The 121,896-nt window shown below is 37.9% G+C and overlaps 3 protein-coding genes across 3 annotated transcripts; all 3 read left to right on the forward strand.

Annotated features, from left to right (window-relative positions):
* Positions 1–7,323: 7,323 nt before the first annotated feature.
* On the forward strand, positions 7,324–42,988 carry klhl14 (kelch-like family member 14). Its single transcript, XM_041247688.1, has 9 exons — positions 7,324–7,923; positions 8,910–9,807; positions 18,196–18,317; positions 26,458–26,547; positions 27,929–28,007; positions 28,422–28,612; positions 34,909–35,067; positions 39,723–39,880; positions 41,316–42,988. The coding sequence occupies exons 2-9, from the start codon at positions 8,933–8,935 to the stop codon at positions 41,454–41,456; spliced, it is 1,815 nt and encodes a 604-aa protein (XP_041103622.1). The 5' UTR covers positions 7,324–7,923; positions 8,910–8,932; the 3' UTR covers positions 41,457–42,988.
* A 1,129-nt stretch (positions 42,989–44,117) lies between these two features.
* On the forward strand, positions 44,118–56,162 carry LOC121314423 (ras-related protein Rab-10-like). Its single transcript, XM_041247689.1, has 6 exons — positions 44,118–44,720; positions 45,642–45,702; positions 50,692–50,830; positions 51,180–51,269; positions 53,210–53,311; positions 53,532–56,162. Exons 1-6 carry the CDS (start codon positions 44,594–44,596, stop codon positions 53,604–53,606), a joined length of 594 nt encoding a protein of 197 aa, XP_041103623.1. The 5' UTR covers positions 44,118–44,593; the 3' UTR covers positions 53,607–56,162.
* A 1,448-nt stretch (positions 56,163–57,610) lies between these two features.
* Positions 57,611–119,948, forward strand: LOC121314424 (GRB2-associated and regulator of MAPK protein 1-like). The gene is made up of 6 exons (XM_041247691.1): positions 57,611–58,130; positions 61,403–61,543; positions 98,569–98,699; positions 107,729–108,913; positions 118,204–118,370; positions 118,634–119,948. The coding sequence occupies exons 1-6, from the start codon at positions 58,010–58,012 to the stop codon at positions 119,538–119,540; spliced, it is 2,652 nt and encodes an 883-aa protein (XP_041103625.1). The 5' UTR covers positions 57,611–58,009; the 3' UTR covers positions 119,541–119,948.
* Positions 119,949–121,896: the final 1,948 nt, after the last annotated feature.

A 121,896-nucleotide genomic window follows, 5' to 3' on the forward strand; every position in this document is an offset into this window, starting at 1 on the left:
TAGCCTGTTAATCCAAGAAACAAGAAAGAGTTCCATTCCCTTTGTATTAAAAAAAAAAAAAAAAAAAAAACCTCAAGTGAGATATGCGACTGGCAATAATTAGGCCCAACTCTTCATTTCATCATGTAGTACATTAATTTTGTAATGCAGAATTGAAATGGACTTCCATCTAATGCTTTTATTAAAACAAACAAACAAAAAAAAATGTGGGGCAAATTATAAAAAAAAAAAATTGCACAAGTATATTCATATTCTTGGACTGGACAAACAAAACTAAAAAGACATGTGATATGTAGCACACACTTTTGTTTAATTGAGTTGTCCCACATGTGACATTTATCTTTGTCTGAATAAAGAGATACATGCTTTTACCATCTACAGCAGCATTTGCGAAACCACAAGTGCAGTTCTGTTATCTCAGCATGGGGCAAGGTTTCAAATTTTGATGTGTAATGTCCCATTTACTACGCATGAATTCACTTCTGTGTATAAGGGTTACCAGGAACAGGAAAAAGAAGGAAATCTCAACTTACCTGAAGAAGTCTATTTCCGTACTGATGTTAGTTTTAAGATGCATCAAATGTAAGTAATTTGCTGCATAAACAGAAACCACTAGAACCTCATGCCAACATAAATAATGATGTGGCCGTAAGTCGTGTTTAGCAGAGGTAAAGTGTGATTTTAGTGGCTGCTAAAAATGCCACCTATGTAAAGAATAGTGTTCACCTGGCATTCTGCACCTGCTATCAAATTTGCAATTTGCCATCATTAATCCATTAAAATTATATTGAAATGGAATTGGGCAGGATCTAGACACTAAGCAGGTGCAAACATTATAATGTGATGTAAGGATTTTTCCTTGCACTTAGGCAATGGCTGACCCTCCAAAAACTTTACACCTCTTCTTATGAGGTGGAAACCATTGTAGAAGCGAGTAATTAAGATCAGTATAAAAGCACACACCTGCAGAGATCTGTCATTGGCTTCAGGGTGGCTGCTGTGGTTCACTTCCTGATGAGGCGACACTTGGCTCTTGTTGAGGAGAGGCAGGAACACATTCAAAAGACAAGACAAATAAAACCTTGCATATTCATCCCAGGGTCACTTTGTTTGATGCTGGAGGATGTGGTGCTAAAGCATCATCAATCAATCAATCAATCAGTCTTTTTTTTTATATAGCGCCTTTCATAGTGGACCACCATCACAAAGCGCTTTACAAGATGCAGTAACAAGAAGAAAATCCGTAATACTTAAAATACAGAGAAATGCATAATACATTTGTGACAGGACCGACATGTGGTGACGTCAGGCCAGAAGCAGGAAGAACAGAAAGGCAGTATAATGCAGGGCAAAGGTGTGTGGTGCGCCGTTTATTTAAACAACAATAAAATAAAAGGTTTAACCAAAAAAACACTCTCTGCTCATAGACCAAAAATAATCACAAACACACAAAAAAACTACACACCCAGGTCAGGCTGGGCAGATCGCTTTCACTGATCCTGTATATATTTTAGTTTCGCTTTCCAACTGCTCTCCAACTACTTTCATCTCTCGCTCTCATTCACTACTCCGAACACCCACGCTGAGTGCAAAGAGCTGCAGGCTTTTATTTACTATGGCCGAGAGGTGTACTATCAATGATCTCATTACCCCTCGGCCACAGTCTGCATGAGCTTTAAAATTAGCCACTGGCAGAGGACGGGCTGCTAATCTCGCCTCTGCCAGAACACATCTAAATAAAAACAAAACCAACGCATGGCTATGCCGTCATGTAATACGATAAATCATAATAGACAAATACAAAATAACACAGGGGCAGAGGGGCAGACCCTGTTCTAAAATAAACAAATACAAAATAAAAACAAAAGAATAACATGGCAGACGGCAACAAAAGAATAACATGCAGACGGCACCTCGCTTGTCCTCCACATACAAAAACAAACATTTTATGGCAGGGCTTTGCCCAGGCCCCTTTTCATGCACAGGGCTCCTGGCCCTGTTACAACATGATATACAGTATTTAAAAAAAAAAAGAAAAATTAAATAACAGTACATTACAAGCAGAGGAAAGCGCATAATACATGAAATAGTACATTTAATATAGTGGAACGTGCATAATACATGGTAATAACATAATACATTAATTACATTAATTAATATTAGTTATCATCTCACTCCGCAGGTCATCCTAGACCTAATAGCTGAATTGAGGAATGAGCTAGACCCCATCAAGCATCATCTTGAAGGATCCCAAGGTGTCAGCTTCAACAACATTACTGGGGAGTTGGTTCCAGACCCAATTCTCTGTAAAAAAAAGTGCCTCCTATTTTCTGTTCTGAATGCCCCTTTGTCTAATCTCCATTTGAGAACCCTGGTCCTTGTTTCTTTTCTCAGGAAACAGTCCCTTGGGTCGACATTGTCAATACCTTTTAGAATTTTGAACGCTTGAATCATGTCATTGCGTAGTCTTCTTTGTTCAATACTGAATAGATTCAATTATTTTAGCCTGTCTGCATATGACATGCCTTTTAAATCAGGAATAATTCTGGTCGCTCTTCTTTGTACTCTTTCTAGAGCAGCAATATCCTTTTTGTAGCATAGTGACCAGAACTGAACACAGTGTTTAAGATGAGGTCTTACTAATGCATTGTACAGTTTTAGCATTATTTCCCTTGAGTTAAATTCAGCACTTTTCACAATATATCCGAGCATCTTGTTGGCCTTTTTTTATAGCTTCCCCACATTGTCTAGATGAAGACATTTCTGAGTCAACAAAAACTCCTAGGTCTTTTTTCATAGATTCCTTCTTCAATTTCAGTATCTCCCATATGATATTTATAATGCACTTTTTTTTTTGCGTGCGTCCAGTACCTTACACTTTTCTCTATTAAATGTCATTTGCCACGTGTCTGCCCAGTTCTGAATCTTGTCTAGATCCCTTTGAATGACCTTTGCTGCTACAGCAGTGTTTGCCACTCCTCCTATTTTTGTGTTGTCTGCAAATTTAACAGGTTTGCTTACCATCCCAGAATCTAAATCATTATTGTAGATTAGGAATAGCACTCCACTGGTTACCACACTCCATTCTGAGATTTCTCCTCTAATCAATACTTTTTGTTTTCTACATGTTAACCACTCTCTAATCCATGTACATGCATTTCCTTGAATCCCTACTGTGTTCAGTTTGAGAATTAATCTTTTATGCAGGACTTTGTCAAAAGCTTTCTGGAAAGCTAAATAAACTAAGTCAAATGCTTTGCAATTATCCATTATCGATGTTGCATCCTCAAAAAAATCAATCAAATTGTTTGTATTTTTGTGCTCCACAAATGTCACACAGCGCCTACTCTCTGTACTCCTAACTCCATCACCCCTGGGCTGCAAGTGCAGCCGTTAAATAGACAGATGCACTCATTGAGACATTTATTATCGTAATTGTGGATGTTGAGTAATTTGCATTGCTCTTAAGCTTACATAGGGTGCAGTGCAAAATAATTGCCTGGCTGCAATGCACTGCGCCTATACTTACATCTACCCCATAATATCTTCTTGACTAACAGACACAAGACATTTTAACATTTGCAGTACAGCACATACACGCTGTATGTTCCAGTGAAGTAACCCTGTTTTATTATACACCCAGAAACTACTGCAACAAAGGGCAAAGCAGTCAATTTCATAGTGAGAGGGATTTTAATGTATGTTTTATTTTTATTTTTTTCTGCAACCAGCATAATCAATTCTTGAACCAGCATTAGAATCTCTAGAATTTCTTGCTTGGATAAATAACAGGGTGACTCCTACACTGCCATGACATCATAAATACAATCTATTTGGCAAACTTAATGTACTCTGTCCTATCTTCAGATCTGCCTTTCCACACATTTAGTAATCCTACAGTGATTCACAGGGTAGTAAACATGTCAAACATTATTTTCTTTTGTGTGTGCGACAGAAATGACAAACACACACAGACACGCACACATTGGGTCAGCAATATTTTATGGCTTCCAGGTACATCATGATTTATTCAGGAAGAGTTTTATAGTTAGTATGTAGGAAGAGTGAGTGTATGACCAAGGCCAGTAAATTGATTTCAACCCTTTAATATTTGAAAAGTACGGTAAATTGAGCAGGATACATGCCTAAGTTTTTAGGTTGTGTTTGAAGACCTGCAAGTACAGCTCATGTTATTTGGCCACTAAAAAAGTCATAGCATTTCATAAATACAATAAATTCATAAATACAAAATACCAACGTTCCATAAGAAAGCACTGTGCAATCCATGCATTATTTGCTAAACATTTCTTATTGTATATCTATAGGAAAGCACATACACACACATTATATATATCAGTAAAGCATCCCAGCCAAGGCTGGTTTATGCCCTTTAAAAAATTAACTCAGACACAAGAACTTCAGTTTTTCTGTCACTTATTCACAAACACAAATAAACAAAACACAGCAACAAAACTAAACAAAAACCTAACTCCTCCTTTGCTGTGCTAACTAAACTTTTCAGGAGTCCTAGCTAAGAATCCTGGATGGCTAAGCCATTTACAGGTTACCAAAACACTTGTTTCTAAAGTAAGTTACACACAGTACACAATATCCACAGTACCTTTCTTCAAGTCTCTTCACAGACTTAGGCCTTCACACAGACTTTGACCTTTTTATACACCTGGCTGCCTAACTATAGGCAGGTGTCCCTCATTCTATTAGACCCAGGTGTTTCCCATACTGGCTCTAATTACAAACCCGATGCATTCTGGGGGATGTAGTCCTCTATCACACTCCATGACTACATTTTCCCTCGCCCCCTACTCTGCCACATATCTTCCCCCTTGTGCAGCACACAAGGCCATTCCAAGGAGACCTCCTCCACCAGGTCCATTATTGTCCACTTTTACACTTCTGTCCACTTCTCTGTAGTCGGTGGCTCCTTTTTTCCAGGTTCTGGTGGCAGCAACTCAGGCTCTTGCGGTGGCAACTCTGGTTCTGGTGCAGGCAACTCTGGTCCCAGGGCAGGCAACTCTGGTCCCAGGGCAGGCAACTTTGGTTCCAACAACAGCAATTCTTGTTTCGGCAGCCGCCACACTGTGGTTGTTCAGCAGTAGCAATGCTCTTAGCATTTTTTTTTTTTAAAACTTCGGAGCTGGGTCAGTAGGTGGCGCTATCACACTCTAACACCATTGCACCATAATCTATATATATATAGATATATATATATATATATATATAGTATATAATATATATATAATCTATGATATATATTGTAGATATATTTTTAGAACAGCTCTGTGCATTGTGGATTTGAAAGCATAATTTTTTTTTTTTTTTTTTTATTAAATACCTTACCCTTGCACCAATAAAGTAGTCCCATTTACAACTTTGAACTACACATTAAGTTAAGCTGGGTAAATTAATGTAATTGACACATGCAAAAGTAAGTACTGTACATCTTTATTTTTGATATGTGTTGAATTGTACATTGCCATTGAAAAGATCCACCAGGAGGTGGAGTTGAGATGACATTGAATTCATTTTTTTCAAGTCGGGGTGAGTCTTCCTCACAATTCTTCTATTCGTTCTCGGTGAAAGAACCTTCTTTCTTCCAGACTGAGGGAGCGTTGTGACGGTACCACAAGTCTTGTACTTCTTGATAATAGAAACAGTAGTTGAAATTGGAGACACAAATGCTTAGAAGTATTCTTGTATCATTCTCCAGCTTTATGACAATAAATAATGTTTGCTTAAGGTCTTCAGACAGCACTTTACTTTTCCCCATATTGACTTATTGGTAATGACAGCAATCATTCTATGCCTAACCCTATTTTACTCTAAGAATGTTCACCTACAATTTCTATACTTTTCTAGAATTATGTTCTGCATTATCATATTGAAATAAATTTCTAGCACCTTGTAGACAATAGCATCGAAAGGTAAGAATACTTTTTACTGAGCATTCAGGGAGTTTTGCAAAAAAAAAAAAAAAAAAACAGCTGAAATAATTAATTGTAGACATCTATTTCTTGTAACTTTTTTCATCATCCACAAAAGCAAAACTGTTGCTACAAAAGAGTTTTTCTAAAATGTTTGTTTTCGAGAAATTTCTAGAAATTATAAATTTCCACTGGGGTATGTAAAGTTTTGACTACAACTGTATATATGTTTGGTGGTGATTAAATAAAAAATACACAATCTAAATTATGTTAATATAGTTTCGTTTTTACTTTTATTATGTATCAATCCTACATTTTTAGGTGATGCAAAACTTTAGCTGTACATATATTTTAATGATGTAATGATGTAGACGTCTTTTAAAAATTCTGGGAAAACGAAATGGTATATAATAAAATAAACATAAAGGTTTATAGAAATTTAGTACAGACAAATATATATATATTAATATATATATAGACTTATATATGATATATACTATATATTATATCTAATATATATATATAGTACATAAGTACATAATCATATTCATAGTATAAGTACACTCACTGGGGTGTGCATTTATTATCTAAGAGAGGGAGGAGGTGTAGATGCAATATGTAAAAAATATGTGCCTAAAAACCAAATCGTTATCATGTTATCTCAATATACTGTTAATATAATAAACAAATTGATGGCCATATCAAAACTACTTTAAGATTTTTGAAACAGAAAATCTATTGTAGTTTTTTTTTTTTTTTTTTTTTTTTTTTTTTTTTACATAGTGATTGGTTGACATTAGTTTCCGTGGTATAGCATATCCTCAAACACCTTTCCATTCAAGGATGACAGCTAAATGTGGTAATTGTAAAAACGCCCCTGGTTGATCAGTTTCAGCTGGAGATGTATTTGCACCGGCATAGGTAAGCAAACTACTGTAGAAAGGTAAGGCTGCGTGATACCAGTAACTGATTCTGTTGCATCATTATGTTGTAGGTACAGACTTTATATACAATTTAATAATGGTGCTCATGCACTTAAAAGTGCTATACAAGTTGCAGAATGGTGTTGAAGTACACTGAAGAAGTTTTATTTCAGATTTATTTTGTATCGCCATTCTTCTGTGTCTTGTATAACAACGGACGCAGGTGCGCCACGAAAGTTAGCAGATTGCACAAAGCAGCTCCATTCATAGGGCATCGGCAGCAGCAAGAGATGAAGGGTAATATTTTGCGATGCAAATTAAATCAGTTTTTTTTTTTTGTCATCTGTGCGAGAAAAGCTATTCATCCATCCAGATCACAGCCAAAAAAAAAAAAAAAAAAGGCTGGTCCCAGAAATTAGCAGTTTCAGCTCAGCAGCAAAGTCGTCAGGCTGTGAAGGCAGAGAGAAATTGACTAATTAGCAATGCGCACTAAAACTTGACGGTTCCCTCCATAAGAGCGAGGGAGACTCGCTTTTTTTCCTCTCTCTCTCCTTTCTTTCTTCCAGAGATGTTTGAAATCGCATTCATTTACGCTCGACAGTTTTTACAATAGCCTTGAGCCATAATTTTGTGAGTCTCTCCAGCATCCATCCCCCTGCATGGTTTCTCTCCACTGGCCATGCACGACCGTTTCTCTCCCCAACCGTGGATTTCCTATTACTCTCGTTACGACTCACTGAGCCCCAGGCCCAAGGATAATGATGTGTTGTTTCTTGGTAGCATAATTTGTCACACGTAGATTTTTTTTCTTCTTCTCTTGCAGAAAGCTCTGCTCTCTCACACACTCACACGCTTCTTGCTAATTCAGGAGAGCAAATGATCAACGACAAAAATACAATGTAAAGAGTGGCTGCAGGAGTTGGATTCTAAAATAATTTGGGAGAATCGATCAGTCCAAAGAGCAAAGGATTCATTCTTTAAAATAAACAGAAGAAAAGAAAGAAAAGTGAGAATCTTGAGGACGTGAAGCTTACTTTTTTTGCCAAGCTGGTGTTCAGGTAAGTTTTGGCCTGTGTTTCTTTACTCGCATTGTTCAGCTGTGGCAAGCGCCTTCTTTAGAAAATAAACCAGATGGCACCCGACTGTCAGATTTAAATTAAAAAGACAGTCTCGTCGTATACTTGGATCAATGCTTAGGCTAAGCGTGCCGATCTGAAAGCGCTCCCTTTACGTCTGCGAAGTTAATTTTGAATGAATAGTGTATTTTAAAATGTAAGTGTCTGCTTACAATTGATCTCAACTAGTCTCTAGCAGACTAGGGTAACCCTAACTTGTATTGCTTGCATTTAAAGCAAGTCATCAGTAACAGATATTAAGCGTTATGCCTTATAATACGCCGGGCAAGTGTATAGCATTTTTGTGTGAGCTGTTTGTGCTTTGTGTTTATGATCAGAGTGCAGTAAGGTTAGTTTACATGGAAAAGCCTACCTGAATATCAAACAGCACTATGCATTTTACGGATTTTTTTTATTTTTAGCATTAACTTCAGTTACGTTGCTAAGGAAGGGGCTGCAGTATCCCTTGTCAGTTTTTGCAAGAGGTGGCCAAGGTTTTATATTCAACCGGTTTTAAAATAAAATGTTGTCATCTTGAATGGAAAACTATCTTGATATACATTTATAAAAACTACCTGTTCTTATTTTCTTTTACTAGATCATTAAAACAAAAAAAAACAAACAAAAACAAACAAAAAAAAAAATCCGTATTGATGAATGCATATTCTGCTGGCGAGGTTAGATTACTTGAAGCTTATTGCTGTTATTAAAAACGTTAATTAGAACATCACTGCTTCTCATTTTAAACTAGTTTATAGTGTAACTAAATTGATTTTGAGAAGAACAAAAATGCATATTACAAAACTTTACTAGATATCAATATTTTGAATTGCTTATATTGTGCAGTGATTGTTTTTGGTGTAGTAGTTGTGTAGTTTTTTTACAGGGGTGAATAAAATCAATGTGCTGTGTATTATCTTGTTTGTTAGGTAGAGTTTACTGCCAGGTAGCCATGTCCAGATCTGGTGATAGAACATCCACCTTTGACCCGACTCACAGTGACACCCTGCTGCATGGTCTCAATCTGCTCTGGAGGAAACAGCTTTTCTGTGACGTGACTCTCACTGCCCAAGGACAGCAATTCCACTGCCACAAAGCAGCACTGGCATCCTGCTCTCAGTACTTCAGGTCTCTCTTCTCCAGTCACCCCATCAGCAAAGAGGGCAATGCCAATAAAGACCAGGGGAGTGGTGAGACCCCATCATCCTCCCCAGATGAGAAGCTCATAGCCAGCCCCAGATCCATCAACAACCTGGTGCTACAGGGCTGCTCTTCCATTGGTCTCCGGCTGGTCTTGGAGTACCTGTACACTGCCAACGTGACTCTGTCCCTGGACACTGTGGAGGAGGTCCTGTCTGTCAGCAAGATCCTTAATATCCCCCAGATTACCAAGCTCTCTGTGCAGTTCCTCAACGACCAGATCTCTGTGCAGAACTACAAGCAGATCTGCAAGATAGCCGCACTCCACGGGCTGGAGGAGACCAAAAAACTTGCCAACAAGTACCTGGTGGAGGACGTTCTTCTGCTTAACTTCGCGGAGATGTGCTCCATGCTGGACACCCTGCCTCCCCCAGTGGAGTCCGAGCTAGCCCTCTTCCAGATGTCTGTCCTCTGGCTGGAACATGACCGGGAGACCCGCATGCAGTACGCCCCCGACCTGATGAAGAGACTCCGCTTCGCCCTGATCCCGGCTCCAGAGCTCGTGGAAAGGGTGCAGTCGGTGGACTTCATGAGATCAGACCCGGTCTGCCAGAAGCTGCTCATGGATGCAATGAACTACCACTTGATGCCTTTCAGGCAGCATTGCAGACAGAGCATGGCCAGCAGGTATGACACTCTGATTGATTGTTTTTTACTGGCAAACCCATACTCAAGTGTAATATTTGCATTTTAGGCTTTACGCTAAGACAGAACCAAAGTGGTTAAATAGGGAATGCAGGCTATCTATGACTGGCTATTTTGGACTTAAATAGTAAACAAATTGGACAGTCACTAAGTCTACATGCTGATGAGTTCACAGGAAGCTAAACTAAAGGAAATAAATAGAAAGAAAACTCCAAGGAATTTTTTTTTTTTTAATTAAAAACATAACATGCTTATAGAATACGGCAGGTTTGAAATGTGTAGGTATAATCTGTAAGCTTAAAGGATTGAAATATTGATGGAAAACTTCTTTATAGTGAGCCTGCATCCAGTGAAACAATATTGGTGATGAATTGCTAAGTCGTATTTTCAATTTTTATTACGAGCAAGATGTCTTTTGCTTAAGGAAGGGTCTCCCCAAATAATATTACAGTATACATTGTACAATATTTCAGACCAGGCAAACAATAGACTATTAAACCAAATGGAAAAGTGGAAGAAGATCCAGCCATACAGTTGGTTAGAGGAAAAAGTGTTCAGAAAGTTGATACCATTAAATGGAAATGCATTTGGCTGAATATCCTTGTATTTGTTAATGTTTTGAAGGTTATACATGTGAATACAAAAAAACCCACCAAGTTAAAACAGTATTTTTTTTTTCTTAATAGTGCAGCATTAGATATTTAATGAAATGAATTAATAATGTTAAATAGCATGGGTTAAATTGTAACCTAACTTTTTTGAATGTTTAACAATTAGATCTTTAACTGATACACTTTTGAACCAATCCAATACACTATGTTGAAAATATCCCATTTATTTATTTTCCAAGCAAAACGAGAGGAAGGGCTTAGCGAGGCAAAAGGAATTGGAATTACTCTGCAGCTGTGCACTGTTGTAAAGAAGCATCGAAACATTACAACAGTGTGAGAAGCAACAGTTAAATGTGCTGAATAAAATTATGTTTGGAAGGTACTGTAGATAATAAGTGCTGGTTTACAGTGTCAGATAAACAAGGGCCTATCAAAGCTTTTCCCACCGTCGCGGAAGAATTTTGTGGTGGCGTTTGAACTTTCCTACAGTTTTTTGTGTTCCGAGCAAAAAAAAAAAAAGGCCAGGAAGGATGAGAACAGTTGCAAAACCCCAATTCCGACAGTATGATTTAATGTTATGCAAATTAAGTAGGTACCAAATTAACATACTCTCCATGCAAAAATCAAAAGGGTTGATGTGGTTTGATTGAGTATTTTCCGTGTAAAAATGGTTCCCTCTGTTTCAAAGAGGCCTAATGGAGGTGGGAACCTATTTCAGGTAGGCTCCATGCTGATTGGCTGCAGTGACTCTGACTACAATGGTGATGCCCAATGTGCTGCTAGGGATTGCTGCTGTTTTAGAGGATGAAAGGGATAATGTAGCTGCCCCCCCCCCCCCCCCCCCCCCCAGTAAGAAATCACTGAAAGTGTACCCCACGGGTGTGTAGTCAAAAAGGGCCACCTCCTGTTTGGACCTTACAGAAGAGCAAGCGCTACAAAGATATCGAATGGATAAATCTACGATATTGTATTTATGTGATGAACTTAAAATGGATTTAGGCCATGCATTATCATAACACTCGCAGCTTTGCCATTCTTTGTCATTGGTTTTTTATATGATATCCTATTATACACTCAAGTGTTATTCATTTTCATAAAGTGCAACTGGGTTCATGAAACTATAATTTAATAAATACAGAACATACATTTATAAAATGGCATTAAAATGAGCTCTCTGATTTAACTTTTTATTTTTTTTACATTGATCCTGATGTAATTGTTTTATTATTATGTTCTATTAAATGTATCTTCTCTTCTTTTTCCATATCTCTTGAAACACACGCCTGTTTTGTTTATCTCTGCGTTCACTACCTTTCAGTCCCACCTGTCCATTGATTGAAATCCATTTGTGTCATTAACATATAGGTTTCTCTTTTAAATACTGAATAAGTTATTCCACCACCTTTTATGTAAATTCTACTGTCGGAAAACATCAGAAAAATGTTTCATTTTATGATGGAAACAACATTCATGATAAGAGTTGGGTTAAAACAGTGAGTTTCAGACTGCCCGAAAGACACTTTTGATATTCAGGGCCAAGGTGTCTTAAGTAGAAACTGCAGTAGAACAAGGAAGGGTTTCTTGTTCAGTTTTTAAACACAGTGAATAGTCAGCCTCTGTAGAAATAATCCACTCCACTCACATGTGTTATTAAAGTGAACAAAAACATGGTCCACAGGTGAACCACATGCATTGGAGCTGATGTGGTTTAGATGTTATTTATAGTTATTAGTATTGTGAACTGTACATATATAGTTCCGGGTTACACTGGTTTCTGGCTTGTTACTAATACATTATACATTGTGACTAGAAATGGTTTGAAGAAATGACCATAGAAAGGGAGATCACAGCTTATGTGTTAGACTGCATTTTTTATTTAATTCTAAAATGCAAGAGGCACTGTTTCCCATATCGAGTAGGCAGTCTGAAATTCTGCTCCAAAGACTAGGAGAAGCAAAAAAGGATGACTAAAAACTGAAAAAAATGTGACATTGATGACAACTCTTGGAGATGTGTGCTGTGAGGAGATGTCTATTGTGGCAGAATGCCTAAAGGAAGGAATGTATTACGGTTACATGCAGCACCAAGGACACCTATGGAAACAACCGCTCTTTCTCAAAAATGGGCAACATCAAAAAACACCCAAGAAAGGAGCAGTGCCATCAGATGACGTATAAGGATATTAAACGTAAAGGTCAATTCTGAGATAATGGAGCTGGATAATGGGTTCTTATGTACTGTAGTAGTGGTCTGTTTCCCTTTTCAACCTAAACACACTAAGTTCCATACTTATTATATGCACAGGTTTTGGACCATCTGAGTTTGGATAGGTTCCTTTGCATATGTTCAATCCTTTGTCTATTGAAGCCTTTTATTGTTTGCAGTTGGGAAATGGTTTCCCAGTAATTAGCAGTGACTGCTTTCATGAAAAGGATGAGCATGGCGGTGACAATAAAATGTGTTGCAGTTGCCACTGCTAATCAACATAATGCCTTCCCCGAGGTCTGTTATTTAATATGCAGTATTGCTTGTGTAATACCATTAGCTGGTGGGGGGACGACACCACTTAGTTACGTCAGTATTTAATGAATGCACCAGCTTCTCAACCCAGCCAAGCCATGTAGAATTACCTTATTTAATCACTAAAATAAACTAGGTGTTTTATTTGCATGTATTTTTATTTATTTTTACAATTTTCAAGATTTTTGTAGATGTACAAAATCTCTGTTTATCTGCATTTTTTTTATTTTATTTTTTTTATTATATGGTCCTCAAATTGAATCGACTCATTCTTTCTGGTTTTGCCTAAAAGAACTTTCTGCAGTTCTGATATGTTGCGGCAACCAGAGAGTTTTCATTTTAGCAGTTGTCATACTGTGCTTATAAAATACATACTGTATTTTTTTTTTCAATATATCACAGGCTGAAATACAGTGACATTTTCAGGAAATAAGTTGAGCTGCAAACACTTGCTACTGTTTAAAATAAGCTGTACATGTTTATAGTTTCAAAGTAACACAATCCATGGATAAGTGAACAGCAGATTGTCCAATGAGACGGCTGTGTGGTATACTGCTGTTCCAATTTATGCAGTATTTGCATCATTTGTAAATTAGATTAACCTTCAAAAAAGAATATGTACTGTTCATTACCCCCTTTTCTTTAATCAAGCTTGTTGTTTTGTAAAGTTTGAAAGTCAGCTGCAGATGAATGATAGATTATTTCTTTCTATACCGAGCATTAAAAGAAACTTCTCACTATTATAAGACATTTATTTTCTGAAAAAAATAAGGTACATAAATGATGGACATTGACGAAATGTTTTTGCTTTCATTTTGATCAGTCGATCATTCATCCTTGACCATGACACTCTTGAGTGACTATGACTGAAGCATATGCACTTAATCACCTAATTAGTGAGACAGTTGATTGGACACTGGATATGGAGTAATTTCAGCTGTTTGCAAGCTTGAATAAAAGCAGTAAGAAAATCGCATAAAAAAAAAACAATATGCCATGTCCATCAAGAGAGCAGTGCCTTCGTGCAATTGGCATGTTGGAGGCCAGACTAGGGCAGCGTACTGTGGCTCGCTGTCTTGGGTGCCCACAGCCAGCAGTTTCAAGCCTGGCGAGATGGTATAACCAGACACACTTTGTCAATGACAGGCCACGAACTGGGAGACCAAGAGTCACAACACCTGTCCAAGATCAACAGATCATTTTGCAGCATCTTCATGATGTCAGTTGTTAATCAGCACAATACAAAGTCACTGCACCTGCTCTAAAACATTTTTCAATCACATCTAGTGAATTTTATGGAAATTTCTTTTGATGCTCAAATATAATTGATACGTTTCTTTTGATGCTCAGTATATTAACATGTTAAGCATCACACATGGTTTTCAAAAACAAACTAACATGCAGTTGTAAAAACATTTCTTGGTAGGATAATTGATTTAATTTACCTTCAAACTGACTGATAAAAAAAATGAAAAACAGTAAATATAAGCACTAGTGGAATCATGTTGCAGCGCAGTGGATTTATCCAGTATAAATACTATGTATTTTCACATTTTGTTTTATTTTTTGATGATTTTAAAAATCTCCATCAATGTCAAAATGATTAAAGATGTGTCAACAGCATCACTATATGAATCCATCATTTCAATTCAAAGTAGCTTTATGAGGAAGTTCTATTGTAGGATCTTGGCAAAGTCCTTGGAATCTTTTTTATGATTGTGCCTTCAGCCACTTTCAAGAGGAGTGCACAACATACTATATTATAGCACTTGCCTCTTTTAGTAACACATTTATTTGTATAATTAAAACCTGTTAATTGTGAGGCTTAGCTAACAAATGCTATCACATTCAATTGAGTCTTACTTTCTGAACAGCTTAAACACTGGCTACACAAACACACACACACACACCCCTAAAAAGCTGATGTTTCATGATATTTCAATGAAGAACCTCCCCAAAAGATATGGTAGTCTTTCCTCAAAAATAAACACAAGAAACAAAGAACCCTAGGTATTCACAATTAAAGAAAGACATTCTAAATCACTTCTATCAACAGAGATGAAATATTGTGATATTAAACGTATGGTGCTGTGTTTTTGAAAACAAGAAGCAAACGAAAACTACAAAAATGGCGTCAGAGCTTATCTAATAGGTGTGCAGGACGTTTTTGGACTGTGCTACATTGTGTTCCTGGAACCACATTGCTCAGATTCGTTCAGGGTCATTAGTGATGCCATGCATATTAATGGATGTGCAGTGGAGCAGAGTTGCAGCCTGTATGCACAGTGGGGTACTGAAGTTGGCTGCAGGGGTATTTTGAAAAATTGCTCACCTCTACAGCTTTTTAGTGAATCAGGTCCAATGTCATTGCTTTGATAGCAGGACCATGGCATATTGGTGAGTCATCTGCCTGCTAGAAAGCAGCTCCGCTTGGATCATTTAACTTGCCTGATATGCTGCATTCATGGGCACAAAATATTGTTATACTTACTAATAACTACACTGTATTTGCGTGTGGGTGAATGTGTCAATCAGTGTTTGTAAAACAAATTTACAGAAAAAAAACTACAGATGTTAAGTTAAATGATTAAAACTGTGCATTCAAAATATTGACCTTTTATGGTTTTTGGCTAAAATCATGTTATATTGTTTTTCCTGGTGACACCCAAAGGCTAAGCGGTGTCAAATCAGTTTCTGTGAATGAGATTTTTCATGGTACACACTGCCACTTAGTGGCCACATGCCAAAGTTATATAAAATGTCCTTAGTTTCACCTCTCCCAGTAATAGATTATTTTAGGTGTTTTAAGAAGAATTTTCTTGATGTGTTTGGTGTATTCTAGTGATAGTGAAATAGACACTATCTTCAGATCAGTACCCTGTCTTCTAAAAATAAATTGATAGTGGTTTAACCTATTAAGAAGTTGAGCACAGACCTTTGGAGGATTGCAGTATGTTTAGTTTGTAAGAATTAAAAAGTACCTGAGACCAGTCCCATTATTTATTCTACTTTTAATCAGCACCAAGAAGAACTCCCACTAGGCATACTGACCTGAGGGCATTCACTGCAATAAAAAAAAAAAGTAATCCAGAAAAATCTAACACTGAAAAATGCCTCCCTTGCCTCCTCGTTTCTGCCACATGGTCCCAGCTGTTAACTTTTCCAGTTTTCAAAGTTTTTCATACACCCAATGATATAGTTTTATATCTGTTAGTCAAATGAAACTGAACAAAGCATCATTTGGGAAAAGATATTAAAGATTATTTGGTATGTATACTGGAAGAGTATTTCAATATGAAAATACAGGGATTCAACAGAGGATATACAACACCTTGATATTACCGCATGTTTTTGTAAATAAGCCTACAGGAAGTGTTCATTAGATACTCAGCTGGCGTCCCATCACTGATGTTTCACACGTAACAGTCTCAGAAGTGATGTCTCTGTGGGTCATTGTGGATACTTTGCTGTAAGTTCTCACCTCTCACCTCCCTAAGAGATGGTAATAATTCAGCGATGGCCATGCCCAGAACAACAGAAACACCTTGAAGACTTGTCACATTGAATACTGACTGTGCTGGGGACCCCCATGCCCTATTGACACTTGTGTTGTTCCATTAGATATTTTACTGTAAGTTTAAATCAAACATTCTTCTTTAAGTATGAAACATATATGTCACACATTGTGTGCTGATCTGCTGTGTGTTAAGCACTAAGGCCTGTGTAACAGCGAGTCACATACAGCATGACATTATTTCAATAGTGTAAAATATATATTAGTTGTTAGTGTAATGAATCCCAAAGGAATGAGCTGAAACAAGGCTTTATTTTCCTTAGATCTGAAAATTATATAAAACTATTTGTAAACTGCAAAAAACAAACAAAAAAACATAAAAAATGTACATATAAATTTAACTGTAAATATTTGTTAGGAAATTTAAAACAAGCAAAAAAAAAAAAAAAAACTCACTTGTGAAGTAAATTAATGCTGACATTTTGGTTTTGCATCGGTATTTCCCATCTGGTATTTATGATGATGCAGCAGTTTGTAAAGGGCTTGCATGCCTTTTTGAGTTAAGGGTTTTTTAAGAGCAAAAGAAAATTGTCAGCAACTGGACACTTGGTCACCTGGGGGACTGGAATCAGTATTTTCTGTGTATTTGTATACAAAAAATATTGCCTACAGATGTGCTTGGCTTGAGTAGAGATCAGTGTATTGGATATTGATGCACAAGAGCATGCATCTAGAATTTATGGCGGTGGGGAATATGTTGCCGACATTGAATAGATCATAATTTCCAGTTCCACAAACATATTCAACTCTGTTCCCCTATTATGTCCTACCCAGTCGTTCTGCAGTGGAAGTAAATTAATAATATTTGAGGTACCACTACACCGCTTGGACAGATTTCTCATTAAAATCTTTAGCATACAGTGCAGTACAGCGAATGAAGATGGAACAATTATTTATTCTGCGATGTTAAGCGAGCAAGGGGTCTGAGTTGGGTCAAACAGACAATGGTTGAGAGGAAAACAAAAGTACAATATTGTTACTTTGGACCGTGGGAATCTATGCAGTGGGTGCATGCTCAGAGATACCTGGGTTAAACAGACAAATGTATTGGCAGTTTACCAAACGACTATTGAATGCATTTTGAATTGTAGTGCAAAAGACCATTGTTCCATCAGCTTCTCGTGAACTCAAGATAGTTGATAGTGAAAACGGAAATCAATGCTGTATTTTGAAGTCCTTTCCTTATGAAATATAGAGATATCAGTCTCTATTCAATTGCTCTAAACAGCAACTACATACGGCCATAATATAAATCCTAACTATAGGGCCCTTCCAGGTGTTTTATAGACTCACATGTAGTGAGTATGATTTTCATAACCTTGGCCAACAAAGGGTCCTATATCTATTATTTAAACATTTATGCATTTAGATCCCCTTAGGTTATTCGAACAGATCTCACAGTGTTTTTAAATTATGTTTTGAAATTTCTTTAGATCCGATGATGCATTTATTTAGCGCTTTTCTTATGAGGATGCATAAATGAGCATTCATGGTAATGGCATCATATTTTATTTTAATAAAATAAAACATATATTTGGATGGTAGTTAATAGGGGGTATTGTATGAGAGATTAATATCAGGACACAAACTTTGGAATGATAGTTTCATGGGGTTTTCCTTCCAATTTTTTCAACTTTCACCTCTCATTTCTTTGTGTGGGTCTAGAATCCGCTCCAATAAGAGGATGTTGTTGCTGGTTGGTGGACTGCCTCCTGGACCAGACAGGCTTCCGAGCAATTTAGTCCAGTATTATGACGATGAAAAGAAGACATGGAAGATACTTACAAGTAAGTACACTGCTTTAAACACACCTCAGTATATTTCATGTTTGATTACAACCTTTTGAGAAATTTAATCTGACTGCGTGGAAAAAACAATAACCTTTTAAACTGTGCTAGTTTCTTAGATGCAATCTGAAAAAAAAGTTCCCTAAATTTTTAAGGCAATGATATATTACCATCACTTTTAATATAGGTTTTTAATCAGAGCATGACTTCACACTGTTGTGAAGCTTTATGCATGGCCTCACTTGTTTTTGCTGAAATCGCTTGACAAGATTAATTTTAGTTTAATGCTTTAGCGTAGATGTAACATGGAAGCCTGAGATGTGTATTCCATCTGATAAACACTTAAAGGCAAACCTTTGAAAGCACTGTGCAATAGCCATGATTGTATAGTTCACTTAACATGCAGAGGCTGGTTTTATGACATGTTACAGACCTGTACAAGGACACCATGTAAAAAGTATTCTTGCTCCTGCAAAGGACACATTGCTGATAATTTAATCTACCTGCAAAAAAAATATCTCTCACCACATTTTGCGCTGTACACGGCACAGACGGCATACTAGAGAAACCCCTGCTTTGTTTTCGTTATATTAATATTGGGCCATCACTGGTAATGTCAGGCTGTCTGAAAAGTCAAATGATGTCTGATTCACATCCATTCTTTCCTGTTACCAAGATATGGAGGTTCTTTCAAGGGCTGGGTTGGCCTGTAATAGCGCAACATGCAAATATATGTTATAACCCTTCATCTTACTCTGGGATACCTTTAATCTGTGCATTATCAGCATTTCTCTTCATTTTCCTTATTGAGTTTGTGTCTTTATCACTTTCACTACCACAGGCCTTAGAACACTGCTGATGTGTGGAGTGCAGATACAGGGTCATAAGGTTCACCTCTGTTTTATAACGCAAATTCGTACAGGTGCCCTAATTTTTTTCAGTTAGATTTTAAATATTCAATAGAATAATTTGTTCTCATGACTTATTTAAGCAATTCATTTTCATAGTATTTTATGAATAAATTGCTGAAACTGTTTAGTGAACAAAAACTCATAAAGCTTCGTGAGTAGGGTCCGATCCATGTCCTGTTTTTAATTAACAGACACATTTTTATACAACAAGAATGGAAAGATCTACACTTTTTTTCATTTTCACCACTACAACATGAATACTATAACTTGAATCCTCTAATAGTGGTCTATAATGAGGCATGCATTTATGCTATAACCCTTCTTATACTGGGAGACCTTTTATCTGAGCATTATCAGCATTTCTCTTTATCTTCCTGTCTTTATTTATCTCCTCTACCACAGGTATTAGAAACCTGCTGATGTGTTCTAGTTGGAATACAGGGTCATAAGGTTCACCTGCATAGTAATGTCACATGCATAGTAAGACTTAAATGCTTTTAATGTTCCGATAAATAAATATGTTTTTTTTTACTGTACATAGAAAATGTACGCTGGGAAAGTTCAAATATAGACAGATATGTAACCCTTGCTGTTTTATTTTTTAGGGTTAAACCTAGTTCTCATTGTAGTTGTGCTTTTCTGAGACACGCTTTACCATCCAGAATTGGTACAGTACCTTAAGTACCTTAAATCTAGCATAATTTAAAGACATATTTTTGTGTCAGTGGGCCCTATTCACAAATCTTTAACGTGTGACTTGTTTTGTTTGTTATGTACAGTATATCTATAAATCTAACTGAATATTTGCACAGGAGTTTTGCACATGTCGGAAGGTTTGATTGAATAGAGGCATAGCAATAACATGGGTCATAAAACAATTCACTGTTCTTCTTATCTTCTTATTAACCCCCCCCCCCCCCATAGTAATCATTAATAATAAAAAGAGCAGCTTCTAAATCTGTGACCCAAAAGTATTGAAAAATCAGTAATCGCTTTTGTTACATTAGAAAGTTTTATATGATTCGGCACGGTTGGTAACAGGCAGTTGGCTATTTTAGCTAAACTGAAAATACCAGCCACCTTTGAGACATTAGAGCTAGCATTATTGTTAGTAGTGCTTCATGTCTGAATATTCTTTCATTAGCCATGAAAAAATGTATGACTGGTACCATGAACACATTAAATAAACCTGTCAAATAACAGATAGATTTATTTTATCTTTCTAAACAATGATTTATAAATTGTTATAGCAATGAATACAAACATGGTCATTTTTGCCTCTGAAAACATTTTAAGCAGTGTTGTTTCAATGTATGTCCCAGCAGATAAAAAAAAAGTAATAGTAAGAGATTGTTTTGAATAACAAGAATGAACAGAAAACAGATAAGAAAGATTATAATGTTTAATATAAAAGCTTATATAGTGAAGTAAAGCAACATTTTAATAATTACAAAACCGACAAACTTTGAGGTAAAGAATGACTGCTGTTGATTAGGATGTTTAATTCAGCAAGGAACAGTGAGAAATGTTATTGGAGTCAGGTTATTTTCTGTGGAAACAATTAAGTATGGAAATAAATGTGGTAACATATTTCCTAAAGTGGTGTTTTTCAGCTTTGTCTATTCAGGATATAATTAATTGGGTATCACATTGGCAGCAGTCCAGTAGTTTTTTTTTATGCTGGCGTATACACAGATGGCCTTGCGAGCTACAACCTTGTTAAAAAATAAAACTAATGTTGTTTACTCACAAAGGTTCTAGAAGAAAGCCATCAAAAGGGAATTACTGCTGCTTTCACATAAACGCATCTATCTAGTCTATATCTAGAGGTGAAGAACATAACATGCAATATAGACCTTTTCAGCTTCCGCCATCTTCAGGTAGCAAATATGGAATAAAACATTTTTGCAATCTGATATCAGTTCAATATCTTCTTAACTAGAGGCCAGAGTGGCTAAACACAGGCGGCTTTTTCGTGACCTTAAGTGAGTGAAAATCAGTTTCTGTCTAACACAACACCCTACCCTATGGTTTTAAGAGATATAGTTAAGTTACAATAATCCAACTGTATGGCTGTATGTCGTTTTTCATATTCCAGCTCACTACTTCTAAAACAACTGGTACTTTTTTACAGTATCGCTAAAGTTTAGGTACAAGTCATGTCTCTCCAGTATAGCTTTCAAGAAGTGTTCAAAGTGCCCAAAGGCCCTACAGGCTTCTTAAACTTTGGTGCTGATCTGATAGTGATAGGTTTCCAACAACAAAAGATGTTTTCTTTAATTCTATTAATTTGTTCAAAACAGATGCAGGTATTCCTAAAGACCCAACGTAAAAGGTAATGTTTTGTGATGCGCTGCCATTATGGATTGTGTCCTGCCGGTGAGATGAGATGAGGTTAAAAGCTCTTAACACCCCAAATGCAGATGAGTGCGGTTCTTTTGCATTGCGGTAAAGACGGTGCACAGGGTTGTTGGTTCGTGCCCCCAGCCTCTGCCCTGTTATACCAACATCAAATTAAAAGTGCATGTTCAAACTTAAAATGCTTTAGAATAAATTCAATTAAATTAATAAGTATGAGGTGTACGCATTATGCAAAAATATATTTTTTCAGCGCACTAAATGAATGAAGGCATGTTCCATATCACAGTTCACATAAATTATTTATTGTTTATTTTTTAAATGTATATATGTATATGCAACATGTAAATGAGGCCACACCCATAGAGGTGTGCCGACTGCTGACAGTTGTCTCGTTCTTGCTCAGTATTTTCACTAAAATCGAGAGAAAACATACTTTGATCTTGTGTTAGAGGCCCAATATCTGATAAGAAGACATCTCAGGTGGCTGTATCACATTAATATCAGGGTCTGCTGCTCAATTGTGTAGTACTGAATTTAGCTTGTCTACAGCTATCTGACAGTTGAATAACATATTATTAAAATGTACTCTTGTAAAGTGCAGCTTTTTGAGTACACTGTTTATCAACATGTTCTAGAACTCCTTCTCTTACAGTGTTACCACTGATGTTAGTTTTTCTTGGAAGTAGTTATTAGTGCCACCAAGTGGTTATAGTGTATTGTCACTAAGCAGAGAGAACAGAACACAGTCAAACAATTGGGACATGAATCCACACCCAACACAAGGAAATGCATTTCTGATGTATCCTAATATATACTTCATTTAACAACCTTTGGGAGAGTAACTATTGGTATAGTCACATATTTGACCAGGATTTTACCTGGTGAAAATTTTGCTTTACCATGCATTGTTATCCTTTTCGTTTTATCAATTTTACCAATAGGAACAATTTCACACTGGTAAATACATTGCAAGACCTGTTCCATATAAGTACCAGTGTGCAACATTTTTGGGACTGTGGAATATTTGTTTATCTCGATATTTAAACTCATGGTGTTAAAGTTCCAGTTCAAATCTCATTGATATCGACAGAAAGAAACAGTATCTATTTCAAATTGCTTTCAACTCAATGGCAGACAGATTAGCAAGGTATTGATTGGAGTTGTTTCCTGCAGATTTAATGCAAGTTTAAATTGTTGTCTGAAACAAATGAACAGAGACAAACATTGAAACAAAACAGGGCCCTGTTTATTTTATATTACAATAAAGGGCATACCCTATAGAAGAGAAGGTAATGTGGATGAGGATAATTTGTATAAAAATAGACAATTGTGAACAAACTAAATTAATGGCCATTCATACAGCAGGTAGTGGGGATTATATGGGGGGACTTCTAAACATGTGTTAGTGTTTGAGTGTGCTATGAAGGGCTGCTCCTCTATTTTATCCCTCTGAAATGACCCTGTTTAAATGGAGAGAAGTGGTTTTAGATGACACTGATGATGAACGCGGTCGTGTTCACTCAATAAAATAAGGTCCAGTGCTTTTGCGGATAAATCAGTGAAATGCACAACCCCACCTGTCTTGTCTCTATCATTCATTTCCACTGTCACTTTCACAGTAGCTGATGGATCACAGTTGCTGAAGAATGAGACAGTCTTTAATCTCATTTCTTTCTGATTAGCCTCTACCTACCCTTTTCCTCTAACTCACTGACTGACTTGCTCAAGACTCTCGTTATGGATTGTCTCAGTAAGGGATAATACCTCTGTACTCTTAAATAACTAAAGGAGATGATTGCTTGAGTAGTGCACCACAGCACAGCAGAAATACTGAAATGGGACTGACTGAGTGACGTTATTAAAAATTATTCAGATAGCCAATTTGAACAGACGAGAGGCCAGTGGTGGGCTGTTTTGTATTATACCTTATTTTAAATTGTTATTTAAGTGTTATATAGTTATTACATTGTTTTATAGTTGTTATTGTGGGGGGTGGGTGGCGAGATAAAGCTAATCTGTTCTACACTAGGTTTTGGCATTAATCAAATGGAAGAAGGACTACGTTTTGTAAGCTAGCATCCACAGTATTTATTAGAACTGGGTTAGATAGGATTGCATATTAATTAGTAAGGTACCTTTTAGATTTTTCTTTTTTTTTAATGTTTCGGCTCTTTTCAGTTAGAAGACGATGCATTCGTGAAATTCTACGCATACGTTTTTTGTTGTTTTTGGTTTTCTGCAGTAAATCAAACATACAATAATTTCAGATCCATACATTTTATTTCTGTATTTTCATTGTAACACTGCAAGTATTGCGGTCAAATTTTACTTCAATTAATAGAAATGGCAATATACAGCTATCCACTGATGATAGACTATTATGTTGAATATCATTACTTGAATTCAAATGCTGTATATGTACTAAATGAATTATATTTAGTCTAGTATATCCATCCCACGAAAGGTTAGAGAGGCTGCCCATGATCTTGGAAGTGAACAGTATCTTACAGCAGCCTGTAAGATAGAATAATTAAACTGTATAGCCACAGGTTCATGTTAACTTCTGTGTGTCCCATGTTCTGGAAAAATCTGGCCCATTTCCATGGAAAATGCAAGACTTGTATTTATTCCTCACACAACCTTTCTAGGGATACACTGTATAAAATTGGCCTGCATTGGGATAGTTAGGTATTGTTTAATTATTTGAATGTCTGATTTGTGGTGTTGAGTTTGTCTCTGTCCTCAGTTGACTGTGGTATTAATCTTTAATGTTATTTTTACTTTCCAGTCATTTTGTTTGCCGTTTATTTAGGTTTTTGAACGGTTTGTGTTAGAGGCTTCCTTGCTCTAATGTTGTAATATCACTTCCATCTGATACAAACTATCTGAAACAAGCTAAATGAAAACTGTTGTCTAAAATATTACTTGCATCCTTGTGTATTTATTTATACAGTGTAATTCTTTTAATTACCCTGCAACAGTTCTGAGCCTTAAACCCTTTAGACAACAGCATTGTCACTGAGAATGAGTGTGAGAAAAATAGTATTTTTGATGTTTTGTTTGTCAGGTACATGTTGTTTTTGAAGTAAGGGACAGGCAGTTTCTGATCCAAAAGTAACCTTTATTTTGTAAACATCACCATACATCATTACAAAACAACTTTGTGTTTAGAAAGGAATTTTGCATTAAACTGTCTTCACTCCCATTTGCTTAACTCATTATAGATTTTTTAAATTTTTTTTTTAAATGGCCAAAACGCATCTATGAAGCCATTAGATCATGGCTGACTTGTACCTGGTTTGTATCTGTAGAAAACATCCCGGAAAGCAGGAAACATACGGAGAGGGTGTATTTCTTTGCTCTAATGCTTCAAGCAGAGGTCTGGAGGCTTGCATTAATGTATTCTTTAAATAAAAGCATTTTAATTGTAAATATATTAATTTTAATTTATTTATTAATTATATAAGTTGAGCACCTCTCTCTTCTGCTCCTCCAAGTTAAAACCCAGTAGAGCAGAAAAGAGAGGTTGAGGTTGAGGATGCAGATCACTCTTCCACGTGCGAGAAAGGAACCCTGAATTCCCAGAAATCAAGAAATATTATTTCAGGTCCCTCTTTTCTTCTGTTGAAGATATTTTAGTTCTTTACTTGTACTTTCTATTTTAATTTATACTTTTCAGAGAAAGGCTATCGAAGCAAATGTTGCTGCTACTTCCTGGTATGATATAAGTTCGGTTTTGTAGCTCAGTCTCGCTCCACTACACTAGGAAAGCATTGACTTCACTTCTCTCTTTACATACCAATTGCCAAAGGTAACTTTTTCTTTGTGGCACCCTTTCTAAATGGGCCACTTTTTCTTGTCTCTTCTTCTGTTGTAAATCTAAAATGAGGACAAGATTCAAGCAGGTTATTGTGATTCCTGTCTAGAGTGTTCTATATCTTTTGTGGTGCAATTTTTGAATATGTTTTATGAAAATCAACCTTGGAAACCAACCTGTCAAAAATCATGTTGAAAGTCAATGGCATATGACAGCTGCTAACAAGTGTGTAGAACCTTCACCGTGGAGATGACGCTGTGGTGATGTAATACTAGCGCGTAGTCTTTCAATCAGGTCATGTGCTGTACTGCATAGTAAATGATTAGTTGCCAGGAAGAAACAGCACATTGTAAAAAAACAAATCTGTATTTACCAAATTAGTGTAAATAGCAAGAAACAAAAGATCTTCAACACCAGTGAAAGGGAAACCAGTAGCAATGCTAAAAAGAGGCGTGGCTAAGCCTGTGCTTGCAGTCCTTTCTGTCCATGGAAGTGTAGGTAGTGAAGGCCTGGGGACAGCTGAATATATGATGAGAAGTTTTTATTAATGTATTCATGTGCTGCTGCCTTTCATACAAAAAACTTCTTGTCAAAACATTGATCTACTCCCTTACATTTTAGTACTAAAGTTAAGGATAACGCCCAAAGGCAAGCACAGATCGAATGTGCTAAATGTACTCAACCTGCAACATGTTCTCAAGCATTGATATGAACGGACCAATATCTAACAATACAAACATGGTTGGGTTCACTTCAAGTATTCCTTGCGTTGAATAGACTAGTGTTCGTTTCTCTTATGGGGTCTTTCCTAAACCTTACATATCCAGTCTATCTAATCTATACCCAATAGCTTGTTTAGATTGACATACTGTCTTGGATTTATGCAATTCGTATATATAATATATGGAACCTCCAAGTTAAAGTATGTGAGATAATGCTTAATGTGTAGGTTATTTATCAGAGATGTCGCATCATTTAACTTTGGGGAAGAGATTTCTTTTACATGATTTATAACATGTTTAATAACTTCAGCCTTTTACCTTTTTTGCAGTTATGCCTTATAACAGTGCTCACCACTGCATTGTTGATGTGGATAACTTTTTATTCTTGCTGGGAGGAGAAGATCAGTGGAACCCCAATGGTAATGAACCTTTTCAGAGTAAACCAATTAAAAATAATTGCATCACGTTATGTTTTAACCAGTTTTGTTTTTGGATAACCTGAATTTTAGGGGTGTGACAATACTCTTTTTATCCAAGTAATTTCCTTTACTAAGTTGTTATTGACAGGTATTAAATGAAACCAAACAGGCCTATTATTTTATGTGCTAATTTCACAATAAGAAAATTTTCCTTTCCCTCACCTTCACAATTTTATACATATCAGTGACAATTAACTTCTGCATTGAGTGATTTAAAAGCCGCATGGAAGCAAATTTTCCTTTTGCCTGGGGCCCTGACTTTTTTACAACTGCCATAAAGTGGTAATGAAAATAGTTCATCCATAACTATTTAACACTTAATAGTGCTGGATTATGAAATACTACAAGAAACTCAATGATTAATGTTTTTATTCAAAGTCTCATACACAAGACCATTCCTTAGACATAACTCATACCTGCCAACAGTCTCTAAATGGTCGGGACAGTCCAGATTTCCTAGCAAATGTCCCGCGTCCCGATGCATAGGAGGAAAGTCCCGATATTTACTCATAGAAAAAAAATTCATTTATTCTGCATAGTAGAGTTAGTGAAAACCACACACTGTGCTCTTTGTGCGGCTGACACATTAACTTATACAAAGGTAATAATGCTTCATTATGTCTATTGTTACTGCCATGATGGTCGTGTTGCGTTGGGGGGGGTATGTCTATTATATGATGATGAGTGTTTTTTGCGTTTGACCCCTCCCATATGTATGGTGCGTATAACAATCCCCCCGGACTGAACATTTACCAAATGTTGGCAAGTATGATAACTTAGGAGCTTCCACTGTGCAAACCTGGATATTTATTATTTCGTTCAGTTTAATTAGAGATTGTGTCTTGCCCAGGGCTCAGAATTCAGTGCAGAGATAATGCATTTCTAAGAAATAAGGAAATTGAAATCAAAACGATTTAATATCAACATGATAAAAGAAAGGTAAGGCAAATAATTGCGTACAAATATGAGGGGTTTTAGTTAATTTGATCACAGCAGGTTCTATAGTAAATCACAGTGTGAGATTGTTATTGATTGGTACTCAGTAACTGTAAACAAGGGAAACCGAGAAACGCTTTGTTTTGTGTTGAGTAATTAACATCTGTATTCCTTTTAAAACTTCTTAAAGGAAATGACTGAAAATAGCCATATAATAGCTAGTTTTATCTGTAATGCAACTCAGTTCATAGTTCCGATCTGTAGTTTTTTTACTCAACTGATGATTCTCTTTTATTTCTGGTAAAACAGAGTAGTATTTTAGACACATCACCAACTAAACATAATTGTAGATACAAAAACATAATTGTAACCTCTTTCTCGCCAGGTAAACACAGCACCAACTTCAACAGCCGCTATGATCCGAGGTTTAATAGTTGGATACAACTCCCACCCATGCAAGAAAGGTAACAGTGTGTTTTGATGATTATTTGATGACAGAACAATTGTTACTACCGCCAATTTGTTAAACTAAATTAATTTTCATTTCAAAGCAGACATTTCTGTCAGCATTGCTCCAAAAACATGCAACAGGGACTCTTTGTGGATGCAAAAAGAACTAAACAGCAACGTTAGAGACATGGATCAGATATGATTTTTATTTGAATCCATTATAGGAATTAGTGGTTACAAAAAACAAGATACAGATCCATAGAAAGAATTTAGGAAACAGTTCCTAAAGAAAGAAAAGCACAAGGGAATAAAACAAGTACTTGTCGCAAAACCTGACAAGAAGGAAAAACAAAAAACAAAAAAAAAACAGTGCCTTTATTAATTCCAAAGTAGACTTATTTTGAATTGTAACCCTGTGTTTTCTTTAGGAGAGCCAGCTTCTATGCATGTCGACTGGATAAACACCTCTATGTGATCGGTGGGAGAAATGAAAGCGGGTACCTCTCCAGTGTTGAGTGCTATAACTTGGAAACCAATGAGTGGCACTATGTGTCTTCTCTACCCCAGCCTCTGGCAGCTCATGCAGGGGCTGTACATAATGGAAAAATATACATCTCAGGTGAGTGGCATCAGCACCGCAAATATAAAGCGGTACACAAGTCTACAACCTTACTGATGATGCACAGTGAAACTTCTCACGTATTAATTGAATTGTGCAGATAACCAAATTATTACTGTAGAAATTGTTTATAAGACATTCTCAGTCCAGAAAGCTGCAATGCAACTGATGATGGAAACCAGTGGCTGCAGAGAATTGTGAAACCTGAAAGTTAACGTACAATAGTTAAAAAGTTAGCATTTCTTAATAACCCTTGTAAATAGCGTTGATATTTTATTATTTTTGAATTAGGATAGTGTTTACACATACTGAACATTTGCATTCATGTATTGCTCTGACTAGTTGGCTAGTAGTACCTTGTTTGTGCATGTTTTTTTTTAAATATATTTTACTTTAACAAGCTCCATAAGTTGGTTTCTGACACCTAAGATGTAGCTTTATGTATCTGTGTTCAACCAAAGTTTGGGAATATTACATTAAGACTATTTAAAAAAATATTGTGCTGCCTGAAAACAGCATTTATCAGTATATGGTTAAAATATGTCTGTGTTAAACGCAGTACTATGTGTATGTTCTCTGTATTAGTCACCTGTTGGTGGCAGTATTGTAACAAACTTTCATTAAAGGAAACAAAATGTTCTTCTAAACAAAATAACACATTTCACATGACTTGTTTGTCTTAAAAACAAGTAATTACCGATTATATGGTGGATAAAGTAACAGTGAACGGAAGATGAAATGTGGGAATAGAAATTAATGTTCTCTATGTGGCGCTGGGACTAGCTGAATGAGTCTGAACAGTCATACAGTACACTCCTGACGATGCAGGACTGCTCAGGAGCAAAGGAGCTCACTCTGGTCTCTGTGACAATTTCTTTTTAACCCGCCAGGCCTCTATATACTCAAAAGTATTAAAGGAGCAAACCTTAACTATGGCAAAAATCTATGAACATTCAGTCAAAAAAGTTATTAAGGCATTAACCAGGTAGACCTTTTATGTGTTCTTCAATTAATTATGACAGCTATTAAGATGCATTTTGCACTGGCTGCCCCCCTAAAAGCAGGTAATCCCTATTTAGACTTCAGATTTGATTAGCCAATAGTTAAGTGACTGCTAAGGTGATAACATTATTTGTTGTTGCTGGTTTGGGAGTCATGCTTCTAATGATGCCAGGTGGTGGCTGAAGAAGGGTTTTGACTGAAATCCAGACTACCAGAGCTTTCCAGGTGCTGGAACCTGGGGATAAATAAACACGTGTATCTGGTCAATTTGGTGTGACCCCTTCTGTTGTTTGCACATTGTGTCCACTTTATTAAACCGCATGCTTGTACAGATGTCCTGGACAAGGTAGTGGAAAATGGCTGGGAAACTGCCAATATCTGCACAATATGGCACTTGGGAACTGCCAGTCCAGTGCACATGGGCTCAATACCTACTTCAGGGCAGAAACTGGAGTCATCGTAAACTACCAAACTGTGAGGAACATTGAGTGAGATTGCTTGTCTGGTTTGAGTTCAAGAAGACCAGCTAGAACACCTCAATTGACCCCACAACATAAAAGAGACCCCTGATTACTGTCTTGATCACCAGCATTGGACCTGCTAGGATGTTGTGTTCATTAGCATTGTAACCCTCAAGTGACATCAAAGAGCTTGGTGTTGACTTGACTGAAGAATGGGATTCCCCAAAATGTCATCTGCTGCCTGTTTGAACATAAGAACATAAGAAAGTTTACAAACGAGAGGAGGCCATTCGGCCCATCTTGCTTGTTTGGTTGTTAGTAGCTTATTGATCCCAAAATCTCATCAAGCAGCTTCTTGAAGGATCCCAGGGTGTCAGCTTCAACAACATTACTGGGGAGTTGATTCCAGACCCTCACAATTCTCTGTGTAAAAAAGTGTCTCCTATTTTCTGTTCTGAATGCCCCTTTTTCTAAACTCCATTTGTGACCCCTGGTCCTTGTTTCTTTTTTCAAGCTGAAAAAGTCCCTTGGGTCGACACTGTCAATACCTTTTAGAATTTTGAATGCCTGAATTAGGTCGCCACGTAGTCTTCTTTGTTCAAGACTGAACAGATTCAATTCTTTTAGACTGTCTGCATATGACATGCCTTTTAAGCCCGGAATAATTCTGGTCGCTCTTCTTTGCACTCTTTCTAGAGCAGCAATATCTTTTTTATAGCGAGGTGACCAGAACTGAACACAATATTCAAGATGAGGTCTTACTAGTGCATTGTACAATTTTAACATTACTTCCCTTGATTTAAATTCAACACTTTTCACAATGTATCCGAGCATCTTGTTAGCCTTTTTTATAGCTTCCCCACATTGTCTAGATGAAGACATTTCTGAGTCAACAAAAACTCCTAGGTCTTTTTCATAGATTCCTTCTCCAATTTCAATATCTCCCATATGATATTTATAATGTACATTTTTATTTCCTGCATGCAGTACCTTACACTTTTCTCTATTAAATGTCATTTGCCATGTGTCTGCCCAGTTCTGAATCTTGTCTAGATCATTTTGAATGACCTTTGCTGCTGCAACAGTGTTTGCCACTCCTCCTACTTTTGTGTCGTCTGCAAATTTAACAAGTTTGCTTACTATACCAGAATCTAAATCATTAATGTAGATTAGGAATAGCAGAGGACCTAATACTGATCCCTGTGGTACACCGCTGGTTACCACACTCCATTCTGAGGTTTTTCCTCTAATCAGTACTTTCTGTTTTCTACATGTTAACCACTCCCTAATCCATGTACATGTGTTTCCTTGAATCCCAACTGCGTTCAGTTTGAGAATGAATCTTTTGTGCGGGACTTTGTCAAAAGCTTTCTGGAAATCTAAATAAACCATGTCATATGCTTTGCAATTATCCATTATCGATGTTGCATCCTCAAAAAAATCAAGCAAGTTAGTTAGGCACGATCTCCCTTTCCTAAAACCATGTTGACTGTCTCCCAGTACCCTGTTACCATATAGGTAATTTTCCATTTTGGATCTTATTATAGTTTCCATAAGTTTGCATATAATAGAAGTCAGGCTTACTGGTCTGTAGTTACCTGGTTCAGTTTTGTTTCCCTTTTTGTGGATCGGTATTACGTTTGCAATTTTCCAGTCTGTCGGTACCACCCCTGTGTCAAGAGACTGCTGCATGATCTTGGTTAGCGGTTTGTAAATTACTTCTTTCATTTCTTTGAGTACTACTGGGAGGATCTCATCCGGCCCAGGGGATTTGTTTATTTTAAGAGCTCCTAGTCCCTTTAACACTTCTGCCTCAGTTATGCTAAAGTTATTTAAAACTGGATAGGAACTGGATGACATGTGGGGCATGTTGTCAGTATCTTCCTTTGTAAAAACTTGTGAAAAGTAATCATTTAATATATTTGCTATTTTTTTTTTCTTCATCTACGATTTTGCCATTTGTATCTCTTAAACATTTAACCTCCTCTTTGAATGTTCTCTTGCTGTTGTAATATTGGAAAAACATTTTGGAATTGGTTTTAGCTCCCTTAGCAATGTTCATTTCTATTTCTCTCTTGGCCTTTCTAACTTCCTTTTTGACTTGCGTTTGCAGTTCTGTGTACTCTTTCTGCGTACTTTCTTTTTGGTCCTTTTTTAATGCTCTGTAAAGTGCCTTTTTTCGCTGAATATTTTTTTTAATTGATCTATTAAACCATTTTGGCAATTTAGTTTTACATTTAGATTTGTCTACTTTAGGGATGTAATTGTTTTGCGCCTCTAGTACTACATTTTTGAAGAACAACCATCCTTCTTCTGTGGGTGTTTTCTCTATTTTACTCCAATCTACTTCTGTTAGTCTCTGTTTCATACCTTCATAGTTTGCTTTTCTAAAATTGTAAACCTTAGCTTTAGTCTTTACTTTTGGGGATTTAAAAAACACTTCAAATGAGACCATGTTGTGGTCTGAGTTTGCCAGTGGTTCTCTGACCTCTGTTTTAGTTATTCTATCTTCGTTATTTGAAAAGACTAAATCAAGGCATGCCTCCCCTCTAGTGGGTGCCTTCACAAATTGTGTTAGGAAGCAGTCATTTGTCATTTCCACCATTTCTATTTCATCCTTCGCGCTACCCACCGGGTTTTCCCATTTTATTTGGGGGAAGTTGAAATCCCCCATTAGTATGGCTTCTCCTTTGCTACACGCATTTCTAATGTCATTGTATAACAGATTATTGTGCTCACCGTCTGAATCTGGCGGTCTATAGCATGCTCCTATTATTATGCCTTTTGAATTTTTGTCTGTTATTCTGACCCATATTGATTCGGTTTTATTTTCTTTGTCCAGGTTTAACACCTGGGCTTCAAGACTGTTTCTTATGTATAGCGCTACCCCTCCTCCTCTTCTGTCCTGCCTGTCTTTCCTATACAGTGTATACCCACAAATATTATATTCGTCCCCATCACTCTCAGATAACCACGTTTCTGTAACACCTATCACATCATAGTTACCTGTTAGTGCAGTAGCTTCAAGTTCTAGAATTTTGTTTCTGATACTTCTAGCATTTAGATAAATACATTTAATGGTTGTCTTACCTGAGTTGTTGTTCTTGTTTTGATGCGGTCTCCCTTCTGTTTTTTTGTTGATTTCTCCCCCCTTCCTTTCTAGTTTAAATGCTTCTGAACCTGCTCGAGGATCTTTTCTCCGAGTAGACTAGTTCCCTTGTTATTTAAATGCAGTCCATCCCGTCTATACAGATAGTCCTCGTTGTAGAATGTGGTCCAATGATCAAGATAGGTGAAGCCTTCCCGTGTGCACCACGTCTTCAGCCATGCGTTTTGATTAATTATTTCCAGCTGTCCATATGGTCCTTTGCAAGGTGCGGGTAGTATACCAGAAAATACCACAGTTTTGGTTTTCTCTTTTAATTTCCTTCCTAGCTCTCTGAATTTGTTTTGCAGGGATTTTGGTCTGTCTCTTCCAATGTTGTTTGTACCGATGTGGACGACTACTACCGGGTCGTCTCCTGTTCGTTCTAGGAGCCTGTCCACGTTTTCAGTGATGTGCTTGACCGAGGCTCCCGGAAGGCAGCACACTGTTGTAGTAAGGGGGTCCAAACTGCGAATTGAACTTGCTGTGTTTCTCAATATGGAGTCCCCAACAATCATGACCTCCCTTCTTTTTGCTGTCTGGTCACCACTGTCAATAGGGTCCTGGATGTTGTTCCTTTCATTCTCTTGTTGTTGGTTCTGCTCATCAAAATTCTGAAGTGACTCAAATCTGTTGGTTGTTTTGATTTCTGGTGGTTGTGTTTGACGAAGTTTCTTTTTTTCCCTGCTTCTGCCTACCTGAACCCAGCTGTTCTGACCTTCTATCTCCCTGGTGGCTTTCAGTCTGTTAGGGGTGATGCAGACTTCCATGAATTGTGGGTGTGCCAGTTCCTCAAGATCCTGTTGCTGTCTCACTTCTTCCAGCTCCATTTCTAGCATACTTACTAGTTTATGCAAATCCTGGATCGCGCGGCACTTTATGCACATTTGGTTTAGCTCCGCTGGGTTTTCTCGGATTTCCCACATCAAGCAGGTGTCACAGATTACTGGCTTGAAGACCATGTTGAGGTTTTTTCTTTTCTGAAGTTTAGTTTCTTCTGCAGCCGTCAGCCTGCTTTCAAACTGCTTCGAAACTGCTCTGTACTTTTCCACGCCTGTACTTCTCCCACTCGCTGTCGCTGGGAAGACTGCCTCGTTTAACTGCGTTGTTCTGCTGTGCTGTTGGCTCCTCCCCTCGCCCGTGTCTCAAAACGGCGCTGAATTTGAATCAGCTGCTCCGAGTTTCAGCTTGTTTGTTATCAGAAAAACACACGCGGCTGTTTGACTTTGAGCTGCTGCTGTGTTTCCCCAATGTCCTCTGTTTTCTGATTAAAGCAATTCAAGATGCAATTTCTCCTTTCTGCTTCGAAACTGCTCTGTACTTTTCCACGCCTGTACTTCTCCCACTCGCTGTTGCTTCCACTCGCGATGTTTGGAAGCATGCCCCGTCTGTGTAGAGATAGCGTCAATGCCAGGTGAGCCCATGCAGGATAAATGGACTGTTTTCAAAATATATAAAAAATGTATCTCCAGAGACCAAGCCTATAGGCATTTTGTTAATTTCAGTGTGTAGAGTGCTCCCTTGACATACTGAAATTTGATTATTGTTGTTAGTTTTGAATTGGGAAATTTCCAGTTTGAAATGCTGCTCCTTTAATTTTTTGAGTAGTGTTCTTGGATATGGAGCATGTCGTGAATCAGTCGGCACCATTCCTGACTCTGTTTCATATTCATATGTGTCATTTCCAGGCGGTGTCCACAATGGTGAATATGTGTCCTGCCTCTACTGCTATGACCCAGTGATGGACGTGTGGGCTAGGAAACAAGACATGAACACAAAGCGAGCCATTCATGCTTTAGCTGGAATGAATGATCGTCTGTATGCTATCGGCGGGAACCACTTGAAAGGTGAGTTTGTGCTAGAACTAGTGGGAAGAGTTCCCGTTTTTCATGTAATCTCTAATGAATTATCCCCATCAAACACACATCTTGCTATGGTTTGTTTGGATGGTGATCTCTTATATGACTGGAAGTTTGATTGAGTATCCTGTCCTAAAACAGGTAAAATAATGCAGAGCATTAAAATAATATCTGATTCATATTGACACCCAAACACCTCTGTACATGGATAGAAAACCTGCTGCAAAGGCTTTTTGAGTCTTTTGAAAATAAATTATTTCTAATATCCATGTCCTGGCATACCCAAGCTGCATCTGCAGAAGGTCGCCCACCTAATGATGATTGAACAGATTGCCTCGACCGTTTTGCTTGCTGCACGTTTCACCTGAACACAGCTTTGCCTGATGAAGCATGTGCAGGCAAAATGCTGTGCAGCGGATGCTCTATCAAGTGGATCTGCACATTTCGTTTTGCAGTGTATTGTGTATGCTCGGACCAAAAAAAATGACGGGGAATTGTATAGGTAAACTGAATTAAAAAAAAAAAAAAAAAAAAAAAAAAAAAGTTCAGGGGCTGGGCAGAAAAGATTGAAACACAATTTTTTGGTAACTTGCTGTCCCCATGTAAATGGCTTCAACGATGTAAATAAAATCTGCCGACCCCTGTTGCATTTTCAGTCTGTATTGTAGTATTTAAATATACACACAAATTGTACAAATGTAGCCTAAATAACGCTACAGGCCTCTGATATGTTGAGGTTTTCAGCACTGTCCTGGTAATAATGAGTAAAAACATCAGGGACAAAACGGGGATACTTTAATTTGCCACCCAGCTTAGGCAAAGTGCCACTTTACAGTTGTAATGTGCCCCCATAAGCCATAATGCAAGGGTTATGTGAGCTGGGGCCATCTGCCCTTTACAGCCTGCTCTCTGGCTGTTTGTTTCCTTTAATTGTGTGCTGCATTTCATTTTCAAATCAAAAGCATGGTTGAGAGGAAGACCATAAACTGTGGCCTTTACGGTTTACAATGCTGTATGAGTCACCCTGTTAATGATGCATGCATCAAACCTAATTTTATCACATGAAAGGCCCGACCTTGTTATTTTTCAATAGAAGCTGTCCTTTCCGAGAGTTACTGTTCAGCTGACACTCGTTGACGTAGATTTTTTTATATGCTCTTGTTATTCATAGTCATAATTACATGGTTTAATAGCTTGATCAAAAGCCAGTGTTACCTTGTCGGGTATAGGGAAAGGTTTGCCTCAGAATACAAAAGCTAATTGAAACAATTGGCAGTTAAAGTTTAACAGAAAACCTCATTAGCAGTCTGGAGAAACCAGTGTAAATAATTGTTAACATTCCATCTGGAGAAACGGCACTAATAACATCACACACTTTCAATATGCAGACATTAAGTGCTGCCAGGTGCTAAACTATTGGACAGGAGGTCAAGGGAAAGGCTGTCTAGCAAATATCTTGTATTTTACAATGTGCAATACAACATCTATGTTAGTAAAATGTAATGAAAATAACTTGCTGTACACCTACTCCTTTTCATTGTAGGTATTGGTATCCCAAACACATTTTCTCATCTCAAGGTTTAGACCAGGGGTACTTGATAGGCAGAGTGCCTTGAAAATATATTTGCCCCCTATTGGATTTTCTGCATTTTTGCACATTTTTCACATTGAATTTGGTCAGATCTTTGTGTGAGTTGTAGTAGTATATAGAGGGAGTCTGAGAGAAAAAATGACAGCAAACTTTGGTGCTTCTTTCATTTGCTTGGTGTGCAAGGTAATCAAACATGTAATCTTCAGGTGTGAAAACATTATTGCCCCCCCTAGTTAACTCAACCCAATTAAACGGATAATTAGGGTCAGCTGTCTGAATACTTTGGTTAACAATCAGGCCTGATTTGGGCCAGCCCTGCCCAATATAAATCTGACTAACTTTGGCCCTTACCATCAGAACGAAGTTGCCAGCACACAGGTTGTTGATCCCTATCAATCTGGAAAGGGTTTCAAAGTCAATTCTAAGACTCTGGGGCTCCAAGAAATATTGTCCAAATGGAGAAAGTTTGGGACAGTAGTGAATCTCCCCAGGAATGGCTGTCCGGCCAAAATCTCTCCAAGTAAAGGGGTGTAAAATTGTCCAGGAAGTCACAAAGAACCCTTGAACAACATCCAGGGATCTGCAGACCTCTCTTGCCTCAGCTAAGGTCAGTGTTCATGATTCCGTCATCAGAAAGACACTGGGCAAAAATGAGATTCATGGCAGAGTGACAAGACGGAAACCACTGCTCACTAAGAAGAACATGAATGCTCGTCTCAAGTTTGCCAAAAAGCACCTGGATGGTCCTCAAGAGTTCTAGAACAATGTTCTGTTGACAGATGAGTCAAAAGTGGAACTTTTTGGCAAACATGGACCCTGTTATGTCTGGCGAAAACCAAACACTGGATTCCACAGTAAGAACCTCATACCAACAGTCAAGCATGGTGGTGGTAGTGTCATGATTTGGGGATGCTTTGCTGCATCAGGACCTGGATGACTTGCCATCATTGAAGGAACCATGAATTCTGCTCTGTATCAAAGAATTCTACAAGAGAATGTCAGGCCGTCCGCCTGTGAGCTGAAGCTGAAGCGCAGCTGGGTCATGCAGCAAGACAATGATCCAGAACACAAGCAAGTCTACATCAGAATGGTTGAAGAACAAGAAATTTAAAGTTTTGGAATAGCCTAGTCAAAATCCAGACCTAAACCCCATTGAGATGTTGTGACAAACGAGCAGTTTATGCTTGAAAACCCACAAATGGCACTGAGTTGAAGCAGTTCTGCCTGAAGGAGTGGGCCAAAATTCCTCCACGGTGCTGTAAGAGGCTGATCAATAACTACAGGAAGCGTTTGTTGCAGTTACTGCTGCTAAAGGTGGTGTAACCAGTTATTGAGTCTAAGGGGGCGATTTACTTTTTCACACGGGGGCATTGGTGTTGCATAACTTTTTTTAATAAATAAATGAAATAAGTGTCAAAAATGTGTGTTATTTGTTCACTCAGGGTCCCTTTTATCTAATATTAGATTTTGGTTGAAGATCTGATAACATTCAGTGTCAAAAATATGCAAAAATTCATAAAATCAGGCAGGGGCAAATACTTTTTCACAGTACTGTATATGCCAGTCTATGTTTTACTTGCATTCACATTGGAAATGCTGTAATTTTTTCCTACAACACAGTTCATATGAGAGTTTGGTATGCAAGGGAACAGTAGGTGTAGCTGTGTTAGTAGGTAGCAGATACTTGGTGCGAGCTATTAATAAAACTAAAGTAGTTTTAGCAGCTCAAATGCAGTGAAACAGTACTTTGGCTGTTGTGGCGTAAACATATCACTTCTCTATGGCTAATAAAACAACCGTAATTAGTAATTTTTTTTAAAGTACACAAGAAAGATACAATTTTCATACCTTATGGTACGAATTCAGAAAATCGCACTTCATTAACACCAAGAAAACAGTGACAAGTACTGTTGCTACAAAGCCCATTTTTGTTAAGTAGCTTTTCCAAGCTAAATTTAAAAAATATTACCAGTAAAACATACAATGTAATGCTCTATTTAAAAACACATGAGTCAATGCGTATTTGTGTTACTGTTGGTACTCCTGACTCAGGGAAAGCACACAATATGGAACCGTAATATACTCCTCGTGTGCACGAAAGTTCACTTTGCTAGCAGTGGAAAGAACATGGCCACGACAGATATCTCATCATTCCACCATCCACCAAAATGTGCTGCATGCAAAACTTAGCAATGAATATGCTGATTGTATTGACGATTAAAATTGTCAGATTCTGCGATCCAAGTCAGGCTTACAACGCATGTAGTTAAAGTGTTTCCTGTCTTAAGTATCTGCAGATCACACGATGTGTGCAGATATTCGTTCTCCAAGACGAACATCATTTAATATTAATATCAGCGTTCTGTTCTTACTGATGCAAATCTTTGCGCCTCTGTATTGCTCTTGCTGAGCTCTCATACCATATGCCGTATTTTTTGCACATTTTGCTCCTGAAATACTGTATAGTGACACTTACTGCCAGGATTCATCCAAATATTATCATCTAATAATAATTTCCCGTAGTTGAACTGAACAGCAGGAATTTGCCAAAATCATAATTTTATTTAATGTAAATATGTAATTCAGCCATGACACATGCTTTTCTTTGAACTAGTGCAACAGAATAATAAATGTCCACAGAAAGGACAGCAAAACCATGGTTTCATATTGCAAGGGTGTTAAAGTTCTATCTCCACAATAAAACCTAAACATCACATAATGTAGAACTTGAAGTTTATTGGAGATTTCAAATCCAGCTCAACTTGGCTTTGCCTCCCTGAGATTGATGAGTTCTGTATCCAAGGTGACAAAAGCATGCAAATTCAGAATCCATCAATCCCACCCCTCCCCCAAAACCCATTTCAAAGCTGCATCTCTTTGTTTAGTCCAGCTGATTGACTGCTAACAATCTTTGGAATTTTAACAATTTCTATAAGCACTGCTTTGTTTTGAACGTGTGTAGGGAGCAGTGGGTTAAGAAACCCTTTTTGTTAGCTGAGGAGTATTATGTCTCAACATTTTTGTTAACAGTGGACTGTTTTTTGTCGAACAGGCTTTTCCCACCTTGACGTCATGCTGGTGGAGTGTTATGACCCTAAAAGTGACCACTGGAATATTCTTCAGACCCCCATTCTGGAGGGGCGCAGCGGGCCAGGCTGTGCGGTGCTTGGTGACAGCATTTTCCTTGTCGGTGGTTACAGCTGGAGCATGGTATTTCTTTATATGCTATTGTCTTTGGTACTCCATTTATTTTACACAACCATTTGTAGTAGGCATTAATCACCTACTGTGACGTAAATACCACACACACACACACACACACACACACACACACACACACACACACACACACACACACACACACACACACACACACACATGCTAACCTAAACTGTCCTCTGAACTACATACCCTTCAGACTGTTACTGTCAACAAACTTGTTCACAAAGCATTAGCAGCACTGAGTTTTGTTCTTACAGTTTGTTGTATAAAGGTAGTGGCTTTATTTTAACACTTTTTTTTATGTCGTTACACTGGAGTGCATGGAGGTTTCAATTTTTTGTTTGTTAAATAGAATAACTCATTTGTCAATGACATAGCAGACACTTTTTAAAACTTATGTTAAGCCCTGAAAATAGTTTAAGCAGAATAGTGTTGAAGAAAAGTTGCAAAACCTCACACGTGAAAGACTTTACTGATCTTATTGACTTTACTGCTTTATGTCTCCTTAAGGTACACAATGAATTGAGCAGTTGTTCAAATGGTTTCTTCTTAAAAATACATTTGAGATTTACTTATGTATCATGAGGAAACATACAATTTGGATGACCAGATTCAATCTGTCAGTAAATTTTAAACTGCATCATGCACCTCATTGCAAAATAAGAAAGTTAGCATAATTTTGTTTGTGGGACACATATGTCACTTGTACCTTAAAGGGTAAAAGGATGAAACATCAGAAGGCATCGGTGTTTCTGCTAAGCCAGGACACTCCTCAGCTGCCATCCCAGGCTTTATTACATTTTAAATGTATTTTGTGCTTTTTGTGTACAGCAGGCTTTATTTGTCACTTTACACAGGACAAATGAAGCAGGGTTGATAAAACTGGAAGATTAAATTTGTTGTTTACATTAAACCCACACGCACACAAACTCAAATCATATTGCAGCAAGACAACATCAACCCTAACACCCCCCCCCCACCACCACCACCACCACCACCACCACACACATACTTACTTTATTGGATACTTCCTGTTTTGTTCTGTTTGCAGCCCTTGCCTTTAAAAGGGAAAAGGGAGTATATATAATAAAGCTTTGAAACACGATATATTTAAATTTCACTGTGTAGGCTTATCTTCAGAATTACTGTAGGAGTATTAGGAATATTTCAGTTTTGCACATCGTAGGCAAGGGCTTGAAGCTTAGGGTTCCATTTTAGGGACTTATTTTTTTAGAACACAAAACCCATTACAAGCTACTTTTTGTTATTAGTTGCATAACCTTCACATTAATTTATCTGTGAGAATATTTAAGGATGCCTTTGTGTCATTAGACAAAGCACACTGGTCATGTGACAGCTTGCAATGAAACAGTGCTGCATTCACAGTCACAGTACATTTATTATCATTTCTGCTCTTTTGTAGGGAGCGTACAAGTCCTCAACCATCTGTTACAGCCCAGAGAAGGCAACTTGGACAGAGCTGGAGGGAGATGTGGCTGAGCCTTTAGCAGGCCCAGCATGTGCTACAGTTATATTGCCAGCTTGTGTGCCATTCAGCAAGTAATGTACAGTAAACTGTTGAACTGTGAGAAAAGGAAGAAAGATTGTTCTGTTTTTTAATGTAGTCATGGGTAACAGGACCATCCATGAACAACACAACATCACCTTTGAGGCATACAAATTCGGCTGTACTGTCACTTCAAAAACAACCACAGGGGGAAAAAAAGAAGAAATAAGAAGAAATAGAAAATGTATGAATGATATGTACCACATTGTGGTGTGGCAGAGGTATTACTAAAATGGTTTAGCAGGGTGAATCATTTTAAATTAAATTAAACAATGAATTCAACTTTACCCCATGTGGAACTTCGATGAACGTCCTGAGGATATTGTTGTCATAGGGTTTTGAATTGTTTTAAATGGGTTCTGCTGTTTAACGTAAATCCAGAAGATTGGTACCTGCTTCACCAAGTTGAGCCACTTAAACTCCAGAATTAAAGCACTACACTGTCTCCAATTTAGGTGTGAACTTGTTATACTGTGTTCATCATAAAAGATATAAAAATAACCAGGCTTCTTATAAAAATGACCATTAGCAATGATTCCAATCATTGAGCCTTATTACAGAAAAGGAACTGTAATATATATTCCTATATAATGTGAATGGATTGCTCCTTGTTATTTCTTTACCTGCTTCTGTGTCCTAGAGAATATGTAGTTCATTGCATGAGGTATGAAGTGCTCCTGGGATTGTTCTGCTGGAAAATTCTATTGAGGCGTTCTGCAAAGGACACTAATTCATTGTTTTCTGTTCACTGAAAGTGCCCCATGACATTTTGAAATCGGGGCCACCTTAATCCATTGAAATTTTTTATTCCTTGCTTTTTATTTCTGCACTTTAAAAAAACAAACAAACAAAAAAAAAAAACACATTTTGAAGCTTTCCTGCTCTTATGCAGCGAGTAACTCCATTTCAGTACATGCAGGTACTGATAAGGTACAGTACAGTGGTACTTCTGTGTTTATTGGTTCATAACATTGTGATATGATTGGTACTGTATGTCACAATATGAAAATGCCACCACTGTGTTCCCATTCTACCACTTGATCATACAGTTTAGCTGGCCTTATGCTACCATTAGCGGGTAGCAGTGTGGGAGGTGTGGTAAAACATAATTATTAAAATAAGCTATCCTGTGGTAGTTACAGGGTGTAACATAAATACAACAGTGCTCATTACAGGTTCAGATTCAGCTGCTGAGGTCTGATAAAGGTGCATTGTTTCAGACAAGGATGGGGTGCAAGGAGAGGATTAAAATTGATATAGACCTAGTCCTAGAGCTATTATTTAAATCTTTATTTGTACATTGTGCTTCAGCGTACGGTCGTCACTGTTGCCCGTCACTCAGAAATCTGTTGGTTACCTTGAAAGGGTATTTTTAATGTCCTGTGCTTTTTATTAACCTGAATTAAAATGTACTGTAGACCTTTGTATCTTTCAAGACAAAAAACAAAAAAGGCATGAGCTGTTCAAATGCTGAAGAGGGAAATAATTCTGAATGTAAATTTTGTACAGTATTAGATTGTGTAAATGAAGCCTGCTTGTTGAGAAAGAACTTTAAATAAAACTTTATGTAATAAGCTGACTTGTTCTTTTCCTAAGCATTTGTGTAGCATGAAGGCAAGTTTACTGCTAATGTCATTGCTTAAAATAGTAAGATTTCAGTATTGAATTCCTAGTTGTAAACTGATCTGGAATCCAACACTGCTGCAGGTGATATCAGTTCCGCACATTTACATAGCCAGTTTTTCTAGGAAAACATTTGTATTTAGTAATAAGGTATGCATCTTGAAATGAACATTATACAGATCCCTAATGAGGTCACTGGCCCTGTTTTTCTTGAATTCAGGCAATATTTAGAAGAATGTGTATGTTTGATAAAGACCTGAACTTCAGTACCAAAATAACTTACCTAATGAATCTTTTACAATGTGAAAACTTAATTATTAAAGCTCTCAAGCCCCGGAGGTTGCATTCAGTTACCTGAGTAACCCTCCCATCACTGCATATCCTTTGCATCCACACGTTTTTGAGTGTGTTACAGCTTTAAATTATGTATTAATCTATTTTCCAGACAATTTCTAAAAGCTGAGGCTTTGAGGGATAGTAATAAAGGCATTCCTAGCCTTTTTCTTGTTCCGCCTAATGATGTTTGTCCTTGGATCTATGATTTTCAATATGGATTTGCAGTTGTTAGTAAGGTGTTTTTATGATAAACGGTTTGGTAACAGCAGCCGGTAATGTGCACTTCCTAAAGGCTATATATAAAACAGTGGTTATCTGTATAGTATTCTCCCTAATTATATAGAAGTATTCATTATGTAAATACACCCAGTTCCACAGTGCACACACAAACCTTTTTATTAATCATTATTTTTATTTTCCCTGTATCCTCTTTTTTTTTGTCATTTATTTCCTGTTGAAAATGACCAGCTAAAGGCATTTGAACAAATATTTATGGCCTCATACTGGGAACTTGACAACAAACTGATTAAGGACTGCAGGCAGCAAACAGTAGTAATTAAAAAAAAAAAAAAAAAAAAAAGTGAAAACTACCAGCTTTGACCAGCATGCACTAGTTTTGTGTCAGTATTGTGTTTTTATTTGGAAGTGGCATTTATGAAGGCGTTCACACACACACATCACAAAAAAACGAACAAACAACGTTTCAAAAGTAGGTGTGTTTTATTTCTGTCTGTGATGTGTTGCTGTGTTACCCAACCGGCAGCAGAGCACTGAAACCCAGGAAGTTAATGCAATTGGAGAGCGCAAAGAAAGCAGTTGAGAAGGGAGTACGGAGTACACCGTATGCAAAATCAATAACCGACATCAGAAGTAGATAATTAAATAGCATGTTATATAATCGGGACGGGAGGCTTCTGCATGTTCTTAAATAGGTTGATATATGTTACTTTCACATTTGCTTCGCTACAGAAGTAATGAATAGTTGGAGAACTGAAATTGAAAGATCTAACATTATAAAAGTGTCGTTTTTATTTGTATAAAAACAGTGGGTACTTTTAAAATGACTCTCAATTCATTTAAAATGTATCCACAAAATGAAAAATATTAATACAGTATATACGTATTGTGATACAAACAGTCGCCTTGCTTGAGTTTGGGGAGGTCAGAGATGGGGCATGGATGAAACGTCAGATTTTTTGTTATTGAAGATTATTTTGGTTGGAGACGCTTTGGTTGGGAAGACCTGCGTCCTGCAAAGATATATCGATAACAGCTTTCATCATTCCTACGTGTCTACAATTGGTAAGTCCAGGAATTAACATTAACTGTATACTGTACCGGTATCTAAAAAAATAAAAAATAAAAATAAAAATATACACTGTGAGTAATCTTCAGATTCAGTTCGATGTTTATCTGGTGTTTTTCTATATTCAAACAGATTTGTTTTGCATAATAATAATAATAATAATAATAATAATAATAATAATAATAATGTATTAAATCAGCTGTTATAGTGTTCACCTGTACGCCGAAATGCCTTTGTGAATGTTTACTTCACTCTTCCTTCAATTCGCTCTGTTTTTTCAGGAAATAGTTTTACCAGTTTTATTGAGCTTAAGAGTATGTACAATTTGTATGCAGTCACACAAGCATCCTCTCTAGTTCAAGCTTTATGGCCACTCTTTGAATGTAACGGCTTTCTTACTTTTACTACTTCCATCATCTATAGGCATGATGGCCTCTCAGTTTTCAGTCTGGGAATAAAACATACAATACAATACAATGTCTCACAAAAACAAAGAGATGGAAATAAGACTCCTATTGCATAGCAGTTTCACCCATTAGGGGTTTTGCTACAAATTTGATTACCCTTAGTTTATTGGGAACAAGCTCAGATGGGTATCATTAAACTCATAGTAAGACCATGAATGGGTAGAACTGCTATACATGGGAGTCGTATATCCATCCATGAAACAAATATGGAAGCATAACAAACTACCTTCTTAAAGTTAAAAAGTAAATACATAGCAGTAGGGAGCACTGCATCTTTAACAATGCAGCAGTTTATGTCTACTTTCTTTGCTATTTCTATTGTACACAGTTACATAAGAAACAAAGTTAGACAGTCAACTGAACATATGAACAGATGGTAAGTACTGTACACTTACAGGCAGTTACATTATGAATCAGCAGTTTTAACACCTTCAATTTTTTTATCCTTAGGGATTGATTTCAAGGTGAAGACTTTACACTTAAATGACAAATTCATTAAACTTCAGATCTGGTAAGTTTCTGGTAAAAAGCTTAGACTGCTAACTCATCTTGATAGGTCCTCCCCTGTGGGAACGATGAATGTGTTTTTACATGAGGTCTGTATAACACATAACAGGTGCTTGTTTTGGTGTAAACTGTATTAATATAGTGATGCCAGGCAGTTTCACAATGTTACGAATTACTTCAAATAATTATTTAAGCTTACGGAAATGCAATCTATGGATTTATTTTTGGGTGATAATTTACATGAAAAGTCAGCTATTCAATGCTTTTTCTTTTGAGAGGAGACATCTCTGCTACTGTGTAAATATGCGAAGGTGTGACTAACTCATGGTAAAATCTTGCAATGGAAAGTAGCCTCTGTTTCCACCATTGCTGGCCTTTACATATACAGTTGTAGTCAAAAGTGTACAAACTCCAATGGAAATTTATAATTTCTAGAAAAACAAAGAATTTTAGGAAAAATATTCTGTAGCAAATGTTTTGCCTACATTGCAGCTGCAGCTGTGAGACAATGGATAATAGGATGAGCCAGACGTGTCTTTTTTTAACTATACACACAAAACAGCCATTCTGTTATTTGGTTGCTTAGCTGTATGCCACGTATGCATAGTTATAAATTGTTTCCCTTATATGCTAATATCTGAATCATCATTGACTATCCCTCTGCTTTACTGACAGTTTTAAGGTATATAAGAAACTGATCCAACTCTGTATGTTGGGACACTACTCGATGATTATCTAGCACCCTGTGTGTTGAGAGTGTTCTCAGTTTGCAAACTTAAGAAATAAAGGCCTGTGTGTTTGGAACTCGCAGTCTCTCTTCCTTTTATTAGAATTTCCACAACATAATGCAGAACCTAATTCTAGAAAATGCTGGATTGTAGGTGAACATTCTTAGAGAGTATAAAAGGGTTAGGCATAGGATGATTGCTGTCATTACCAATAAGTCAATGTGGGGAAAAGTAAAGAGCTATCTGAAGACCTTAGGCAGAACATGATTTCTTGTCATAAAGCTGGAGAAGGATTCAAGAAGATGTACAATAATTTCAGTATCTCAATTCAATTTCAACTATTGTTTCTATTATCAAGAAGTGCAAGACTTATGATACTGTCACAACGCTCCCTCAGTCTGAAAGAAAGAAGGTTCTTTCACCAAGAACAAGTAGAAGAATTGTGAGGAAGGTTAATAACAATCTGAGATTGACAGCCAAAGATATTCAAAGTGAATTGGCTGCAGGTGGGACTGGGGTTTCCATTTCAACCATAGGTCGAGTATTGCATGGTGAAGGTCTCAATGGTCGCAGGCAAAGGAAAAAGCCACTCTTAGGAAAACATCACAAGGACAATTACTTAAAATTTGCAAAACAGCATTTGAATGATGGATATTAGTTTTGGTCAAAGGTTTTGTGGAGTGATGAAACACAAATTGAGCTATTTGGTCAAGCTGATAGTCGTTACATTTGGAGAAAGTCAGGTGAGACAAACAAAGAAAAGAACACCATACCTACTGTCAAGCATGGAGCTGGTAATATCCTTCTATGGGACTGTTTTTCCTCTTATGGCACTGTTATGTGTTCCAATGCTTGGTAAAAATGGATTCCATAGCATACCAAAAGATAATGGCCAATCATCTGAAACTCTCCGCTACAGAACTTGGTTTAAAGCACAACTGGACTTTCCAACACAACAATGATCTAAAGCACACATCAAAATCTACTTCAGAATGGTTAAAGAAGAATAAAATCAAGGTTCTGGTATGGCCTAGTCAAAGTCCCAATCTAAATCCGATTGAGAATCTTTGGTAAGAGTTGAAGAAGGCTGTGCACAGGAGTAGTCCTTTGAATTTGAATGAACTGGAACAATTTTGCATTGAAAATTTGTCATAAATCGCTAAAGAATCATGCCAAAAGCTAATTGACAAATATCCTAATAGCGTAAAAGAGGTTATTATTGCTAAATATGCTTCAACTAGCTATTAATTTAATTTTCCTTGTCAGGGTATGAATACTTCTGTATTAGCATTTTTTGAGTTTTGCAAAATAATTGTAGACATCTATGTCTTGTAACTTTTTTCTTGTACCTCATCCAGAAAAACAAAACTTTTGCTACAAAAGATTTTTCCTGTAATAATTTGATTTCGAGAAATTTCTAGAAATTATACATTTTCATTGGGGTGTGTAAACTTTTGACTACAACTGTGTCAGACCTGTCAACTCTTCAGTATTCACCGGGTGTCTCCTTTAGGTACTATTGTGGACAGTTAGTATAGTCTCAAAAACAATAAATTAAAGGACCTCCAAAAACTGTAGGTGATAAAGAGATACCTTCGATTGTCGGGGTAACGCTCTCAGGACCTCAATGGGACCTCCACAGTAAGCTGTGTCTTATTATAATGTACAAGCCTGTTTTCAATATCGCTCTCTGAAAACCATGGTGGATTTACATGTTACAACAAGCCAAAAAAAAGACTGCACTCCAGACTGTTCAAAGTTCATAAATCGCGTTTGTTCAACATGAGTGAATGTCTCAAAACTGGAAATCTCTTCTTAGAAAGATGGTATTAACTAAGCATGCAACAAAATCACACAAAACAGTTTCACAATTAATATCACATTAAAAGCATTACAATGAGAACTAAAGTTTTAAACAACAATTTGCCAAAGAAATACACACTGTCACTGTAACAAGGCCCCTGACCTAGTTGGATAGATAAAGGGGCATTCAGAACAGAAAATAGGAGGCACTTTTTTATACAGAGAATTGTGAGGTGCTGGAACCAAATCCCCAGTAATGTTGTTGAAGTTGACACCCTGGGATTCTTCAAGAAGCTGCTTGATGAGATTCTGGGATCAATAAACTACTAACAACCAAATGAGCAAGATGGGCTGAATGGTTTGTAAACTTTCTTATGCTCTTATGATACTGAGAGCTGATGGCTCCAGGTGCAGTCTTGTAATTTCTTAGAATCTGACAGAGCAGCCAACAGGTAGCCGGTAGCCAGAGGTCAGGGAGCAGATCAGGTGATCCGAAGGGTGGGCATCTAACAATCAGAGGAGCTCAGATGAGCAGTAAGGAGATCAGAGGGGCTCAGCGGAGTGGTCAGGAGATCAGAGGGGCCAAGAACTAATGTTTACAGCCGGCTTTTATACTTTTCAAACAAAGAGATGGTTTGAATTTCCTGCCACATGCTCCGATTGGCTAGCTTGTGCCTGAATGGGCTTGAAACCTTGATTGATCGCTCCCCTCCTTCCTCTGTCTGATTTAGTTCATTATCATAATCTGGAAAGGGGAAGCTTTTAAAAAGTGCATAACTTTTTGTTTGCATCTTGTACTCGTAGTGGTTTTAAATCAATATGATGTGACATTTGTCTTAAATCTTCAAGTCTTTAAACAAAGTCATTTTTCTCCCTTTCTCTCACTAGACTAAGTAATTCAATCTCACAGATGTGTTTGATTAGCCTTTTGTTTCCGGAGTGCCTGATACATTCAAGGTGTTAGATCGATCGGTATTGCTAGGCAAAGCTAGACAAATTAGATTAAAGTTAATTCAATTTAGCTTTCTGTTAAAATATACAATATCCACGACATTTGCAATATATTTCTAATGTCAAAGACAGTATGATCTACATGCCCGTATTTTGGACCCTTCTCCCGGACATCTCCCAGGACAGATTTTCTTCCGCATTTTTCTGTTAAACCCACTTATATCAGAAAACCTTTAATGTCTACAAAATTCATGTGCGGTGTGTGGTTACTGCAATCCCTGTCTGTACATAGCAGGGTTTAGGATGCAGGAGAGCCCTGTGGCAGGCATGCATTCAGTGCACAAGGCAAGTTCACATACTTAGCCAAGCACCTGCAGCACCCCCCCCCCCCCCCCTCTACAGGGGAAACAGTAAAAAAGGTACCCCCCTCCCCCCCTGATTTTTCAAAAGTTGACAGATATCAGATTTCAGTTTAAAAAAGCTCTCGTATTTTGAAAACCCAATGTTGACAGGTATGCTGTGTATATATTAAAAAAATACACTCAGGACTGCTTTGCGGACCACTTTTGGGCCTCGGGCCACAGTTTTGTAACCCTTGACCTAAATCATAAAAGACTGGAGATTATTTGCATTTTAACACTAGTAATTTATAGCTGTCTACTGTCCAATGCAGATATGTATACTGGATGTTGTGTTTTGCATTCAAGCACTTCCTTAAGCATACACTTACAGTGTACATCGTCTGTGAAACAAAAGGAATGGTTGAAAACCAAGAAAAAATATTTAATTGGAAAATATAAAAGCTTTCACTGTGTTCTCCCCCTATTAGATAGACATAATGCATCACTTGACCTAATACTTTCATCTTCATAATATTTTGGAAGATGCAATGCAGACCTGGGGTTAGGGTTCAATTATAATTGTGTAATTTCTAATTTATTACAATGCAATTAGAATTTGAATTGGAATTGAACCTTAGCACACCTGCATAATTGTAATTGTAATTACCATAGCATTGCTCAATTACAATTCAATCACACACTTTTCCAAGGTTCACAGTTCCATGTTGTGTTTTGCAGTGAGCGAACATTCGTCTTATATTTTCAACCACTTTTAAAGAAACCATTTGTATGAAAAAAAACGTTATATAGGATGTTTCTGTATTTGTACCTGTGATTACTGCTTGGTAGAACAGAATAAACCTGTTAATGTGTGCAGTTGTTTCTGTAACTTTTTTGTGTAATTATAATTATATTTGCTATTACTGCAGCATAATTGTAACTGTAATTGAACAAAAGAATATTGTAATAGTAATTTCAGCAAACAATTCTGCCGTAATTTTAATTGTAATTGACACCTGGTCTGATGCAATCACATTTTCATAGATAGATGTTGTCCCACATTTGGTCACTAGAGGGGATCAGTCCACTCTTGTCTGAGGAACATAGAGGGCTGACAATTTGCACATGAGTGTGTTTTAAGCTTTATTGTTTCCTTTGTTCTTTTGCCAGGGATACAGCTGGGCAAGAGCGTTTCCACACCATATCAACTCGTTATTTCCGAGGAGCCCATGGGCTGTTAATTATCTATGACATCACAAATTCATTGAGCTTTGAAAATGTTGTTGGATGGATGAAAGATGTTGACGCGGTGAGAACAATAAGCATTTTGGTAACTTGTATCGTTGCTACATAAGATATGTTTTAATAGGTTAGACAGTGCTGTATCCTCCTTTAGTTCAAGGCAGACTTGCTCACGTTGTCACTGTTTTTTCAACCCCTACATTGTGGATAAATAGGAGAGACTTCTACATTATTGGTTGCCAGTAAAACATTTCAGGAGCTCCAAAAATATATTTTTGCAATTAACCTAACTGGTTAGCCATTGCACAGCTTTATAGCAGTTTGCTCATTTAGAAACATCTTGAATTACACTGGATGTGTGATAGTTTTAGTCTGATAAAATCTGTGCATGAATTCTGTTTTTGTTTTTTTGTTAGAATGCAGGTGAAGATGTTGACAGAGTCATTTTAGGAAACAAGTGTGACTTGGAAGAAAAACGAATCATCTCTAAAGAAAAAGGAGAGAAGGTAGGTTAACAGAATGTTTATTACAGTCTCACAATTTACACGTGCACAAAGAAAGATAAGCATAATCCAGTCCATCTGATACGACATAATGCTGGGGATGGTTTGTTTTTGTTCACAGTTACTACCAGTTCTTTTTAGTGCTGGGACGAATGCAGGATTTTCATGTTGAATATTCGCTCATAATTTTAAATATCTTTGTTTTTAAGTAATAAAAGCCATTATATTGCTCAGAACGCAGACAGAGACAGCATAGCAGCAGAGGCAGTGGGCGTGGCCCCTGTGTGTGTGCCTTTATTTGACAGCAAGACGTTACACTGTGTAACACATTAAAGTAGAAAAGTATCCCAGGAGTAAAGAATACATTGTGTCGGCCTTACTGTACCCCAGTGAATTAACTACAAAACAAAGAATGCCAAGTAGCAGTTCAAGCTAAATGTTGTTTTGTTTATTCCTAAAATAAATAGTATATAAAGTTGACACTGCATGTTCCGTTGTGTTGCTACAATTGTTTATGTTTTTTTAAACTTTTAAATTGCATTCCCTGCGTCAAGATGGCTTCCCATGTACCTGCATGGACCTCTGAGAACTACATTTCCCATTGTCCTCCTGCTCACGTATGTAACTGAGATGGATTTACCAGTGAGCAAGAGGATGATGAGAAATGTAGTTGTGAGAGGTTCATGCGGGTACCTGGGAAGCCATCTTGAGGAAGGAAATGCAATTTAAAAGTTAAAAAAATTATCAGAATGTAAAAAAATAAAAAAATAAAAAAATTAAATTAAACACTTCACGCACCTTATGTAAACAGTTTTAGCAACACATCAACTCGCTCTAAAGCACAACGCATTTTTAACCCAGATGGCCTTCCATAGAGATCACTGTTTGTGCGCGTGCATAATCTGGTTTGTTTACTTTTTGCTGTCTAAAACTTTTAAATGGTGGCTCAAGAGCTGCTGTGTTGATCCTATTATATATATATATATATATATATATATATATATATATATATATATATATACACACACACACACACACACACACACACACACACACACACTGTGTGTGTAATATATATATATATATATATATATATATATATATATATATATATATATATATATATATATATATATATGTCACATATCACAGAGCTCTTGCATTTGCGCAACTTCTGGTGAGGTGGTAAATAAGTGCAAGGTGTTTTTGTCATTTCTAGCAAATACGAACATCTGATTTTTTTTGTACCTGAATACATGTCAAAAAAAAAAAGTTCAAATATTCGCATATTTGTGGTCCAATGTTTAAAGAAAAGGACTTGTAACCAGGAGGTCCCCGGTTCAAATCCCAGCTCACTCACCGACTTGTTGATGTTGTAAGTAGTTCTGCAGGTGATGCATAGTTCACACACCCTAGTCTGTGTAAGTCATCTTGGATAAAGGCCTGCTAAATACTAATAATAACAATATTTATTTTCCAGTTCAGAAAATAGTTCAGTTTGTAAATTGCCTGTACTGTCCTACAAAAGTAAATTATGTGAAAGTATAGTCAATCCCACAGCTGCCACTAATGTAACCGCCTTCCTTTGTTTACAATCCACACGGCTCTGTATGTTTTTCTTAGTTTTCAGGAAATCTGTATTCTTAATAATTAAGTACAGTCCACTTCCAACCGAGCAACACCAGTAATAGCAACTAATGGCGACCTAAGAAACAGGTCCTTTCAATTCCTCTCTCACACTCACTGATTAACAGAAAGCTTGAGGTTATGAATTAGATCAACATTGTGCATACAATATACTAACACAGAATGCCCACTAACCATCGTGTCACAAATTAGTGAGCAGAATGACAGTGGCAGTTTGTCCAAAGTTTATGTTACTGGTCATCAAGGAAAAGGTCAGTAAAAACAAGGCAAACTAATCAAGAGACTTTGTTTTACAGCTTGCCTGGGAGCATGGAGTGAGGTTCTTTGAGACAAGTGCTAAAGATAATGTAAATATTGAAAAGGCTTTTTTGGCTCTTGTGCAAGATATAATGAACAAGGTAAGTTTTAGCACTAAAGAATGTAGCATTTGATCAACTGTATTTAGAACTTATAAAAAAAATAACTTGCAGTGGGCAATAAGAAAAAGAGAAGAACTAACACATAACTGTGACTAACACTGAGAGATCAGTATTTCCATTCAGGAGAATTTCAGAAACTTGTACTGTAAATACAGAATCATGTGAAGAGGTCATTTATTTATGTTTCTTTTCCATACAGAATTATATCTACGGTCAAAGGACTGATGTGGTCAACCTTAAAAAAACAGAAAAGAAAAAATGTTGTAGCAGATGATAAACTCTTTCTGAAGAACAGGACAATGCCTCTGTCAAAAAAAGTATCCTTGAAGCTTTGTATAGCTCAGGTTATATATATATAAAACCACCAAATTATATATATATTCAAGATCTGTCATCTCCTGTTATATTATTTTTGGTGGTCTTTAAGCCTCTTTCATCACTTTGCATGTTGGAGATGTTAAACTGATTGGTCTGTAGTTACTGGGGTCACTGCATATATGGTTATATTTGGAAGATATTTTCAAATATTTTTATTATAATGTATTTTTTGTTTTCATTTTACCTCTCCTTTATATTCTGCTTGACTATTACATCTGTTACTATTGCAATTCTGTGTATTCCACATTGACTGGTCTCTGAATTTAACTCATGCTATTTTGTTATTCTGACAGTCATGAAATTGTTCTAGACTGTAAAGGAAACCAATATCAGCATAGAACAATCTGGTTTTACTGAATCGTACAATTGTTCTTGCCCATATATGGTTATAAGTGTCCTTAGTAATGATCCCACACCCTTTTTAAAACAAGTTAATTAGCACTTTGATCAGACATATTCACGATGGATGAAAACATGTTGTTCTACAAAATAATACATAAGTTTCCACGTGAAACTCACATTTAGATCACATAAAAATCACAATATCTATATTTTATACTGCTGTTTTCATTTTGCAGCCCATCCATAATCAGTTACATTTCTTTGAATAAAAAGCTGCATTTTCATTTTAAAAACATACGCGCATCTTTCTTGTAAATATATTTAAAAGCAGGCTATTAGGATGAATTAACACCACCTACTGTTACAGGTGCAATACTAGATACAACCTGGTGAGGTCCCCACTACTTTAAATGTAATGTATTAACATTGGTCATTTATTCTGTCTCAGTTAATACAGTTACCAAATACAATTCCCAAATGTTTAGTTTAAAGATTAGATACTTTGTTTTGTTTATGTGTACAGTGTTTGTCATTAGTCAGTGTTTGTTTCTCTTTCCTGTGTTTCTTTCTATAAATCCCACAGTGTATTTTTAAAGAAGTGTTTATTTACCCAGATAATACAATTCTACTTTAAATCAATTAAGTTTACAATACCTTCATTTGTTTATTGTCATAGTATGCAAATCAAAGATATGTGATTGTCCTGTACTTAAAAAAAAAAAAAAAAAACTTTAACAAAATGTTCTTTAAACAAAATATCTACTTTAAAAAAATACTTAGTTGGCAAAAAAAAGAGAAAGCTATCTTGTGGTTTCTTTGTTTGAAATGATAGCTGAGTGCAGGTATCAGGTGAAAGAAGATAACTTGCCAATGGCAGGTTTTTAGTAAAAGGCTCAAGTTTCATTCAAGCACTTTGATCCTGTGTTCAAAAGTATTTTACAAGATGTCCTAAATATCCCTGTGTCTTTCGTAGTTCTATGAAAATGGCTGATGCTCAGAAATAAGCAAATTACTAAAGTTTGGTCCACAGCAAAAGTTTACATAATGTATAACGGGTACTTTAAAATTATGTGGTGGTTAATCTGGAAAACCACATTTATAACACTGTACTTTTTTTGTGAATGAACTTCGTCTAACTATTGAATCGTGTGCTGTCTAGGAAAAAAAAAGCAGACTACGGTTCATATACAATTCAACATACAGCATGAGTTGAATAAAAAAAAAGTCTGCAATTTGTAAAGTAACTGTCTCCTATACAACTGAGACTGCAATTTCCAGCGTGATGTAATCCTTAATAAATTACACTGAATCTCCTTGGTTCTTGGTTTCTGTCATGATGGGACTTTGATCAAGGGGTGATAGTAGGTTATCAGATGGCAAACAGATTACTGTTATTTCAAAAGGAACAAAGGGGATCTGTTCAATTGATCTAAACCAGTGGGATTCAACCTTTTTCAATTCAAGTACCAGTGTTTCCAGCAGGTGTACCAGTAACCATGTGCAATCCTAATGGTTGTTGTAAAGCAGAAGCCTACCCCATTGTAACCGGTTTTCTCACAAAAAAAATGTGATGGCATCATCTAATTATTTGACAAGAGTTCACCACAATCAACAACACAGTGGCTGCTTTGGTTCCCCATCAGTAACTTTGAAAGTTCACAACAGATACCACTCCTCATTATTTCTCATTTATCTGTGATTCAGTGGTACAAACAGATTGATACATTACGATAGTGTGAAAAGTCTTACGCAAATACTTTGATTTCATCCTCCATTTTTTTGTTTCTGTTTCATCCTCTGCTCTGGAAACCATAGTAAAGAATAACTGACATGGGATTGGCATTGACAGGTGCCATAGTGTGTCATTCTATACGAGCCACTGGTTAAAATGTGACAGCTGTATAATAAACGTCATGTGGATAAAGGATATTTTACTTCCTGAGCTAGTACAGAGTTGATGATTACATGCACAACATCTTGAGGATGTTTAGCTCACCTATGAGTAAACGATGGTATAATGCAGAAAATACTACTGCTTTAAAAAGTGTGATTTTTGAATTAAACGATTATGAACAGCTTAAACATTAAAATTCAAGATTCTTAAAAGTAGAGCCAGATGACCATATTTAGTTTGCTGTTCATCACCGTCATTACTATTAGATTCAATTTACACTATTAGTATTGAATATTAAATGTAAAATAATAATAATAATAATATAATAATAATAATAATAATAATAATAATAATAATAAAAGGTTGTTGTTGAGCACAAGCAGCAGTAAGATAAATAAGCCAAAATGTTTTATTTTTTATTTTTTATATAACCTGTCTTACCTTTCTGTAAAGCATGAACAAATCACATCTGCTTAAACCGGTATAGGATTTCAGCCATTCAGAACCATCATTCATACATTGAGATCTTGCATAAGAAATCTGTAGTTTTATAAAGCAAAAAAAAAGAAAAAGAAAATACAAGCATCCCGACAACCATTACACTGTTATTGTTAACATTGGCACATAGCCCAGGACTAAAGGAAGACTCTAAAGTAAATTGTTAATATTTGTTTAAATTATGTGCATCACAGTGTTTACACTGAAAGTAGTTACGGAAGTTTTATGACAAGTATATTTTGTTTTATTTCTTTTGTTTTACATACTTTGATTTTTACCTGTAGTCTTTGGAAGAAGTCACTTACAGTAAAGATGTTTGTGGTATATTATACTGGCAAAGAAATACTAGCTTTAAACTACTGAAGTGAGTTACAGTGGAGCACTACCTAATGGCTTTTTAATCGCTCTTCTACAATTGTGTTTTTATAATGCATACCCCTATCAACAGGTCCAGCATCTCATACTGTACATTTGTACTGGGCGCATGAAAAACCCTTATCCAATGGTATGGACCAAAAGCATGGACTTTTCACAAGTTTTTACGTTCTCGCTGTAGGTCAGGTGCCCTGCTTAATATGTGAATTCTGGCTTCTAATTGGTTATGAGATAATGAAAACCATTTCTTAAGCGCTTAAATTTGCTAAAACATTCCATCTGTTACAACACTGTATAAACGCATCATACAAGGCGAGGGAATCCACACACAGGCGAAGGGCAGTCGCAAATCGGGTACTTTTCCCACCATCGCACAGCGCCGATACCGCTGTACAAGGAGAGTTTATCGGGCTTATGTCCCTGTGTGTGATTAGGTCACCTACCAGCCCTGCTGCTGACTACACCTGTGTACGCTACAGTACTTTAAAGGTAAATCACGCCACTGGACAGTTTAAGGCTGTTTGTTAAATATGATGACACTTTAGATGTACATTTGTTATTAAAAAAAAAAAAAAAAAGGAATTGCACACTGTATGTATGTAGCTCAGAGTGAAATGCTTTTTTTTTTTTTTTTTTTTTTTTTCAGATTACTTTCATTAGACCCGGTGACGGTGGAATTTATATTCTCTCTCTCTCTCTCTCTCTCTCTCTCTCTCTCTCTCTCTCTCTCTCTATGTATATATATACACACACACATACACACACACACAAAAGAGAGGGGGAGTCTTAATTTGGAATATCATTTGTGTACCAACAGTATTCTGGGATCTCTGCAAACTACACATTGTGGCTTTGTTACAATAGGCTGGGAACGTCCCAACCTTATGTACCAGTAGTGCCAGTAACCGGCTGTCAGCAGAGGGTGGAGCGAGAAAGTAAACAGCCTGTACGGTGGCATGGCAGGAGAGGCGGTGTCTCCAGTTGTTGCGCAGGCGTCCTTATTTTACACTCTTTACCCACTGTAATTCCATGGCGTTTCCTGTTAACAGGGACAACCGAGTCTGGATAACAACTCCTGGAAGTCTTGGAAACAGAATAAGCTGGATAGAAACAGAGACGCTATGCTGGGCCCATGTCTTTCTCTAAATGAGTGTTAGATAGCAGTGGGTTAATGTCAGCAGCGAGCAGCCATGGACGCGGGGTTAATGCTCTATAATAGTCTCAAAGATGTGAAATGGAGCGCGACGTCTCTGCCCCTGGACCGACTGGTCAGCTCGTACCGATTGCCGCAGATAGTCAAACTGGACAGCGGTAAGGATCATTTGGTTTGGGTTCAGTCGCACTGGCTATCATGGCGCAAAGTGGTTCTCTGGCATATGACATATAGAGACTCATGGATCTAGTAAAAAATATGGGGCAGTATGGATCAAATATTTTTGACAAAATACGGGAGAGATGAAAATAAGCACCTTTTCTTGTAAACTTGTGATATTAAAAGGCATTGTTCAGGATAGAAGTGTTTAAGTTAGTGGAAAAATCGTGTACTTGTGACAAAAAAATAAAATAAAAAAAGGATAATGAAATGAGTTAATTTCAGAAGGCTCTGTATTTTCAAATGGTTAATAAGTGGTTAAAAAGCGCTTCATCAGTTGAAGGGCTTTTATCAAAACATTCAAATAGACAACAACACTAAACTCTATTACTGTTACTGTATCTACTGTGCTCTGCTAACTGCAACTCTAATAAATTAATGTTTACAGATATTCTACACATAATATGTCACATATAAAGCACATCCCTGCAACAGTATTACATTTTCTAACATACCTACATTAGTTAACTAACCCCATTTAAACTGTAAACCACGAACTGTTGAAATATGGGTAGCAGTGCGATATCTCAACACGGCTACAATCTAACTTTCTGAGTGCAGTATGTTGGACATCCAGGTATGAATACAAGTAAAAATGAACATGTGAATAAGTATGTTGTTAACAAACTACGAATTGCAGCTCTGCGTCATATATTGCAGTGTTTGTTATACTGGATGTACAGTAAATGTTACCTGCTTTGGAAGAGGATTTTAGCAACACCAAACAATAAGGCAGCTCGCTTTGTTGTGAATATGTGAACAGGTAGAACACCCTTTATTGTGTTGTTTCAGAAAGCAGAGGAGGGCTGTCCTATTTTATTTAACTTGTGCTTTGTTACTACTTGTATGTTTGTTTACCAATGATTAAGCTTTTGAGTCATTACTTTAAGATATTAGACACTACCTCTACATTAAAAAAAAAAAAAAAAAAAAAAAAAAAAAAACCCAACCCCCCACCCAAAAAACACACAAACCAGGATTAAACAGTACTTCTTTGTGTGTGTGTGTGTGTGTGTGTGTATATATATATATATATATATATATATATATATATATATATATATTATATATATATATATATATATATTAAAACATAACAATGTTAAATTTAGCATCGTATTAAATTTATTCGACGTGACGTTCCACTGAGGGGTTGACTGTCGTCTTCTGTGTTCAACGAATTTGTTTTCTGTGCCGAGGACATCCTACCATATATAGGCAAAGTGCCAGATCTGAACTTCCTATTCTTCTAGCATCAGGACCAGAGTGGCAGTTCGTTTATATTTATATTTGTATTTTGATGTGATATATTACACATAAAGATCAGTTATATAGCTATTATTATTATTATTATTATTATTATTATTATTATTATTATGTAATTATCCAAATAAATGCATATTTGTCATGGAAACACATCCTTAAATCTTGAAGTGAACCTGAAGAAGCATTGTGTGTACCATCAGTTTGTTTTTTTGTACTTAAAAGGTGGGAGGTTGGAAGTGTCCTGGTCCTGGCGTTACTTACTGCTCTATAGACATTTTCATTGCAACCTTTTTATAAACTTGCATACACTATAACCTACAGTAGTCTTCAAAGAAAATACTAATTTATTCTGCTAACACTCTCTTCAGCATGTGACTAAAACAGAGCTTTTCAACCTTTGTGGCTGAAAGAGCATTATTCTTGGACCCTTTGGTAATGGGTCTAATGACATTGGATGTCCTGTGGAAACAAGGTAATTAACACATAGGATGAAACAGTTGCTGGAGCGGAGGAGGCAATAGGTTTCTGAGCAGCTCCAATAAGATGTTAAGTATATTCATAATAGTGATGCTCTATTTCAGTTGAAAAGGATTACCTGAAAAAGGGAAACTGGTGCAATCTATAGTCCCATAAAAGGGGGATTATACAAGTCTGCGTCACTGGTCATAGCTCTAGCTGTCAAAGTGTCATTAGTCAATTTTGGAATATTGGTTGGCTATTGGTCATGAATGTTAGTCTTTCCTACAACCGGTTACATCATTTATATGTGACTACCATTGTTTCTGGTTGAAAGTGGTCTCATATAATAGGGGTCTTCTACAGCATACAACATACCAAATTATAGGTGTCAGTAACATTTACTGACATTTACAGGACTGGTGGAATTCAGTTTCAGTCATACAGTATCGTGATAAGTTCACACAGGTGACCTTGTGTCTGCCTAAAGTAGTTGACATTTACATTGGCTATGTTTACAATGATTGTTTGCACCCAGAATGGAGCGTTCTTTTCCGAGGATTTGTGATGTCATCATACTGTCATCGTACTACTGTATGCCTCTCTAGATTTTGGAAATGCATGTTCTAATCGTGTAGTACCTGGAGCTAGTAGGCCACATTTATTTTAAACGAATAATCTAGGCTTTAAAATCTATCTTGTTTCGTATTAGAATGCCAACACTCTTGCAAGTCCAGCATAATAAAATGTTATATATATATATATATATATATATATATATTATATATATATATATCTTTACTATAGTGACAAAAATACCACATTTTTACTTTAAAGGCATGTCTTGAAACTTTTCTCCTCCTCAACTCTGCCTCCTTTGCAGCTACTTCTCCTTTCGTGGGGTTGAGGGGTCCCATCACCCAGCCTCAGTTGTACTGTGACAGCTGTCAGAGGTCTCACCTCCCAGGACAGCGGCTTCCTTCAGGCTTAAAAGCGAGATTCTGAGCCACATCTATCCTATTCCCTTGAATATTGTAGTCTCGCTTATTGATTCAAATGACTAAAACAAAAATCCCTTTCTTCCTCAAGATTTATGGCATATACACCTAATTTTATATTTTATTTTCAGAAAAAGCATGACTTGGTAAAATAATGAATGCTCTGTCTTTGGAACTTGCAACCATCAAAGAAAAGGGATTGGAAAACAATATTTTTTCGGGACTAAAGAGTGCACTTTAAGAATTTCATTACATGATACAAGTTTTTTTTATGGTTAGCATTAGCAGGGGTAGCTTTGGACTTGGGGGATTGTGAATAATGATCACGACAGACAAAGGGCTTGACCTGATTGACCCATACTCAGAGTTGAAGGATGGGTGCATCTGTATGCTTGAGAATAACCGAATAGTTACGAGTAGTGCATTGTTAAATCTGCATGAACAAAATGTATTTTTGAATATTTCATTACTAAAAGAATTTTACTTCACAGGAGAGTCAGTAGAAGGGCTGCGAGACAATGACTACATTCTGCTTCATTCGTGTCGGCAATGGACTACCATCACTGCCCACAGCTTGGAGGAGGGACACTACGTCATAGGCCCGAAAATAGAAATCCCAGTACATTATGGAGGTAAGTCAAGAACAAACTACATCATCAAGCTGTAATGTTTTGAGGTGGTTCCCGAAGCAAATACATTTTTAGTTGTAAAATTACCTGCCATATAATTTTATGCACGCGTGTTTTGATGTTTTGATTTAAAAGAAAAAACGAAACAAATAAAACATTTAAATAATTCCAGGCATGAGTTATTATTGGTATATGGAGGCTGTGTCCATATCTGTTTCCATCAACCACCACTAGTTTCAATAACTCGCCCACTCTGCATTCTGTTTTGTACGTATTCAGTGGGTGTATATCAGTGAATTAGTCAAGCTCATGAATCATCGTACTTACTTGCATGATAAAATGCATCATTAAGGAGATAATGTGATACATACACTGCTGTTTTACCGTATGTAGTTCTCCATTTGTTTTTGAATGAAGAAAAAATAACAAGCATAGTTGATATGAACAAAATTGTTCAAATGACAAGTTTATCTTATATGTATCGGACAAATTAGCTCATCATGACCGTCACACAGTGGCGTAGTAGGGGAGTGGTTTTAGAGGGTTGACCCCCCCCAAAATTCATTATTCAACAACTTTGGAGAGAAAAAAATCACCACCTGCGACACTGTAAAACCCAAACCCAACCAATGTAAGCTCTGACCCGTGAGCCTGTCTAAGCACACTCATTTCAAACATTAAAAAATTCAAACACATATCTAGTTGCGATTGGGCAAGAGTCGTGTCATTTATACACCAGATTCAGCCTTCGACTCCTTTTTGGACAACGAATGTGCATTACTATTCAAGGAAAAAAGAACTAAAATATCTGTGGTTTCTTTTCATTTGTCCTACTGCCTTTAAACCAGTGGTTTTTAACTTTTTCATCTCAAGTACCAGTGTTTCCAGCAGGGACCACTAGGTGTACCAGTAACTATGCGCAATCTAAAGCCTGATTCGCACTGAACTAAAAATCACACAGAAGCAGGTGGTTTTGGAATTTTTACAGACATCGGTGAAATTTAGTCCCATACGAACTGTCCATTTCTTATTATCACAGATCGTTTTCTCAGAGGTCCACTGATTATTTTACAGGGACCTTCTGTAAAATATAAAACTCTGTGTCTTTTTACTCCCATGTGAATCAACCTTGTCAGTATTATGCTACAATTGATATAGCCTTTACGTGGTTTTCGCCTCAAAGCAATAACAGCCTTCGCAATAAACCATAATATAATCCTGAGATTCTACAGTTCAGTAAAACAAAATGATTGGGCATAACCTAGTTATGTCAGCTGTAAACACAATGGAGAGGTGGATAACTGTGTGTTGGTAACTGTTTCTATGTTACTCTAGGGAAAAAAAAGCTCTAGACAAAAAATAAGGCATAAGGCAATTAAAGATAGGTGCGCGTAATCGTGACCGAAGATTACAGTTGTTTTCAATTCTGCCTGTTTACCATGAAAGGCATGCTTTTTAGACATATGGACTGGTGTTTGTATAAACTGACTTAAGTCCTAAGCGACACTGTTTAGTTCCTGACCATCTTAAATGTGACATAGCCTAAATAACTTTATGTTTGTATGGGATATATTTAGTTTATTCCCCTAACTTTGCCTCTACCATCTACAGAACTGCAAAGTCAGTGGCAAGTAGACGTCATAGAGGCTACAACTCTTCAGCATAAACCTGTTAAGGGAAATGTTAGCTCTTGGAAATGTGGAAGCGGTTGTAACACGTAGCTGTTTTCTTAAGCAAATAGAATCTCTAAGGCTTTCTGTTTGGGAAGAACTTAAACACAACAGTCTGGGTTAGACCTCCTAAGTGTTGAACACCTACACAGATGACAAGTTACAGTAGAGTTGGATGTTAGAGATGACATGATGCAGCATCACTGATCCCCCTTTAATTCTGTTGAAGAGCTTTATTTTCTTTGCTTGTGTTTTATACTTCAATTGGGCATATTTGGGTATTTAAGAAACTGTTACTGGATAAAACTCACTCCAGTGGTCTACATGTAAAAGTACCAGGATTCAGAAGTGTGTCCATAGCTTTATATTTAAATATTAACATATCCTGTAATAATAATAATATATAAAAAAATTTAAAAGTATTTACAGGACCATCAGATGGGCTTCAGTAATAATGTTAACAGAGCTAAAAATACTAAGACAGTGGATTTTAAAGCATGGGTTTACATTCTTTTAAAGGCATGCTTCCATAGCCTGATATAGAACACTAAGGGACTATAACTCTGTTAAGCGCTCTCCAGACACAATTCATAAGGTGCACAAAGGAAAACTAACTGCTAGAGACAGTTCATTTTCTCACTACTGTTACATAGTTTTGTGAACTGTAAAGCGATCGAGTGAACTGGGATCAAGTCAATGTGGTTTGTTTGTTTGTTTATTTATTTATTTTCACTTCAGGAAGTTGCTTTAGCTTGGTTTAGTTTGACTTCAGGAACCTGTTGTTATGGAAACTTTTCTATTTTGTAACGCTTCAGTATTAGTATGTGCAATAAAATTTGAATCCTTTTTTTTTTTTTTTTTTTTAGAATTGGAAATAGAATTTAATTTAGCTCCCTAATGGCAAACAATGTTATCAATTTGATTGACATAATAAAAGAGAGCTTCTGTTTGTAAACTGTAATTCCCTAAGGGCACAATATTTGCCTACATCTGTAATATTGGCTTCACCTGTTTCAAATGAAAATAAATATAGAAAACACATATCAATAACAAAACAGTAAGGTACAACACATATGCATATTGTTAATTTCACAGTTCGGTGATCACAGAATATTTAAAATAATTTACTGGTGCATTAAAATACACAACCAGGTTCAATTATGCAGGGCAGCTTGCTGTTGATTCCCCTTTTATCAGCTGCAAACAAGGGTTTATCTAGGAAATTTAGTAATACAAATGTGCTTATATTGTGTATTTACAGGAATTTTAAATAGAAATAGCAATGTGGTAATTAAATGAATTCTGGAATTCGAATAGCATAGATTATGGTAAGGAGGTGATACTGTAGTACAGTGTGTAATCTCTCTCTAGCCCATTTTATTAGGGTTATTTATTTATTTATTTATTAGCAGACACACTTATCCAGGGCGACAGTTGTTACAAAATATAACAATACAAAGTATCATATTACAAAATATCACATTACAGATAAGAGCAATTATAAAGAACAGTAACATCAGTAGAAAATAAGATCAAATTCAAATAAGAGCAAAATAAAGAATACAGTAAATACATTTAAGAGTGAATTCCTGTTAAGAGCAGTTAAACTTATAGTAAAAATATTTGCTTATAAGAATAAATTCCATTAAGAGTACTTAGTAAGTATGATAAATGGATGAGATCCATTTCAAATAAGAGCAGATATAAAAAGCGCAGATACAGATACCTATAAAGAGTAAAATCAAATACAAGATACAGAAAATAATTATAATTAAGAGGAGTAGTGGAATACGGCAAAGTATGGAGCAGTTCAGTGCAAGATAATGGAAGTACTGGTACAACTGGCTGCAGTATAGTCGAGAGTTCTGAGGTTTACAGATGCTATGACAGGTGTGTCTTCAGGAGGCGCCGGAAGATGGGCTGAGCAGTCCTGATATCTGTGGGTAGGTCGTTGCACCACTGAGAGGCAAGGGTGGAGAAGGAGTGGGCTCTGGAAGCAGGGGAGCAGAGATGGGGTACAGCTAATCTGCTGGTGGTGGAGGAGTAGAGGGGGTGTAGGGAGAAATAATAGAGAGTTTTGAATCGGAGCGAACGGCGATAGGGAGCCAGTGGAGGGAGAGAGTAGTTGTGTAGCTTGGGAGTAACGAGGAAGAGAAAAGACAAGGTGGGCAGCAGAGTTTTGGATGAGCTGGAGCAGATGGATAGCAGAGGCAGGATGGAGTTGCAGTAGACAAGACAGGACAGTACCATTTAGGTAAAGTGTAACATTTGGACTAATCGCACAGCACTTTTTTATGTTAACATTTAATGTATTTGGATTTGCCATTAGCAGAAAATTAAATGTTACCTTTTGTTATGAAATGCCCCTTCTGTCAGCCTTTGATGTACAGTACAATTCTATTTTCTTTTTTTTTTTTTTTTTTAAACTACAGCTGCTAAAACATTTTTCGTTTTCACTCCTTCATATTGTCTGAGTATTTTGAAGTGGTTCTCGTCTTTCACTTAGCACCTACTGTTCAATTCTCAGTCTCATTGTAATCCATTAAACACATGTCTATATTACTGAATTATACTACAGTGTGTATAGTGACTCACCCTTTCTGTTTGCTTTTGACTTCCAAAAAACTCCCCAGAATTTTTTTTTTTTTAAATATATGAGAGCTTTTACCCGCCTCTGTGTTCAGGAGGCTGTGCCCAAACTATCTCCCTCATACTGACGTAACAGGGCTTGCAAAATCGCTAGCCCGACGTTCTGGGATGTAGTGACTTTGGTATACAATTTATTTATATATAAATTAGTCTCTAGGCGCACTGTATAAGAACGTCCAAATGTTAGTAACTGAGACATACCATAATAGTTCGGTGATATCATGTAGAACTTGGATTCCCTTGACAACAGTTGACATCCACACGACGTGTCAGAAATATAAAACAATCATTTATTTAAGGGAAAAAGTGGTGCACAACTAGTCTAATATTACAGATAGGAAAGTCTGTTGGTTAGAGATATGCGTGAATAGTGATATGCATTTCATTGATTCCATAGTCAAACGATTACAACGACCATAACATCATTAGAATACATGGTTAATATACTAATACTGAATATGTCTTATCACACAAAGTGTCTACTTTGCATTAGTATTTTCAATATCCGTTTCTCATTGTAATCGATCATGTAAATATGCACAAGAATTAATTCAACTTCCCATGCAGAACGGAGTCCAACATTCCAGTACCTAATTTAGCAAATTAGTTTTCCTGTGTTAACTTTGTTTAGACATGATGTACCAAACTAAAATGTTATCAACCTCAGCTGATTATTTATTCAGATTAACGCAGAAATGGGGCAATTATGAAATTCTCTGCATTTATGAGGCAACTCCATTTGAGTTGCACATTTCTCGTCTTCTTGTCAAGGTATTCAGAATTGTCTGGCATGTGGCGCCGAATGGGCCATTCAGCGATCGTGAAGATAAGCCATGTGTCCAGTATTTAGTTTATGACTCTTTTTAAAAGCATACTTTGTCAGTGGGAGAGTTGGAGACCAGAAACCAAGATTTTTTTTATATCTATAACAAGATAACGTTCTGTGCTTTAATCAAACAGCGGTTTCTCAATCGAGATTCCATAATAGGCTGAACACGATTATGCCAGCAGGTCTCAACAGAAAAGAATGAACTAATTAACTTCAATAAATATATAACATTTAAATAAACAAAATTCATTCAAAGGTTGTGCATGCTAATAAGCTGGCAAAGCCAAATCAAGGCTGATCCTCAGCGCCAGCATTGCATGATAATGTAAATATAAGTTTATATAAAATAATGTTAATTAGAAAACAATTGCGTGCGAACAGCCAATTGCCTTCCAGTTCTAGCAGGTAAATATCAGATGTTCAAGGTAAATATAGGTTTTAAAGAGAAATAAAGAAATAAATTGCTTTCTAATAGCAATAGAGCCCTCTCGATGCGGGCTCTACCGTGTGGTAGATGACCTTGACTTTCGTTAGCGCCCTCGTCTATGGCTCGGGATGCATAACTCCAATCGTGGTCATCTACACAACGGTAGAGCCTGCATCGACGGGCTCTATCACTTTATTAGAATGTATTAAGTCTGTCAAGACTTGTCGCCCACCTCCATCTTTATACCAATTACTGCACTTCTGGAAATGTACACAAACAACCCTCTGGAGCTTTAATAATTTTTTTTTACATTCTTGTAGCGAATAGCCACTGGCACTATAGCACACGATACAGATGTCTCACACACACACACACACACACACACACACACAGTATATGGAGACATTTCTCCGTTCCAATCAAGTTTAAATTTGTAGTGGAGTTGCAGGTATAATTGCACACTGAGCATATGGGAAAACTAAACAGCCTTACATGCTGTACAAAGAGAAACGATCGACTGTTACATCTAAACATACACTCATAAAACAAATAACTGGGAAGAAAAGTGTGCAAGAAAAGCAAAAACCTTAAAGCTATATTGCTGTAATTTTATTATATTATATATATATATATATATATATATATATATATATATATATATATATATATATATATATATATATATATATATATATATATATAGCATTAAAAAGTCACATTCTTCTAATAGGTATGTCAACTTGCCGTCATCGACGCCAATTCTGCTCTGTTGGATTTGAATCACAGACAATTGTGCATGTGTTTATTCATATACAGTAAATGCCTATTCGGGAAGTTTTCGGGTTTAACCTGAATGCAGAAAAAAGTTTTCGGGGCAAGAAATTGGGTTAAATCGGGTAAAAACACCCTGCTGTGGAAGGGGTGTGGGTAATTCACTGACTAGGAGACAGACAGGTGTACTTGAAAACACCACACAGGTTGCCCAGTTTTATTTTCAAACAGTTCTTGCTTTTTCCGGCAGAGGGCACTGTTGACCGTGGGCTGCCTATCAACGATGATAGACAGCACCACGGAAATACCACAGATGGTACGTGAACAGCAAGTGCACTCGCAGATGCTCAAAGAAATAATAATGAAAACAGAAGGCGAAAAGAGCAATGGAAAATAAAACAGTAATAAAACTACAAATAAAAGGTGCTGCACTCGGCAGCATTATCCCGGTCGTCGCTACCCGCACGACACGGATCACCGTCCTACTCTGTAGGCTAACTAGCCTGTTCTGTCACAATACGCCGGGGTCTGCCCAAGGGTTCCCCGCTCTCTCTGTCTCGCTATGAAACTCTTTGTTTTGCCTGATTCCCGGTCCTGGATCAGTGCTCCCGCACTCTCGTTGCGTCTAAGTGGGCAGACCTGAGGAAACAACGGAGCGTTAATTTATAGGGCTAACAATCTCCCAAGACGCGCCTCCCAGCCATTCAGAGAGGGGGAAAGTCTACACACCCACTTTCCCACCTTCCCATGTCACTGCCATGACTCACAGGCGGTTGTTGGACGACTGCCGCCCTCTTTCTGCAGCCTGTGAACACGCCAGCAGAGTCAGCACAGATCTCTCCCTGTTACATATCCTTCCCCTCACAATGACACCACCGGTTCATTCGAAAATCTTACACCCTCATGCCTTCCCGAAAGAAAAAGTCTGCGTTTTGATGCAGCTTTCCTGCTCGGTGGACTACCCTGAAGGCATAGGGCTGCAAGGCCAAGTACCACCGTGTGATTCTGGCATTGCTATCTTTCATCCGGTGAAGCCATGCTAAGGGGGCATGATCTGTAACCAGGGTGAAGTGTCGCCCCAGGAGGTAGTACCGGAGTGACTCGACTGCCCATTTTACTGCGAGACACTCCTTCTCGATGGTGCTATAATTTTTCTCGCGGGGAAGGAGCTTCCTGCTGATATACAAGACTGGATGCTCGCTTCCCCGAACCTCCTGCGACAACACTGCCCCGAGACCTGTCTCTGACGCATCCGTCTGCAGGGTGAACCTCTTACCAAAATCCGGGCTGCATAGTACTGGCTTACTACACAGCCTCCGCTTCAAGGCGAGAAAGGCCCTCTGGCACGACTCCGTCCACTGAACCGTATTTGGGGCAGCCTTCCGGGTGAGGTCTGTCAAGGGAGCAGCGAGCGTAGCGAAACTCGGGATGAACTTTCTATAATAGCCCGCTAGTCCCAAGAAAGAGCGCACCTGGGTTTTGGTTGTAGGAACCGGCCAGTCAGCCAAGGCTTTCACCTTAGCAACTAGCGGTCTGATCTGGCCGCCCCCTACTCGATACCCAAAATACTCCGACTCACTCTTCCCAATGGCACACTTCTTTGGGTTAGCAGTGAGCCCTGCCTCCCGCAAGGATTGCAGCACCGCCGCTACCTTACACAGATGACTCGGTTAATCCTCACTGTGGATAACCACGTCATCTATGTAAGCAGCGGCGTACTGCTGATGGGGCCGCAAGATGCGATCCATCATCCGCTGGAAAGTGGCGGGGGCTCCGTGCAACCCAAAGGGCATGGTCCTGAATTGGTACAACCCGAAGGGAGTCGAAAACGCCGTCCTCTCTCTAGATTCCGGGGTCAGGGGTATCTGCCAGTACCCCTTCGTTAAATCCAGTGTCGTCATAAAATGAGCCGTGCCTAGACGCTCCAGCAACTCATCTACTCGGGGCATTGGATAAGCGTCAAATTTCGATTTCTCATTGATTCGTCTGAAATCAATGCAAAATCGAGTTGACCCGTCTGGCTTATCGACTAAAACGACCGGACTGTTCCAGTCACTTTGGGACTCTTCTATTACCCCCAGTCTCAGCATTTCGTCAATTTCCGCTTTTATTACCTGTCTTTTACGCTCAGGTATACGGTACGGCCTCTGGCGAACTAGCGCCCCCGGCTCAATATCAATGTGATGATGGGCTACTCGAGTCTGCCCCGGGACTGAAGAGAACACGTCAGGAAACTCCGCCACCAGACCGTGAGCCTGACATTTCTGCGTTGGTGTCAGATTCTCAGCAATCTGTACCGATCCTTTTCTTGCCAACACAGAAAGATCAGGTCCCAGGTCCGTGACGTCATCTGCATGCGCCACTAACAACGCCTCTGGTTGTAACCAAGGCTTTAAGAGATTGATATGGTAAATGTGTTTCTCTGTCCGTCGCTCCGGCTGGCAGATCTCATAGTCCACCTTCCCAACCTGGCGTGTAACCTCAAAGGGTCCTTGCCACTTAGCCAAGAGTTTCGACTCAGAACTGGGTAATAAGAGAAGTACCTTATCCCCCGGCTGAAATGTGCGCAACCGGGCTCCTCGGTTATATTGTGTCTCCTGTCTGTGCTGCGCCTGCTGCAAATTGTCATGCGCCCATTTCCCAACAGACTCAAGACGTTTGCGCAGGTCCAACACATACCGGACGGTATTGGTCGAATTGTCCTGCTGCTCCTCCCACATCTCTCTGACCAGATCGAGCACGCCCCGGGGTCTCCGCCCATACAACAGCTCGAATGGTGAAAACCCCGTGGAAGCCTGGGGAACCTCTCTGATCGCAAAGAGAAGGGGAGGAATCAGCTGGTCCCAGTAACGCACATCACTACGAATAAACCTGCGCAACATGTTCTTAAGGGTCTTATTAAAGCGTTCCACCAAACCGTCGGTCTGAGGATGAAACACAGAGGTCCTAATGGTCTTAATTCCCAAAAGCTTACATGTTCCGCGGATTAGCCGGGACATAAAATTGGTGCCTTGATCGGTTAGTATCTCCTTGGGAATCCCCACCCGGGAGAAAACCTTCACAAGCTCGTTGGCAACAGACTTAGCGGACATAGATCGGAGGGGAATTGCCTCTGGATAACGCGTAGCGTAATCCAGAATGACAAGTAGGTGGGTGTATCCTGCCGCACTCCTTTCTAGTGGCCCAACTATGTCCATCCCAATACGCTCAAACGGAGCTTCCACTAGGGGCAAAGGCACCAGTGGGGCTCGTGGAACGGCTCTAGGGCTGGCCTTCTGACATTCCCCACAACGCTCACAAAACCGCTTAACATCGCCATCCAGCCCCAGCCAGAAGAACCGTGACACAAGCCTTGCTTTAGTTTTATCCCTTCCCAAATGACCAGACAGGGGAATAGCGTGAGCCAGCTGCAACAAATCCTCCTTAAAGGGCTGAGGAATGAGCAACTGATGACGCACTTCACCGGTCTGGGGTAATTTATCAACACGGTACAGTAGGTCTCGATCAATTTCAAAGTGGGGGTACGTGGCGGCGCGTCTGGGCTCGACCACCCGACCATTAACCACCGCTGCTTGGTCAAAGAGCCTGCCCAGCACGTCGTCACGCCCTTGCTCGAGTCGGAAGTCACGGGAGCGAGCTAAGAAATCAGCTCCCATGGCTTCCAACTCGGGGTCAGGTCGGTCCCGAGCAGAGGCAGCCGAGCCAGACCCCTGCGCTGGCTCCGCGACCTCCCCCCCAGACTCTTCACCAACCGCCCCCACCTGAAACTTCTCCGACTCCCTCCATTGCCAGCCCTCATTCTTAGCGATCCGACGCTCCCGTTTAGTTTTACGGGGTTTAAATCTATGGCAAAACCACTCTGGATCACGAAAGGGAAAAATCTTTCCAATTACTTCCTCTTTCTTAGCCAATAAAGAAGACGGGGCTGTCAGAGCAGCCAACCAATCTTTAAACTGCTCACAGTCCCGTCCCAGAACTACTGGTACTGGCAATCGAGGACATAATCCTACCTGCACCTGCGTCACCTGCTGGCCAATAGTCATACACACATTGATCTTGGGATAAGAGCGGACATCCCCATGAATAAATTTAATATGCACCCATCCCAATATGCGTTTATGCCCCGGTGAGATTAGGCTCTCCTGTACCAGAGACTGACTACACCCTGAGTCCAGGAGAGCCTGGGTTTTTGTACCATCCACTGTCACAGGAATAACAAAACCCGTGTGCTGAAGTGACTGAGGTAACTGAACGCGCCTACCTGGTCGGCTGAGGTCACACTCCATCACGGGGCAGTCCCGGGAGAGGTGGCCCACCTCCCTGCACGTCCAACACCTCGGTGGGCTGGTTTCTCTCCCCGAAGTTTTGGAAAGAGGGGGAAACACTGGAGCCATAAAAGGGGCTTGCCGATAAGGCGTCAGCGCGAGACCCCGGTCCGACACTGCAGCAGCCCGTGGATATCCCCACCCTGCCCCAGTACCCGGGCCGGGAGCTCCCGCTGACACCCCCCGACCAAATCCTGGACTACCCCTTCCTCCCAGTCCTTTCGCCCTTTCCGGGGCCAGTTGAGGGGACGATCCAGTAGCCGCACTCCTCCCGGGCAGTTTCGCGGGCGTTGGTTCCGCTGCCTGGTACCGCTCGGCAAGTTCGACCGCCCGGTCCAGCGTGTCTGGTGCCTGCCGCTGGACCCACAGCTGAGGTTCCGGGGCTAGACACTCCAGGAAGCGCTCCACCACCCTGGCTTTGGTGTTCAAATCTGGATTTAACCAACCCATGGCGTAATCCTTCAGACAGTGGGCGATGGCTCGTGGGTGCTCCCCTGCTGCAAACTGCTACTCCCGGAATTTCTTCCGGTAGCCCTCCGGTGTGGCCCCCACACGATTTAGGATGGCTGCCTTCAGCCGGGGGTAATCCAGCATGTGCTCCGGGGACAGCGTCCTTGCAGCTGCTTGAGCCTCCCCAGTGAGTTGGGGCAACACATAGCTAGCCCACTGGGTTTGGGGCCACCCGGCCGAGATCGCCATAGCCTCGAACACCTCCAGGTAGGCGTCCGGTCGATCCTCGGCTGTCATTTTGGTGGGTCTCTGGATGGAGTGGTCTGGAGCTGCGGGTCTAGCCGCCCCCTGCACTGCCGTGGTGAGCGTCTGGCGCAGGAGGTCCATCATCGCAGCAAACTGTGTGGCATCCATGGCTCGTCTGCTCCTTCTGAATATGCACTGCTTGGGGCAGTGCCAGTGAATCCCACTTCTAAAACCACGTGTGGAAGGGGTGTGGGTAATTCACTGACTAGGAGACAGACAGGTGTACTTGAAAACACCACATAGGTGCCCAGTTTTATTTTCAAACAGTTCTTGCTTTTTCCGGCAGAGGGCACTGTTGACCGTGGGCTGCCTATCAGCGATGATAGACAGCACCACGGAAATACCACAGCTAGTACATGAACAGCAAGTGCACTCGCAGGTGCTCAAAGAAATAATAATGAAAACAGAAGGCGAAAAGAACAATGGAAAATAAAACAGTAATAAAACTACAAATAAAAGGTGCTGCACTCGGCAGCGTTATCCCGGTCGTCGCTACCCGCACGACACGGATCACCATCCTACTCTGTAGGCTAACTAGCCTGTTCTGTCACAATACGCCGGGGTCTGCCCAAGGGTTCCCCGCTCTCTCTGTCTCGCTATGAAACTCTTTGTTTTGCCTGATTCCCGGTCCTGGATCAGTGCTCCCGCACTCTCGTTGCGTCTAAGTGGGCAGACCTGAGGAAACAACGGAGCGTTAATTTATAGGGCTAACAATCTCCCAAGACGCGCCTCCCAGCCATTCAGAGAGGGGGAAAGTCTACACACCCACTTTCCCACCTCCCCGTGTCACTGCCATGACTCACAGGCGGTTGTTGGACGACTGCCGCCCTCTTCCTGCAGCACGTGAACACGCCAGCAGAGTCAGCACAGATCTCTCCCTGTTACACCTACATATAAGCCATACATACTTTGCTTGTTCTCAGCATGACGATACTGTAGTTTTACGAAATTCCAACAGTAAAATGCATCAAAAATATTTGCATTTTCATTATGCATTTTATATCGAAGCTCCGCTATAGAATACCATAGAGAAAAACACCTAGAGAGAGTAAATATTAGGTCACTTCAGCATGCAGATAAATTGAACAGATGTCTGTGTGCTGGAAAGGGATTGAAATCTGATTGATATGCAAACCAAACGACAACCAGAGGCTATGTAAACTCCAATACGGTGAAGACTCTTAATAAATTGTGCTGAAGATCGGTTGAATAAAGCCCTGAAAACAAGCAGACTCTCACTGTCATTCTGTGATCACTCCTTTTCACAACGTTGCTAGCTTTCAGCATTTTTCAACTACAGTACCAAACAGACCTTCTGTCTGTTTTTCACCTCAGGCGGCAGTTTTACACCTCTGGATAGAAGAGCAATCTGTTTGCAGAACTGACACACAGAGTGAATAGGCAGAATATCAAAGAGTTACTGTAGTGAGAGGAAACAAGGAGAATCACTCCCTGTAAACTGCTTCCCCGCTACAATTAGGCATATATTGCAAGATTTCCAAAAAACTTTTTTTTTTTGCAGATTAAACGATTGCAATCAATCCCTTTCATTTAAAAAAAAAACAAAAAACAACAACATTTGGATTAATAAAGACCATAGGGAGTTTAATGCCACACATCTACAGCCAAACATGCTGAGAGTTAAGCCGAGGGGATACTAGTCTACATGTTGCTAGAAAAATGTAGAAAGGGATAGAAACTAACATGCAGGCTACAATTTCAAGCAATTTTATTGCAAGCAACTGTAATGACCAATTTGACAGTTAATGTCATGAGATATAGTGGAGTGGCATTAACTTTATATTAATATTATAAAATTATAAATATTATATTCCTTGAAAAAAACGATTTAATAATATGAACTGTTTTAAACATAATGTTGTATTGACATTATAGTCTAATATTAGAAATTACCAAAAACAAAAGCCGGTTTGGTACCAATGCTGAAGCATTAGAGCGTCCATGTTAAACTGCAATGGTGTGTTACGTTTAAGTTCCCAAGTTGTGTTTTCAGTGGTCTTTTTGTCTCAAATAAAGCCTTTCCTTTGATAGAACTTAATAGTAGTGGATAAAGTGAATCCTGCTTTTTGTGCCATTTGAACATTGCAGTTCAGCAGACACAGCTTGCAAATATTGTTACACGGTTACTGATATCTGATTTGTAGAGAAAAAAATCCTCACCTTGCGTAATTAGGAATTCTGTTCAAAATAAATAATTAAATGACATTTGTCAGTGTAAAGTCGAAGAGAGATAAATGTTAAACTTCTCTAAATGTACGTAATAATTGTGTTTATTTTATTGTTTAAGCTTACAAAAACTACTACCATTTTCGAATAATGATATATATGAATGATATATATATATATATATATATATATATATATATATATATATATATATATATATATATATATATATATATATATATATATATATATACACACATATTTAAGAACAAAGATTATTTTATTATATTGAAAAAAATGCTGGTGGAAATTATGTGACACTATAAAACACATTTTTATAGGAAATATCATCTGGGTGTTGTCTTCTCTGTGTTGTCCATCAACATTCTAGCTACAGTTTCTACATGCTGTAGAATAGCAACAATGGAGAAGCTAGGTTTCATTCTACATTTTCTAGCAATATGTAATGTCCCCTTGGCGTAAGTAAAAACACATCAATTATCAACAAGTGCAAGGATAGTCAGATTTCAGAGATGCAGTTTAGGATGAGGGAGGGGTGGCTATTTTTGGCAAAAGAAGGGCTTGACCATCTCCTTAAACCCCACCTATTGCCTCTTTGGTTAAATACAGCAGGTCACACCTCCTGAGTTCAAACTATTACAAAATAAATGTTTTATGTATATACAGTATATAGGACTCTAAATTGGCAACAGAAAGGGCAAGACCAAAATGGCCTTCAGTTTAATAAATTTGTTGAGGGCACCGAGGCCACTAAATGTCAAGGCCAAAGGGCCTCATTTATGAAAGGACAGTAAATGTAGCTGTAACTACCATTTACTAACAGAAGGCATTCATTTGCATGCACACTATTTGGCTAATTTACATGCCATAACGTGTACACTACATGTATTGTGAGCGATACTTTGGTAATGTCCAAGTCTTACTGGTGTAAGTCTTGGTGTATCTTTTGGTCAGTGATTTATTGTGAAAGGTGGAGGTGGCTTACATTGACCGAAAACGAGCGATCAACAGGTTCAGCACTCAGCAGGGGACTTGCAGAGGCAACGCAAACTAAAACTGCATGCAGAGGAGTTAGAAATTCTAGTGGAAGAGGTTGTTTTAAATTATAATACCTTGTTTGGTCCAGTATTTTATTTAACCACTATTATTTGTACCAATGTAATGAACTATAAAATAAAATCTAAGAAATTATAACATTAATTCGCATTTATTCATGCTTAATATAACCTGTTATTTACAGGTATTTTTCACTGCTCTATTTGAAAACTTCAATGCAAGTAATGCCTCCATTATGCCAGATAGATTTCAGCCCAGAAAAATAGGTTTAAATAGTGTGCCTATCAGTAGCTAAAGACTGGTTTCCAAACAAACTAATTATCGCTCATTTTAAGGTTCACACTGTGATTATCGCCTTTAGTAAGTACGGTGTGAATAAAGCTCATCTCATTATTCAGAGCAGGGTGCCTCATTTAAATACATTATCATGCATTACCATACACATCACATATTCATTCTGACTACCATAGGGTGGCACAATAAAATCAGTGTGCACCATAATATGCCCACTATTTTGCACTATAATGAATAAAATTGAACTGTTTTTTATTGAACTGATGGCCATTTTGACCTTTCCCTTTTTGAGAGGCAATATGGGGGGTTGCTGGGATGGTAAAGCCCTTTTTTTTTTTGCCAAAAAGAGCTGCTCCAACCTCCTCCTAAAATTTTTACGTTACAGTAACTCTTCTGCCTATTCACTCTGTGTGTCAGCTCTGCAAACAGATTGCTCTTCTGTCCACAGAGGTGTAAAAGCTGCCACCTGTTTACAGAAGCTGGGGCGAAAAACAGACAGAAGGCCTGTTTGGTACTGTAGATTAAAAATCATAAAAGCTAGCAACTTTGTCAAAAGGAGTGATCACAGAATGGCAGTAAGAGTCTGCTTGTTTTCAGGGCTTTATTCAACAAGTTGTTGAGAGTCTTTGTGATATTGGAGTTTAAATAGCCTATGTCTGTCATTTGGTCTGTATATCAATCTTTTACATGTATATACAGGGATGCAGATGAATGTTTTTTCCCTTTCCATACGAGGTCCATTCTTTGTACTATGTAAATTTTACCGCCCCCAATAGGGCTTCACTTTAGAAAGTTTTTTTTTTTTTTTTTAGTAGTCTTGCATTACACATTTCAATGTATACATTTTTGTTTTGTTTTAGTTTTTCAGAATCACCGAATGAGTGTATACCGATGCTCAGTGTTTTTAACACAGTTAAAAAGCTTTTAAATTGTGTGCAAAACCCAATCAAGTTGAGCTATAATATTTAAACTGTACAGTGTATTGCATCTTATGTTTGCTTAAGTGCCAATGCGATAGACCAGGTGACTTTGAAGGCCACGTGTGAATCATCTTCTGATGCAGATTTAAAAAGACCCTGGAAATACATTGACATGCATTATTATTATTTCTCCCACTGTTTAGACTGAGGATATCCGAATTGTGTGTGTGTTGCTGTGGTTTGACATGTTGTAATGTATGATGGTGAAAGAACTGTATTTCTTATTCTGTCAAAATTATGAGTCATGTCCCTTCAATTTTACCATCCTTTATCTAGTCTACAAATGTTGTAAAGGAAAAGATGAATAATCACATACATTACCTCTCTTTGGGGTCTGGGTTAGTAGAGTGCAGTCTGGCAGGGTAGAGGGGGAGCTGAGTGCTGGGCAGGCTGGTTGAGAGGAGACAGGTTTTTAAGCATTTCATGCAGAAAATACTAACTGCTAATAAAATGTTTGTCATGGCTGTATTAATAGAACCAGAGATGCATATGCTGTTTGAGAAACACAAACAAAGAATGCATTCAAATCTGGAATCGGATACTGCACCCATACTAAAAAAAAAAAAAAAAAAAAAAAAATCCTAATGATTTCAGATTAAGTATCGCATGAAAAAAGCATGCTTGCCTTTACTAGAGATTTTCAACAGGTCACAATGGGCTTAATAAAACTGACATTTCTAACTGTACTCATTTTTAAAAGCCTATGAATTGTGTGTGTTCTTCACCAGGTAAAAGCTTTGGTCTGCATTTTTTTAGTAGGTCACTGCATTCAAAGCCTTGACTACTGTGTAAGATAACTATTGTATGGACTGCGTTTTTGTAATTCTGTATACTATTTACAGTTTGTGGAAATAAGCTCTGTTTGATCCCATTTTCTTGGTAATCTGACCTAGATCTTCTATTATGAGTATATCAGTGGTTGTTGCTCTGCCACAGTAAAATTGGCACAATGAAAACTTTGCAATCTTTTAACCAGTGCCGCATCAGAACTGTAAACCCATAGATCTGCATGTGTTTGTTTATTTATGTATGTGCTTATTAGGCTATTTGATATATTTGCACATCTGTAAGGTGGTTTGTATGTTTTAATTTTCACCCTTAAACTTGTGTAAGAAAACTGGTGGGCCCATGCCGTTAGGGCTCCCCATCTACTGAATGCAGCCTCTGTTTGTTCTGCATGGCTTTGCTAAATAGCTTGAACTTGCACATGGTGCAGTCACTTCCCAGAAAGAACGCGCATGCTAGCCTTGGAGTGTGAATGTGCCCATCCTCCACACAGGGTTTCTAATGAAGCCTGCAGCACTGTGGCACATACTCCAGGGCTGTCTATGAGAGTGCTCTCTGTGAAAGACAACACTCTCAGCACTGCTGATTGACCTGGGTTATTTGTGGGAGCAATTGTCTGCATGCAATTGATTGGGTTGTATCTCAGCTGTCACGGCCTCCAAATAACAAAGTCACTTCTGGGCTCCAAGAGAACCAGCATTAAGATCAGTCAAGGTTAGTCCGCCATACAGTACACCTCCATATTATTACTGTGGTACTGTCGACAATACACAGCTTCTTGGAATGAAACATCAATAAGAGTATTGACTGAAAACGCCCCTTGAAAAAGTCCAATAATTAAATTGTGTTTCTTTAATGAGGCCCTTCCTTAAACAGTGATTCAGTCCCGAGGGTTTGTAGCAGAATGTGTGATTTTTATGAAGTTCTTTATAGCTCTCTGAAGGCCTTGTGCAAAGACTTGTGCACTCACCCACCTGCAGGTTACCACCATAGGTCTTGGATATTGTAAAGTCGTAGTTATCAGTAAAAGGCATGCTGTTTTTCTGCATTTTTATTCTATACTTTCAACTTCTTTTTTATGATTTGTGTCGCATCTATGTATCCCTTTTAGGCATTTAAAATGTTACCAGAGAAAAACACAATTGAACACTGCAAGTCCTGTTCTTGGAACCCAATAATAATAACAATAATAATAATAATAATAATAATAATAATAATAATAATAATAATAATAATAATAATAAACTGTTGAAAAATACCATATATTTTTCAACTTTTCTGAACCTGTTAACCTTGCATAGATCACTTCTAGGCATAAAGGCAGTATGAGCTTGGATATTCTTAGTACCCAATGTGTGATGCCATTCCCAAATCAGAAGTAGTAAAATTAACCCATTCTCATATTTGTTTCCCTTAAGTTGTCAGGATCACATGATAAATTATAGACGAAGCAGTATAAAATGTTGATCCTGAGTAAAATGATGAGCCACTGTATAAATGTTTGTTGTTCACTGAATATTTACTCGAGTGTTACATTTGTCAAAAGAAATACATTCTAAATGGGATAATGAAATAATTAAGTTTGTTAGTTTTAGGGACTCATCGGGTATTTACAGCTGTTTTATTTCTTATATAATTTGTTGCATAACATAACAACTTGCTTATTCATTTAGAAGTAATTGGTGCAAGTGCTCTAGTGGAATGAATACATTGTGAATCTAGTCCAGCTGTATTTAAAACTGTAATATGGTATCGCCTCCTCATTTTGATTCGTATCTCATTTAAGTGCATGGTTTCTCTGAGCCCATAATGTATGTTATTTTACAGGATATATTTGGTGGAAATAAAAAAAAATTGTTATGCTCTTTCCAGTGTGTCTGTCTACAGGTCTGTTTTATCACGTCTTAAGCTAAGAAAAAAAAAAAAAAACAACATTGCTTTTGGTCGCGGTAGCAGCCAGGTTTTTGAACAGCCTGGTGCAGAACAGAATGAAAGACACCAACTGCAAACTGTAAAGCTGACAGATTTCCAAAAGTGCCAGAACACTGAAATTCAATTTAGACCTCAACAGAGTGAATGGGTTTGCTTTCTTTGGACTTACAAAGCAATCTTCTGTAGCTTAAATAAAAGCTCCATTTACATAGTCCTAATGAATAAATTAGAGTGATTTGAATAAGTATAGTTCAGTGGGGTCTTCAGATCTAAAGCACATGTGACCTGGTTGTCCTCTAAGGATGGACTGTATAAGCCCTGGTGGTTTACAAGAGTTGGTGGCGTGTTTCAGGAATTCTTTATTTTTATAGTCCAGATAAGAATTAGCAGTGTTATCTTCACGTGGTGGCTACATTTATATCCACTCCCATATTGCATATCACAATCACTATTTAAAAAAAAACAAAAAAAACAACTGTTATTAAAAAAAAAAAAAAAAAAAAAAAAAATCTATATGAGGATGATTAAACTATACTAGTGTTCTTCAATATGCTGCACAGTGCTTCCCACCTGACATGTAAAGATAGCTTTAGTATGTAACGTCGGTTTTATCTGGATGGCTCTGTCTTCTAAATTGTCAGCTTACAAATGTGCTTTCTGTATGGTTGTATTCTGAAACATTACAACAATTTTGGTATCAGATGAATTTTAGGGCTAATACCAGGAGTTCCAGAGGTTAATATGAATAGTTTTTACAGATTCAACCCACTAAGCATACTGTCATTTAGTGATAATATACCCATTGTCACTTAGTAGTAGATGTATTTTCATCTTAATAACACTTTGTATGTCAAACGTCTGCTTTTGCCTTGTGGTTTCTAAAGAAAACTTCTTGCAGTTTTTAGGTTGTGACCACAGTATTTGTAATCTTTCATCTTTTACATATTGTTTTGTGTTTTTCCTTTTACAGATGTAAGATAGTCATCTTGAGTGAATAGCAGAAACCTTCTGTTTGAAAAAGAACCCCACACCTTGAATTTGAAATGCATAGAAACATGCAGTCAATTCTGACTGTCATCCAATGAGAGTCATGGCACTACAACAGACGCGCAGCCTAAAAATGTAAAACCTGCCAACATTTTTGTAGCATTTTAAAAATACAAACCTTTTGTTCTAAGAGTGTGAGAGGAAGAGTGGAAAGTTTTGTTCACTTCAGCTGGAGTTGCAAGTGTGGCGTATAAGAAAAGGTTGTTGTGGCGCAGGTGTTTAATGCTCTCTGTATGTTCATTCATGAGATTTGCACCAAGATAACTGGAGGTGGGGAGAGGGGGAACCTACACAAAGCTTGGTCACAATTTTTGTTTCAAGGCTTCCATTTTTTGCTTTTGTGTAGGCAGCTCTCCTTCCTGATTACAAACCAATTGCTTCCTGCTCTGTTCTTTCAAGAGATTCTTACAGCTCAGCCACAGTGCAGCTGTCAGCTGGCAGACCCCTCCTGCTTGTTGGGGGCTGGCCAGCTTAGCCCAGCACTTTCAGCTTCTGGCACACATCGGTGATCAGAGAGCTGCTCTTCACATCTTTGCTTGCAAAGCCATAGCGCAAAAAAACAGCTGAAAAGTTGCCAACATGACTTTCTTGGCAAGCTTCTTTATTTAGCAGGACTGTAACAAAAGGTGGATTCTAACCTTTGAAGGTTTAGAACACATTTCCAAATGGAGGTTCAAACCTCCTGTTGTACTGTTTAATTTGGTTGATGATATGTCACTGAATGATACTGAGGCAGACACAGAGCGGTGTGTGTTGACATGCCACACAGGTGCACAGATTTAATTAACAACATAAGTGCTGACACTAGGGTACCAGCAGTGGTAGCCCTAGTGTCACATTTAATAAAGAAAACAAAACAAAGCTAAAAGTTTGCCACACAAATGGTGAGCGTTAGTCACACTAAAAGGAACATGCCACTCCAGGAACCTACTACTCTATGCAAACCCTCTCTACACTGTTTAGGATCAGCGTCTCCAAAACTGACCTATTTCTGGGCTCCTAGAGTCCCAGCATTCTCACGGCGACTCTGGCCTCTTCAAACGGCCTCAGCTAGGCAATTCTTTCACGAGCACCATCTTCAAGTGGAAGAGTTTTGTGTAGTAGTTCTCTCCATGGAGCGGACGCTGTCCTCCTCAATGTAAACGCAGCACCCGTCTGTGTAGAATGGTGGAAATGTCGACTTGAGCTGCTGTGCAGACGATTTTTGAGCTCCAGACCTCCCGATCAGCTTGGTGCAGGGTGAGCCTAACAGCTCAATTGCGCAAATGTGTGCAGCTGGGATGCGGAACCAGCTACAGGAACTAGCGATTTATCAGAAGTTCCAATGTCCTCGGAGCTTGATTGATCACTCCTTGAGGGAGGGATTTATCAGTACACCAGATATTTTTGGAAGATGCACAAAATGTTACTGTACTGTATATCAACGTTTGATTTATTGGTTTTAATTATTATTATTTTTTTTTCTTTTTTAAATTATTTTTCTTTTCTCCCAATTTGAAATGGCCAAGTATTATTTAGGCTCAACTCAGTGCTACCACCCCTGCTCTGACTCGGGAGCGGCGAAGACAAACACAGGCTGTCCTCTGAACTGTGCGCTGTCAGCCGACCGCTTCTTTACACACTGCGGATTCACCATGCAGCCGCCCAGGAGCTACAGCGTGGAGGAAAACGCAGCTCCCGGTCAGCTAACAAGCAAGCCCACAGGCGTCCGGACAGACAACAGGGGTCGCTGGTGCGCGGTGAACCGAGGACATCCTGGCCATATATAATATTTTACTCAGTTTAACATAAACTTACCTCGGAAGTCCCGTTCACGCAAATAACATATACAATCCGAGTTGTTGTGTTGCATGTCTGAGTAAAGCTACCAACCCTCCGAAGCATAAATCTGATACATTGTTTTTGTCATTACAATTAATATAGTGCATAACTTGCTAGCATTGTAAAACTTCCATCTGCTTACAAAAAGAAATCACGCTTTGGTTAAAAAGATACTGCGAGAGGCTGTACTGTAATACACTACTCATGATGTGATTGTGGACACTTTGCCAGAATTGTACCCTGATTGCATCTCTACTGACTGCATGCACAGCTGTGTGCTGCCAAGGTTCTTATCTCTTCATTATAGGTAATCCGGAGATGGTGTTTTTTTTTTTTCCAAAATGTTTGTATTGTGTCAACAGTCCATCTTTCTGTTACACTTCCCCCACAGTTTTAGAAATTGATTTCTGTTTTCTGTTTTCTATAAGTTTAGCTTTCTCCCAGCTGCTAAACTGTAGTTTTTGCTATTGGAGGTGCTGTCCTTAGACTTTTTTAGGGCTACACTATAGGGAGTATATCTTATTTTCGGGGTGAGCAAGAAAAACATCAGAGATCAAGCATCATTGCAGCATTCGGCATTAAAGCATATTTATTTGTTAAAAATAAATAAATAAATAAAAAATAGTAAATATAATCAATTTCAGCTATTCTTCATCCAAGAACCATTTGGTGAACTTAAATGCTTTTGGAAAATACCTCCTATTAGGAGCCATGTATTATTGTAGTAATTCTGTATTCTTAGAAAACTTTCTCAAGATTAACGTGAAAGATAAACTGGAAGGATGTTTACTCTTGACTCGCTTGTAGACAAATGGACCTGTATGAGCTCTCATCTTTGACGGATGTAGACAATTGAACCGGTAAACCTTTTTAAATATGTTTCTTTGTTGTTGATATGGGGCAGTAGCTAGGCAGAATTTTAATTATTATTTTTTTTGCATTGTAATTAAACCAAAACACTGTTTTACAGTGCTTAGTAGTGGCAATGTGATCTTTAATGTGTACAGAAAATAGACAAGATCAGCATTTAACATTCTGAAAGATGAGGTGCCTCTGAAACCACAGAACTACACCTGATATCAGTGTGTACTACTACTTAGAAACTAACCATTCACAATTTCAGTTTTTACTTTATTTTAAATTATACTATATATGGATTCTTGCTTCCAGTCAAGTCAATGCAGCACAGGAGTCGATTAGTAGGTTGGGTAGTATGGGGCATTATTTTCCAAGCGCTTCATCCATTGTGCCTAAAAGAACTTGAAATATATAACTTGGTTTTTTGGTTTTACTGTAGTTTTTATAAAATTAACAGGCGTTTTACCTCTCTCAAAAAATAAAAGTTCATTAAAAACTGGAGGAAACGATTTGAAAATATGGCCTTATAAATCGCATTGCTACACAAGAACTCTGCAAGTCAATACAAATAAAAATCACAGTAAATTATAGTAGATGATCACAGTCACTGGTTTGTTTAAATAATGCCACGTTTCAAAGTTGAGCTGGCTGCTTAAGGTGAAAATCTGTCAGCATCTGTCAGTCTAAGGGTATATTACATAATCAGGCCTTTCGTTCAGACAGGAATACTACTGTGTTTATCTTATTAATATTTCATTCAACTTCGTGTTGGTGTCTTTTTTTTTTTTTTGTATATATATAAATGTAACTATTCATGTTACTGAGTTCTATGTCAGTCAGTGAAGTTGAACAGTGGGATTAATTGGTCTGAAATCTTGAAAACTTTAAAACAAAGTGTGAGTGGTTAGTTTCTAAAAGTTGTAGTACACCCTGATATCCAGTGTAGTTCTGTGGTTTTAAAGGCACCTCCTCTTTCAGAATCTCATTGATTTCTTTGTCTTTTTATACTGGAGCCCTTTACTAATAGATCTGTGTGCAATATTTTTCACACAGTTTTATTTCTCTTGATCAAGTGGAAGTCCTTTTGCCCTTCTCTGACCAGCTAACAAACCAGATGGATCGAGTGACATGTACCCACTATGAATCAGAAGCACTTAATGCACAACTTCATCACAATCTCTTGTATGAATTATGTACTGTAACTCGATTTCTGCTAAACCGGTTAAATGACTCCCAACGCCAGTGGTGGCTAAGGATGCCCTGACTAACCCAATTCCTGCTCATATTAATTACCTGTATATTGATTGATGCAATATTAGAGAGGAGGCTCCTTCTAGTCTGTGTGACGGTCACAGGGATATTGCCCTGATGTTTTGTGTTGTCCTTTAGACTTTTCTAATGGATCGTTAACAGGCTGTTGGCATCCTGGTGTTCTGCTGTGATAATTTAGCAAGGCAGGCTTGATTGTTCCACTAAACTCCACTGACCCACAGGTATGCAATAAGGGAAGTGCATACAGTTCAGTAGTCTTTCAAAGTACCTCACTGGGGTCAGTGTTTAAAGGGAATGGATCATATGTATGTTTGTATTAATTAGAGCACCCATGTCTACGTTTGAGTGACCTTGAAATTAAACCACATCGTTTTGAAAATGTTTAAACTAGTTGAAGAAGGAAATGTTATGTTCAGCTGTTTTTTAGACAAAAAACATACATGAATGTATTTTTCAAAAAGTAACAGATTTTAGGAAAGGTGACCTAACGCCTTCCACAGATAATGAAGGTGTATGTAATAATTCACAACCCCAAATGACATGACAGTATGCAGTATATTGACTTTAAAAACAGACTCGCAGGCTTATATTGTGCAGTAATACTAGTATCATATTATCAGTTATGGAATTAATAAGCATTTTAATTCGTCCAAACATGTCAGTGAAATAACTCTGTAATTGTATATAATTCCACTCCACTCACTTACAGTGAGTTTACTACTTTTGAATAAAGTAGAAGACTTTCTTTTATTTTTTCAGAAAAAATACAATTTTACATAAAGTGCAAACAATGTTGTTATAATCTGTTTTCCTGTTATTTGATTTTGATTGCATATATCGCTAAGGGAATTAAGTAGGTTTAATTTGCCATATTCAAACCCATTACCACTTACTGATTCCTTAAATTGGATGTAGAAGAACTGCGCTGGCTAGTGTTGAAATGCAATTTGTTTTGGCAGGTTATGATAAATAGAAATATATTGGTTAATGAGCATTCAGTATTGTGTGCTGGGTGAGAACAAACACCTAACCGTCTGAGTACAGACCAGCTGTCTCACACCCCAAATGAGCAACGTCTTAACAACTGTGCAAGTATTTCTTCCAGCACCCTGTTAAACAAGCATTGGGCAAAACTACTGGACATGATAGCTACAGACTATAGCCACCTCAAAATATGGCCTTGAAGTCCATAATTTAAGTTCTGATGGAATGGGAACAGGTTTGTGAAAATGCATGGCCATTCCCATGTAATGGTAATGAATAAATCTTGGTGGGTTAGACTGGAATAAGAACCAGTGATATAAAACCTTAAGCAAGAACTTGACACGCTAAGTAACACAACAGAGTACTGCCTAGGTTATAAAGAGTGACAATGTCATATGCACATGTTGAGTACAAACATAAATATGGTTATGGGTATGCCCCCTGTACGTCTTGCATGTTTGCTCTAATTGGTCAGATATTGATGAACCTGTCCTTGCGCCATTGAACCTGTGCTGGAGCGAGCAGGTATGTAGGATAGATGAATCAATCAAAATACTGAGCTTTGGGAGATGAGTCGTGAACCAATTCAATGTTTCTGATTTGAACAGGCTGGATTTTAGCAGGCGATGTTGTGAATTTTAGAAGACATTTTGACGGGAAGGCCAAAGCATAACCGATTTGAAATGGAAATAACTGGTCAAAACTGATTTAAGGACCAGGGATATATTAATAAAAATATCAAAACAATCACAATTATGTTGAAAAGAATATGCACAACAAAGCAGAAAGCTAGGGAAAGTAGTGTGCTGTGTTTTAAACCCTACAGTCTGTTCAGTAACACTTTTAAGTGCTCTTTAATTTAACGAAAGGTGCATCTTGATTCAGCAGTGCTGTTCGCAGCACCACACAGTTAACAATGTTTAGAAAACAAACCATGTCTATACTGTAATCATGAACATTACCATGTCAGTACTAATTGATTAGCTCTGAGTAGAAGTATTCTTCACTCTATACTGTTTCCGACTGGGCTGGGATAACCTTTTAGTTTAATTTGTCTCACCAGGACACTCAAAGTTCTTCAAAGTCATTTATATCACTTGGCTTAATGTCAATCACACACAATAAATGATTTTGAATACATATAGGAATGAAAATTGTATTTAGCTTCACAGTTAATATAAATATTTGTATATTGCATTAACAGAATTAACATAAACATATTGTCTTTGACAGTCTTCACAAGCAAAAACAATATGTTCATTAGCTTAAAAATAGCAATGTATTTAAACATATTTCTGCATTGTATTGTTTTTCTTAACACTGAAGAGAGACTAAGGAACACAGTGCTTAGATACAGTTACCTTGGAAACTAGGTAACTGTATCTAAGCACTACATATTTTAGACCAAGCTCTTCATTTAAACATGTGATTATTGCTTTCAAAAATCACTATTCGTGCTACTGAATCATTCTTATTGCATGGTGCCTACCAAAGCTGCTGCTGTGTAGAAGCACTATTATTTAACACATTTTCTAGACTTATCCAGTTTCCTGCTTTCAGAAGTTGGGCCTAGCTGTTGTAAGATAGTGATTGCTGGAATAATAGATAGGTCCTTTATCTGAAGAGAGCATATTTATGAAATACAGTTCTCTCTTAATCCCTTCATTTTGTAAAGGTTATACAGTAGGATTGGCACTGTGCCAAAGCCCTTAGCATTGTCCCTCATATTGATTTTCAATCACTGTTTCATAAAAGTGTAAAGCCTGGTGCCAACTGCCGTCTGGAGTTTAAACTGTTGAAATCATTCTCTGTGCATCACACATTTCTGCAATTTGATATGTTTTTTTTGTGAAACTGGCATTTCAACTTGCCCTCTACTACCAGTGTGATTTACCAGTGACAAGAGGAAGTTAAAGACTAGATATTAAAACAAACAATAATTACTGTCTCCTGGGCTATGTATATATCTCTCTACAAATGTTTTTTTTTTCAGCATAATTAAACCTGTTGCACATACAGTACTGTGCGTTCTTTTTTTCATTACGAAAGATCTTACCTGAAAAAGTCCTGTGTTTTCCCATGTCTGAGAGTGCTGTTTTTTTTTGTTTGTTTTTCTTTCAAGGCGACATGAGCAATCATTTTACTAGATTTAAAAAAAAAAGTACATCTGGGAATTAGGGATGAATTGTTTTACTGCTGAACTTGAACACAACGATAGGGAAAATAAATAGGTGATTTCACAGATTTAGTTAGGTGCCCCTTATGTTAATTCCAGGATTCCTGCCAGGATGTAAACATTGGTGACCAATCTCCAGTGGAGATGGGCAGATACACCAAGCTTTTTATAATTGATAGATATTTAGGTGAACTGGAAACACAGAGAAACAACAGCATATGTAATAAATCTCTTATTGATTTAGCTGATGTAGACGTGACACTGGCTGTTTAATTTCTGTTGTCCACGCACCACTAAGTTATTAGAAAATCCTCCCCCTGATCATGCTGCTGCTGGTTTTGTTTTTACCATCTAGTCAGCCTCAGTTTTGTAGTAGTTGTTACTATAAGCCCTTGCGTGTCCTCTGCTTCTTTGTTTTTGAAACTCAAAACTAGACATGATGAAGGAGATATGGAAGTGTGTGTATTATATAGTACATTGCTCAAGTCAGTGATTTAAAAAGACATTGCAAAATTTGCTAAAACGAATGCCTCAATGTACAAAGTTTGTCCTTTTTTGTTACCCTTTTATGGTATGTGACATCATTGGAACAATTTCTATTTTTCTTTTCCCAACATGCTCATCACATTTGAAACATACAGTACTTTGTGTGGATCACATATTTCTGGAAATTACATTAACTGTTCTGTTAGAGTGTAATTCAAGAGCTACTAAGAAAGCCCTTGGTCACATTTCAGGAATTCCACCTACAGTATTTTGGCAGCGCTGCTGCCATATTGTGAAATGGTACATTACGTTTAACCTCTCAGTGATACTCAGCCACGTCCTGTTTGACGCACAGGATCTGGTATGCATTGCTTGCTGAAGAAGATTATTTATGAGATCTGATAAAGAATACTGATCTTATATATATAGAGTGTACAAAACATTAGGAACACCTTCCTAATATTGAGTTGCACCCCCTTTTGCCCTCAGAACAGCCTCAATTCGTCGGGGCATGGACTGTATAAGGTGTCTAAAGCGTTCCGCAGGGATGCCGGCCAATGTTGACTCCAATGCTTCCCACAGTTGTGTCAAGTTGGCTGGTAGTGCATCTCTACTCCGAATAACTTGTTCCATCTCGTCCCGCAGATGCTCAATTGGATTGAGATCTGGTGACTGGGCAGGCCACTGCAGTAAGCTGAATTCACTGTCGTGTTCATGGAACCATTCCTGGACAATCCTAGCCTTGTGGCATGGGGCATTATCCTGCTGAAAAAATCCATTAGAAGATGGATACACTGCTGCCATGAAGGGATGTACCTGATTGGCAATGATGTTTTATCAAGGGGCCCAATGTATGACATGAAAACACATCCCCCGCCATCACACCACCACCACCAGTCTGCAATGTTGACACGCGGCATGATGGATGCATGTACTCATGTGGTTTTCTCCATACCCTAGTCCTCCCATCAGCGTGAAACAGCAGGAACCGGAATTCATCAGACCAGACAATGTCTTTCCAATCCTCCAATGTTTTCGTTCCTTAGCCCTCTGCAACTGCAGTTTCTTGTGTTTTGCTGAAAGAAGTGGAACTCTGTTAGGTCGTTGTCTGCCATACCCATTCGTGTCGCATTCTTTTATGGGTCTTTTGGCACCAATCTTGTACTGGACTGTCAGTTGACTCACTGTAGCCCGTCTGTTGCTCTGCACTATTCATGTCAGCCTCCTTTGGCCTCTTTCATTAATGAGCCGTTTTCGACCACTGGCCTGCCGTTGGCTGGATGTCCTTTGGGTGGTGGACCATCTTTGATACACATGGAAAGGTGTTGAGCGTGAAAAACCCTGCAGCGTTGCAGTTCTTGACACACTCAAACCGGCGCGTCTGGCACCTACTACCATACCCCGTTCAAAGGCACTTAAATCTTTTGTCTTGCCCATTTACCCTCTGAATGGCACACATACACAATCCATGTCTCAATTGTGTCAAGGCTTAAAAATCCTTCTTGAACCTGCCTCCCCTTCATCTACACTGATTGAAGTGGATTTAATAGGTTACATCAATAAGGGATCATAGCTTTCACCTGGATTCACCTCGTCAGTCTATTTCATGGAAAGAGCAGGTGTTCCTAATGTTTTGTACACTCAGTGTGTGTGTGTGTGTGTGTGTGTGTATATATATATATATATATATTATATATATATATATATATATATATATATATATATATATATATATATATATTTATTGTACTTTGACATTTCAATATTCAAATGTTTGTTCCAGCATTTATTTGTAAAATATTTCAAGCTGTTTACAACAATTACATCACTTTACTGTTTGTATGACCTGGATGTGAGCTTTTGTTTACATTCCATGTATACTGTAGCAAGATCATTTTAGCCTCGGTATGAACAAAACAGAAATCTGAAAATACTTAAGGGTAAGGGTATGTGTCACCTGCCTGTGCAAGAATGAAGTATGCATCTTTACTCCAAGGGAAATGCTCTCACAATCCGTTCTCTTCTCTTCTTTCTGATGTGTCAATTTGAAACTCGATCTGATTAGACATCTCTTGTCACAACACTAAATGTACACTGCAGAGACATAAACTTAATAGCGTTCATAATGAGTTCCTGTTCCTGTTTCTTTTTGTTTTTTATTTATTCATGGGATATATGGTTATAAAGTTGTATTGGATGTTAAAGAAACCTACCTGGTTCATATTTAAATGTTTTATTATTTTCAGTAAACAATATTTGAAACACATATTGGCAGATTGTTTTCAGGTTTATTTCAGATATATCTGAATGCTCATTTGGTTTACCATAGTATTTTGATATGAAAAGTATCAACACGTTCAGTTCTGCCAATGGCTAATTTGACTAAAATTAAGTGGTGCACCCTGCTTGGATTTACCATTGCATATTATACATGTAATGGTTTTGTATACAGTATGGATGAAATGCATTACAAACATGCCACCAGCCGTTAGTAGGGAACTTAGATTAGATCAAGTAGTGGAATCGAGAGAGAGAGAGAGAGAGAGAGAGAGAGAGAGAGAGAGAGAGAGAGAGAGAGAGAGAGAGAGAGGAGAGAGAGAGAGAGAGAGAGAGAGAGAGAGAGAGAGAGAGAGAGAGAGAGAGAGAGAGAGAGAGAGAGAGAGAGAGAGAGAGAGAGAGATGAGTGCCCTCAGTATAGCTGGTCTGGCCTCTGGAGACCTTGTTATTGATTAGAGAAAAGCCAGCCTTCAGTTACGCAGTGACAAACAACACTCTGCTGTACTGTTTCTGGAAATCTATTTCAGAAGCACACGCTGCAGATAGAAAGTCTGAATGCAGCATGGAGCATCGTGACTCTGCTCATTGCGCATATATCAATAAGCATAGATGAGTGTATGTCAAGGAGCAAAACAAAACAAAAATCATTTAAACTCATCAGGCGGCTGGATCCTTGTTCAGAAATGACACACCTGGTTGAATTTGTGCTATTCTCTTCCAACTTTGCCAATGAGGAGACAGGAGGTCCACAGGATGCTGTGTGGTCCAGGGGTTAAAGAAACTGGCTTGTAAACAGGAGGTTCCCCAGTTCAAACCCCAGTGCTGAGCCACTGGCTCGTTGTGCAACCCTGAGCAAGTCGCTTAACCTCCTTGTGCTCCGTCTTTCGGGTGAGAGGTTGTAAATGACTCTGCAGCTGATGCAGAATTCACACACCCTAGTCTCATAGCTTGTAAAGCGCTTTGTGATGGTGGTCCACTATGAAAGGCACTATATAAAAAATAAAGATTATTATTATTATTATTATTATTATTATTATTATTATTATTATTATTATTATTATTATTATTATTAATCATAATGATTTTAAATGGTCTGATGAGTAGTCTTATTGGGCATTTAGTTAATGCCTTCATGACATTACTTAGACCAGTATTTCACCATACTGGGTTATTTTGTGTGTCTAGTAATCCCACAGTAGACCACCAGCAGCCCGTCTTTTAATCAGCCTTTCAATTGTGTTTGTAAGCATAAATTCACATTCAGCCTATACTATTGCCATGGTGTACGCTTGCATTCCAGTTTCTGCTTTGCTATATTTTACCTTCTATTGGCCAGTGGTCTAAAAGGGTTGCAGTCGTTTTGCTTAAACTGCAGTATTAGTGTCCTAATGCAGCTCATCTTGTAAGTACAGTTGGGTCCTGAAACAGTTTCCCTGCAGAAAGGACCTTGCTTATACTCTTAAGCACAGCTAAAGTATATCTTTCTCAAGACATGTATATTTAAGCTGTTGACTGGTTGACCTACAGGCAAGAATTCAATGGACTCAGCCACTAACATCCTGTGATCATGTTTCTGTCTGGGAATAGATTTGCACACAACCACCTGTTGGAAGGGGGTGGGGGGGGTAGCTGACAAAATAAATTTAAAAAAAGACCAGTTATGCAGTTATATTCGTTATATGTCTTAAATGTGCAGTTTTGAAAGAAACACATTTTTTAGAACATGTATTTTCATTTTTAAAAATGTATCTGGTACTACACAAGGGAAACATAGGGGCAACTATTCAAAGGTCTTGCAAATTTCCTCATCTTTCTCGCAACTCTTCTTGCGTTACGAATGTTTTGGGTAAAATCTCAAGTGAGTGAAATCTAAAAGAGTTGCGGAGAAACTGCAATTATCACAGCGCTGCGGAAATGAATAAATTAACATGAATTAATACAGGAAGTGAACCGCAACTCTCTCAAGGTGTATAACCATCGCAACTTTTTTGCAAAATGAAGACGCATCATTTGGGTGTAACGAGGCATAGCCCCAGCACCTCTTCAGCTGTGAAAGTTAAAATTGTCATTAAATATTTTGCTCCCAAATGCGTTTTCTTACCGTTCTCAACACAGTTTTATCCATTTTGTAAGTTCTTGCATGCGCTAAATAGAGACAGTCCACTGCCAGGGCATTTCATTACTTTACCATTTACGTGCCATAAAGATGACAATGGTTGCGAAAGGAGGACAGCGACTGTTGTCGTTTTTTATATACAAATGAACTAAGCTTACTTGATTTGAAAAATATCTTGAACGATACAAGCAAATTCCTACACTGCTTGGTTTGATTGAATGAGTAGTACACAACAAGCTTCACTGTGAAAGCTGAACATTAATTTCAGTAAACAACAATTTTAATGAAAAGAAATATTGTAGCCTATACTTCACTAAAGTGAAATCTGGCTTCTGTTATTTTTAAATACCACTGCTTCCCGATTGTACTGCTGCTTAATAAAAGGAACAACATTTTATTTAGGGTTAGTGTTGAAATTAAAAGTGTTCATGCCTGCCTGTCCCCTACCACCACGCAGGAACATTGCCTGCTAACTTCCCCTATTCAAACAAATATAAAAACAATGATAACGTTCTGGTTCTCTCTTTCCTTTTTTCAATGAATAGAATTTAATTAATAGAGAATAAAAACATACCAAGCTAACAACTATCTAGCCTAAACAGAAATGTATGTACGTATGTATGTATGTATTTATTTAATTTATTTGCAATCTCTACAAACCGCGGATTTTGTTGCATTCTCAGCGCTGTTAATGTTAGATATAGCTAGATATTACTACAGCGCGGACCATGGGCCAAACCAATGTTTGTGTAGTGTGTGTGCTGTTTATTTATTTATTTATTTATGTATTTATGTATGTAGATATGTATGCAGATAAAAAGAGAGTACTACTTCAAAATAAAACTGGTGTTTCAAGTACACCTGTTCTGTCTCCCATGTCAGTGAATTACCCACCACCCTTCCACAGTTTTATACCCATTTTAATGCTTAAATAGTTGTTCAGTGAAATTACACCGTGTAACAAATTTTTTATTTTTTTTTTGTTCCTGGGTAGTAAGTGTTATTTCCTAATTGCTTATGCCTCAAAAGTATAGAAAATGGCTATTATTCCCCACAAACTTTGCTTTTGTGACCAGGACAGTGATATTTTGAAATTTACCTATTTTCCAGAACATTCCAGATAGATTCAGAGTAAACTTGGAGTAACTTCTGGAAAGTTCTAGAACTGATGATACGATTACAATACCTGAAAATCCTTGAAATTATTTAGTGTTCCTGTTTAAGAATCCAGGTACCTTTTTTTCTTCTACAGCATGTGGTTCTTTCACCTGCAACATTATACAGCCTCGTTACCTTCTAAGATATGTCTGAAAATCAATACTGTATCAGTCAAATACTGAAACCTGTCAAGCAGAGAAACGTTCCAGCTAATGCCTTATTCATTTGTTTTCTGCATTCAGCTGATTTTCAGTGGTGTTTTTTTTATGTGTGTTTTTTTTTTTTTTTAATAAATTGAGCAGGGTGTTTTGTCCCTCCAGTGCAAGTTAGATGTGACTGGCACATACCATGTGTCACATACTGATGTACAATATTTACTTCCTGTGATCAGTTAAGAGAAATATGGGCTACCCGCAGAAATAGAATGGTTTATGAGGTCTGGCTGTGCTGATATTCAAAAGATAGAGGATTAAAGCTGTGATTTACTGTGACACCTGATAGCCCACTGTCAGTGTTTCACTCAGTGTGCCCAGGCTACAGCATTGCCGCACAACTATTGTGATTTACTATTACCCCACATTCATCTACTGTGTTCTCTATGACACACTTCACAAGCTTTTCTGAACTTTTTACCCATCACATGAAATATGGATTCTTTTCTGTGAACACAAGGCCTTTGCTGTGCTGGTAAAGCTTGGATTCAGTACATCACAGGACTGTTCATTTTATTTGGTGTTCTTTTATCAGTGTATGATTGAACGACAGTATCTGGCTCTTGTGAATATGCTGCTTGTCCTTCTCCACCAAAACGTTTAGAAAATAATGTACCACAGAAAGGAGAGATGGAGTAACTACAGCTTGTTCACAAAACATCTGTACAGTATGTGAGCCTTTTGGGATAGTTTCTGTTCTGGTAATATTTAGTTTTTTAAATTGCTGGGAAAGTAAACAGTTGAGCTGCCTCACCAGCTGTGAGTTTTAAGGAGCTAATTTATTTGTGGGCTCCTGACAGGCAGTTGTTTTTATTAAAAAAAAAAAAAAAAGAAAACATAAAAAGTTCCAATAAAAATGGAGTTTAAATAATATTGGTTTTGTGCCCCCAAACCACTGTATTATTATGTAAAACAGAATAATTATAATAACAGTTGACAATATACACAACGTATCATTTTGGCTGTGCAGTTGTACTTGTGTGTAACATGTGTTAATTAGAAATGTAGCCGTATTATGAAATGTATTTCAGACAAATACATGTTATTTGAAGATCTTGTTAAAACCTGATTCCATTTATTCACGATGCCACACCTGCGAATGCTAATATCTCACTGCATTGCAAATTATTATTATTATTGTTGTTGTTGTTATTATTATTATTATTATTATTATTATTATTATTATTATTATTATTATTATTATTATTATTATTTATTTGTTATTTTATTTTCATTTATTTTTTGAACAGGTGCCAATGTCTAACTAATAAGAGACTTGGTACAAATGAATATAATTACCCTCATGTTGATTAAATATAGCACAAATTAAAGGTTTGAGTAGAATGTGATCTACAAAAAGCTAAGTAAATGTACTGCCAACCTATGGAAATTGTGTAATTATTACACAGTTTGGTTTTCCTTTACTGCCATTTATTATTTTGCTATTTGTATTATGGTGCCATATTGGTATATTGTAATTTCCTAAAACCCCTGACTACTATACTATAACTATAAATTAAACTATAATTTTTGATTGTTTTTGATTCACCTAAAGAAACTGGATGCCGTTATACATGGGTAGAGTCTGAATATGCAGATATAGTACTGTGTCATGCACATTTCATACTCTATCATGGAGTTTTCATACTGTATCATTCAGGGTTTTTTTTTTTTTTTTTTTTCCTGAACAGATCAGCAGTCAACAGAGCAGATGTTTCACTGCGTTTCAGATTTTGAATTTCTCAACAGAAAGTTGTTCAATTTGCAGCACTGAACAGGCTATTGTCAGGGGTCAGATCCATTTCCTCCAGTGAGAACTATCATTCCTTTGGTCTTTGTGGCAACAAAAGGCTCATGATTAAATTTGGCATACAAGATAAATCACTTTTTAATGTTGGTGAAACATCTGTTAGATGTAAACACAATCTTGTAATATTTTATATTCTAGAGCACATAATGAACTGCATTGAAGTGGATTTATAATTCTATACTATATATTAAATGTCTCATAGTTTGGAAAAATTCAATTATAATAAAATATCAGCTGGAATAATAAACCATTATATAACAGTGGGAAGTGTTACGTGTGTGGGTCGTCACTGAACAATAATGAGGCAGGCACATGTGTTAACATGCCGCACAGGCGCGCATGTTTATTAAACAACACAGGTGCTGCCACTAGGGTAGCAGCTGTGGTAGCTCTAGTGTCAGAGCGCTAGCCGCATTAAAAGAGACATCCCACTCCAGGAAGCTTCTACTCTACGACAGCCCTCTCCATACCTTTTGGGATCAACATCCTTAAACTATCCTAGTGCTGTTGCTCGCGAAGTCTAGGCCTCCCAGCGACCGGGTCGTTGCGAGGTTCCTGGCTGAGCAGAGCCTTCACAGGCACCGTCTTGCTGTTCTGTAGTAGTTATCCTGCAGAGCGGACGATGTGCTCCTTCATGTAAACAAAGTGCCCCTTTGTGTAGCATGACGGTGCAGTCCCCTCGACCTGTGGAACACACGCCTTTTGAGCTGCAAGCAGCCCTTCCCAGGCACGCCCCTCAGCCAACCCGGACCTCCAGATCAGCTCGACGTCGGGTGAGCCCACCTGTTGACTAGCAGTGTGCCTCCTCCTGTTCCGTGCCCCAGCTGCACACATTTGCGCAAGAATCAGCGACAGGGCCCTCACTATCAAGAGGCATATTTTATGTTACAATAGGTAATGTGCCTGTGTAGGACCTATGCACCACGGAAACTTTTAGGAAGCCATTATCTTTTCTACCTAGAAGATACTTCCACTCCCTACCTGATTTGTTTAAGTACATTTAATAATTAATCCTATTTTTGTATTGTTAGGTACTTCTTTTCCTATCCCTCCAGCTGATTACATGTTCCTTTGCCAATAACTTGCAATCTACATTAGATCACTTTAAAAATGTCTGACAGTTCCTTTATTACATGCAAGGGCAACAAGTTACAGCAATATACGGTACAAAGCATTTATAACAATGAAACACACCTCAGGGTCTATTTATGTAAAAAGCAGCTGCATAAAATGCCGTCACTGTCTCCAGATAGTGTTTAAATCAATTGAGTAGGTCCTAGAGTGCTGCTCTGCAGTTGTTTGTTAATTAACTGCTTTATTTCTTGAATGAACCAGGAAACCTCTCCAAGGCAATTCTATTTTCCCCACCAAACACTGACATTAAAACCTGAAATAATGATCCCTAATCTATTCTTATTAAATCTGCATCATTTTTCTTGACACTGAAGTAGCATTCAGAATGACCTCTGCCTACTTTGAGTCAGATAATAAACAGTAAGTCAATTACCAGACATTGATTATAAAGAGAAATGTTATTAGCAAAAATGAATGAAATAAATGCAGAAGATTCACCAATTGAATCTGTTAATCATGTTCAGCTTTTTGCTGACAGCACTCAGTCTACAGCACATCTATTACACATACAGAAACATTTCAGACTTCAACTAGTCGAAGAACGGATAACTGTATTGTTTAATTTTCTTATGATGTACTGTAGCGCCAAATGCTTTCACAAGCTCCGTTGGGTTGGAGGGGATAGAAGTAAAAAGCACTCTGATATTGTAAGAGATCACATCAAGATTTACAGACAAAAAGAGAATGCAGTTACCATATTGGATGCGCATGCACATACAAGCGGCTTAAAGTAGATTGCAGTCCAAATTGTCATAAATGAAAAGCGATAAATGAACCACGCAGAAATGTAATTTATTGGTGCGTAAGTAATCTTAAGCTGTTTCTTATGTGTCTTATGATTGTAATTCAAGTTTCTGCTTCAGAAAAATAAATGTGCTGATAAGAAGTAAAAACCTGTGAGAATCTATCCAAAAAGATATGTGTTATACCCAATGGGTGTCTTCTTGAATATTTAGTACAAATCCTTTTTTTTTTTTTTTTTTTTTTTCTTTAGGTCAGTTTAAACTCCTGGAACAAGACCGAGATATAAAGGAACCTGTGCAATACTTCAACAGTGTGGAGGAGGTGGCAAAGGCATTTCCTGAGCGGGTTTATGTCATGGAGGAAATAACATTCAACGTTAAGGTTAGAATGAAGAACAAATATTTATGAGCACCTAATAGATAAATCACTCACACTCACAAGATATAAGTTAAACATTTTGGGGACTAGAACATTGTTTTTTTATATATATAGAAAAGCCTGAAACCCCATATATAGTAGGGCATTTTGTGAAGCAGGTATTTTACGAAACATGATTGCAATAAATCCACCTCTTGCAGGTTGCCTGAGCGAATCATTCGTACATTTTTTATTTAAAAAATGAAAGCAAAATTCCAACCATAAAAACTCATTGAATCACATTTGTTCTAAACATTTGCAAATTATTTATTAAGAGGTGAGTTTTCAAGAACTGTGGTCCTGACAAAATTTAAAAGACATAAAAGATAATGTCTCGTCTACACATAAGCTAGTCGAAGTGACATTATAATGTTGTAGCCCTAATAATAATAAAAAAAATACACATTTAAAAAAAAAAAAAAAAAAAAAAATGCTGTTCCTTATCAAGTACGAAATGTAACCATTACCTAATGGCTAATATTCTCCTAAAGACCCATAACCTGAATAATATATCAAAGCTGCTTGTCAGAGCCTGTGACGTTCGCCCCCAACTGCATATAGGGACTGCACACACAGATCTCGTCATCATTTTTCCTTTCAGTGGAACCTAATGGGAGAGCCATAGATGGATGAGTACTTGTTACTTCTAACTGCTTATTACTGCTAATTGTGTGTTACATTATTAAGGCGATTTAATTATTAATATTGTTATTAGTTTATCTAATCACATGTAAATTTGCACACAGCCTGTTGCTTGTTACGTCTCCCAGCGGCCTTGTGCCTCACATGGAGCCGGTAGCTTCTGTCAGCCCTTCCCAGGGATCAAGCAACTTGACTCGGCTGATGTGTTCTTCTCATAGGCTGCGTAGCTCAGGCTTGTGTTTAAAAAAGTTTTGTTTGTTTTCTGTGAGAGTTTATTTTGCAGAAAAACGAGTGCAGCTGCAGGGCTCGAGATAAGCTCTTCGGTTGACACTGTTTACAGTCTCTTCCACAGTATCTCCTTGCCATCTTGGTGCCTGCTTGCAGCACCATTACGAAGGCTTCTCTCAGTATTGTATGTGTACTTACAATAAGAAGAAGCTTATACGATGGGCATCCCTGTATACTGCTTCCTGCGGTAATGCGAACAAGGTTACTGCACCATCTGGTACAAGTCACCAAATTGGTATCGAACTGACCGGTTACCATCCGGTTACCAAATTGTTATCGCTTAAATCGGCTTTCGTGCTTGCAATCACATCTGCTAAGCGGGTGAATGAGATACAAGCATTTTTCAATTGCGAAAGCCTGCTTCATTTTTGCAGAAGCCAGGACAAAAGTTAAGCTTCATACCAGTCCTGCTTTTTTTGTCAAACTGTCTTGGCATTCGACATCAACCAGTGTGTGGAATTGGAGGCTTTCCATCCACCGCCTTTCCAGTCTGCTAGTGCGGGCGCTAGCATATTATGTGGACAGAACATAGAGTTGGAGGCAGTCTGAACAGTCTTTTGTCTGTTATGGGGTGAAGTCCCATGGTAAATGGATCACAGACACAGTCAATACTATGAGTGAGCCAACTTGCCCCCCTCCAAAAAAGCTCACTGCCCATTCCACCAGGGTCATGGCAACGTTGTGGGCTTTGTTCCAGAGTGCATGTGCCGCAGATTTGCAACGCAGCGGTATGCTCTACTCCCCACACTTTTGCCAGGTTCTAGAGACTGAATATTATGGCTCCGCAAAACCCTGGCTTTGGAACTAACGTGTTAACGGTGGCTTCAGGGTCTACCCTTACAACATAAACATAGAGGCGGGTTCTTACTCAATTTTTTTAGCCCTAGCTACTTGTTACGGGAGTTGCTAATGGCAATGTGCAAGGTAACCTTTGGTTTAGCCTTGTAGCATTCCAGTCATTCTGCAGTATTGCCTTGCGATGGCTTTTGTATTCATACCCATTCGTATGTGATAACGAGAGTTAGGTTACAGTGGCTCTCAAAAGCATTTTGACATTTCCACATTTTATTGTGTTACAACATGGAATTAAAATGGATTTAATTAGGAGTTTTTGCCACTGATCAACAGAACAAAAGTCCATAATGTCAAAGCGAAAAATAAAATCTACAAATTGTTCTAAATTAATTACAAATACAAAACAGAAAATAATTGATTGCATAAGTAGTCACCCACTTGAGTCAATATTTGGTAGAGGCACATTTAGCAGCAATTACAGCCATGAGTCTATTTGGATAAGTCTCTACCTGCTCATCTGGACACTGCAATTTTTGCCCATTCTTCTTTGCAAAAGGGCAGGGCTATGACCTTTTTGTTTTTAAGCCACTCCAATGTGGCTTTGGCTGTATGATTGAGGCCTTGTCCTGCTGGAAGATGAATCTTCTCCCAAGTCCCAGGTCTGATGCAGACTTCGGCAGGTTTTCCTCCAGGATTTCTCTGTACTTTGCTGCATCCATTTTGCCCTCTATCTTCATGAGCTTTCCAGGCCCTGACGAGAAACATCCCCATAGCATGATGCTGCCACCACCATGCTTCACGGTAAGGATGGTGTTCTCATGATGATGTGCGGTTTTAGGCTTGCGCCAAACGTAGCGCTTAGTGTTGAGGCCAAAAATCTCTATTTTGGTCTCATCAGACCATAGAATCTTCTTCCACTTGGTCTCAGAGTCTCCCACATGCCTACTGGCAAACTCTAGCCGAGATTTGATGTGAGTTTTTTTCAACAATGGCTTTCTTTTTGTCACTCTCCCATAAAGACCAGTTTTATGAAGCACCTGGGCTATTGTTGCAGTATGCACAGTGTCTCCCAGCTCAGCTGTGGAGGACTGTAACTTCTTTAGGGTTTCCACAGGCCTCTTGGTGGCTTCCCTGACAAGGGTCTTCTCGTCCTGATACTCAGTTTTTGATGATAGCCTTTTCTAGACAGATTCACAGTTGTGCCATATTCTCTCCATTTCTTAATAGTGGACTTTACTGTGCTCCGGGGGATATTCAATGCCTTGGATGTTCTTATATCCTACCCCTGATTGGTGCTTTTGAAGAACCTTATTCCGGGTTTGCTTTGAATGTTCCTTCGTCTTCATGATGTAGTTTTTGTTAGGAAATGTACTAACCAACAGTGGGACCTCGCAGAGACAGGTGTATTTAAACTGAAATCATGTGAAACACGTTAATTTCACACTCCATTCAACTAATTATGTGACTTCTGAAGACAATTGGGGTGAGTACTTATGCAGTCAATTATTTTCTGTTTTGTATTTGTAATTAATTTAGAACAATTTGTAGATTTTATTTTTCACTTTGACATTATGGACTTTTTTGTGTTAATCAGTGGCAAAAACTCCTAATTAAATCCATTTTGATTCCATGTTGTAACACAATAAAATGTGGAAAAGTCCAAGGGGGTGAATACTTTTGAGAGCCACTGTATTATCATAATCCTGGTTCCCTGAAACAGAAATGTAACCATTTCATCTTCAAGATTGCTGCATCTATGATTGCAGCAGGCTTGAAGGAAAAGTGATGATGAGATCTGTGTGTGCTGTGCCTATATGCCCTCGTGGGCGGGCGGGATTGTGTCACAGGCTCTGACGAGCTGCTTTGATGTATTATTCAGGTTCTGGGTCTTTTAGGAGATAAATACCCACTAGTTAATGGTTACATTTCTATTTCAATGAACCAGGGTAATGGTAATACCCTAACGTTCTGTTGAAGCAAAGTTTAAAACGGACATCTCAAATATCTGAATTATCGATGTGACTTAGTCGTATAAGGCTTTTCGTAGACTTTGTGGGTTTCAACAGTCGAAAACCATTCAAGGTATCGTCTTCAATGAGGCAACTTTAACCCTTACCGGTACGTTTATTCAGCACTTGTCAGGTGCGTCAGGTCCAATTTATTTTCACACGCACTGTTTATTTTACACGCACTGTTTTAAAATATTTTTTTTCAGAGTAAAACAAGTTTAAAAGGCATTGAATTGCAAAAGGACACTCATTACTGCATCTCCAGCCAACCATACCTCTTTGTAGATGTGCATACTGATAAATCCTCTCCTGATCACTCGTTTTATCACCAAACTTCAATAATGCAATCCAAGTCATTATTTTATTACTGTAACATCTCAAAAAGCTCTGCAAATGTTAGTGATATTCTTTGAGTGCTGGATGCAGAAGCAGCTATCTCCTTTGTTTATGTTCATGTTATCCATTATCCATGTTATCTATGTGATGCATGGAGCTATCAGATACGCCCTTTTTTCGGCTTCATTCGGCTCCTATCGGTTTCACTTGGCCATTGAAAGGTTTTCTCTGCTTTTTCCGAAAAAAAAAACGACTACAGACCTGTTCATTACGTCTTTTTGATGATGTCGGACAGGGTCCGACATCGGACTGGAAAGGGAAAATTGTATTGTCAGACCTGGTCCGACATAGGACTGCAAAGGGTTAATCAGGGACCAGCAATACAGTACAGACATTCCACATGAACTCAGGACTGGGCGCTTGATGTGTGAGCACCGACAATACAGTACAGATGTTCAACATGAATTCAGGACTGGGCACTTGCTGTGGGAACTGCGTTGCTGCTAAAAATTCCCTCCAGGAAATACTATCTCACAAACTCTTGTGTTGATTCCATTTCAGAATATTCAAAAGTTCCTACTAGAAAAAATGTGTTTTTTCTATTTAAAAAACACATTTTACAACTTATTGGTTTACTTTTAAACATTATATTTAGTTTAACTTTCAGTTGTTAACAATCGGTGTTATTTTCTAATTATTTCAACTTCTACCCCTTGCTTAAACATTTAAATATAACCTATAAATGTTACAGCTGTTTGTCCACTTCGTGACTGCTTATGTTATTACAGTATAACGGGCAGTGTTGTGTGACACACTACCTTTACAGATCCTGCCCTGTGTCGGTGAGATGAGATGATGTTAAAAGTTCCAAAACCACGACTGTGAACGAGCCCGGCTCTTTTACATTGTGGTTTATCCTCCATTCACATGGTGGCATCAAATGCCTGATTTGATTTTTATGCTGCACTGTATTTTTCAATGTGTAGATAATGGCGAATAAAAATGAAGTATGGGGATTTTCTATTTTGTCTATGTCATTTGTGTTTTAAGGTTTTTTTTCAACATTGCATCAATGTGCGACATAAGTGGGCAGTAAAAGTGGTATGACAGAGACAGTTCAAAAGTCAGTGAGCTTTAAAATACAGGAGAAAAAAGATGCTCAGTCAATGTATTTGCCTTACAACAACGTTTCACCTAAGCAGTGAAATGTCAAGGTTTAACAAAATGTTCTTCAGATGTAAAACATTTAATCAAATATAGATAGGAAAGTAGTGTTTCTGCTAGTTCTCTATCAATGAAATTGGCCGGTTTTGTTACAGTATGTTAAATGTCTTTAGGATTTGTCTTATTTGCAACGCTTTTGCAATGCTTTTATGTAATTGCAACACGCAGCAATACAATGTAGCAATTATGAGAATTGCAACTTTGTATATAACTGTGTACCAAACCAGGCTTAAACGAACAGCATACATTTATCCATTTTACAATCTGCTCGCTCTGCTTTAAGGTCTATATGCTTAAAAACACAATTCAAAATAATAATAAAACAATGTCAAATGAAGGACTGGGACTACTATTAGCATCAAACTTATTCCCAAACAACTCCATAGAATAGATCTGATTTCCAGGGCTAGCAGAAACTTCACAGTGTATGAAGACTAAAGTGTTTAAATAAATATGATCATACATGCCTCGTGAGCCCTGGGCATTACAAACATTCCAGGCAGGTTAGCATTCACACAGGGCAAAAAGAATTGATCTGTACTAAGGTCGATTGCCCAAACGAGCCGAGAGCACCTATTTTTCTGATCTCGGATCAGATCGGATCTTTTGCTCTATTGTCCCATTGGACTTGATGTGTGCTGGGTCACCGTTTCGCGCCCAGCCTTGGCCCTGTTGCAGCAGCACTTTCTTCCTACTGCTGCATACTGCACTGTAACCCTTGTAAATTGTGTTGGATAAAGGTGTCTGTTAATTATTATTGTGTGGGATAAAGGTGTCTGTTAATTATTATTGTTGTTGTTATTATTAACAGGCACTTAATCTGCATCAGATTCCACCATCCTAATACTGAAGTTTTGCGAGACGTATCGAAACATTGACACTGTACGTGCCCACACAAAGTGGGGCGTAGCCCCCTCAGATTTGCCTAGCCCCCCTCGGCTCCCTCGCCTGACGCCACCACTGCGGTGCACTGTGCTGCTACCTGATTGGAAAGAATGAAGACACTAATTTCGGGACTGCAGCCAACTGTGCCACCAAGGTTCAGGATAGATTACAGTTGACTGAAGTAATTCCTGACAGTTGTTTCAAGTAATGTGGGAAGATAGGAAAAAGCATAGCAAGTTCCAGTACATGTTACAGGTATTGTTAAATGGAAGTGATATTAATTTGATATTTTAACAAAAAATAGCATTTAGATTCACTGTTTTGTATAACCACAACAATACTTTAAGCACAATTTGTGTTTTTCAGCATAAAGACTCAACCATAACTCAATTGTCTGTGCAGTGTATATCTTCCCATTGTAAGAAATAAAAACAGATCCAGATACCAGTCTTTACAGCACAAACCCGAACGTGGGTGTGATTTGCGTAATGTGGTAAAGGAGTTAAGAAAGATTGCTTTTCTGTTTTCAGTTATTTAATCAGCTTTAGTAGTGGAAAAAAATATTGTGCAAGTGCTGTCATTGCATTGTTTGTTTACAAATCTGTTAGTGGGGCAGTGTTTCCTGTTGAAAGTTTGCTTTCATGACTTAACCCTGAGATATACAGTGCACTAAGGCTGTTTCTCATACCTCTACACTGACTAGGGCTGTGTCCAAAGGTTCGAAGCTTCGCACTAGCTGGGAATTCAAAAGTAGTTTTAAACCTTCGAAGGTTTGTCACGCACTGTATGTTTCTTTTTTTTCTCTATTAACAGAAACCGTTTGACAATGTGTGAATACTATAAATCACACATTAAGTGTCACTTGCATGCAAAAGTCGATCTTTTGGTTTGTTTAGTGCATATTGCTTACACAAAAGTTATTGTATTAAAATCCAACCCAATCGTTATACGTAGCAACTGTATATGGTGCTGCTGCCGTGTGGAGCAGGGTATGTAATCCAAAGCATTGCGGGGTGGTACCTGTAGCGGTTGTAGTGCTTCAGTAAAATATGTACTGAACACCTTGTGTACAAGACAGTGTAAGAGAAGTGCTATGGTAGAATATGTTTGAAACATACAAAATATACACTAACACTAATCATTGTAATTTTGAAAACTGAGCACCGTTCGCCCCTTTAAGATCATTAAATGCATTCACTCAAAATGTATACACAAATGTCTTTTTAATAAAAAACATTTTAATAATCTAACTTATTCAGCACTGTGAAACGTTAGAAACGAATTATCTTTTATTTCTTAAAACAAACAAACAAAAAAAACAAATAGGGACATACCAGTTCCTCTTACCCAGGAACAGTGGTCTGTAGTGTTGATATATTTCATAGTACTGTTGGAAAATGCTGTATTTTTTTACCGATTAAAACAGAAGTTAAATACAGTATAAGTAAATCTAGAGGGTCCACAGCAATAGTTAAGATGAATTAAACATACACACAAACTGTATTCAGCAGTGCATTGCTGTCCGTTTTCTATGGCAGCCGCCTGTTTCCTTGAAGGGGCCTTGAGAGAGCTCTGGTTTCTTGCTGGAAAGAAAAGCAACACATGTTATACATGCATTTTAAACATGCAGACCACTGAGGATTGAACCTTGTCCAATAAGCTTTTTGACAATGGGTTAGACAGGATTAGGGATTTCTGTTGTGTGTAGCAGAACTCTAAATTGTTTCTCGAATTTGTCTACAGGAAGCAATAGCGATTTGCTTTAATTACTGAAAACCTGTTTTGGCGTCCTGTCAGGAAACTGTGACTGAAACATTAAGCACACACAGCCAGACACAAGAAACCCTGCTTGGATCAAATACTCTTCCAGTTTTCTGTTACTTTAAGACTTTTCAAGTTTTGTTTTTATTCTCTCCCTCTAAGTTTACATTTTTAATTCCTTGTTTCTGAAACACTAATCACAAACACACCAAGCCAGACAAAGCCAAACAACATTGATTGTCTGCTGTTGTCTAGGCGTAAATCGTTATTCCTCATGCTTACTGACTAAGCACATTTAAAAAAAAAAAAAAAAAAAAAAAAAAAAAACCTCTTGAAAACTCCTCAAGGCTACTTATGGAGATGTGGTGTGGTGAAGCATATTTAACTTTGTGGAGTATTTCCAGAAGCAATTTTAGTTGTAACTGTTAGTAAGCATGGCAACTAATGATCTAAACAACAATATAGAACACATGTTAAATATAAGGATCCCATTACTGCACCTTTCTTAGGTTTATACCATTTTATCTAAGCAAAGGTACAAGCCCATTTATTTTATAAAGTAATTAAGAATTTTGACTGGAGGTATTTAAAATAGCCTCATCTGTGTAGACATCAGAACTAACTTAGTACATTGTAGTTACTCATTCATTCACTCAAAAGGTAGGTTGATTCCATGTAAATTGTTAGATCTACTTAAAACTACATTATACTAGGCAAGCGTTTCAGTCTTGTACCTAAAGTACATGGTTCATCTACTCTGCGCTCAAAATGTTATGGCATTAACCACAAATTTGATTACAATAGTTTACACTGGACAAATTATATTCTTCTTTCATGCAGGTGAAGCAATAAAAAGTTTAAAAGTTAAAATCGTAAACGAAAAATAAAAGCTTTCAGAGATCTCTGCAACCGAAACACTAAGTACACCAAACTACACGTAGCTCCACGTGAGAAGAGAACAGACGTATTTGAGTATTTTGTGGTTTCGTAGTAGCTTACCAGTATTTCACACATTTAAACAATATAACAATGTGGTTTCATATCTATTTCTAGGTTGCTTCAGGAGATTGCAATGAGGACACAGAAGTCTACAACATCACCCTGAGCACGGGGGATGAATTGACTCTAATGGGACAGGCGGAGATCCTGTATGCAAAAACATCAAGGGAGAAGTCCAGACTCAACACCATCTTTAAGAAGATCGGGAAACTAAACTCCATCAGCAAGCTGGGCCGTGGCAAGATGCCGTGCCTCATCTGTATGAACCACAGGACCAACGAGAGCATCAGCCTCCCTTTCCAGTGTAAAGGCCGCTTCAGCACACGCAGCCCGCTGGAGATCCAAATGCAGGAAGGGGAGCACACCATCCGTAACATTGTTGAAAAGACCAGGCTACCTGTTAATGTCATTGTGCCTAGCACCCCTCCCAGGAACCAGTATGACCTGCATCTCATCCGGGAGGGACACCGGTATAAGTTTGTCAACATCCAGACGAAGACGGTGGTGGTCTGCATCGTGCTGCGCAGCAACAAAATTGTTCCTACCCACTTTCCCCTGCACTTGGCCATGCCACAGTTTACCATTCCAGAAGGCCTTCTGAAAAATGAGTCTTGGCTGGAGACCGCGGTCCACCGATGGTTAAGCTTTTGCCAGGAGCAGTTTGACATTGACGAGTACTCAAGGGCGGTACGGGATGTCCGGGTGGACTGGAACGAAGACTGCAAAAGCCCCAAGAAGAACAGCAGCTGCCCCGGTCACAGCCACATGCCGAGCTCACTCAGCTCCGCCCGTGATGAACTGACTCAGTCCTTCCACAGACTCTCTGTTTGCGTGTACGGAAACAACCTGCACGGCAACAGTGAGGTCAACCTTCAGGGGTGCAAGAACCTCTGTGGGGATTGGGCTTTGCTTTCTCACGATTTCATGCATTGCACTGACTCAGGTGACAGCGGGAGCGACTACCTTTTCCCTGAGGTGACAGAGGATCCCAGACAATCATTTCCAACAAAGTCTGAGATTCCTTATGAGGAGCTGTGGCTGGATCGGGGAGTGGGGAGACACGCTGTACAGACTGTGCCTTGCTCTGCTGTTGAAATGAACAAATGTGATGCCAACAGAAGCTCTGTTCAGTTAAAAGGTACAGCAGCATCTCCTTTGCCTGCCCCAGGGCCAGCCGGCTCTGCTAAGGTTTCTGAAATTTGTGTACCTCCACCTCCAGTGCCTCCAAAGTCTGAAGCTGTAAGTACCTTTTTATCTTTTGGGTAAAAAAAATATACTAGTGTCCACAGACCTCAATAAGTGACCACTGATCAGAAACATTAGATTGCAGAAGTAAACAGGATGAAGCTATATATTAATTAGTTATCAGTTATCATTAAAACCCAGTAAGATGTTCAAACCAATTATTAATAATAATAATAATAATAATAATAATAATAATAATAATAATAATAATAATAATAATAAGGCTGGGAAGCCTATTGTTATTGTTAGTGTTTTTTTTAGTTTTTTTCTTCCCAAAACTTTAACTGCTGCTGCTTCGAGGCTGTTTGAAAACCGTTTGTCCAACAAACTCCAAACTTGGTAGTTATTGTTCCGGTAACAGTGAGATACAAATATGTGAAAATGGTGATATTTTATAAAACAAGATGGCACGTATACGTTTACATTTGAAATTTAAACCTGCGTCAGTTGTCAAACGATTTACTTGACTAACTCCAAACTTCACAAGCATCTTCCCTGATACTGTATCAATACAACTGAATTTTTAAAAATTGTGTTGACCGGAAACGAAAATGGCTGTTTGACGCATTTTTTTTTAGAAACCTTTCGAAATCTTCTTCTTGGGAACCGGTGAAGCGATTGATCTGACACTTGGCATATATCATCAGCATCCAAATCCGCATCAAGTTTGCGAAGCAGAAGTTTCTGCGATAAATTTTAATGTCTAAATGGCTGCCACAAACTTTAATGAAACGCGCACTTAACAGCAAACTGCTGCTATTTGAACACCATTTGACCAACAAACTCCAAACTTGGTAGTTATTGTCCCAGTAACAATGGAATACAAATAGATCAAAATGGTTATGTTTCATAAAACAAGATGGCCACCAGATGTACATTTACGTCCAAAATTTAAAATTGCCTCAGTTGACAAACAATTTACTTGACTAACTCGAAACTTCACAAGCATCACCCTTGACACTGTAGCAATACAACTGACTTTTAAGAAACTGGTGTTAAACCGAAATGGCCGTGTGACGCATTTCTTCTAGAAACCTCCCGAAATGTTCTTCTTGGGCACCGTTGAAGTGATTGATCTGACACTTGGCAGATATTATCAGCATCCAAACTTGCTTGCAAAGCAGAAGTTGCTGTGATACAATTCAATAGTAAAATGGCTCCCGCAAATTTCACCGAAACGCACCCTTAACAGCAAACTCCTTTTATTTGAAAACCGTCTGACCAACAGACTCCAAACTTGGTAGGCATCGTTCTGGTGACAGCAGAATACAAATATGTTAAAATGGTTATGTTTCGTGAAACAATATAGCTGCCAGTCCTACATTTTCTTCTTATATTTAAAACTGCTTCAGTTTAAAAATGGTTCACTTGAGACACTCCAAACTTGAAAACCATCGTGCCTGTGTCGGTACAATTTACATTTTCAAAAATGGCATTTGTGCATTAAACAAGATGGCCGCCTGACGTGTTTAAAAAAGAAAAAAAAAACTTCTTCTGTGGAATTGTTAAGTTGCTGATCTTAAACTTGGAATATTGAGAACTAAACACGCTTAGACAGGTACTGATACTGGGGCTTGGAAGCCGTAAAACTGTCTGGAAGTTCTAGTTATTATTATTATTATTATTATTATTATTATTATTATTATTATTATTATTATGCTTCCAAGCCAAAGGCTGGGAAGACTATTATTATTGTTACTTGTTTTTTTTTTTTTTTTTTTTCTTCCCAAAACTTTAAACTACTACTGCTTCGAAGCTGAGTGACTGATCAGGTTCTGGATACAAGCTGGATAAACTGGCTGTTTGATGGTGAAAAAATTCTGCTGCTGCGTCCTCGCAATTGGCGCCGTGACTCATTTTTCGATAAAACTTTTCGAAATCTTCTTCTTAGGAACCGGTGAAGCGATTGATCTGAAACATGGTGTACATCATCAGCATCCAAGCCCGCATCAAATTTGCGAAGCAGAAGTTGCTGTGATAAATTTTAATGTCAAAATGGCTGCCACAAATCTTATCGAAACACGCCCTTAACAGCAAACTGCTGCTATTTGAACACCGTTTGACCAACAAACTCCAAACTTGGTAGTTATTGTCCCAGTAACATACAAATATGTCAAAATGGTTATGTTTTATAAAACAAGATGGCCACCAGGTGTATGTTTACGTCTGAAATTGAAAACTGCCTCAGTTGACAAACGGTTTACTTGACTAAATCGAAACTTCACAAGCATCATCCCTGACACTGTAACAATACAACTGACTTTTAAGAAACTCTCGTTAAACAAGATGGCTGCCTGGCGCATTTTTGAAAAAAAAAAAAAAAAACTTTCAAAATCTTCTGTGGAACAGTTGAAGTTGCTGATTTTAAACTTGGCTCATTGAGAACTAAACACGCTTAGACCGGTACTGATACTGGGGGTTCGGAGCCATAAAACTGCCTGGCAGTTCCAGTTATTATTATTATTTATTTTAATTTTAATTTTTTAATTTTATTTATTTATATTTTAACTACAGATGTACGGCTGACATTTAACTGTTCTCATTTCTGTCCTTTGTCTTTATTCTGAAGAATATGCAGTGCAGAGAATTCATTTTAATGTCGACTGCCTCCTTTTCAAGAACTGTGTAGACTAGTTATTGTTGTGTGGGAGAATTTTACACACGAAAGTTGTCAAGGTTATGTCACCATTGATTTTCAAAAGACTCTTGACCTAGTTTGAACTGTGTGAAATTGCAGGTGGGTAATTGTTTAATGTATTAACCCCTTAATATCCCGCACTATTGGATAAATGTTTTACAGATATAGAAACAATGTAAAGTGTGATTGACACCACTACATATGTCCCTGCAGGGGCTAATAGCACATAAGTTAAAGCTTTGAGAAAAAGACACACTAGGTCCTATTAAAACAGTAGTGGATCTAAATGCTATAATCATTAAAATGGGATGCTTTTGTTTACATATTTATGTAGAGAAATAAGCTAAAGAGAGTCACATGCACATTGTTTGATGTCTGATTTTGATTACACTGATATACAAAGAGCCCTATTTGTTCATTTTGTGAGTTCCTTGACTCTTAAGTCCAGAATAAACCTTGCAGTACCTCTTGTACATTACTATTTATTAGCTACATGACAACACTTTTGCAAGCCTTAAGCAGCATGTGTGCCCTGTGAACCAGTGCCGAGCTCTGTTCTTAAGCCTGCTGCATGGCTGGCATTGAGGGATTTGAATGTAGTACCCATTGTCTCACCCCGAGTGTGATCACTGCTACCCTCCCTATTCTATGGTGCTCCGCAAACTAAAATACTGGGACTCTTAAAGATCAATGTTAACAATGTTTTGAGGTAAATCATCTATCAGGAACTGGACCAGATTGCCTCCTCCTCGTTCATAAATGTTCTTATGTTCTTATCTCGCTTCAGATCATGGCCTCCTAGCCGTGACGTAATGACTTTTATCACAAGATTTATGAGGCCACAGGGCATTTGAATACCTCTGTATTAACCTTGCAGCTTTCAGTAATACATAACACCCATGTAAGGAAACCATGTAAACCATTGCACCCACAAAATAGACGATTCAGTTGTTTAAATGTGGTCATATCTCCATCCTTTGGGTTCACATTCATAAACGTATGTAGTAAAGGAAATCCCACCTCTGACTCACTGTGTGACCCTGAGCAAGTCACTTAACCTCCTTGTGCTCCATCCTGTTGATGAGATGTTAAATCAATGTCCTATTGTGAGTGACTCTGCATGTAATGCACAGTTCACATCCTACCTCTGTAAAGCACTTTGTGTAGTGGTCCACTGTGAAAAGCACTATATAAAAATAAAAATAAAGATATTATTATTATTATTATTATTATTATTATTATTATTATTATTATTATTATTTTACTGTACACAAGGTATACAATACACATGGCCTCTGTATTCTAGTAGATAGTTTTGTGTGTTGAGAGTCTATGGTAGACAGCCATGCAACAACAGGGATGTAGTTTTTTTGGTATATATTTGGAAAAAACAGAATTACATTTGCAAGTTGACTGATTTAGATTGCCTTAATGCAGAATTACAAAACAAAAATGACCCCTATCTTATTTTACCGCTTGTTTTTTTATTCTAAATTCTTTTTAAAAAATATTTTTTTTATGCGACCATAAAAAAAAAAATAAAACAATATGGAGACCCTAACAGATGTAATGCCAACAGGCTTTATCTCTGGAACAGGTTTTTTTTGCTGTTGTTTTCTTCCAAGCCCATCTGTTTGAAACTGGTGACCCAAGTTTTAATTTTCAAAATGGAGTTAAGAACTATGCTGATTGATATTGAAAATGACATGATACATCATCTTTTATTACCGATGCACTAATGCAACACCCTTGCTTAAAACATTTATAATTTCAGTCGTTTACGTTTTTATTTACATTTATTGTTACAGATTATGAAGATGAATATGAAACCATAATCAAGGAGTATAACACAGATTCTGATTAAATTAGGTTACTAACAAAGTACATTTTTAATAACATATTTTGAAATTACCTACTTTATTTTGAAGCATACAAGTTTTGTGACTCACTGTAAAAGTTCATATGTTGTGTGTCAGCTGTCTTATAGTATACTGTACCGTTTGAGAAGTCTGAACTACTCAGCTTTGTTTCCCAAACTCCACCAGCACCACAAACTGAATTGCTTATATCTCTGGGGGGTGATGTATGTGCCCTGACACTGAGTAAATTGGAAATGAGTTGTTGGAATTGTTTGTTCAGTTTGGCTATATTTGTAATATACATGTGTTAACAACACATTCTGCTTAACTTTACATTTCTTTGTAACATCACAATTACAACTATATATTATTAATATTGTGTATTCTATTACTGTACTCCACTTACAAGGCAAGACAGGACTTTTAGTATTTCTTCATAGTGTTGTATATATTATTTTGAAGTTTAAAACATATACTCATCATTGCAATACATTTACACATGTGCAACCCCATCAAATCACTGGTGGTGTCAAGACAGGGCCCAATCCAAACTACCATAAAGCTTTTACTTTTAACCTTCAAAAAGGGCTGCTAAATGATACACGGCAGAAAAAATATGCAAGTTTGATCATTTTAAGATGGTATTTGAAAATGCACATAGCTGAACAAAAAATTGAACACAACAAGAAATCTATGCAGACAATTCATAGATAACAATTACCGATAAATAAATGCCGGACCTTCTTGGACAGTACAGTAAGAACATAAGAAAGTTTACCAACGAGAGGAGACAATTCGGTCCATCTTGCTTGCTTGGCTGTTAGTAGCTTATTGATGCCAGAATCTCATCAAGCAGCTTCTTGAAGGATCCCAGGGTATCAGCTTCAACAACATTACTATATGACCTTTGGGACCCAGTACATCGATTTGTGTGAGAGAGGGTGTGACATCTGCAAAGTCATAGAAAACTATCCAGTCAGATTCAGTTACTAATACACTGTACAGTGCTGTATGTCTGTAATAAGCTCTGTGTTGAGCTGAGGGTTTACTTAGAAATGCATTTACTGTACTGTGCTGCCTATTGTGGGAACTGCTCATGGAGGCATTTGAAGCTTTTTATATGCCATTCCCAAGTATTGCTTTTTTTGCGACATTGTGTTTCTACTGGCTGTTTCTGTGATTCTTGCTTTTCCAGCCTACTTTCCTGCTTTACAAATCCCTCTCCATGGCTTCAGATTCAAAACTAGAGCTATCAGAAGAGGAGGGCCAAATCTGTGAATAATGGCATTCCTCAGAAACCGTAGAATTCTCAGTCTTCCACCGTTTCACCATATTCTGCAGCTACGTAGTCATCATACTTATTATAAACAGACTGTTAAAGTGAGCTGAAATATAGAACTTTGCTGTTCAGTTCTAGTTTTGTTAAATTAAATTAACAGATGTTTTGTCACCTTCTAGGAGTTAATTAAAGACCACCATTGCTGGTAGCGTCACATGACATTATTGTTTACTTTTTGTTTGTGTTTATTAATTAAATCCTGTGCGCTTGTGTCAGCGTAACAACATCAATCTCCCTACATCAGTCTCTTGTGTCTTCTCTTCGGCCATCTGAGGCAGGACACTAGCACAGTTTGATATATTAAATTGGAAGTACTTAACCCATACATTGTTTGATATGATTATGTTTACTTGATTTACATTCTTATAAGCCATTATTAATTTAATACAAATACTAAACACATAAGATGCTAGCATTTCTGCAGTATTTTGGACTACCTATAGCAATCCTTAATAATATGAGTAACAACTAGATCACCATGACCTACTTCCACTACACCGTATACACGTTAAAATGTAAGTCTGAAATGCATTCAGAAACTACTAAATAATGTACAAAATAGATGCTCCTGAGTGGTGCATCCAGAAAAGGCGCTCTGCGTGAAGTGCAGGATGTACCCTTTAGCCTGGAGATCTCAGGTTTGAATCCAGGCTATGTCATTGCCGACTGTGACCGAGGGTTCCTAGGGGGCGGTGCACAATTGGCTGAGCTGTGCCCGGGTAGGGGTTCACCACGCACCAGTGATCTCTGTGGCTGATAGAGCGCCTGTAGGTCTGCAGTGGAGCCATTCAGATCTGTGTTGTCCTTCAGGCACTATGGGTCTGGTGGCTTTGCTGTTCACCTGTTGAGTTCACCTTTCAGCTTGACAATGAGCCAAAGTACACAGCCAAAGCTACACTGGAGTGGCTAAGGAACAGAAAGGTAAATGTCCTTGAGCGGTCCAGTCAGAGCCCCGACCTAAATCTAATCTAAAATTTGTGGCATGACTTGTCCATCAAAGCTCCCCAAGGAACTTGACAGAGCTTGAACAGTTTTGTAAAGAAGAATGGCCTAATACTGCCAAATCTTGGTTTGCAAAGTTGGTAGAGACCTATCCCAACAGATTCACAGCTGTAATTGCTGCCAAAGGTGATTCCACCAAGTATTAACTCATGGGGGGTGGAGACTTATCCAATTATGATCTTTCAGTTTTGTATTTTTAATATATAATTTTTTTCTCAATAAAAACTTTTTTTCCCTTTAACAGTGTGGAGTATGGTGTATAGATAAGTGGGAAAAAAAATCCTCATTTAAATGCATGAAACTCTGAGGCACTGACACAACAAAATGTGAAAAAAGTTGAAGGGGGTGTTGACTTTCTATAGGCACTGTGTGTATCGGAAGTCATTTACCAGCCATCTTGAAAATGAGCATAAGTAATTGTGGTGGCAATGCCCACATATCTGAGATTGTTCTCAGTGTTAAGGAGTAAATTTCTACAACTTTTCATACTTGTATCACAAAATTAGCAATTCTTTTGCATATCTACTCCATTATTCGTGTCAGAACGAGGAGAACAACTTGTGCAACTCAGTAATCCCCAATGACTACTGGATATTCCATTTCTTGTTGACCTCACCGAGCAAATGAACATTTAAAATAAGAAACTCTAAGGGTCAAAGCAGATCGTAATACTAATGGATGAAGAGGTGAGAGCTTTCAAGCAAAGCTAAATTTTGTTCGCTTCACTGCATGCCGAGAGATTCAAGAGTTATACAAAGATGAATTTGATGATGAAGACTACAAGCGCTGCAGTGAAAAACTAGCAAACTTGATAAAATAATTTGATTGTCGATTTCAAAACTTCCAGACTCATCGAAACATCTTTCAGTTATTTGCAAACCTGTAATGTGACCACAGCCCTGCCAGATATTCAAATGGAGCTGATCGGTTTTCAGTGCAAACAACATCTCAAGGGTGAATTCAACGAAGTGCCACAGCAACATTTCTACCAGTATGTTCCAGTCAATGACTCCCCAAATTGTCAGAACCTTTTTTGTCAGTTTATTTGGAGGCACTTACATTTGCGAGCAGCTCTTGTCGACAATTAACCTTAACACACTTATAAAATGGCTTTCTTATCTTAGTGGGTTTTAATGTAACTTTAAAATTGCTGCTTTTGTATTATGTGTATACTGTTATTTAAATGGTCTGACTGTGGCAGTTGTATGTGTGACATGCTATACAAATGTATTGTGGTTTGTTCTTGGTTTGCAATGCTTTTGTATAAAAAGCACTATATAAATGCAATAAATACAGTGGCTCTCAAAAGTATTCACCCCCCTTGGACTTTTCCACATTTTATTGTGTTATAACATGGAATCAAAATTGACTTATTTAGGAGTTTTTGCCACTGATCAACACAAAAAAAGTCCATAATGTCAAAGTGAAAAATAAAATCTACAAATTCTTCTAAGTTAATTACAAATACAAAACAGCAAATAATTGATTGCATAAGTATTCACCCCCTTTGCTATCACACACCTAAATAAGGGGGGTGAATACTTTTGAGAGCCACTGTAAATAAATCAAAACACAGATCAAGACTTACACCTTTATAGTTCGTCAGTATCTTTATTTCCAGAGGTGTTAAAAACATTTGGAATATAAGTTAAATATTGAGACTTACTATACTGTGAGATTTCCATTGAAAGTAAAATATTCTTCTATTTCCTCCATTATATTACATTTGTATATATATATATATATATATAGTTTCTGTTCTAGGGAAGCTGCTTCTAGTTATATCTGCCTATTTTTGTACTATAAAATACATTAAGTAATATGTTGATTAATTGATTGAACCCGTGCCTGCATACTTCTTTTCAAAATGTCCACTCTAATGCATTGATAGGGTAAGGATTATTGCCCACATTGTGAAACAGCTAACACAGCAATAACGAACCATGATGCAGTGATTTAGAAGACAAACCCCAGTGCACTAGAGCAGCCATTTTCAAAATAGCGTTGAAACAGACTTTAAGTATAAAGTTGTCAGGATGTTAACAATGAAAAGAGCAATTATAGGTATGTTATTTAAATAGTTGTAGCAAGGCTGAAAAATACAAAATCCTTTCTTTCCTATGTTGTCCTCAGACTACCTTCTCTTCCATAGTTCTTCTTGAGTAACCAAGCGTGACACTTTCTCTTTCACTTGCTCTGTTCTTTAATATTATTATTTATTTTTAATATTCTAGCTTGTTTTTCTCTTTTTAAAAAAAATAAGCATTTAAAAAAAAGTATAATGGTATAAAACAGACAAGAAAATGAAATTTGAAGTTACTTTAACTAACCAAATCAAAAATATATTGCATATAATTGACCTAGCCCAATTAAAACAAAAATGCAACCCAAATGAACCTGTTTAAACTTCTGTTTAACAAGAAAATGTTGAATGTGTTTCCCCAAGGTAAAAGAAGAATGCAGACTTCTGAATGTCCCGCCTGTTCCCCCACGGAGCTCCAAGCCAGCGTCCACGAGCCCTTCCGTCCCTTCACGCACAGCCCAGCTCCGGCAGCAGCAAACACGCTCCCCCAGCCCCACGCTGTCCTACTACTCGTCAGGACTTCACAACATGTGAGCAGGCCAGGCTACGCATGTCTGTGTGCCTATGTATATCTATAAAGAAACTAAATATTCTAAAATCGTTACTATTTTAGAAGCAATGTAGCTGACTATTCTGTTTATATGATAAGCGTCCGGGAGGCGCTCAGTTTAGGTATGGAATCATGAACATGTATTCCAATTCATTGTTTTCTTCTCGTTATTATTTATTCGTTAAAATGGTTGAAATATAAAGCGCTGCGATACTCATTTGCTTTTTCCACATCTCTTTGCAGTATTGTCACAGAAAAAGATGCCCCCCAGCCAGCTGAACAAAATCCGGTTTGCTACCCATGTAATTGGATGAAGCCAGATTCAACAGACAATGACAAGTCACCCTTCGGGAGCCCAACTTTCGAAAGCGTTCCTTCCAGATCATCTTGGCCTAACAACTTTTGTGGAGCGACGGATTCCCATGGTATTAATGATTTCTTGCCTGTTCAGTGTCGCAGTTATTACAGCTACCCACGGCAGAAGACACCGGGTACCCCAAAGGGAAACATTCCAGCATCCTTTGATGTCAGTGGAAACGAGTTCTCTGAAGGATGTGCTTCACCACCTAAAACAGACGAGGCAGCCATCATCGTTCCAGGCTGCCACAAATCTGCAACTTACTCAATGGAATCATACACAGACAAGACCTTAGCAGAATGTAGCACAGCTCAAAGTCAGTCATGCCCTATCTTGCCTCCAAGAGCACCCAAATTGAATGAAGAAAAACTGAGTACAGAAGTTTCATTTTTACCATCAACCATTGATGGTTCAGAGGAAGAACCTCAGACTTGTTCAGCAGACACAGCAGGGGGTAACTTACTTAGCAACAAGGGCACACCGGACATCTTTTCTATTTCATATCCATTTTCGTCTCCACTGCATCTTCAGTTGGCACCAAGGTCTTGTGGAGACGGGTCGCCATGGCAGCCGCCCTCTGACCTCTCTGAACTGTCAGTTGAAGAAGTGTCAAAATCCCTCCGGTTTATAGGCCTGTCTGAAGATGTGGTGTCCTTATTCGTCACAGAAAAGATTGATGGAAATTTACTTGTACAGCTTACAGAGGAGATTCTGTCAGAGGACTTTAAGCTGAGCAAACTGAAAGTAAAGAAACTCATACAATTCATTAGTGGGTGGCGGCCTAAGATGTAGAATAAGGGCGAGAGATGGGGCAGACCAGTCTTTAGAAAAAAAATGCTGCAAATGCTGATTCTACTTCAGCAGCCTGTGTTGCACTGCACAACTTTGTATTAATATTGGTTCAGAGGTTAAATACTATGCAGATTCAGGTACCAATCTTTGCAAGCTGTTTTGTATGCCAGTAGTATAGAAATAGATTAACATGATGCTATATAAGTGTGCCTTGTGCATTACTGCATATGTCATAACACATTGTTTTTAGTCCCAGGTTAAAATTAAAGTGTTATACTTGTCCAGAACCACGAACCAAAGCTTTGTACTGTACAAATACAAATGTATTTCTGCAAGAGAAAAGATTCTCTGGTTGAAGATGAATAAATGTTAAGAAAATAACAATCAAATAAATCTGTAATTAGTTTGCTTTTTAGATACTATGTGTTTATTTCATGTTATTATTTCAAGAATCAGATTGTTTTTAAAGAACATCTTAGTTAATTCTCCTTTTGTCCATATATGCATTCTGCTTCCTGAGCTTATAGCTGTAGGAGTATGTATAGTAGCTTTAAATTAGGGCTGTCAGTCGATTACAATTTTTGATCAGTTAATTTATGGGCATTAGTTGATTCGGTAGATTAATCTGTGCACATTTTTAATAAAGGTAACGATCTTATAGAGGCTGTCCCGCATAGTAATACTAAAAAATAAATAGAATCTAAAATAAAATTTAAAAAAATAGAAAAAGCCCAATAGGAATTTGTTCTTTTTAACAACATTTTTATTATTGTTTTTATTTTAGTAAATGTAACACATTTGCACAGAACAACCTTTCTTTCGGGCCAGTGTCAGTCACATACCTGAAAACACAAGACAGCTGAGCTGTGTTTCCAACATCGGTTGTTTAATCTACCATTGCAGCTGCGTACTTGGCTTCCTGTACTTCTGCATCTAGCAGAACCGGAGGCACCAAAGAGATTAAACCATTCGGAATCTTGTTACAGATACACGAGAATACTGTGGCTATTGACAAGCGATTGCTTAATTTGCTGTCATAGTCAGAAATTAGAGAAAGTAATTCCACATAATGACCTCTATTTGAGGAATTGGTGCCTTCATCGTGCCCTCTGAATGCCAGTTCCTGCTTGCCAAGGTAAACGACAAAGTCAATTAAGCGTTTAAGAACCTCATAATTTTTTTTCTTACTTGGTCATTGTGATGTATTGTATCCCTACTCTTCTGCTCATCCAGTTAAACATCTGTCCAGGTTTATCCAAAAGTTTTGAGTGTTACAGTGGCTTGCCAGTGACTTTGGGAATGCTCATGCTTTAGTGTCGATAGACATCCTAGATTGCTGTAGCCAATGCTGTTCCATATCGCCTTTTCTGTACTGAACAAAATACAGTTCCAGCAGTATACCTTTTTTTTAATTGACCGCTACCGGGAAGCCACAGATACCTTTAATAATTTGAATTTTGGAAGTGGTGAGTATATCCCTTCCCTTCCTGTGTCAGTTTAGGTATTTATGGTGTATACCTCCATTTTTTTATGAGAAATTGATTCGTAACCAAATCGACTATAATGTCTCTTGTCTTATGACATTTTTTAATTAATTTGTAAAAAGCAATTTTAAATATTACTTTGAAGTTCTCAATATAATTCTCAATAATGGTCTCTATAATAAGCAATACTGTGTGAAATTCAGCTATTCATTCACCCTACCCTGGCATATGTATGTCCTGCATCTGCTCACTAATGATTGGACAGCTGAAAACCAGGGTAGATCTTTGACTATCCAATTGGTTAAACTCCCAATTATGTCATGCCTTTGCTCACTCATGATTGGACACCTGCATAACAAGGGGAAGGTATTTGACTCTCCCATTGGTTAAACCTACTAAAGACCTTCAACTGTTTAAATCCCGCCTCTGCTCACTTATGATTGGACTGTCGCGGAGAAAATTCACAACTTCTATTGGTTGATTTTATTTTATATACAAAAATAAATTCTGCGCTATTTAAATTGTAAAAAAATAAAAATAAAAATAAATGTATCTGCGATCTGCTGTAGTCGATTCGATTAATCTGTTAATCGGAGCAGCCCTATTTTAAATGTCATTTAAAAAATGTTTTTATTTGTATTTATTTATTTGTTTATTTATTTATTTATTTTTTGCATTAAAATTGCTATTTTAAATGATTTGATATTGGAGCAGCAGAACCCAGAATCGCTCACACTGTTTGAAGCTTCTTTAAGTTACACCCCTAAGGGTTGTGCAACTCTTTTTTTGCACTTGCTCACAACCTGACTGCTTACAGTCATTCAAAAGGGGGGAACAGAAACTAATCTGCTAATATCCAACTTTATTTATGG

This window comes from Polyodon spathula, chromosome 4 (genome assembly GCF_017654505.1).
Source record: "Polyodon spathula isolate WHYD16114869_AA chromosome 4, ASM1765450v1, whole genome shotgun sequence".
Classification (NCBI taxonomy): domain Eukaryota; kingdom Metazoa; phylum Chordata; class Actinopteri; order Acipenseriformes; family Polyodontidae; genus Polyodon; species Polyodon spathula.

Excerpts from the sequence above, each read along its gene's own strand:
- LOC121314423 (XM_041247689.1), top strand. The coding sequence starts at position 44,594 with ATGGATGAAACGTCAGATTTTTTGTTATTGAAGATTATTTTGGTTGGA. Across the intron at positions 44,721-45,641 it reads TTCCTACGTGTCTACAATTG|GGATTGATTTCAAGGTGAAG; the intron begins GTAAGTCCAGGA and ends TTTTATCCTTAG. Across the intron at positions 45,703-50,691 it reads TTCATTAAACTTCAGATCTG|GGATACAGCTGGGCAAGAGC; the intron begins GTAAGTTTCTGG and ends TTCTTTTGCCAG.
- klhl14 (XM_041247688.1), top strand. The coding sequence starts at position 8,933 with ATGTCCAGATCTGGTGATAGAACATCCACCTTTGACCCGACTCACAGT. Across the intron at positions 18,318-26,457 it reads GACATGGAAGATACTTACAA|TTATGCCTTATAACAGTGCT; the intron begins GTAAGTACACTG and ends CCTTTTTTGCAG. Across the intron at positions 28,613-34,908 it reads TGGAAAAATATACATCTCAG|GCGGTGTCCACAATGGTGAA; the intron begins GTGAGTGGCATC and ends TGTCATTTCCAG.
- LOC121314424 (XM_041247691.1), top strand. The coding sequence starts at position 58,010 with ATGGACGCGGGGTTAATGCTCTATAATAGTCTCAAAGATGTGAAATGG. Across the intron at positions 108,914-118,203 it reads TGCCTCCAAAGTCTGAAGCT|GTAAAAGAAGAATGCAGACT; the intron begins GTAAGTACCTTT and ends TGTTTCCCCAAG. Across the intron at positions 118,371-118,633 it reads TCGTCAGGACTTCACAACAT|TATTGTCACAGAAAAAGATG; the intron begins GTGAGCAGGCCA and ends ATCTCTTTGCAG.